The following is a 140,832-nucleotide window of genomic DNA, read 5'->3' on the forward strand; positions in this document are numbered from 1 at the left end:
CTAGTAAATATATTAAAAAGATAGTGAGGAACGTGCAGGGACTTGTACAAATGTGGGACAATCATCTGTGACATGGGCGGGAAAGGACAGTACAATCCACATCTGATTCCGGAGCCTCCCCATAGGGTCCTTCAGTTCAGTTTGAAGCACTCCAGGAAACTCACAACCGTAACTGTGCGGGGAGCGGGGACAGGGCCGCAGTGAGGAGGACGGCTTGGTGCAACACTAAGGAGAACCCTATCCTGAAGGAGCCGGGACTGACTGAGGAGTGAAGTGGAGCCTTGAATCCTTCACTCTCGGCACAGCCTCGCCCCAGTTACCTGAAAGCCCTACGTCAATGCCTGGGGGCCGGGCAGCAGGGACCTCCCACAGCGGGCGACCGTAGCTTCCTCCTCCTTCCAGAACTTCCGGCCGGAAGCAGTCCGTCCGCGTTAGCGGTCCCCTCTACATCTATTAGCAGTTCCTGTGGGCCCGCCCCTCAGCTGGGGCTGGACTGCTGCGCTTGCGCAAGGGGTGCACGCAAGCACTCCGGTGGCCGCTTCCGGTGCGCCGCGAGGGCCGCCGGGACGGGTCTCCCAGGCGATTCGAGGTTACTGTTGCTGCTACTGCTGCTGCTACTGCTACAGCTGCTGTCGCCCCCAGCGCCGACCGGGTGCCGCGGCGACGCCCGCGTTTCTGCTGTCTTCCTCGGGCTCCCCGGGGCCTGACCCCGGGGCCCTCTGCAGGCGTCGCTGAAGAGCCTGCGGAGTAACCTGTGCTCCCACACCTGCCCTCCAAGACCTCCTATCGCGACTCGGAGGCGGAGGAGCAGCGAAAGGGGCTGTCGCGACTCCGCGCCGTGTGTCGCCGGGCGGGGCCGCGGGGCCTGGGCTCCTCCAGCCCCCGGGATGCGCGCGCGAGCCCTCGCCTCCACTTCCTTGTTGCCACTGTCACGACTGGAGCCGCCTCTCGCCGACAGCGGGGAGCGCGAGGGCGCGGGCCAGCCCGCTCGTCGAGCCCCCGGGCCGGGTGCCTCCGGGAATGTGAGCCGCGCGGCGTCCACGCTCCTCGGGGTAAGTCCCGCCCTTGAGCGCCGCGCTGCACCGCGCGGCGACCGGCGAGGCGACCTCGAGCTGGGTGGGGTGGCTCCGGTGCCCCGTGCCTTCTGCAGAGCAGGAGCTGTGAGCCGTGGTCTCCTGCATTCGCATTCGGTACCTTTGGGGTATGTGGGACGCAGAGAGGGGAAGGAACTCATCCAGAGTCAAACCGTGCCCATGGCTGAGCCGTCAGCGCTGTCGCACGAGGTTGGGAGGAGGGTGTGATGGGGCAGTGGAAGTGTTTCGCAAATTTCAAGGACTGCCCGTAACTCTGCTTTGCAGGTGAGAAAACTGAGCCTTAGAGTAAGTAGATTGCCCAAGGTCATAGAGCCCTGCGGGCGCTGTTAAAATGTGTAACTGAAATTAGAGTCCTGTTTTTCTGCCCTTCCAAGCCCTTGGTTTTAACCTTTATATTGTCCTGCATTTTTTGGGGGGGTGGGGGTGGGTGGGGAGGCATTGCTGTACTGAGGCCTAGGATCTGGGTGCTACAACCCTATGTGATCTCTTGCAATTATTGCTTTTCTCTGCAAGACTCTGCAGGGCTGAGAAATCAGTTAAGGGCAAAAAAATACGGTACCCACATAGCCCTGATTTGAACTCTAGCTTCCCTTACCCATTGAAGGCACTGGCCTCTTACTTACCCAGCCAAATTGCGGGTTATGTTCTCTTTCACTATGACAGACAGTGTGTAGGTGTGTGTGTGTGTTTTATAATGAGGAGGGAAATAATTTAGAGATGACACAGAACTAGAAATAACTTTGGGAATAGAATAATGTGTTCTTATCCTAGAGGATATCTTTAAAATTATAGGAGAAATATTTTTTTGTCTGTATTTTCTACGAAAGAGGTTTTTAGCTTTCACAACATTCTCAAAGGGGTTCTTGCCTCCCGAAAAGTTAGGAGCCATTGATTCTTTATGTCTCACGTGAGGAACAAACTGAAATTTACGGTTTGTCAGAGATGACATAGTTAGAGCTCTGGACGTGGATCCAGGTCTCCTGACTCAACATGCTGTGCTGTCTTTCTCATTATACCCCAGATGGTGCTTATCATTTGCGTAGGGAGGGCTAAATGAGATGTGAGTGGGCTTGGTAATGCACAGATCAGCCCTGGGTTTACTAGCACAACTCCTTCTTCCCAGAATCCTAAATTCTCTGCAAAAATTGACAGATTTTTAGGAGCAAGAATGTTATTTCTTTCTCATAAAATGCACTTGGTTTTTGGGAACCTTTCTGCCTCCAAGGATTGAGTCTCGTGGGTGAAACTCCAACTTAGAATGTAGTAGCCACAGCTAACTCATTACGCTGTTGTATGTCTTTCTTTCACCAGGAAAAGCTGTTGGTAGATTTTCTGTTTCTTAGACCAGTGGCAGAAAGCTAATGTTGGTCTGTCAGATTACTCTTTACACCGGTGCTACCCAATGCCGTACCTACTATTTAAGTTAATTACAATTAAAACAAGATTAATTCCTTAATCATACCCACTATATTCCGGATGGTCATTAGCCATAAGTGGCTACCATATTGGAGAGCACAAATAATAGGACATTTCTGTCATCGCAGAAGGTCTGTTGAACTGTGCTGGTTTAGAGGGTTGCCAGTGGAGGTGGGGAGCAGTGTAGTATAATGAAAGAAGGCCTAGATAATTGGGTTTTTGAATTGAAAAAAAAAAAAATCTGTCATGCAAGTCCTATTTGCTAGGGTGGCCTTGGGCAGGTCGATACCACCTTGGCCAAAGATTATTCATCTTTCATAATGAACCCTTTCTTTTGTACAGCAGTCGACTATTCTCAGATAGGATTGTAGCTATGATGTCCTTGAGCCTTGCCAGTAAAAATCTGTAGTAAGGTGGGTGAGATATCTTTTTTTATCCATGAGAACTGAACCTGCAGCTAAAGGACTCGCCCGAAGTCACACAAGTTGGCAGAGTGGAAAGAAATCTCTCATATACAGTGGGGCCTTGACTTACGAGTTTAATTCGTTCCGAGACCAAGCTCGTTAAGGAGTTCCTTAACTCAAATTTCTCTATCAACTCAATGCAAAAAATCAGCCGGGAGATAGCTGGTATCTCAAAAAACTCGTTAGTCAGGACATTCGTAAGTCAAGGCCCCACTGTATAGGCACTTACTGCATGTTTGAATGACTGACTGAGTGAATTAAGCAGTTTGCTTAAGTTGATGAAGCATGAGGAAGGGAACTTCTGACTCCTGGCCACGTATTCTTTTTACCTGTTACTATATGGGATTCTTATAACGAGGCACTAAAATCTTTGAGCCGAAGCCTTACTGTGAGTATCCCATCAGTGAAAGGGCTAAGTTAGTGTTCCCACATTTGTCTGGTCAAAGGACTTATCTGGGGCGCTCGTTAAGCATGCAAATTTTCATACCCTCTAGAGATTCTGATTCAGCAGGCCAGGGGGAATCCTGAAATCTGTATCTAATAAGCACCCCCCAGGAATTTCTTAGACCTACTGAGTTTGGGAAATGACTCAGCCTTAAGGCCCTGGCAGAGCTAAGGAGTCATTTGCTGTTCCCTTTAAGGTGGATTCTTGAAACATATTTGTGTTTGACTGTCTCCTAGCCATGGATTCATCATATGATGGTACTGAGGTAACTGTTGTGATGGAGGAAATTGAGGAATCCTACTGTTACACCTCCCCTGGGCCACCCAAGAAGAAGAAAAAGTATAAAATACATGGAGAAAAAGCCAAGAAACCCAGGTTAGTCAACATGTTTTGGTAGCTGGCATTTATGAACAGTAGCTGCTTGGAGAGCTATGTTGAGGAAGACTTTAAAGCTGCCATATTAACTGAGAGTGCCATGTCAGTAGAAGTCTCTGGATGGGCATTGGGGTTGTGGGAAAGGGAGATGGGGAGTGGGGAGTGGGAGACTGATGCCAGCAGTTGCCATTCCTGGCTAGATTTTGGTCACGTTGCCAGGCTGTCAGAAGAAATTGTACCATACCAATGGTGGAAGCTATGTACAGCAGGTCCTTGAATAACATCAGTTTCTTCAATGTCGTTTCATTATACCACTGATGGGATGCTATAGGGCAGCGATTCTCAGTCTGTGGGTTGTGACCCCTTTGGTGGTCGAACGACCCTTTCACAGGGGTCGCCTAAGACCATCCTGCATATCAGATATTTACATTACGATACATAACAGTAGCAACATTACAGTGAAGAAGTAGCAACGAAAATAATTTTATGGTTGGGTCACAACATGAGGAACTGTATTTAAAGGGCCAGAAGGTTGAGAACCACTGCTATAGGGACTTAACTCTTGTTTATATCAATTAGCCTATGATAAATTTGGTTTCATTATACATTGTTTTGCCACAATTCCAAGAACCTGTCAGTGTTCTTGGGAAGATTTACTGTACAAAATAACCATGTTATTTATTATTACCATTGTTAGTATTTAAATATTTAAAATAAAGCATGAATAAAAACATGGCATTATAAATAGTACCAAGATACCTATAAAGACTATTCAAATTATAACTCTGTTCTCCCTCTTAATTGTGAATACTTCTAACTTCGTGCTGCATTGGGTCACTGTGATAATTCTACTTGCTCCCCTCTCTCAGCCTGAGATGACCAAAGTCTGTAAAGGCAGTGAGTGGTGGTCCGACTATGTAATCAGCCCCCTAACTAACCTTCCTGAGGGTGGAATGACAGGGCAGCTGTGTCTGTCTTTGCTCATATTGGGTTTTAACGCCAGTCATCCTGCAGAAAAAAGTCCATGGAAGTAAACCAGACAAGCCGTTGCTTCCTGGTTTCTACAGAGATAAACCTCTGATGCACCATCTAGGGGTCTTATTTAAATGTTTCTTTGCTCCAGTTCTTATTTAGTTAAATGCTTTGAAATGAAATACTGAGTTTTGTGTCTACCTCTTCACTGTTCAAAACTAGTTAAATGAGGGAAAACCTTAAGAAGTCATTACTTCCTCAGGTCGGCTTACCTTCTGTACTATTATGACATCTACCTGAAAGTTCAGCAGGAGCTCCCCCACCTCCCACAGTCTGAGATCAATAAGAAGATTAGCGAGAGTTGGAGGCTTCTCAGCGTGGCTGAAAGGAGTTACTACTTGGAGAAAGCCAAACTAGAGAAAGAAGGTTTGGATCCTGTAAGTAATTTTCCCCCCAACTTATTTCTCCTTTGGTTCAATGATAAAGGCCTAAGGGAGATCAACCCCTGTTCTCCTGTTTCCTTTTCTTGGGAAAACTTTGAATTGAATTGAGTCATTTTTCTTTTGTCTGATATTGCCTGCTTTAATTTTGATGATACTATGTACTCTTTTGTCCTCTGGTTGCAGCAGTACATGGAGATGGCATTTTCTGAGTTATCTGCAGCGAGCCTTAGATTCCTTTTCTGAATTTTAGCATATCTTGGAGCCTTTTTATTCTTATGGGTAATAAATATTTTCCTTTATACAGGGCAAAGGTAGGTTTACAATTGGTATGGAAAAATATAATACCAGAATAAACTCTGTTTCATGTACTTACAACTGTAAATCTACTTTTGCCCACCCCCTATTGGCATTTCTCCTACATCAAGAATGGTCATGTTATAAGTTGAACATAATATAATTAATTTGTGTTCTAATGATTACTGTCAGGTATAATGATCAGCGTTTGGGCTCTGTGTTTAGAGATAGGTATAGTAGCTTTGTATAATATCACCACTGATGGCTGTGAACTTTGCTAGAAGCAGAAATGCAAGGTTAAAGCAGAAGATGATGAAGGAGAATGAAGGTTTGAGTGCATAGATTAAAGAATGAGCAGGGAAGCGTTTGGGTTTGTGTCCCTCAGCCATTTTGTTATTCTAGTTCACAATAACAAAATTCACTGACAACTGTCAACACCGCTATGTTTTTTAAAACTAAAATTCCTTTAGGAAAATAACCTTGTTATTGCTTGCTGAGACCTTTTAACTTTAACTCCATTTTTTTAATTGAAACAATTGTCTCTAACTTCTTTTTTATAATGTAAAGCAGAGGTTCCCCAGGAATGCAACTGTTTGGCAGAACAGGCTGTATTTTTCCTTAGTGGAGCTCATTCCACTGCCAATTAGATATTTTGTCCTTATTGGCTTGGCATTCCTCTTCCATGAACAGCGTTGTGTTACCTATAGTGTTGGAGATGTCACTGTGTACTTCCTCCTCCAGATAATTTGTTTATGAACTGTGGATCTGGGAAACAATCACTGCGGGGGAGTGGGGTTGGGGGAGAGGAAGCCGAGGCTAGAAGAAGTACACATACTCCCTTTGGTTTACCCATTATAAAGTCAACAATCTTTTTGCCCATGATACCAAAAAATTTTCACCTAGTCTGTAGTGATTTTTTTTTTTGGTTAATTCTCACCTGAGGATATTTTTTCTATTGCTTTTCAGAGAGAGTGGAAGTGAGGGAGGGAGGGAAAGAGGGAGGAAGGAAGAGAGAGAGACATCAATGTGAGAGAGACACATCAGCTGGCTGCCTCCTGTATGTATCCTCACAGGAGGCGGAGAACGAACCTGCAACCCAGGTACGTGCCCTTGACCAGGAACTGAAGCTGAGACCTTTCGGTGCTCAGGCCGGTGCTCTGTTTACAGAACCACACCAGCCAGGGATAGAGTAGAGATATAGTTCTTAAAAAGACATTACTGTAGGTCTTATTAAGACGTTAAAAACATAAATAAATCCTCTGCAGTGATTCTTTGTTACCATTTTTAATTTATATCTACTATTATTTTACCTCTGCCACCAAAACATGAATAGATTAGCTCTGATACTAACTAGCTGTGACCTGGAAAGAACCACTTAACCTTTTGAGTTTTGGTTTTCTCATTTGTAAAATGGAGATAATTGTATCTACTCACAGGGTTTTAAATAGATAATGTAAAGCACCTTGCTGAGTTCTTGGCACATGCTGACTCAGTCAATAAATATCACTCTTTAGTAGATTAAATGTCCAGTGACCATATAATAAGAAAAGGTGGCATTTAATGAGCATCTGGACCAGTGCTTCTCAACCTGTGGGTCGCGACCCCTTTGGCAGTCGGACGACCCTTTCACAGGGGTCGCCTAAGACCATCCTGCATATCAGATATTTACATTACGATTCATACCAGTAGCAATATTACAGTTATGAAGTAGCAACGAAAATAATTTTATGGTTGGGTCACAACATGAGGAACTGTATTTAAAGGGCCAGAAGGTTGAGAACCATTGATCTGGACTATGCCAAGACTGGTGAGGCTTTATGTCAAGGTTGGGGAACCTTTTTTCTGCGAAGAGCCATTTGGATATTTATGACATTATTCATGGGCCATACAAAAGTATCGCCTTAAAAATTAGCCTGCTGTATTTGGTCAAACATTTAATTAGCTCACCCCTAATGCCTTGGCAGGGCCAAACCAAATGATTTCAAGAGCTTTATAAGGCCCACGGGCTGGATGTTCCCCACCCCTGCTTTATGTGCTGTGTTTGACCTCACCCACATTGCCTGGTGTGAAGGTGAGACCCTCTGCCTGCATACTTTGAAAGCGTATCAGCGTACTTGTGGCATGCTGTCTCCTCAGCAGCCCCTCAGGTCTCCTACCAAGAGGTAGAGGCCATAGTTCCAGTGTTATTCCTTCCAGTCTGTAAGATGAGTGTCTTTTAGGCCAGTGATCACCAGCTGGTGGTCCGCGAGGTCCAAAAGGTTGGTGAGCGCTGATTTAGGCCATCCTGATTTCTCTATCCTTGAATCTGTTGATTAAGTCCAGACCATCCTGAGCATTTGCCATTAGTTAGTTTTGTCCTCCTGACCTGTCTGTTTCAAAGGATGACTTGAGAATATCATTTCTCCATTATCTCTTCAGTAAAGGTTCCATAAAGGATTCGGTCTGTCTGCTTTGCTGTTTCATCTGAGTGCTTCCTTTGTACCTTAAGTGGACTCATTGACTATTGCTTTTGATTTAAGATCCTTTTGTAATGGACTTAGTGTTTCTTTTAAAGTTGCTTCTGAAATATTTTTTGTTCCATTTCAGTTCTCACTTAACTGTTCACTTTGAGCTTTTCTATTTTTCTTATTGGGTAACTTTCAGTTTAAATTGAAAAAGAGGAAAAAACCACAAAAAGGAAAAAACGCACAAAAGCACCCTTTTCTTGGTGCCAATTAGTCATTCAGGGTTGTGCTTCTAGTAGTACCTGGTTTCCCTTAGTGGAGCCTGTCTGCCACTGCCATTTAGATATTTTGTCCTTATTGGCTTGGTATTCTTCTTCCAGGAACAGCTTTGTGTTACCTACAATATTGGAGATGCCACTGTGAGTCTGGGAAACAGTCCTTGTGGGGGGGAGAGGAGGCAGAACATTTTAGTAGACCTGGCCTGGAGTTCCAGCTTTTTACTTACTAGTTTTGTGTTTTGGGAAAGGTTACCTCCTTGAGCTTCAATTCCTTCATTGCCATGTGGGAATAATAGTATCTAACTTAATAGTGTTGTTTTTAAGGTTAGGAAATTATTTTCTGAATTTGAAGATCCTAGGTCAGTGTTAATATTGTATTCTTTCCCCCACCCCCAATATATTTAGGCCCTTGTCAGATAACCCCTTCCAAAAGCACGTTCTCTCATGAGGCCTTGTTAGCTCCATGGTCTCTTCATCCTCTTCTTTGTAATTTGGGAGAAACCAACAATGTTTGGACTCTTGCTGCCGTGAGTTCCAACTAGGCCTTGACTTGTAATTTAAGCTTTTTGCTTTTTTTATTGCACATTATAAATTCTGTTGTTTAAATTTTCTGTTACTGTGGAATCCTAAAGTATCGAGATGAAAAGGAACTCATAATTAGCCAGATTCAGATCCCTCATTTTACAGTTTGGGGAGCTAGTCCAAAAAAGGGGAACGGATTTGCTTGAGACTGTGCCAAACATGGGGTTCCCATTCATAGTTTTGGATGCCAAGATCAGTGCCCTTTTAATCCATGTTCTCAGTCTCCTGTGTGAATGAGCAAGGAAACTATATTGGTTAAAGTGAGATTCAAATGAAGATGGCATTGCTGTTATAGAGGCTGAACCTATCTAAATCTTAAGTCAAGAGAGTAGAGTCTTTCTGGTCCCTTTTGCAGGGAGAAGAAAAAGCTGAGATACGTATATCCATGTTACCTTACTCCATTTATCTTTGCTTGTCTCCTTTTTCCTGACTTCCTCATCTTCAGAACTCTAAGCTCTCTACACTGACCGCTGTGGTTCCGGACATCCCAGGTTTCCGCAAGATCCTACCCCGCTCGGATTACATCATCATCCCCAAGAGCAGCCTGCAGGAGGACCGGAGCTGCCCTCAGCTGGAACTGTGTGTGGCCCAGAACCAGGTCTCCTCCAAGGGACCATCTCTTGTGTCCAACACAGCCCTGGAGACAGTGCCCAGCCATGCAGGCATGGCAGAGCAGTGCATGGCTGTGGAGGCCCTCGCTGAGGAGGCGGGAGCCCTTGCCCAGCCGGGTGCTGTACAGGAGATCACCACCTCAGAGATCCTCAGCCAGGATGTGCTCCTGGAGGAGGCTTCCCTGGAGGTAGGGGAGAGCCACCAGCCTTACCAGACAAGCCTGGTGATTGAAGAGACCTTAGTGAATGGCTCACCAGACCTCCCCACTGGAAGCCTGGCTGTGCCTCAGCCCCAGGTGGGGGAGAGCATGTCAGTGGTAACAGTCATGAGGGTAAGTGGCTTTGGTACTGATGTCTTTTACTTCCTCGAGAATTACTAAAAATTCACAGCCAGCACCATGCCGTGTGACTCTGGAGATGTGGACTGGAGAGAGCTGCTGACGGGGCATTTCTAGTGGGACTGGAGTCCTCCTGAACCTTCTTGCCCCTGGGCTTGATCCAAGTTGTTTCCTGTTTCTCAGGCAAGTTGCTAGCTCCTCTTGCCCAGCATAGGTGGAACTTTCCCCATATGAGGTAGTACATAATACTTTAGCAGGAAGGAGGAAATGGTATGTGGGCTACCCATGAGATAAAGCCAGGGTCTGTCAGGTTTAGTATCAGTCAGAATTTTATGTTTCCTGAAGATTGTTTCAACAAACAAAGTGGCACCTTGAACTGTGTAGGAGATTTCCACATAGTCTTCATGGGTGCGGGGTAGGTAGGAAGAAGGGGGAGTTCTCTTCAGGTTGATGGGACTAATCATTGAGGAAGAAGAGGCAAGTCTCTCTCCAGAACCTACATGTTACGCCCAAGTGAGGGGAAAGAGCAGTATCAGTGATCCCACAGCCTGGACCCCTGAAGTAGGAAGATGCCATCATGCCCTTTATTGCACTTGGTAGGATGGTATCCTCAGAGGCAGGACCAGCATGCTGCGGCCCCTGTGGCCTGTAAAGGTGAGAGCAGGTACTGCTGCAGAAGAATCCATGCCAGGCCTGAATCCATTTTATTGTTTGTTGCCTCAGTGCTGCTTGTGATAACGAAGCATGCACTGGCCAGTAAGGACATTGGATAGGGTCAGAGGGTTGGGTTCTTTCACTAACTGCTTATGTGATCTTAGGAGATCTAAGTCTCTGAGAACCGTTTGTTTTTTATCTGTAAAATGAGGATAGTACGTTCCCTGTGGTAATGTTTCTTTCCTACTTTTATTTGCTCTTAAGTAAACTTCTTATTTTGAGACAATTGTAGATTCTTTATTCTTTTAAATAAGCACATTGTGGTTGTTGGACTCGATCTGGCCTTGTGTTGGGGGAGGTCCTCGGTGCTCTTCACTCTCGCTCTCCCTGTGCCCACAGGATTCCAGTGAGAGTAGCTCCTCTGCGCCAGCCACACAGTTCATCATGCTGCCTCTTCCTGCCTACTCGGTTGTGGAAAACCCCACCTCCATCAAACTGGTCAGTGTGTGGGGATTGATGGAGGCCAGGCCTCCAGAACAGTTCTCTCCCAGGTAGTTTCCTAGAAGTCTTAGACCTTCGGACGCTGGGACGGGCGAAGTTCTCAGAGATTATCTGGTCATTCAGGGTGTTGGTGGCCAAGCTGCAATCCGAAGCTTGGTCTTTTTTCCTGGTGCCACCCCACTTCACACTCATTCTTGCCCTGTCGTTACCATTATCATAATCACCTTTTCCTGGATGTCCTGAAAGAGGTAGCCAGGTGGCAGCTAGGTGTTTTCTCAAGGGAGGTTTTCGGGTTTTTTGGGCCAGGCTAGGGAAGCTGGGATTGATAGCTGAATACACACTCATAAGTGACAGAACAAATCTGACAGGGAATGTTTTCTTTCCAGCATTAATTTAGAAATGGTTCATAGCTAATTTCTACTTATAACTGCCATGTAACAGCCCATTGTAATACAGTCTGTAGAAAGGGAAATCAGTAGGGATGGTGAGAGCCAGTGGCCAAGTATATCCATATGCAAATAAAATTGGCCCTTGGACAGCAAAGTTGACCACCTGTACAACTTTGAAAATCGAGGTATAACTCAAGCAAGTCTGCCCTCTGCATACTTGGATGGCCAACCAGGTATCAAAAATAGTACTTAAATTCTGGGTTCTACCGGAGATCCCTCATTTTTTAGTGACCATGGTCTACTTTTTTTTTTTTTTTTTTTTTTATCTCTGAACCCTAGGTTCCCTGATTTTTAACTAATAAGAATGAAGATAAAGCACATTCTTTGAAGTATTCAGAGCCATAGGGTGCAGCTGGGTGCGTGGAAATCGTGGACCAAGAATTAGAGAGATGTGGTTTCTAGGTTTACCTCTGCCCTTGAGTTACTACTATTTGAGGCAAAGCATTTAACTACTCTGAACCTCAGTAGGAATGAACTTGAGAGCATTGTTAAGAGCATTATATGAGATACTATGTAAAGTGTTCAGCACTGTGTGATTCCCTGCTCAATTAATAGCAACCACTCTTATCACAAGAAAAAAATTATAATTATGTGTACTCATGGGTATTAACTAGATTTATTGTGGTAATTGTTTTTGCAACATATACAAATATTGATCATTATGTTAGACATCTGAAACTAATATGTCAGTTATATATCAATTTTAAAAATAGCAGCTATTACGATCTTTATTTTTCTGGTGCCTAACTATAACCTTGGACAGCTCTCTTTTCTCATTTGAACTCATTTGCTCCATTTCTAAAAAGTACACTAGTTGTAGCTAGTCAGACCTTTCCAACTTCAACCGTTTATACCATGAACTAGAGGCCCGGTGCACGAAATTCATGCAAGAGTAGGCCTTCTTCCCCACCTCCCTCCTCCCCCCGGCTGCCAGCACCGGCTTCCTTCGGAGCCCCAGCTTCATCTGGACGGTCGTCCAGAAGGAAGTCCGGTCTAATTAAGCATATTACACATTTATTATTATAGATTGCCTATCCTTCTACAAGCTGCTATCCTGCTGCATTGTTGTGGTGATAATGGTGATCAGGATCTGAGAGAGGTTAGACTGTGGTGTTGATTCTGAACCCCCCCCCCTTTTTTTTTTACAGACCACTACATACACCCGCCGAGGCCATGGGACATGCACCAGCCCAGGTTGCTCCTTTACATATGTCACAAGGCACAAACCACCTAAGTGCCCTACCTGTGGTAACTTCCTAGGAGGGAAGTGGATCCCAAAGGTAAAATCTATTGGCCATTGCTGATTTGGAAGTCCACAAAGTAGATTTTCCTTCAGAACAGATAACTTTAAAAATTAATGTTTATTTTCATTTTCTGACCATACAAGTAAGTCAATTTCATTGTAGACTGTTTTAAAAAGAAAGAATAAAAATGTTACCCATAAGCTTATGCCATCCAAAGAAAAGCTATTATTAGTTAATATTTTGGTCTTTTTGTGTGTGAATATATAAGTTCTGTATCTTGCCTTTTTTCATATAATATATTATGCCTTTAAATATTCTTCAAAAACGTTTTCTGTAATGGTTTTATAATTTCCCATGGATGACTATCCCATGTTAATTTATTCATTTTCTATTAGGGTTAAATTTTTAACAGCCCATCCTTTACACTGACTGTTCTTGCTATTTAGATGTGTAGCTCACATTTTCTCACTCCTTAGCTCAAAGTCCTTTCAATCTATGCTCCTATTAAAAGTGGAGGTACTTAACTAATACTCAAGATCTTTCATAGTCTAACTTTCCAAACATATACCATTTCTCTAGATAATTGATGCTTTGTAAATACATGAACATCAAAGCTATGCCCTGTGAAGTTCAGTTCAGCACATGTTGTATGCTTGGCACTTAACTATATAAATCATACATGCTTGTCACATTTTTATATTAGACTGTAAATTATTCAGGGCCCAAAAGACTAAAATAGTCAGGGATGGTTTTATAGAGGGGATGGTCTAGATCAGTAGAATTTGGGTAGATAGAAAAGGAAAAAGGGCATTGTCTTTGTGAAAATAGCTTAGGCTAGGATTGTGTTTGTAATGTGTTTAACTCAGCATTGTCCAGGTTTATTTGTGTAGATAAAACTTATATTGCAGTATACTTATTAAGTTTATCTGGGGCAATTTCCACATAACATCTCCTTGAAAAATACTGGGATGATGATTTTTGCCCTCTGGCTCCGTGTTGAAGCTCAGGATAATACCAATTCCAGGAAACAGGCCAGGATAATAGGTACGAAAACAGTCCTGGAGTTAGCTTCCTCAGTTCAAACCTCTGCTTCCCAAGTTTTTAGCTATGCAACCTTGGGCAAGTCATTTTATGTTTCTACTCTTGATTTAGGTTTCCTTTCATTTGTAACTATAAGTAAACAACATTACCTAACTCATTAGGGTTGTTGCAGGAGTCCAGTGAGATGATGCATGGAAAATGGATGACACATTCGTGGCATTATTAAATCCTCAGTGAGGCTTCATTCCTGTCGTCGTCGTTGGCAGCAATATAATTATTGTCTCTATTATTGTTAGTAATTCGATCTTTCAAGGGGCAGGAAGGATCTAGTGCTAGTGTGTCTCAGGAGGTTTTGTCCAGTGCCTTGTGCGTACTTCTGGTGTGCCTCTGTGAAGCCATCCCATTTATTCCCACCCCAGTTAGTCTTCCCAAAACGTACTTCCCCAGTGGTAGTAGGGAGATTGAATTGGATAGTAGTCGAACCTTCCTTGGCCTTTCTTCACTCATGCACAGACGGTCTGTCTGTTGACCTTATTTCCTATGCTTTTGCATGGAACAATCTTAATGACCCTGTGCCCTTCACTTCAGATTATGTTTTTACTTGGCTTTCTTTTCTTTTTCATTTTATGTCTTTTTTCCCACCTTTGATTAAAATAACTTTTAGCCTTGGTTCTCTTTCTGAGATGAAACTCATGACATGAAGACAATTGGTTTTTTTATCTACTTGTCCTCATATTGACTTGCTAAGTCAGAAGTTTTCCCCAAAGGTTTTTCCGAGTTACTGTGTAAAGAGTAGATTCTATGATTTCTAAACCTCATAGGAATGAATAAGTGAGTACAAGAAGAAAAAGAGTAACATTTTAGCATTAATGTACTTTGAATTTTAGAGTTAAAAGTGACTGGTTATCAGCTAGTTCAACTCCAAGTTTCCAGCTGAGGGGAAATAGATTCAAGGGAAGTGACTTGTTAAGTTCACTAATTATGCCAGCGCCTTTTCTTCCACTAAAACACACTTTTTAAGCATTGCTAACATTTTTTAGTTCTGATTTTTTGAAGCAAGTATAAATAGTTTCTAAAAGCTCCAAATGTGTCCACACCAGTCAGGAAATGACTCAACCTTTTCTTGTATTGTTCTGGAGCTCATACTGGCTAAAATTAGCCCCAAAAAATGTGTGGCATGGTTCCCAGTGAGTTGGATGGAACAGAGGATGGTATAAAAGGCTCTGTAGCTCAGCGCCTCACTCCTTTGTTCTCTGATGGTGCTAACTGAGGCCTCTGAGTGGGCAACTGGTAGTATTTGCCTTTCATCTTGAAAGAAAGGTGACGTCTAAAAAGGGGAGGCTGAGTAAGGAAATCTGAGATCACCAACTAGAATTTTAGCTTATTGCTTAAGTTATCCAGTTTTCCTGCCAAGGATCTTTGTCTAAAATAGTCTACTTAAGTGGGCAGTATTTTGCTCAAAGATCTCATCTTAGAAGCTTAGTTTAACTTGTCTCCTATTTTTCTGCAGACTTTTCCCTCTTTAGCAGTCAGTAAGCCCTGTATCCTTTACTCATCCTTATGCGCCAGTGGGTGTTAGAATCTGAGAATGCTTTATGGAGATTTCTTAAAGTTCTTAGCTAGAGGTGACATGCTGCCTGAGGGGCTTTGGAAGGGTGAGTGGTTTTTGCAAATCAGTCACTGGAAGGTAGTGATAAAATTTAATGACAGCACAGATGCTGGTGGAGTGGGGTCACCTGAAAGGCTATCTTGCTGCTGTTGACAAACACTGAGAACCCAACTCTCTTATTTTATAACTAGAGGCCTGGTGCATGACAATCGTGCACTGGGGCATGGGGGCCGTGGGGGGGGGGGTGTCCCTCAGCCCAGCCTGCGCCCTCTCACAGTCTGGGACCCCTCCCTCCTTACTGCTTGCCTGCTCGCTCGCTGCTCCTTACTGCTCGGCTCACTGCTCCTTAGTGCTGCCACAGAGGCAGGAGAGGCTGCCCACCACAGTCACTGCGCTCACTAGCCATGAGCCCAGCTTCTAGCTGAGTGGTGCTCCGCCTGTGGGAGTGCACTGACCACCAGGGGACAGCTCCTGCATTGAACGTCTGCCCCCTGGTGGTCATTGCGCATCATAGTGACCAGTCCTTCCTCCATTTGGTCGATTTGCATAATAGCCTTTTATAGGATGAGGAAATGAGGCTTCAGATAGAGCTTGCCTTGGGCCACTTGAGTAATTAGGAGTGAAGCTGAGCTTAGATGGAACCCAGCTTTTATGTTCATGTCTCCTAGTTCACAGTGCCTTTCACTACACACATAAAAGAAAGAAACCTTTCTGAGACCTTTCCTGGAGACAAGTACTATTTAAAAATTTTTTTTAGAGTATGTATGTATATAATTATAGGGTGGAGCAAAGTAGGTTCCCAATTGTGAGTATGTGAATCACAGAGTTTATTCTTGTATTATTTATTCATTATTATATTACTTTCCATATGAACAACTGTAAACCTACTTTTGCTCCACCCTGTGTATACATGTATGTATATATGCTGATTGCATAAAAGCTAAAGCACCAAGGAATTTTTAAAAGTAGTTCTGAGATAGAAGCTGGTATTTTTAGTGATTTTGAATATTTTCTAGCCCATAAATAATAAGTATATGAGTTATATTGACCCAGGGAGGAGTTTGTAGCATATGTGTAAGTCAGGCTTAATATTCACCTGGAAGAATTTGGGACAAAAGATAGACTTTTCCCCAACAAAGTTAGAGGCCTCCAGTCTGTCTCTGTAGATTGTGAGCACATTGGGATTAACTGAATCTCATGAAGGGACCACCAAAATAAACAAATTAGGACTTCCGGGCCCAATATGATAGTGTGCCAGCCTCTTCCTACATGTAGAGGAAAGTAGGCTTTGAACAGTCAAAGGTCAAGGTAAAAAATGTGAGTGTTTGTTTGCTGAAACCTAAAGAGGCATGCCAGTAAGAAGTTTGTGAGGAGAAGAGCTTTATCCTAACTCAGGCATTAAATACTGTAGTGAAAGGGACCTGGAATCATAAGACTTAGATTCAGGCCAGTTTCGTACTTGGGACCTTACATTAGCTTCCACCTCTCTCTGGCCTCTGCTTCCTTATCTGTTGCCAATACATTATTGTTATGAGGATCAAATGAGAGAATATTTGTGAATGTGTTGTCAATTGTCAAGTGGCATATGCATACAAGGTATTTTTATTTTTTCTAGGAAAAGCCAGCCAAAGTCAAAGTGGAATTGGCTTCTGGCATCTCCTCCAAAGGCTCTGTGGTTAAAAGAAATCAGCAGCCTGTCCTCACTGAGCAAAATGCCTCTAAGGAAACCACCTCCCAACTGACTCTGGAGAACTCGGAAGCTGTAAGCCAGCTCTTAAGTGTAGCTCCTCCAAGAGAAGTGGGTGAGGAGAATGAGTGGGAAGAAGTGATCATCTCAGATGCCCATGTTTTGGTCAAGGAATCTCCTGGGAATCGTGGTACAGCAGTCACTAAGACGCCAGTGGTCAAGAGTGGTGTGCAGCCTGAGGTCTCTCTGAGAGCAGCCGAGAATGACAGTCCTAGCCCAGACATGCCACCACCAGCCGAGGGGACCAGCACTTCCAGTCCACTTCCTGCTTCTAAAAAACTTACAGGGTAAACCACTGTGTTTATACATTATGGGATTGCCTTTAGAGTAACTCATGTTTGTTTTGTTCCATGCCCTTACAGCATTCCTGAGAGGCCACAGAGCCCTTAATGGCTCCTGTTTTGGAGGTACAAAAACCAAGGCCTAGAAACATGGAATGATATACCTTTCCTCTTATACTCTGCTGTCAGGTTCCTTATACATCTCTTCCTGTCAGTTTCCCTAAAGCCATTATCAGGGTCTTGTTGGTACAGGCTATGAGCAATATTATAAGCTATTCAGTCCTGATACTGGATTGGAAAGAGAAGCTCTGTTAAGGCTACCTTACAGAAAGATTCCTGTCATGGTGGTCAGAGAATTCAGTTGTTTGTGACTGTCCCTGGCTTCCATTTGACCTGGGCATAGTCACTTCATGCCTCTTTGTTCAGTTCTCTCCTCTGAAAAATCTTGAATTGAGTATTGAAAAAAATCTTATCCTCAGTGGCTGACCATATAGACGGAAAAAGATTGTAGGCCTTGCAGATTGGAGGAAGTCCATAAGTGTCAGCTTATCCCCCCAACCCCCCTTTACCTCTTTTTTTTAAAAAATCTTTATTGTTCAGATTATTACATTTGTTCCTCTTTTTTCCCCCCTCATAACTCCCCTCCATCCAGTTCCCACCCCACCCTCCCTCACTCCCCATCCACTGTCCTCATCCATAGGTGCACGATTTTTGTCCAGTCTCTTCCTGCATCCCCCTCACCCCTTTTCCCCCCAAGAATAGCCAGTCCATTCCCTTTCTATGCCCCTGATTCTATTATAATCACCAGTTCATTCTGTTCATCAGATTATTCACTTGATTTTCAGATTCACTTGTTGATAGATGTGTATTTGTTGTTCATAATTTGTATCTTTACCTTTTTCTTCTTCCTCTTCTTAAAGGATACCTTTCAGCATTTCATATAATACTGGTTTGGTGGTGATGAACTCCTTTAGCTTTTTCTTATCTGTGAAGCTCTTTATCTGACCTTCAATTCTGAATGATAGCTTTGCTGGGTAAAGTAATCTTGGTTGTAGGTTCTTGGCATTCATCACTTTGAATATTTCTTGCCACTCCCTTCTGGCCTGCAAAGTTTCTGTTGAGAAATCAGCTGACAGTCGTATGGGTACTCCCTTGTAGGTAACTGACTTTCTTTCTCTTGCTGCTTCTAAGATTCTCTCTTTGTCTTTTGCTCTTGGCATTTTAATTATTATGTGTCTTGGTGTGGTCCTCTTTGGATTCCTTTTGGTTGGGGTTCTCTGCGCTTCCTGGACCTGTAAGTCTATTTCTTTCACCAGGTAGGGGAAGTTTTCTGTCATTATTTCTTCAAATAGGTTTCCAATATCTTGCTCTCTCTCTCTTCTTCTGGCACCCCTATAATTCGGATGTTGGTACGCTTGAAGCTGTCCCAGAGGCTCCTTACACTATCTTCGTATTTTTGGATTCTTTTTTCATTTTGCTTTTCTGGTTGGGTGTTTTTTGCTTCTTCGTATTTCAAATCGTTGACTTGATTCTTGCAATCCTCTAGTCTGCTGTTGGGAGTCTGTATAATATTCTTTATTTCAGTCAGTGTATGCTTAATTTCTAGTTGGTCCTTTATCACAACCTCGAGGGTCTCATTAGATTTCTTGTAGATCTCATTTAGTTTATCGGCAGTTTATAGAAAATTCTTGAAAAACCTTAAAAGTGTGGTTTTGAACTCTATATCAGGTAGTTTGCTTTCCTCCATTTCTGTCATTTGTGTCCTTTTTCTTTGTCTCCGCATTTTTTATGCTTCCCTGTGTTGACAGTGGTTTTCTGTGCTGAGTGTTCTGTAGGGCCCAGTGGTTCAGCCTCCCCAATTACCTGAGGAGGACACTCTTGGTGCACCCCCTTGTGGTCTTTGTGCACAGTCTTGTTATAGTTAAGCCTTGATTGTTGTAGTTATCACTGAGAGGACTTTACCTCCAGGCCAATTGGCTGTGAGAATCAGCTGTGTCTGCAGTGGGAGAACTTCTATGCTGGAGACACCCCTCTGGGACAAGACTTGCTTCAGTGGGGCTTTGGTGCTCACTGAGTCTGCCCCCTGAGTGTGTCCTTTATGGTTCCACGGAACTGCAAACTGGATGGTCCCACTCTGACCTCTGGGTTTCCTGGCTCCTGGATCTCTAGGGAGGTGTTAATCTAGCCTTTGCCTGAGGCTATCCAGCAAAAGCCTCCCTGCAGGACTTAGGCGGGGCGGGTCCCACGGGATCAACAGGGCGGGGCTAGCAATTATGGCTGCTCTCAGTCCTGCTCTCAGAGGCTCTGCTTCTCAGTGTCCCGGTAATCGCTGCAAGCCCCTCGGAGAGAAAGCTGCCCTCGAGTTCCGACCACTGCCAGATAGTCCCGCTTCTCCCGTATGAGTCTGGGTCCCTAGAGACTCACCCGGAACTGGAACTCAGAGCTTGAGACTCCCTCCCGATTGAAAACGACAACCGCGCCCTCAGCCGCCAGCCCGCTCCGCACGCACCTCTGCACCTTGGTATTTTACTTCCGCACTGCGCCTCCTCTGAGTCTTGGTATGCTTTTCTCTTTCCTTCTAGTTGTAGAATTTCCACTCAGCCAGCCTTCCTGTGGTTCTGGATGATGTCCGATCCGTCTTTTAGTTGTATTTTGAAGTGGTTGTTCGAGGCAGCAAACTCCGGTGTTTACCTATGCCGCCATCTTGGTTTCTTCCTCCCTTTACCTCTTTTAAGGCTTGACTGGATTCTCCATGTAGCCCCTTCCAAGAGGGAGTTGTGGTCTTGTAACTAGAAGTCCTTACTTATTCATACAGTGGTTCACAATGGGGAACATTTTGCCTCCAGGGGACATTGTGGCAATGTTTAGAGACATTTTTGGTTGTTACAACTGGGTCTTAGGGTAGGGATTACTACCAGCATCTAGCGGGTAGAGGCCAGGAATGCTGCTACATATCTTACAATACATAGAATAACCCCCACAACAAACAGTTTTCTGGCCCATAATATTAAAACTGCCCATGTTTAGAAATTCCGATTTATGTTATAATTTAAAAAAAATCTTATTGTTGAGTAGGAAATATACTTACATGGTTAAACTCAAAAGGTATAAGGAATATATACTGGAAAAAATCACTCTTCTGTCCCATCCTCAGTCATTCATTTCCATTTCTCGGAGACAGTCAGTATTCTCAACATCCTGAACGATATATTTTGAGATGGTTCTGTATCCTTAGAGGATGAAGCTCTGCACTTCAGACCTTTTGTTTGGGCAAGTGAGTCACTTTAGCACACATGGATTGAGGCCTTCTATGGTACAAGCTCTGTGCTCAATATGTGAGCTACAAAGATGAAAAGAACAAAAACGAACAGACTGTTCTCCTGGGTCTCTAAGTGCTCTCATATGGAAGATTGATACACTCTAATTACAGGCAGATGAGATGTTACATTATTTAGGCACTGTTTTTGCACCTTTTTATCTTCATAATAAACCCATGAAGTATATGTAATTACTGTCCCATTTTACATATTAGGAACTTGAGGTTAACGGAAGAGTGAAATTACTTGCCCAAGGCCACAAACTACTTCAAGGTTTTATTTGAAGCCTTCTGTCTAAAGTTTGACAGTTTAACCATGAAATTATCCCTCCAATAAAGTGCTATTTAGAGACTGCACTTTTCTTTTTCTTTCTCTTGGTTCTGAATTTCTAGATTTTCCTTCTTGTTTTCTTCAGAGTTGACCTGATCACCCCTGGTCCCAGAGCTTCAGAGCTTAAAGGCAGAGCACGTGGCAAGCCTTCATTACTGGCTGCAGCAAGACCCATGAGAGCAATTCTCCCGGCTCCAGCTAATGTGGGCCGAGGCAGCAGCATGGGACTGCCCAGGGCCCGGCAGGCCTTTTCCCTGAGCGGTAAGGAGTGGGACAGACCTGGGAGGAGGGGCTGTCTAGTGGGAAGGGGACAGGAGTGGGGGGTTGAGAATAGAGATGAGAGACTTAGGGAGACAGAATGCACTTAAGTTACCCGTTTGGCTCCTGGTTGTCCCAGATAAGACTCCCTCTGTGAGGACTTGTGGCCTGAAGCCAAGCACGCTGAAGCAGCTGGGCCAGCCCATCCAGCAGCCATCTAACACTGGTGAGGTGAAGGTAAGACGCATTCCCTTCCCTGAAGGAGCTGTTGCTCCGAGAACAGGGGTTCCATTTAGTGTCCTAAAGACATGCAAAAAGCAGGCCCTTATTCTTACACTGTGGACCTCTGGGAGGAGATTAGCATAAATGAGTTACTGCTTTTTAGTTCATTTCTTTCCTTGTTTTAAAATAAATGTATGTTTTAAAACTATCTAGAAATAATTGAAAACTTAGAAAAACACTTGCATGAGTAAAAATTAGCAAAAACACAGAGCACCCATGTACTTGTTACCCAGTCACCTATTGATAACGTATTAGTCCATTTTGCTTTATAATATTACTCGTGTGTCCTCCCATATATGTGTGTGTATAAAATATACATAAGTTATGGCCTTTTACTTCGTAATGCTCCAGTATGTGTTTCCTAAGAATAGGGATATTCTGTTACTGAAACACTGTTACAGTGTTCCAATCCTGTTAGTTTTACTCAATTATGTCCTTTGTAGCATTTTTCTACTGGAGTACAGGGTCTGGACTAAGATTAGATACAGTGTTTAGTTGTCATGTCTCCTTAGCCTCCTTTAAAAAATGAATGCATGGTTCTAGAAAATATAGAAAATTCAGGTAAGGCAGAAAGAAAATAAGTCCCTTGAGATTCTGCCACCCGGAACTAACTCCTATTAACAGTCCAGTGTGTGCTCCTTTAGCCTTCAAGTCATTTCGGCACTTGTGTGTGTGTACTTCTTTAATACAATTTTTTAAACTAAAAAAATATAGCTCTTACTCTGTGTACTGGTTTGTAGCTAGTTCAGTCCAATTTAACAATATATAGTTACTTAAGATTTCTGAGGTTCAAAATTCCATGTATTCAAGCACATTTATTCTTAGATTTATTTTTTAGTTCTTTTGCCATATGTGGCTAGAATAGTTATAATCAAAATTCCCTTAATCAGCATTGTTCACCAGACTGCTTTTTGACCAAGATCCTCAATAGGAAACACATTTTTACATCACAGCCCACTAAACATACATACAGCCACACATTAAAAGTTTAATGAAGCAATGCCCTTAATTGTTCCCAGTCACTGAGGTGTTTTCCACTTCTTTTTTCAAAGTGCTAGTTTTAGCTCATTAAATTTCACAACCCCTCAGTGGATTATGGCTTATAGCTTGAAAACCCTGTCATGGACCAAACTGAAGCAGGAAAATTGGTCTACCATCTCCCTTGCCATGTGCACTGTTGGGTAACTTCCTTTATCTGATAGTTCTAAATTTGCCACAACAAATATATCAGCTGGCTTTTACTTTGAAGGCTAACCTGCTTGTCATCCAGGTGTTGTCAGCAGTGAGTGCACCACTTTGTAGATTTCCAGCCCTTAGATCAGTCCCTTTATTTTGTAAACTTCTCGTCTTCTCTGTAAATAGCTTTCTTTGGTTTAAAAAATTGTTATTTGTTAAAAATAAGCCCTTTTTTCTAGTCTTAAACTTTAAATACATGAAGTTTTATGTTCTGTAAATCAACTTAAATTCAATATTACAAAATACTTTTAATTTAGAATGCTTTCTTCATCTTTTCTTTTTTTAAGTACATAAGTAGCGTCTACATTGAATATAGAACATTTGACATTTTATAGATAGTGATAAAGGGGAAACAATCATGATATCCTCTCACCTTGGAGTACTTTAGTGAATAATCCTTCAGACTTCTTTCTATGCCAACATTATTCAACCACACTGCTATTAGATGCTTTTCTCCCTTGATAGTATTTGTAGATCTGATTCATAGTGTTTCTAATGTGCAGTGTTAGAAGCTGCACAGAAGAGTGTGGCGGTCTGTGAACCTGCTCCTTTGGAGCATGGCTCTGCAAATTTCCTTGGAAATTGTTCCCTCAAGCTATTTCTGAACACAGGGTCTCAGGAGTTTGAGGTTCAGACACACTAAATAATTTGTTCTGATCCACAGCTACCAAATGGCTCAGCCAACAGGACGTCTCAGTTCAAAGTTGTAGAAGTCAAGCCTGATATGTTTCCTCCATATAAGTACAGCTGCACTGTCACGCTGGTAAGTGCAGCCTGGAGACGGGCCCAGAGGTGGATTGATTTTGTGGTTCAGGGTGAGTAGAGGTCTGGTGGGTGGGGAGTAGTGGCAGTCAGGAGTGAAAGGAGGGTCAGGGGTAGATCACTGATTCTGAACGCCCTGTCACTAATACCAGTGAGAGCTCCTGGGCAAAGTAGCTAGATTTGTTTTTCCCAGGAGAGATCAGTAAAGCTGAGATCAGGGTATTTCATTGAAAGTAGTTGGAGATGAGAATCTAGTCCAGTTTAGCGTTCAGCAATCTTTGGACCTTTTAGCCTCAAAAGTGTGTTCCATATACAAGTTTGGGAAATGTATTCTTCCTCCCCAAAATAGAATCGCATTCCATCCTAGTATCTTACAGGGTTTGAAAAGTACTTTTAGTAAAGCAAGTTATTTTGTTTAGCCTGGCATTTTCCACCAAGGTTTTCCCTTTCCCTCTTTTTTATTTTTAACATAACACAGATGTGTGACTCTGGGGTCATTCTGGAGGTAAGCATTGTGGACAGTGGCATAAACACTTGATGTCTAAAAATCCTAGTCCAGAAGTGGACCTGGCTCTGCTGCTAGCATGCCCTCTGACCTTGGGCAAGGCTCTTTCCTTCTCTGGCCCTCAGTTTTTATTGTCTCTAACATGCTGCGTTGGTTTCTCTTGTTCTTAACATTCTCCGATTTTGTTGATCCTTACGATGTCAACCAGCCAAATACCTTTGACAGATTCTCTGGCTAAGTTGAGTAAGATACATAGCTTTTGATAGAGCAGCTACATTTTTATAAGTTCTTACTGGATAAAGAGTCCTTCACTCAAAAAAAGATGTATTGAGCACCTGCTGTGTGCCAGGCTTTGTACTGGGGATTCAGTAGTGAACGAGACAGCACAGGATGGTAGTTTAGTACGTAGTCTGGCCTGATCTTTAAGGAGCATGTGTCTCTTATCCCGAGATCTCAGGTTTCTTTTTCCAAAGGCTTAATTACTGCCTTCTGCATGCCGTGCATATTCTCGTCATGCCCTCCCTTTGGCTACAGTTGGCACTCTGGTTACCATCTGGTGAAAAGCTGCCCAGGACCAACCCTCTCTTTGACTGATTAGATAGCATCTCATCATAGGAGACTAAATGCCAGAGCTTTTAGCTTCAGTATTTTAGACGTTACAATTTCTATGTAGACAGGGCTGGAAGTCTTTAGTACACCACAATCTCTTGCACTCTTCGTTAGAACAGGCCTGCTTCATTCTGCCAGCTGCCTGAGCCTTGGAGGCATTCGAATCTCTGACCTTGGACAGCCAACTCACTTGTTTGACACCGGGAGAAGGACTTGACAAAATGATACAGGCTGTATTAGAGTAAAGGGGAAACTGCAGAAAAGGATCTTGCTTCAAGGCTCTTTGGAAATTAGTCTAAATCTGGTTTTGCATTTGCCACTTTCTTCTCTGATTTATTGATAGCTGGTCATCCTGGTTCTTGGCTCTGTCCAGGTTTAACTCAATTTTTAAAGAATTGAACATTGGTCTTACTTTTTTAGGATTTGGGCCTGGCTACATCAAGAGGCCGGGGAAAGTGCAAGAATCCCTCTTGTAGTTATGTCTACACCAACCGGCATAAACCACGGATTTGCCCCAGTTGTGGTTTTAACCTTGCCAAAGACCGGACTGAGAAAACCACCAAGGCTCTCGTGAGTTCCTTCCCTAAACACATCCCTTGGCCTTGGGTTGGGCTCTGTTAACAAACCTATTTTAGTAGAAATAAAAGGATGCCTTAGTACATGATAGTACCTAGAGCACCAGAACTGGAAACAGATTATAGGTTCTGAACCTGGGCGAGTGCCTCCTTATCATTGCCAGGGTGAGGGAATTGATCAGATACCTTGATCTCTGAGACCCTTCTGGCTCCATGAACCAAAGAGAATGGTAACACAGGCCTTAAATAGGATTCAGAAGAAGAGGTGGAAAGATTGCATTCTTTTAGCTCTGAGGTCTGATAGAGGGCCTGTTAATAGTATTTTAGTAATTAGAGAATGCCAACCCTAAGACTAGATTAAATCGCTGCCTCTCACATTCCTTGCAGAGCTTTTGGCTAATCACAGAGCTGTACTCCTAGCAGCCTTGTTAGCAAGCCTACTTTCTGAAGTTGAATCAAACTATTTGAGTGATAAAACACTTGGTATCCTTAGGGCTTGCTTTTTATTATTAGAACCAGGAAAAATGGGCTTTTTCAGAGGTTTTGTGAATTTCCATATGTGAGTTTTCTTAAGTGAACAGAAAGTGACAACATCTTTGGCAGCAAATAGAATGACTAGGATGAGAGTAATTAGAGGAATGTCAACTGATCTGCCTTGCAGGGGAAGGATGGCACATGGTCAAGGTCCAAGTTGGAGCCTGGCCACTCCACATCTAAGCTGGGTCTTGCAAAATGGTCAGGATTTGAATGGAAGGGGAAGGCATGCTGTACTCACGAACAAGCGTGAGCAAAAGTGAAGAGCCAGAGAGTTGGTGGGTGTTCACATGGCCAGAAGAGAGGGTGTATGGGGAGAAGTATGGAAAATAGCCTTGAAAGGCACGTCAGGGCCCTGTCATGGAAGATCTTCAATGCTGGACTGGGCAGTGTGTCTTTTAGTCCTGGGGTCCCACTGAATGTCCTTGAGCCAGAGAGAGGCCCAGAAGAAGTTTAGGTGAGGAGGGATACCTGTATGGCTAGAACTGAGAAGCGGAAAGGATTGCTTCAGGCTTCAAGGTTTCTTTGCATATGGGGAGAGGCCTTTCTAGCAGGCGAGTCTCATCCCCTTGCCTCTAGGTCTGTTTCTGTGCTTGGGGTGGTATTCTGAGGTTACTGTCTTTATGAGAAAGGGAAGTGGACCTAAAGTCTGTGGACATTCATGGTTAGTGGAAAAAAACACTGGGAGTAGGAACCGAGAGACCCTGAGCTGGAAGCTTTTGTTTTCCCCATCAGGTGTATTAGATTTGGGCATTTTATTCTCAGGGCCGTGAGCCCTAGAGAAGACTCAGAATTGAGCATCAAGCAATGTATAACCCCCTGAAATAGCATGTAAATGGCTCCACAGTTTCCATCACATTCTGCTGTTCCACTGGTGCCCTCTGCTGGCAGTGAGCTTTCTTCCTGAATTCTCCATGTGTTTATTCATTCCTCTTCATTAGCGTTTAATTCCTTGTGAGATTAGAATCTCCTTTAGGCCAAGTATATCTGTTTCCCCTGTACCTTCTAACCCTGGAGCTTGCATACACAATACAATAATGTATTGATCAGTAACTATGGGATGGAATTGCATTCTGGGTAGGTAGACACTCTGAACATTCCTTTCTCCTATAGGTGTTGGTTTGCAGCATGGAAGTGGGTGTTGGTCTCTAGGTCTTGGATGATGAGGTCACTTAACTTTCCAGGTCAGGCAGGAATTGTCTAGGGACCTCTTGCCAATTTATTTCAAATTCCACTCTCATTTATGTTCTTCTGTCTTTGACTAGCTAACTATACCAAGAACCCTCATCTTCAGCCATTCCCTTACCCTCCAATATCCTTAATTTTAGGAGAAATAAATGTCATTATGGTTTTCTATAACATAAAACATAGGTCAGAAACTTAGGGACTTTGTGTGTATTGCTCTTTGGAGCCTCCTGGCAGCCATACATTTCCTATGCAATTTTTCTTGGGCTGTAATTAAGATTGCACCATCTTTGGCTGGAACAGTCCTCATTCCTTTCCACCTTCCAACTGTGGTTCAGAGCCAAAGGATAGTATTCCTGCCAACTTATATCCCAGCCTATGGTTCAACATAGTGATGACGGGGAACACACACCTCCCAGGGCAATGCATTTCTAGTGTTACTCAGCTCTTCATTCATCCTTTCAGGCATTTCATATACTGAATACCTACCATGGGTCAGGTTTTTGAAGATACAAAGCTGAGTAGGACATAGTCCCTTTGCATAAGGAGCTAATGGTCTAGTGCAGGCAAAAGATAAGTAACCAAACTATTCTAGACAGTGTAGAGGATGTAGAGTTAATAGAAAGCTTCTTTTATGAAGCACATAACTTCTACAAAGCAATGTATACTATGTCCAGCAACTATGAATTAGTATCTTTTGTGTACTCTGACCTCATGCAGGTATTGGGACTTAGTAATTAAGCAGGGACCCTATACTCACTGAAGAGGGGAAACAGTGGTTTACCAACTGTGAGACAACGCATTCTGCAATAAAGGAATGGACTCTGGGAGCATGGAGAAGGGAATATTCAGGCTGCATTTGCACAAGGAACCTAATGAGCATTTCAGAACCTTGTTCCTGGAAGCCTCTGATTAGTATATAAAGTCTTCTTATACCTAGAAGCCACAAAGCATTAAAGATAAACTAGAGGCCAAGTGCACGGATTCGTGCACTGGTGGGGTCCCTCAGCCTGGCCTGCGCCCTCTCGCAATCCGGGACCCCTTTGGAGATGTCGGAGGCTGGGGCACGGATTCCGCCTGATCCCCACAGGCCAGGCTGAGGGATCCCATGCACCGGGCCTCTAGTATGCATATAAGATCTTTGGTTAATCTCTTCCTGGCCTCCCCTACCCCCTTCCTCTGAGATTCATCAGTCTGTTTGGTGTTTCCATGTCTGTGCATTGAGTATCTGCCCCCTGCTGGTCAGTGCACATCATAGCTACCCGTTGAATGGTTGCTTAGGCCAGTGATGGCGAACCTATGACACGCGTGTCAGAGGTGACATGTGAACTCATTTTTTCGGTTGATTTTTCTTTGTTAAATGGCTTTAAATATATAAAATAAATATCAAAAATATAAATCTTTTTTATACTATGGTTGCAAATATCAAAAAATTTCTATATGTGACATGGCACCAGAGTTAAGATAGGGTTTTTCAAAATGCTGACACGCCAAGCTCAAAAGGTTCACCATCACTGGCTTAGGCTTTCATATATATAGGTTCTTTAATATGAATATTTGTTTATATATGAAAACTACCATTCATAGAGTTTTTATTGCAACCCAGGCACTGTACTAAGTGCTTTACTTACAATATCTTCTTTACTCTGTACAACTACTATAGGAGATTACTAGTATTTTGATCCTCCATTTCACAGGCAAGGAAATTAAAGCTCAGAAAGATTAAGTAAATTGCTTTGGGTCACACATGTACAGTTGTTAAATGGCATAAACAGAACTGAAGACCAGGTCTGTTACCCTCCAAATCCCCTACCTGGTGAATGTGAGCTGACACTTGAAACCTTTACTAAGAGATGTGTTGTGTATAGTCTTCTCATTTTATTGACAGAGGAACTGAGTGCCAGAGGGAGAAAGCACCTGCCATAAGTCACAAGTGAGTTATTAGCTGAGCTGGTTCGGAACCTAGTTTCCCACCTCTCTGTCATCGCCCATCCCTCTGTCACTCACAGCCTCTCCTGATGTAGCCCACTCTGGCTCTTCTTGCCCTGGGTTCTTGGTGATCAGTCCACTCTCTTCCCAGGAGGCAAGCTCAGCACTCCCAGATGGGCTGAGTGTCACAGAGCCCCTGAGTGCGGCCCAGAGGGAGATCCAACGCCAGTCCACGTTGCAGCTGCTGCGCAAAGTCCTGCAGATTCCTGAGAATGAGTCCGAGCTGGCCGAGGTCTTTGCCTTGATTCACGAGCTCAACAGTTCTCGACTCATTCTGTCCAGCGTCAGTGAGGAGACAGTCACCATCGAGCAAACCTCTTGGTCAAATTATTATGAGTCTCCATCCACGCAGTGCCTTCTCTGTAGCAGCCCATTATTCAAAGGGGGACAAAAGTAAGCAGCCCTTTCACATTTCCTGCCCCTAATTGCCCCGTCTCACTTGGCCTGTACAAACAACTTTCTTTCTTCAAACAACGTTCAGGCTGTAACCTTTGAATATGTTATTCTCTGTGTTTCTTAGGTTTCCCTTACTTTTCTGATTGTTAATTAATAATAATAATTAGTAATCATCTATTTCCATTGAAAAATGCCTGAAAGTTATTGTCACCAATTTAAGATTTAGTTTACATCTGGACTGCCCAGCATAATGCTTGGATTTGGGAGTTCAGTGGGATTGGTTAAATTGGTAACAAATTGAGAATTATATTAAATTTGAGGGTGATTCCCCAGACCAGGTTCCAACAAAGTGGAACACTTACCTAGAAAAACTTGAGGCACAAGCTCTAGCACCTTCCTTTTCCTGCTGTAGTAAAGTCTTAAGAATTTTGCTATTCATCACTGAATCTTGGAGACTAATTATTAAGAGGTTGATATTCCTTCTGTTTTTGTTGGTGATGTTTTGGGTACTAGCTCCCTGGCTGGGCCTCAAGAGTGCTGGCTGATGACAGCCAACCGACTGCAGGTGGTGACTGCCCAGGTGAAGATGTGTCTGAATCCCCATTGTCTGGCCCTGCATAGCTTCATGGATATCTATACAGGTGGGTGCCAGCCTTTCTTCCCTCAGTAGGCCCCCAAAGCAGGTTTGAGAACAGCCCCTGGGGTCAGACTGTGGTCCTGTTGAGTCCTAGACCTTCTCTCAGATGGGGATTTTTCCTCTTGGATGTCTCAGCCCCAGTATACATGTACCTCTCAAGTGTTAGGATTATCCAGGATCTTTTTTTTTATTATTATTAATATATTTTTATTGATTTCAGAGAGGATTGGAGAGGGAGAGAGAGAGATAAAAACATCAGTGATGAGAGAGAATCATTGATTGGCTTCCTCCTGTACAGCCCCTACTGGGATCAAGCCCATAACCCAGGCATGTGCCCTGACTGGGAATTGAACCGTGACTTCCCAGTTCATAGGTCAGCGCTCAACGACTGAGCTATGCTGGCCGAGCTCAGGATCTTTAAGCAAAGTTACTTTTTAAATAATAGATCATGACTGTAGAAAAACTGGAAAATGCTGACAAGTACAAAGAGGAAACTGAAAATCAGTATTAATACTACCATGAGATAAAGACTTAACATTATGCCCTCTAACCCCAGGTATATTATTCATCACTGCAGAATATAAGAAAGTGTGGAAAGATTTATAGGTTTATAGCTTTTCTTCCAACAAAAATGTGGTTGTGCTGGATTTGCTTTGGAATGTGCTTTTTAAAATTTAGCAGTACATCATTGGCATCTTCTTGTGCCAGGAAGTGGAGAAATACATGGCCATTTTAAAGAAGTGGCACTCCAACTTCGAGTCCTCTTTATAATTAAATCTTTGTGTACAGCCTCACTTATTTCCCTAGGGCAAATACTCAAAAGTGAAATTGCTGCGTATTCACCCGTTTCCCCTCTGTTCATCAACATCAAACATTTATTGAATATTCATTATGTCCCAGTCATTGTGAGAATTTGAATCTTGAGTTTTTTATGTATAATTGGGTGCTGAAGATTAAAAAGTGTTTGTTATTTTGTCTTCAGAACCTTTTGGTGCCTGATTTTGAATTCATGCTTTCAGTGTCTTGCATTGCCAGATTGAGTTTGTACTATTTTATGCTCTTGCCCACAGTTAATGGAATGCCATTTCCCTGCATTCTGTCTAGGCCAATAGTACCTTAGGAATATATATAACAGTTTCATCATCCCAAAATACTGTCTTCTACTTACTTTTTGTGATCAAGCCCATCCTCTACCCCTAACATCTAGCAACCATCTGATATGCTCTTCATCTTTTCAGAATGTCATAAATCCAATAATAGAATGTAGAATTTCTAGTCTGGTTTCTAAGCATAAGGCCTTTTAGTCACTCATGTTTTTTAATGTGTCAATAGTTTGTTCCTTTTTATTGTTGAGTAGTTTTGAATTGTAAGCAGCACCACAATTTGTTTATCTGTTCACTCATTGCAGTTGAAGGACATTTGGATTGTTACCAGGTTTTGGGAGTTATGAATAGAGCTGCAATAAACATTCATGGGCAGGCTTTTGTGTGAACATAAATTTTCATTTCTTTTTGGTAAATACCTAGGAGTCAGATTATTGCTGGGCTATATGGTAAATGTATGTTTAATTTTATAAGAACTTTCCAAACCATTTACCTGATTATATGTATGTACCATTTTGCATTCTCTCCAACTATGGCTGAGAGTTCTGGTTTGCTCCACTTGCCAGCACTTGGTATTGTCTATTGTTTGTTTTTTAACCATTCTAATAGGTATGTGAGTGGTTTTTCATTGTGGTTTTAATTTGAATTGACTTGATGACTAATGTTGATCATATTTTCATGGGTTTTATTTGCCATTTGTATTTGTTCTTTGGTGAAGTATCTGTTTGATCTTTAACTCATTGAATTGGGTTGTTCATTTTCTTACTGTTTAGTTTTGAGAGTTCTTTGTATATTCTGGATACAAGTCCTTGCCAGATAAGTGATTTGCAGGTATTTTCTTAGAATCTTTAACTTGTCTTTTCATTCTCTTAACAGAATCTTTCACAGAGCAAACATTTTTAGTTATGATAAAGACCGTCCTTAAAATTTTTGTTGTTGTTTTATCAATTTTTTCTTTTAGGGATTTGAGAAAGGAAGGGAGAGAGAGAAACATTGATCAGTTGCCTCCTGTATACATCCTGACTGGAGATGGAACCCATGTCATAAGTATGTGCCCTGACTGTGAATTGAACCTGCAGTCTTTTGGTGCACCGGACGATGCTCCAACCAATTGAGCCACCTGGCCAGGGATAGAAATATGTTTTTTGTTTGTTTGTTTGTTTTGTTTGTTTGTTTGTTTGTTTTTAAATATATATTTTATTGCTTTTCCACAGAGAGGAAGGGAGAGGGACAGAGAGCTAGAAACATTGTTGAGAGAGAAACACCGATCAGCTGCCTCCTGTACACCCCCCACTGGGGATGTGCCCGCAACCAAGGTACATGCCCCTGACCGGGATTGAACCCAGGACCCTTCAGTCCACAGGCCGACTCTCTATCCACTGAGCCAAACCGGCCAGGGCTAGAAATATGTTTTTGATGTTCTATCTAAGATTTCTTTACCTGGGTGAGAGTCATAAATATTTTCCTCTAATAGTTTTATAATTTTTGTGGTTTATATTTAGGTCTGTGAATTAATTTTTGTAAAAAGTGTGAGGCTCAGATTGAGTTCATTTTTTTGTTTTGGCCTGTGGACCTCCAATACCACCATTTGTTGAAAAGTAGTCCTTTCTTCAATGAATTACCTTCATTTCTTTGTTGAAATCAATTCATCATACACATATGGGTTTATTTATGCATTCTATTCTGTTCCTTTTCTTTATGTTGTTTACTAGAGGCCCAGTGCATGAAATTCGTGCACAGGGGGTGGGGGGTGGGGGGTTGTCCCTCAACCTGGCCTGCACCCACTCCAATCTGGGACCCGCAGGGATCGGGCCTAAACCGGCAGTCAGTCATCTCTCTGGCAATCTAGGACCACTGGCTCCTAACCACTCACCTGCCTGCCTAATGCCCCCAACTGCCCTCCCCTGCCAGCCTGGTCGCCCCCAACTGCTCTCCCCTGCCAGCCTGATCTCACCCCCAACTGCCCACTCCTGCCAGCTTGGTTGCCTCCATTGGCCCTCCCCTGCCGGCCTGGTTGCCCCCAATGGCCCTCCCCTGCTAGCCTGGTTGCCCCCAATGGCCCTCTCCTGCCAGCCTGGTTGCCCCTAACATCCCTCCCCTGCCGGCCTGGTCTCCCCCAACAGCCCTCCCCTGCAAACCTGGTCTCCCCCAACAGCCCTCTCCTGCAGGCCTGATCTCGCCCCCAACTGTCCTCCCCTACAGGCCTGATCTCGCCCCCAACTGCCCTCCCCCACTGGCCTGGTTGCCCCCAACTGCCCTCCCCTGCCGGCCTGATCACCCCTAACCCGCTGCCAGCCTGATCTTGCACCTAACCCCCTGCCAGCCTGATCTCACCCTTAACTATTCTCCCCTGCCAGCCTGATCTCTCCCCTAACTGCCTCTGCCCCGGCCCCCACCACCATGGCTTTTCCCAGAAGGAAGTCGGACATCTGGAAGATGGCCAGTTGACCTGGTCTAATTAGCATATTACCCTTTTATTAGTATAGACTAGAGGCCCATTGCATGAAGAGATTCGTGCAGTAGGCCTTCCCTTCCCCTGGCTGTCAGCACCAGTTTTCCTCTGGCACCTAGGACCCAGGCCTTCGCTCCAGCCGGAGCCTTCAGTCTTCACTCCTCCACCTCGCCCCTGAGTATGCAAATTAACCGCCATCTTTGTTGGGTTAATTTGCATGCTCTCCTGATTGGCGGGTGAGTGTAACGGAGGGATGGTCAGTTTACATGTTTGTCTATTATTAGGTGAGATTCTTTTGTCCCTATCACACTCTCTTGATTACTATCACTTTATAGCAAGTCTCATAATTAGGTAGTGTGAGTCTTTCAACCTTGCCCTTACCTGAATTGTTTCCTGAATTGTTTGGGCTAGATTGGTTCCTTAGCATTTCAATATAAAGTTAAGAATCAGCTTGTTAGTGTCTACAGAATCTTGCTGGAATTTTAATTGGGATTGTATGGACTCTATATATCAATTTGGGGAAGTTTGACATTCTTAAAAAATATTAAATTGTCCCATTCATGAACATGGTCTGTCTCTCTGTTTTATTGGGCTTTCTTTTACTTATTTTATCAGTGTTTTATACTTTTTAGCATATAGGTCCACACATGTTTTGTTAGATTTATTTTTTTAATATATTTTTATTGATTTCATAGAGGAAGGGAGAGGGACAGAGAGAGAGAGAAACATCAATGATGAGAATCACTGATCAGCTGCCTCCTGCACATCCCCCACTGGGGACCGAGCCCGCAACCAGGCATGTGCCCTCAACCAGACTTAAACCTGGGACTCTTCAGTCTGCAGGCCGATGCTCTATCCACTGAACCAAACCAGCCAGGGCTAGATTTAAACCTAAGTATTTTTTGTAGTAACTTTTTATAGATTATTATAGTTTTTAAAGTTTATCAATTTAATAGGTAAAAGCTGGTATATAATTTCTTAATTTCTTGTATTTCTTTGATTACTAAGAAGATTGTCTATCTTGTGTGTGTGTGTGTGTGTGTGTGTGTGTGTGTGTGTTTTCTATTTTCTCCTCCGTGAATTTCTCTTGTGAATATTTTCATTCTGTTTTGGGTTATTTTGTTGACAGAATTCTTCCTCAGTTTATCAGTTATCCTTTTTTTATTTTAATTGGTTCAAGTATAACTTTATTTTTTTTAATCTTTATTGTTGAAAGTATTACACATGTCCCCTTTTTCCCCCATTGACACCCTCCAGCCCAGCCCCCAGGCCCCCCCCCCCCCCAGGCCTTCAGCACCCTATTGTTTGTGTCCATGGATTATGCATATATGCATACAAGGTCTTTGGTTGATTACCTCCCACTCACCCTCGCTTTCCCTCTGAGATTCCTCATTATCTGTTGTCTTTAAAATTGTGATTTTTTATTTTTTGCTGTTTGTTTTTTGTTTTAATTTTTATGTAATTATTGTTTTGATCTTCTCCTTTATGGCTTCAAAATTTATCATGCTTAGAAAGGGGGGAAATGGGGGCATGTGTAATACTTTCCCTATTCCTTATACAAGCATATAATTCATAGTATGCTTTTGTGTAAATTTGTACATTATGTATTGTGCAAATGTAAAATCACTCTTTTATTTGTCTTAAACTGTATTTAAATTTCTCTGAGTCTTTTATCTCAAAATTTGGGTGGTTTTATAGCCTGTTTCACATTCTCCACACGCCCCTGAGCTAAAAGATACTCCTGGTCTTTACCCTCGGTGCAGCTGTGAGAGGTCATGAGGACTGAACTGGGTGGTAGGAAGATGTTTCTTTTTTTTCTTGTATGTATTTTATTATTTGCTTTTTTCATTTAATAATGTATTATGGACAACTTCATGTCATAGTATTTAGGTCTACCTTATTCTTTGTAATGATGCAGAGTTTGCTATTTTATGAATGCACCATAGTTTATTTAACTGTTCCCCTATTGGGCATGTAGTTCCCAATTTTTTGCCATTGTGGATGATGTTATAGTGAATTTCCCTGTTGCCTTTTCTTAACCTTCAGGTCTCTTTAATGTGGGGAACAAGGTGCTAGTGAGCCTGGACTTGCTTTTTGCAATCCGAAACCAGATTAAGCTGGGAGAGGATCCCAGAGTGTCTATCAGCGCTGTTCTGAAGTCGGTGCAGGAGCAGGCAGGTAAAGGTTGGCTCCCTCCCTACCCCAAGGTTAGGTCTAAGCTCCCTGGGAATTTTCAGTGATGGGCTGTAGTTGAAAGAGTCCTCTTGGGGGCAAGGCTGATATTTTGAAAAGGAGACATTTTTAGCCTCCTAACACTTCTCTTGAATTTCACAAATGCCAAACTAAGTTTAGAAAGCGTGAGTCCGTGCATCCAGGGACCCTCAGCATGAGGCTAAACTGACTTTTAGAAGTTCATCCTTTGGTCATAGGTAGACTTGACCTAACTGCACGTTAATCAGACTCATTTTGAATACACAGTTTCTGGAGGTCCCAGGGCTCATGCTGAGGGATCACCCTCCTTACTATTAGAAATTATTTCTGTTTGTGCTTTTCCCATCCCATCCCATCCCGTTCTTACAGACTCCAGTCCTGCACTTTTCCTGCTCTGAGGTCAGATGTATTAGAGCAAAGGTGCTAGAGCCAGACAGGCAGGCTGGTGCTTGAGTCTCGGCTCTGCCACTTAGTGTCACTGTGATTTTAACCAAGTTATCTTCTCTGTGCCTCACTTTCTCCAATTATAAAATGAGGAAAATAATAGCTCCTCATTCAGAAAGATATGAGTTAAATGAGAAAATTTGAAGCTCTGCACATTATCTAGTGCCTAGTAGGTGCTTAGTACAGGCAGACATAACTGATTGGAATTGCCCTCCAGGTTGCCACCTGAGCACTTGAAGGCCAGGGTGCTTGACCCTTGGAGTGGTTAGTACTCTTGGGTGTTCTGCAAGAGAAGCCACCGCAGAGTTACTATTCTTGCTGGCCATTAGCTCATCCCCAGTGGCTTTGGGGTCTTTTTCTGTGACCTACTCAGAGCTCTTGCTTTTCTTCCAGAGAAGACGCTGGCCTCCGAGGAGGTAAGCCAGCTACAAGAGCTGCTGTGCAATGGCTATTGGGCTTTTGAGTGCCTCACTGTCCGAGACTACAATGACATGATCTGTGGCATCTGTGGTGTGGCCCCCAAAGTGGAAATGGCCCAGAGGAGTGAAGAAAACGTGCTGGCACTGAAGAGTGTGGAGGTAAGTGCCTCTCAGTCACTGTGGGTAACATTTAGAACTGTCCTCACACTTGGCTGCCACCTCCTGCATGATGTATGTCCCCAGGGACAGACGCCTCCAGTCCTGTCCTGTGTGAGAAGAGAGGTTTTTTCCTGCCACCACCCAGGTTTTCATCTAAGGAAGATCAGGTGGAAATAGAGGCATTTGTTATTCAACAAACTTATCAAAACATGAACTAGGTACACTTTTTAGACACTTGGGAAATGGCAGTTAAGAAAAACCCCACAAAGTTTCCTGGTTTGAGTAACCAGGAAACAAACATTAACAATTTATTATAATAATAAAATATATGCCTATATTATAAAGAATACATTAAGAAACGTGGTAACAATGAAGCCAGGGTGTGGTGGGAACGGGAATTCCTCTTTTATACAGGGTCGTCAGGGACAGCCTCTCTGATAGGAGGGTGTTTGAACAGAGATTGGAGCCCATGTTCTCCTCTGGGGGAGGAACATTCCAGGCAGAGGGAGCAGGAAGGATCTCAGGTGGGTTTGCGGGCATGGCTGAGGAACAGCAAGGAGGCCAGGGTGTGGCTGGCATGTGTGGGCAATGGAGAGAGTGGTAAGATAGTGAGGTTCAGGAGGCCAGACTCTGGGGTCGTGTGGGCCATTTTAAGGATATGCTGTGGAGGAAATGAGAGTCTCTTAAGGGTTTTGAGGATCTGATCTGATCTGTTGTCTTTGTGTGAACATTTTTTAGTTAAGAACGTAACACCAAACTCAGGTTTGCATATTAACTCTAACAAATATCCAAGAAACCTGTGATTCCAATCATAGAAGAACAGCAAATATACAACTCATTGTATAAGGCCATATAACCTTAAAGCAAAACCAGATGTTTACTATAATAGAAAAAAAATGGGACTGATTATACTCATGAAGATAGATGTTGAAGTCTTGAATAAGATAATAGCAAATCACCTTTAACAACAAATAAAGTAATCCATTGTGACTAAGTTTATTATAGGAAAGCAAGATTGCTTCAATATTAGAAAATACACTAATGTAATTCACTACTTAACAGATAGGAGAAAAGCCATATGGTTATTTCATTAGATGTAAAAGAGGCTTTCAATGTTGTTCAACACCTGTTTATGATAAATCTCTTTAGCAAACTGGAAATAATCCTTTTCCTTAACCTAGTACAGGGGTTAAAAAAATCCCATAGTTTGATTAACTCTTCCCCACAATCATGTGCCGTTAGTCTGAGTCTGCACATAGTCGCTCTGGGGTTCATAGATGTTCTGAGTTTCCATCTCTGAACTCTGACCCGAGGGCTGGAACAGGAAGTGACTCTTAAGGCACCAGGCCTGTAGCTCCTCCTGTTCACCACCAGGGGAGGTGTGGGCTCTTCCGAGAAAAGCTTTAGCCTGGCCAACTGAGCATATTTGAGATTTAGTTCATATTCTCCTTTTCTTCCCAGTTAAAAAAAAATTCATATGTTGATCAAGTATTTATACTTGAAGAATGGTAGTATATAATAAGACATAGGAAAACAACATATGAAGACATACTGCATGCTGGAGTTTTCTAAGTGTTTCTTGTAGATAAAATGAAAGGAAAAAAATTTTGCTCTGTGTGTGATCTCACTGAGAGGCTATTCTACATTCATTCACATCTGCTTGCCTAATGGTAATATTAACAGTAATGCAGCTATGATTTATTGAGCATTTTATTACATATGCCAAGTTCTTATTCTGTGCTCAGTGCTTTAATATATACTGACTTCTCACCCAATTCTGTGAGATTTGTGTAGATGAAGGGACTGAAGCCCAGAGGGTCTTGCCCACGCTCATTCAGCCAGGAAGGGTTGGAGCTGGGACTTGGCCTCGTTCTGGTTGTCTGACTCCGGAGTCTGAGCTCGTAAGGACTGCCATGCTCACCTGTACCTCCTGGGTCTCTGAGCTCTGATTTTTCTAAACACATCGGCCTGCAGAGACTTTGGTTTCCAGAATAGACAGAAGCCCTCTTCCCCACAAGGCTCACGGCTCTTAGTCCTCCCAGGGCTCTTGCTTCATGGAGTAGCGTTCCCTTCATTCTCAGAGTGCATGAGTCTTCTCTTCCATGGCATTGTTATTTCTTTCTAGAGACCAGGGCTTACTTTATTTTCTCCCTTTTGTGCATGAACAGTGGTGTGCATGTGGGGAGAAGGGGGTAGGGGTATCCTGAAGTTACTGACAAAGCTTAAATATGCAGTTGTCTATGAGGAGACCGCTGGTTTGGCCCCTTCCCTCAGGGACTGTATAGAGGAGGACCTTCCGGACTAATGACAGCAGCCATGTCAGTTGCTCACACAGCATACTTAGTTGGCATTTCTTGGCCCCTGTTCTTTGTGATGAGTGCGGGTTCAGTTCCTTATGAAATTATGGTGGGAGACTTTGTCATGTACTCACAGCATGTGCTCGTGCCCTGTGAGGTAGGGAAGGAAGGGGGAGTGAGATGGCGAGATAGATGTCTTGTGTAGAGCAGTGGCCCTCAGATTAGTGGACATAGGAATTACACTGGACAGTGGCTCTCAGTCTTATTAGTGTGGAGGGCTTGCTCGACCCTACTCACAAGGGTTCTGATTTAGTAGGTTTGCAGTGGGCCTGAGAATTTGCCTTTCTAACCAGTTCCCAGGTGATTGATGCTCATGCTGCTGGTCCAGGGGCCACACTTTGAGAACTGCGCACCTGGGGAATCTGTTTAAAGTTCACACTTACAAATATAGTTCATACAGATTGACATGTGCCCTGGTATAAGCATTGATAAGTAACATAAATGACTGCTCCAGGTAATAGGATCTGGGTCACACTTTGAGGACCATGTAAGGGGGATACCAGGAGTAAAACTGAATAACACAACTACTAGGTGCGTACAATAGATAAGTAAGTGCTGCATGAGGGAGAGGAGATAGCTGTGTTCTGGCAAGGCCTGGAGGCCTTTCTGCAGGAGGTCAGGGATCAACAGGGCCTTGGAAGTGGGTAGAATATCACATTTTATTCCGGTGATTCCTGCCAGCCAGTATAGGCATTAAGGGCATGGGCTTTGGAACTAGACCTTTGTTCGCATTCTGTTCTACCTTTCGCCAGCAGTCTCACTCAGACACCCCAGGCTCGTATGTGGCAAAAGACAGTTAGGCACTGAGATGTCAGGTTTGGGGGCATCCCAGCAGTGCATGGCTGTCGTAAACCCCCTCCCCAGCCTTAGTTGCCCTGAGCGTATCAAGAGGGTAGGCTTTTGTGTTGCTAATATTCTGTGGCTCCTACAGTTTGACCTTTTTTATCCTGACCTTTTAGTTCACCTGGCCTGAGTTCTTGGGCTCTAGTGAGGTAAACGTGGAGGACTTTTGGGCCACGATGGAGACAGAGGTGATTGAGCAGGTGGCCTTCCCTGCCAGCATCCCTATCACCAAGTTTGATGCCTCTGTTATTGCCCCCTTCTTCCCACCACTCATGAGAGGAGCTGTGGTCGTCAACACTGAGAAAGACAAAAACCTGGATGTACAGCCAGTACCTGGTAAGGCCACCTGGTGGCTGACTGGGGTCAGGGAAGGGCCCAGTCAAGAGTCTAGAACATTGTCCATGGCAAGATGCACAAAATGGCAGAGCGGGAGCCAGGCCCACCCTGGGCTCCTTCTGATAAGAGATAACCTGTGACAGATCCCCTAGAGATGAAAGTCATGGTGTGGAGGTTTGAAGTGCTGCCAGCCATATTGTACAGGACTGACTCACATAGCCCGTTGTCAGCCTTCGGGGACGCACTGTGCTGAATAGTGGAAGTCCTCCGAGAAATGCTGATAAGGCTCCAAACCCAAAGGTTCTCACTGAGAAGTGTAGCGGGGGAGGCCAGAGAGTCTGCTTTTAAACAGTCTTTTAGACAGTTTTACAGACTAGCTGTTGAGAGCATAGGTTTCTGACACCCAGAGTTTGAGTCCCAGCTATGCCACTTAGCATTAGTAGCCATGTGACCTCCATCAAATCCTTCATTGCCCTGAGCCTCTGTTGCTTCATTCACAAATGGGGCATGATATGGTTACCCATTTCCTGGGCTGTTGTGAAGATAAAGTGATCTAATTAGAGGATAGCCTTCTACTTTTTTAAAAAAACTGCAATTCACAATAAGAAATAGGTTCTGCATTACGACCCAGCATGATACTCATAAGTAGTGTGTGTGTATCTGTAACGAAAGCAAAACTTTCATAAAACAGTATTTTTCCTTACCAAGTGCATTATACTTTGTTTTCTATTTTATTTCATTTTTAAAATTCTGGATATGACCCACTGAAGTGATTTTTCTCAGTGTTTAATATGTTGTGATCCACTGGTTCTCAAACAGTGCTTCCTAACATTAGGTCTGAGACCCACCTCCCATTTGCTGCTTCAAGGCCCAGGAAGTGTTTTTTAAGGCGCCCCCATATTTCTGTTGATGAGGCAGGATCAGGAACAGTGTATAGAGAGCATTTTAAAATGGGAGTTGCTGCTTCTTGTTGCTGTAGCTGTGGTAAGCATCTGAGATCTTGATGCTGAAAAACCTTAACAGGTTAAAGCTGGCCCATTTGGGAGTTCTTTGCAAGGGCGCTCTGCCAGATATATCTCCCAGATGTTCATGGGCACAAAGCAGTCTGAGAAAGTTCGGATCTCTGCAGAAGTCATAGACCTGCCTTGAATCCACCTCTCCCAGCACCCAAGGCAGTGCTCAGGGCAGAGCCTGCTTCCACTCCTTGCTGTACTGTAGGCCTTGCCCCCTTGTTCTCATCCTCATGCATCAGCTACTGCCCATGACCCCTATGGCTGAGGCAGTGCCCTCCCCTCAGCACTGTTGTCTCTTGCAGGCAATGGCAGTGCCTTGGTGAGGCTGCTCCAGGAGGGCACCTGCAAGCTGGAGGAGATGGGCTCCTACAGCGAGGAAGAGCTGCAGCAGCTGCTTAGGCAATGTGGCGTCCCCTTTGAGGCAGAAGACTCTAAGGTGAGTGTTGGGTAGCAGTAGACAGGGATGTTGGGAGCAGGCTGGTGGTCCATTCTTCTGAGCAGGAATATGAACACCTGTGACTGGGCACCTGTGTTGGACAGAGGATGCTGGCAGTCAAGAGAGGCCTGGGAGATAGTTAGCAGTCAGATTGTAACATGCATGTGAGGCCTTTCCCTCCTGTCAGTTCATCTATTGATGGTAGTGGGTTCAGAATCTGGGGTTGGGAATCCTGGTCTCCTGCCTACTGTGTGTGACTTGGGTAAGCACCTTATATTTCATATATATATTTCTGAGAGGAAGGGAGAGGGAGAGAGATGGAAACATCAGCGATGAGAGAGAATCATTGATTGGCTGCCTCCTGAATGCCCCACACTGGGGATTGAGCCTGCAACCCAGGCATGTGCCCTGACCGGGAATCGTATCATGGTCTCCTGGTTCATAGGTCAATGCTCAACCACTGAGCCATGCCAGCTGGGCAGCACCTTATATTCCTGAGCCTTGGTTTTCTCATTTTGCAAAGTAACTAAAATACCGACCTCGAGAGATTGTTGTCAGGAAGGAAGGCGCTTTGCACAGTGTCTGGGTGTCACCAATCCAGGTCCTAAAAAGTGAGTGCTATGACAGTTCATAGAGTGTGTGTGTAGGAGGGCTTTATTTATGCATTATTTACTTCCCTTCATACTGATAAAGCTGTTGAGCATGTTATGTTTCCTTCAAGTTCATACTCCAGTATTAGCTTCTCTTTGAAGCTTTCCCTGTAAAAAGCTGGAACGCAAGCCTCAGAGTGGCAGCTCGGTCAGTCAGGCTGGCTCTGTCTGTGACCCTTCCTCGGGGCCCTCCTCTCTACCTAGAGGACGTTGGGATTCTCTCGCGTTGGGTATTGAAGGGAGCATGTGGTGCTCTGCGCAGGCCTGGTCCTTTAGCATTTACTGCTGTTTTTAAACTTGACTTCTGCTCCAGGACCAGCTCTGCTTCTCCTTGTTGGCCCTCTATGAATCTGTACAGAATGGAGCCAGAACCAGACAGCCCCCACCTCATCTCACCGGGGGGAAAATCTACAAGGTGTGCCCTCATCAGGTAAGAGGATAACGAGGAGGAGCCTGGGGTGAACTTGCTCATGACACATTGCCCGCAGCCTGAGCCAGCTCGTCCTGGGGGAGCTGGCACTTAGCTCACGGGCAGCCTGTGGAATAGTCCACAGGTGTCAGGTGCCACACTCAGGCCAGGCGGGGAGCCTGGGTTGTCATCAGTGAGTGTTTATTAAGCCCCCTACCATGTGCTGGCCCCGCCTTAGCTGTTGAGGGTACAAAGGTGAGCAACGATGTCTTTCCTTCCTAGTTGACCTCATTTTAATGAGGAAACAAAGTCACCACAGCTTGTGGTACAAGGGAAGTGACAGTGAGGGACCTCCTGTCCATGCAACAGCCAGAGAAGGCTGAGAGCCCAGTGATGAGTGAAGGAAGGAGTGTTCCAGCAGAGGGAAGAGCAGCCACTCCACCCTCAGTGAGGAAGCCTAGTGAGCCAAGAGAAGGGCGGCTGGAGGGGCACCAGAGACCAGATCATGTAAGGCTTTGTAGGCCAGAGTAACAGTTTGGATTTTTTCTGAGACCAATGACGGACCCATTGAAGGTTTTGAAGAGGAAGGGAGAGGGAGATGGGATGGACATGGCCTGATTTTGGTTTTAGGGAGGTCACTGTCTGTAGAGGGTGTGGAAAGGGCAGGCACCAGGGTCACTCTGGAAAGGTCGGGCTGTTTGACAGAGTAGGCACAGGAACACACTAGGGCTGTGGTCGGCAAACTACAGCTCGCAAGCCACATGCGGCTCTTTGGCCCCTTGAGTGTGGCTCTTCCACAAAATACCACGCGCGGGCGCACGTACAGTGCGATTGAAACTTCATGGCCCATGAGCAGAAGTCGGTTTTCAGCCTAGGCGAGTCTATTCTGAAGAAATACTGTTGATATTTGGCCCTGTTGACTAATGAGTTTGCCGACCACTGCACTAGGGTATAACACCCCGTGCACAAGCACTACATAGTGGGGTGTGGGGCCGGGGGGCACTGGCAGAGCTTCAGTTCACTGGGATGTGTGAGTGGGCAGGGCGACCTGCAGGTCGTCAACTCCTTCAACAAAGCTGTGTCTGAGGGAGACGCTGGATGCCTCCACCCTGGCAGAGCAGAGCCTGCTCCCAGGAGTGTGTTCATGTGACTGGGGCCATCTCATGACAACACAGGGACAGATGTGAGAGCTAGAGGTCTCAGGGTTCTGATGGAAGAGCCATATCACTTGGAGGTGGCAGCCAGGTCTGGTGGATATGAAGGTGAAGGTGGAAGCAGAGGCAGAATTCTCCCGTGTACACAGAGCTGCCTGGCTGGGGGGCGGGGAGGAGGGGGTGTGGGAAGGCGGGGGGCGTGCTTGGGGGCCCAGTCAGTGGAGGTGTTAGCCTGCATCAGGGTCTGGTGGGGAGCTGCTTCGAATATAGATGCCTTGGGTTTGGGGTGTAGGGCCCAGGAACCTGAATTTTTAACCAGCTTCTAGCTGCCGGTGCTACGCAGCCGGGTTAGGGAGGCACTGGGCTAGGTGGTGGTACTGGGTAGGGTGATGTATGGCAGGGTGGAAAGGGAGGGTGGAGCAGATGACCTGGGAGTTTTTAAGCCTCAGCTGAGGACCTGACATTCCCAACTCTCCTCTCAGGAGGTCAGGGATGAGCTGGCGACTTCATTTAGGGACAGAGGGAAGACAGAAGCAGAATGTTATGGGCTCTGGCAGGATGGCTGAGGCTTCAGTCACAAAACCTGATTGTTCATCTTCCTGGGAAGAAGCCATTGAGGACTCCACTCATGCTGTGCCCTCCATCTACCCTAGGTGATCTGTGGCTCCAAGTACCTTGTGCGGGGCGAGAGTGCCCGGGACCATGTGGATCTGCTGGCCTCTTCCCGCCACTGGCCACCTGTCTATGTGGTGGACATGGCCACACAAGTGGCCCTTTGTGCTGACCTCTGCTACCCAGAGCTGACCAATCAGATGTGGGGGAGGAACCAGGGCTGTTTCTCTAGCCCCACGGAGCCGCCTGTGGTGAGTTTTCTTCTGAGGACCCGGAATAAATTCTGCAGGTCATGTCTCCCCTCCTGGTTCTTCGGGAAGACCTTATCTCCAGCATCCTTTCTCCATTAGTATTTGCCTTGATGATCTGGAACCCTTTACTCCATAAATTTTACTGACCAGCCTCTGTGTATGTGTGGCCACAGCATGTCACTTAGGGTGCCACCGTTACCTTAGGAGTCAAGGTTGCCTTCCTGATAAGCCTAGGAAATTGCCTTTTTTGATAGTCATCATGGACACTGATATACTAGGCCCCAATCAGCCCCGTCTTGGATTTAGCCATGAATATACTGCATGGCATGTCTGTTATGATCTGGAGGCACAGTGGCTTAGAAGACACCTTATCCCCTTATCCAACCCTCTCCTTTTATTAAAGGGAGGAAGTAAGGCCCAGAGTGGGAAATAGACTTGTCCAATGTCACACAGCATGTTCGTGGCAGAGCCCTTTCTCTGTGTCTTGGTACATTGTACCAAGCAATGGCTCTTAACAGAGGCATGTGCCCTCCAAGGCCAGCTGAACCCTGCACAGATAATAGGAGAACGGCATCATTGCCACACTCACCTTTTCCTTATTCCCTGGGGCTCAGTGGCTCTGGGGGCTTGTGCTGAGCACTGCAGGAGACGTCTGAGCCTCAGTGGGAGCCACTCCCTCCCCACTGCCTTGCAGCCCTGCCTCAGCTGACCAGGCACGGCAATAAACAGCAGCAGCTCAGTTAATCCAACATCTGCTCTGGTCACTGTCCCCGTTCTCACATGAGGAAACCGAGGCACAGAGATAGAGGAGAGGGGACTTGCCCCAGGCCCGGTATGTGTTGACAGGAGGATTTAAGCAGGGCTGATGACCCCACAGCCTTCACTCTCACCCACTACACAGGTCCCACCTGTCGTTCCCTCATGTCAGAGTGGCTTCTCTCTCTTCTAGAGTGTGTCCTGCCCAGAACTCTTGGATCAGCATTATCCTGTGGACATGACGGAGGCCGAGCACTCTGTCCAGCACCCGGTCACCAAGACTGCCACACGGCGCATCGTCCATGCAGGCACGCAGCTCAGTCCTGGTGACTCCAGTGCTGGGCACCGCTCTTTGGCCCTGTGTCCTGAGTTGGCACCCTACACAACTATCCTGGCCTCTATCACAGACAGCAAACCGAACAGTGTCCGCCAGCGGCCCATTGCCTTTGACAATGCCACCCACTATTACCTCTACAACCGCCTTATGGACTTCCTCACCAGCCGCGAGATTGTCAACCGGCAGATCCACGACATTGTGCAGAGCTGCCAGCCTGGCGAGGTGGTCATCCGCGACATCCTTTACCGCCTTGGGGTTGCTCAGATCAAGACGGAGACAGAGGAGGAGGGTGAGGAAGAGGAGGTGGCCGCAGTGACAGAATAAGCCAGGCTTTTGTACAGGGCCCGCACCATCTCTCTCAAGCCATAGTGATGCCCTTTCCCAAGGCAGATCCATTCAGGGGACCGGCAGGAGCATTCACCTGTGGGGAGGGCCTCTGATGCTGGCACTGACCAAAGAGCTCCCATTTTCTGAGCACAGTGGGGCCTGGGATTCTTGGTTCTCACCTTCTGGGGGGTCGAGAGAGGTACCAGTACACTCCAGCCCCGAGAAAGCACTTGGAGGACATAGTATATTCAACAGAGGGGAAGGGAGCCTGAGGGAAGGCTGCCTGGGCCTGCTGCGGATCAGGGCCAAGGTCGCCGGATGGGCTAAGGCAGAGTTCGGCATTAGGTGGGCAGGCTGCTAAGGTGGCCCTTCCCGCCCCTGGGAATGCTGTTTTCTGCTCCACAGCCACATGAGCTCCTCAGCCTGTTGCCTTTGACTCAGGGCCTTGGGGGCCTCCTTAGCTCTAGGGACCCCTTTGGGCTCCCCCAGAGGAAGGACGCACGCACTTCCTTCCTGCTTTTCCTGCACCCAAGTCCGGGGGACAGAGGAGGGAGAAACAGCCACAGCTCTCTTCCAGGACTGTCCTCTGCACGAGCTTTGAGGAAGAGGGTCCTCTTCCTCCTTTCCCTGGCCACTGGACCCTCGCCGCAGAGGGGATGTGGCCATGGCATGACATAACCTGGCGCAGTAGGAAAAACTCCCTTCTGTGAAGGGGAAGCAGATGGGCTGTAAGGAAATAGTGGGACTGGCTCAAGTGCCCAGCGTTTGCTTAGGGCACAGGAATGGGCCATGTGTTATTTAATTTATTGAGAGGAGTGGAACAGGTGGCTTTTCCCCTCCCTCTTCCCCCAGCAAGGATAAAGTTTATTAAATTATCTGGTTTTGGTGAAGCAAGAGTCAGTTTCATGCTCATTTTTGTGGGGCACAGTGGTTCAGCTTCAGGTGCTGAGCTGGTCACTTGACGTGGAGGGATGGTAGGAGGGCCCAGGGCGTCCACAGTCCCCCACGAGGCGCAAAGAACCAGAGGCCAGCTGTGTTAATTCTGTTAGTTTAATGCTGACGGCGGCACCCCGCAGCGTGACTGTTAGTTATGATGAGTCAACTTGGGGAAGCGCGTGCTGCTTGCATGGTGTGGCCAGCCACACGGGTCGCCTGTCTTCCAGCTCAGGAGGACGGGGGACTGGGCAGAACACCCCAAACTTTAGCTGCCATCTGGCTCATTATAGCAGTACCAGGTCCAGGGTGGGATGGGGCTGTGGGAAGAAGACCAGAGGGCAGAGACTGGCATGTAAGTTAAATTCTTACAGAGGAGCCACCCTGCTCCGAGGAGTCTGCGCCTAGCAGCCTCTGAGTGGCTGGCTGCTCTTGCTGCTCCACTCGGTTAGAGAGGGGGTCCCTCCACTCTAAGGCCCAGGAGCCTTGTTTTCTCAGTATTGGGACAGTTCCTGGGATGTCCTAGGTGTGAAATCAGTCCGTTTCCATCAGGAGAGGGTAGGGAAGGAGTTCCTGGAAGTGGGAATAAGGTTAAGAGGGTGAGCTGGGGGTTCTCCCAGTTGGCATAGCGAACATGCAGCCACAGTGTTAAGAACAGAGGGAGGGGAGGGGCTCAGCCCCAGCCCCTGACTGGCAGTGATGACCCAGGTCCTGAAAGCGGGTCCTCTCTGATACCTCAGGGGTCCCACATTCCTGAGTTTCAGGGCTGGGCTGTTGAAATGATCGGAGGGACAGAGTCTGTGTTCTTTGTGGCGTCCCATCCACAGGAGTTGAAGCTCGGAGGAGGGGACAGGCAGTTCCCCCAGGTGTCACCTCAACAAAACTGGTAGTTGTTAGGCTGCAGCAGGGGCTGGGCAATGTCCCCCTGCTCACAGCAGGCCAGCTGCTCGCTAGAGCTCTCCTCCTGCTCGCTGCTGCTGCTGGGCAGGTTGGCATAGCCCTGAGGGAAGGAGAGGCGGGGATGGTCAGTTCTAACTGGACAGCCCCACCTGGCCTGCTACAGCCAGCCCCACCCTGAGCCTGGCTGCACTCACCTGCTCTCTGCTGTCCTCTTGGGCCTGCTCCTGAAGGAGGAAGCAGATCTGCTGGAAGGTGGGTCTGTGGGTGGGCTCCAGAGACCAGCAGGCCTGCATGATGCTGTATCTGAGACAGGACAGAGGCCGCCTGTGAGTCTTGGGATCGTTGCACATGCACGTCCACTACATACTCTGTAGGGGACGTGCATGTGCAACAATCCCCAGTCAGCTGTAGGGGACGTGCATGTGCAATGATCCCCAGTCAGCTGTTGGGGACGTGCATGTGGATCCCCAGTCAGCTGTAGGGGACGTGCATGTGCAATGATCCCCAGTCAGCTGTAGGGGACGTGCATGTGCAATGATCCCCAGTCAGCTGTTGGGGACGTGCATGTGCAATGATCCCCAGTCAGCTGTAGGGGACGTGCATGTGCAATGATCCCCAGTCAGTGTTGGGGACGTGCATGTGGATCCCCAGTCAGCTGTAGGGGACGTGCATGTGGATCCCCAGTCAGCTGTAGGGGACATGCATGTGCAATGATCCCCAGTCAGCTGTAGGGGACGTGCATGTGCAATGATCCCCAGTCAGCTGTTGGGGACGTGCATGTGCAATGATCCCCAGTCAGCTGTAGGGGACGTGCATGTGCAATGATCCCCAGTCAGCTGTAGGGGACGTGCATGTGCAATGATCCCCAGTCCCAGCAGTGGTCTCAAAACCTAGTCAAATGAGCTTAGCACCAGACCGGTGCTAAGCCCTTGGAGAAAGGGATCTTCATCATGCCCATTGTGACAGTTGGGAAGAAGCTCAGAGATGCTTTGTTGCTCAAGCTCCTAAAACAAGAGGGGCTACTGTTATGACCAGCAGGTAGGTGTGAAAGGTGGTCTGAAAGAATGAGCAATTGTTGGGCTGTAACGAGACTGAAGTGGAGAGAGGGCTGCCAGCGGCATGAATCCACCCTGGCAGGGAGACAGGAGGCTGCGTTGAGAGGGGCTGGAGAAAGGGAGCAGGTGACTTCATGGCCAGCTGGCCTGTGGTGAATGCAGGGAGCCAGTGAGCAGCTTCCCCATGGTGGGCCGGCGGTGGTGAGTTATCAGGCTACCCCACAGATCACCAGGACGGAAAAAATGAGGGAGTGTTCCTTGAGGTCATAACAACAGTCTGAATTCAAAAACTATCTGCGTTAGGACCGGCCCGTGCTGCCTGGGAAACCAGAGGTAACCCTGAACTCTAACAGGGGCTTGTGATGTAGTCCGCTGTGGGGAAACGAAGCTGACCCTGGAACACTGGGCTGGGAAAGCTGGGTCACATGCCTTTCCATGCCCTTCAACCAAAGTTGGGTGTCCTCCTTCCCTGGGGCCCTTCCCTTACATGTTCTTGGGTGCGAACGCAGGCTGGGCCATTTGGTATCCATCCTTCACCAGCTTATAGAACTTGCTGTTCACCAGGATGCCAGGGTAGGGGTTCAGCCCTGCAAAGGCCAAGATCACACCGTGCTCAGTACTCCCCCATCCCTATCCCAATCCCACACACGTCTTGATGAGGTTGGGGTTCCACGATAAGACAACAGCTCCTCTTAGTGCTATGTGCTAGGCATCGCAAAGGGCTGAGGTTCTAGGAAGCCGAGAGCCATCACCCAGCCTCATCACACCTCACAATTCTAGCACAGCCCTTGGAGTAAGAGGCTCTTAGAGGAGTGCATTGAGGGGCTTAGCCCAAGGCCCTGTGCCTAGCACTCCAGAGCACTGGGGCGCTGTCTTCAAGGTAATATATATTGTGGGCGAGGGGAAACAGCACTCTAGGAAGCAGAATGGCACAAGCAGGCAGATGAGGGAATGCCTGCCGGGATGGAGGGCCTGCCCTGGGCCCCAAGCATCCTTGACTAACAGCCTCTTGGAGGCAGAAGACACTGCAGGGAACCAAACACAAGCCCCTGGCTGAGCCTGCACCAGGCCGGTGCTCACCGAGCGAGAAGATCTCCCAGAGGAGGATGCCGTAGGACCAGACGTCACTCTGAACCGTGTAGACGCAGTCGAAGATGCTCTCTGGAGCCATCCACTTCACGGGCAGGCGGGCCTGGCACAACAGACCCCAGTCACCTTGGGTCCTGGCTCACCCTCTCCCCCGCTGGGTCCGTCCCTCCCAGCACTCACGTTGCCCTTGACGATGTAATTGGAGTCATTCATGATGTCTCTAGCCAGCCCGAAGTCCCCAATCTTGGCCACACGCCCACAGGTCAGCAGCACATTTCGGGCGGCCACATCCCGGTGGATGCACTGGGGAAGTGAGACAGGTTAGTCTGGGCTCCCTCTCTGAGCCCAAAGTGCAGGAGGAGCAGCCAGGCCTTAGAAGGCCTCAGAATCCTCTGAGGGAGTGGGCATCAGTCCTACTCCTGACCCTGACCGTGATTCCTGTCCCTACCTTTTACATGGTCAGACAGTGCAGTGTTTAGAAACCACCATTACTCGGGGCCTTTTGCCCTGACCCAACAGCTGACTAGAGCTGTGTGTGCATCTACATGGGCCCGGAAGCAGTGAGCCCTGGCACTAAACCTTCGCTGGCCCACGTCAGCTCCTAACAGCTGCTGCCATTTTCAAGGTCCTACCCTGCCAGGCCCTTCCCTAAGCATCTGCACACATTGTACCGTTTTGACCTCAACCCTGTGATGGTGCCCATTTTAGTTGATGTAGAGGCGGAGGCTCAGAATTTCAACATTGCTCCAAGTCACACAGCAAGTAACAGGGCCAGCATTCAACGACGCCCAAGTCATGCTCTTAATCGAGGAGGACGGTCACCGCTCCCACTCCCAGGCACTGCTTCCCAGCCGGGGTGTATTGTGCACATCATCTCAGCCTGCATCTATGCAGGGAGGTTCTGTTATCCGAGACCGTGTGCTTCACGCCATTGACAATGGTTGTCACATCCCCACTGTTGACTAAAACTAAAGCCTGTTGTTGAGAATGGGTGTGCCTCAGCCTCCTGCACACACACAGGCTTCCTGCAGGGCTCTGACACAGCCTCCCACCCCCATCACCCAAAGCCCCGAGGCTGCAGCCCAGATGTTGTGGCCACTGCCCATTTGCTTCTGGCACTCTGGCTCCTAACCTGCTCCTTCGTGCTCACTTTCCTCCCACACCCTCCAGACTCATGGAGGTTCAATGGCCCCCCACCCCCTGGGAGACCATATGGGGGACCTGATTCCCAACTCACATTCTTGGAAGCGAGGAAGGCCATGCCCTGGGCCACTTGGCACGAGAAGTGGAGCAGGTCCCGCAGTTCCAGTGGCCACTCATCCTTGCCCAGGTCTAGTGTAGGGAGAGGCATCAGGGCAGCCCGCCACACCCCTGCCCAGCCCCCAGCAGCCCCTCTCCCTCTTCCTCCTCACCTTGCTCAGAGAAGGAATCATTTGAAGAAGAAGTAGAAACGGGCCTCATCTCCACATAGGTGTCCACACCCTGGCTGGAGAAGCCACTGTCCCTACATAGAGAGGGCCCAGGGCAGTCAGTTCCCATTACGCACTGCCTAGCTCGGGCCTTGGCCTCCAGCCACTCAGCAGGGAAGAGACCTGCCACATTCTGATCACTGGTCCCTGCTCGGCCATCATGTGGGAGCGAACAGCCTGTTCTCTCTGGGCAGCTCTGCCCGTTAGAAATTTCCTCATCTAATGCCAGTCGGCTCCTATTTTTCTCCTGATCCTTGCTCTGCCCTAAGGGACACAGAGAATGGGCTCCCTCTTCCTCACCACAGTCCTGCAGGGATCTGAGCGTATTCTAGAGCTCCTGTGAGCTCTCTGTCCAGACAGCAGCTCTTACCCCTGGCCTCACATTAAAACCATCTGCGGAGCTTCAAACACTCCTATGCCCAGGGGCAAAGCTCAGTCCCTCCAGGCAATTCGTGCTTCTTGAACTAACTCATGTGCATAGACTCACCTGGGGAGTCTTATTTAAATGCAGATTGTGATTCAGCCGGTCTGGTGGCCTGAGAGGCTGCATTTCTAAGAGCTCTCTGGTGATGCCTATGAATGAGCCCATGCTTTGGGGGCAGGCAAGTTTGAGAGTCTGTTGCTCTAGAATGAATAGTCACTACTGCTTCTAACATAGCAGCCAACCGAGTTCTGGGCCTCTCACCCTCCTGTCCCCTGGGCAGTAGACAATGTCCATGCTCTAGTGTTCCCCAAAGGAGAACCTGATGTTTCATTTATGGGCTGACCTGGGAAAAGCATCCCCTCCCTTGGTCTAGAAACTATACTTCTATTACTGTAGCCTGGGATCCCATTGGCAAGATTGGTTCACATGCCATTTGCCCTTTAATCACCCCACTCTGTGGATCCTTTTCCCACCTGCAGATTTGAGGATGGAAGATAATACTTTACTTTGGTTCTCATTTTGATTTGATCTGGCTTGAGGTTCCAGCCTGCAGAGGCCCAGTGTCAGAGGGGTGTCCGAGAATCAGAAGAGGAAGTAGATGCGGCCAGCCCCCATATTCAAGGGCACTGGATGGGGTGCAATACCCTCCTTCCCCTTTTGCCTCCCCAGGCTAAGCAGCTGACAGTGGCTAGGCTAGGGGCCCAGTGTACACCCTTCTTACTTTGATCCTGCCCCAGCCCTCCACAGCCTGGTCCTGAGACTCCACAAGCCCCCAAACAGACTTCCAGGAGAGGAGGGTGGCTCAGGTAGCATGGACCAGGAGTCAAAAGAGCAGCATGGAGTCCAGGCTCCACCTCTGCCTCTGACTCATGTGTGACAAACTGACCGCTTCCTCTCTCTGGTTCCCCATGTGGCTCTGTCCATCTGCCTCTGCGTGGTTTCCAGGAATATCAGCATTACAGAACAACAAGGCTGGAAAGACCCAGGGAGGTTCATCCTCCTGATGACTCGCCTGGGGAAACTGAGGCCCAAGTGCTCCCCGTCACCCAACAACCCACAGACTCTGTCCCCACTTGGTGGTGATGTGGGGACCTGACACTGACTACTCCTTAGGACAGTGGGTTCTCTGCAGCCCCCAGCAGCACATGCTATGGGGGAAACAGGGCGATTACCCTGTCCCGTCTCTGGCTAGGGCTCCGAACAGTCTTGGTTGATCTTTTACATACATTAACACGTTAAGCGCCCTGTCAGTCACCGGTGACTGACACTATACTTTCCGACTGGAAGACATAACAGGCTGGGCGCTTAACGTGTTAAAGTGAGGATTTCATTAACATCCGTCTCCACCAGACTATGAGCTGCCTATCTTTGCCTCGATGTTTCTAGAACACAGTAGGCGATCAAATATTGGAGATAATTAGTAGGAAAACACTTGCCCATCTAACGTGGTGTGACGACTCCCCATGGCGCAGATGGGAATGTGAGGGCCATTCGCCGCCCGACCCTGAGCTGGTGTTGGGGACAGACCTGAGTCAGGCCCCACCCCCAGTCGTAGCCTCCTCCTGTCCTTAGCCAGGGCCCTACCTGCGGACGGATTTCTTTTCCAGGTGGATGTTCTTGTAGCCGGGATCCTGGCCTGGACTCAGGCTGGGCCCCAGCATGGCCTCAGCCTTCCTTCGCAGAAAGTTGAGCAGGTCTCCATAGCAACAGTACTCAGTGATGACCAGGACAGGGCCTAGAGAGCCAGAGAGTGGGTGAGTGCACCCCTTCGCACAGTCCCCACGGGGCGGGGGCAACGAGGCACCCTGGACTGGGACTTAGGAGCCTCATCTGGACAACGCAGAGGAATCTCAACAACCAAACAAACGAACAAAAAACGCTGTAAGCCAAAGGATTCTTCCCTCAAAGCAATCTGCGGCAGCTCCGTAAGGGCCAGCGCTCCTATAGAAGAGGATGGGGTGGACATGGGGTCCTGACAGGCCCTGGGGCTTCACTCCGGACCCGCAGGGCCCAGGCATCTGCACTGTTGGCTCCCTCTCCACGTGACTGACGCCCACTGGGTCTGAGAGCTCAGAGCTCCCGGAGCCGTCTGCCAGCACAAGCAGCTTGACCAGCTCAGGTGTCTGGAATTTACGGGACACTGAGGCAGGGGCCCTACCTTCACTACGAGGAGGTGGGAAGTGGAAGATGGACTGAGGTGCCCTGGGGCCCTCAGACACCTGAGAGGCCTGAGAGGCCCCAAGCCCATGGGCCCCATGCCCCCTAGGACTCCTCACCTCCGTGGGTACAGGCTCCCAGAAGGTTGACTATGTTCTCGTGCTGGCCAAGGTGACTCATGATCTTCAGTTCTGACATGAGGGCCTCCTTCTCGTCAGCGTGAGCCGTGGCTGCAAGGAGGGACCACAGGTCCCACAGATGGGGAGAGAGCAGGACATGGAGGGCCACATAGACGGGACAGCAGGGGAGCCGGCGGGGGTACCCAGAGTGCCGAAGCAATCAGGAGCCAAAAGGGGGAGGAGAAATGCAGACACACAGGTGGGTGTTAGGAAGAGAGAGAGGAGAGATGACCAGTCACTGAGTTGGTCTCAGGTAGCAGGAAGTCAAGCTGTGGCCAGGCCATGGGCCAGGCTGGCTTCTGTGTACCCCAGCCTCTATTTACCCCAGCTTAGAAGCCCCGCACACCCAGGAGTTAGAGGGAGCCTGGGACTCACCAAGGAACCGAGGAGTGCTCCCTGCAAACCCCAGGTTCTGTCCCCCAGGCTCTGACAGGCAAAAATGTGCGTGATCCCTCTTGTGACAACAGGGCACGCAGCCCTTCCCCTAGCCTGCAGCACCTCCCACCGGCTCCCTACATTCCCAGGCCCCTTCCCCTCACTCACATTTCAGCATCTTCACAGCCACCTTCAGGACAGCATCTTCCTTGCCCAGTCCAAAGGCTGTGGCCTCTACTACCTTCCCAAAGGCGCCGGCTCCAAGGGTCTTACCTGCCGAACATACAGGCTCCTTGGGTCCCTGGGCGCCTAAGCCCTTTCTCTGAGGACCACGGGCTCCCTGCAGCCCATGCTGCCCTCCGACGGGAGGGCCTGCTGGGCCGAGACCCCATCTCACCGAACTGCAGGTTGTTTCGGGGGAACTCCCACTTCTCATTGTAGGGCAGCTGGGTGGGGTCGATGAACGTGTAATTGTTGCCCTCGAAGCTCTCGATGATCTTCCAGCGCACCTGGTACTTGGGCTTCTGCAGAGGGAGAGGGAGGAGGCATGTGGCAGCCAGGCATGGCAGGATCTTGGATCTCATTCCGACCCCCGAGGGCAGGGGGAGTGGGCAGTCCCGTGGCCTTCGGCCTGAGATATCTGGTGAGAGTGGCCGAGCCTTCTCATGCCCATGGCACTAGAGTCCAGTCCCTTCCTGGCTTGGCCTCACCGTGGGACTGTCCCTTCCCTGAACCTCAGTTCCCCTACCTGTGTATTCACAGACTTGGAGGGGATCGCCTCTGAGGGCCTCGATGGACCTGATGATTTAGGTAATTCCTGAGCTGGGAGGGAGGTTGGAACTCGAGATCCACCCATCCATCCTCTCATCCAAATATGGTTTGTTTTTATTTTTTAATCGCAGTAATATACACATAACATGAAATGTATCGCCTCGATCACTTTTGAGTGTGCAGTTCAGTGGAGTTAAGTACATTCACATTCATACCGACGTCCAGAACTCTTCATCTCGCAAACTGAAACTCCACACTCTAAACAACTCGGCCCCAGCCCCAGCCCCCGGCCCCCGGCCCCCACCACTCCTTCCACTCAGCTCAGCACTCTGACTATTCCAGGACCTCTTGTAAGCGGAACCAAGCAGGATTTGTGCTTGTGTGACACTTAGCACATCTCCAAGGTTCACCCATGAACCTTGGGACTAAATGTCCTTCCTTTTCAAATCTGAAAAACATTTCCTGGCGAGGCCTTCACTGAGCACCCGCTGTGCCCGGCACTGGGACTCAGAGTGGAGCAAAACAAGTCCTTGCCCCCACGGAGTCTGCACGCTGGTGGCTCAGACAGACATTCACCTCCAATAAACAACTAGACAAGCAGGAAGTTTTCAGAGCGCTGTGAGGAGAATAAAGCAGGGAAGGGGGGTAGGTCAGGGTAGAGCAGGAGCAGCAGAGAGGGAGCCAGCCCAGCCCGTGACCACGGGAGGGAGCTCAGGGAGCAGATGCGGAGGCCTGGGTGGGAAGGGTCCGGGCGAGTCTGAGTGACTGCCAGGTGCCCACCCCGTGGCTGGAGGGGAGCAGGGGAAGGTTCCAGAGTCAGGAAGGCCTTGAGGTCTGTGGGGAGAGGCTCTGCCCACAGGCAGTGTCTGGAGGACCTGGCCCTTTCTCTGGCTTTTCATGCTGTGCCGACCACCGGCTGGCACAGGGCTGTTTCTGGGGAGGAGGAGTGGCCTCTCTCTTTCCTGCCCAGAGTGGCAGCTGCTGGGGGCATCATGCCAGGGGCTGCCCATGAGAAGTGCTGATGGGAGACGGCATGGAGGGGGAAAGTGGAAGCCAGGCTGGGGCAGTGGAGGACACGGAGGCCTCGGGTCAGCAGTCCAGCTCTTTCCTGTCAGTCCCCTGGGCCCGGGGACCAGCTGTGCTGTGCTTTGCAGCTGGACTCCTTCCTGGGCACCCAGCTCGGGAGCTACAGGGTGAATGTGTGGGTGTTGGGAGGAGGGGCCTGTGGCTGTGTGTCTTGCTGGGTTAGAAACAAGACTCCAGGTGCCATGGGGAAGAGCTTCCCGGGGTAGTTTGGAAGAAATGCACATTTAGACACAAGGAAGAGCTTCCGGGATCTGCTGGGGTGGGGGTGGGGGGTAGGGGGGAGTCCACAGATGAACTTAGACCCTCCCATGCTGGGGCTCAGGAGGAAAGTCTGAAATGGGACAGAGGAGGGACTTTTAGAGAGAGAAACATCGAATTGTTTAGCTACTTATTTAGGCATTCATTGGTTGGTTCTTGTATGTGTCCTGACCAGGGATCGAACCCACAACCTTGGCCATACTGGGTCGACCCTCTAACCAACCAAGCTGCTCGGCATGGCAAGGAGGGACTTTTGAATCCCAGAGGACTCAAACCTTGCACATGGTGGCTTTCCAGCCCAAAGACAGCGAGGGAGCCAGGAGTGGGGTCTTTGACCCACCCCCACCCCCACCTCAGGCCACTTCCATCTCCAGGAGCCTCTGTGGCCAAGGCCTGTTTATCTCCTCACCACTTCCCCTTCCTCTGTCCCCCGCAGCTGGGCCTGAGTCAGCCCCCTCCCCACCGCTGCCCAGCCAGGCGGTCATCCTGGGGGAGGAGGGGGTGGAAGGAAGAAGAGGTCTGGCTGGAATCTCAGGCCTCTGGATGCCAGGCTCTACACCTGGAGGAGGAGGCCCTCCAACCTGCCTCACGCACCTCCTCGCCTCTTCCTGGCGGGCGGCCCCAGCTCTGCCCTACACCACGCAGGCTGTCCCTGGAAAGGGCTCAGACTCCTCCCAGCGCTTCCACCGGAGGGGCCTCTCCGCCGAAGGAGAACCCTTACGGAGGCCAGATTCCCACCAGCAGTGGTGGTCACTGTAGCCACAGCAGTGCCCACGGCCTCCCCACTAGGCCTGCTGGTTCTGGGCGGGTGGATGTTCTCGGTCTCAGGAAGGTAGCGACTCGTAACTCCCACAGATACCTAGAGGACCCTCTTCCACCCCGATCTGTCCCTGGTCCCCATAGCTCAGTTCTGACCCCCAGAATCCCGGCCTCTCCCGCAGCCTCCCCATCCCCTTCTCTCCTCCCTGCCTCCTCCTCTCCTCCTGTGCCCCGCCTCCCTGTCTGCTGACTCCTGCCTTTCTCTTCCTCCTTAGCCCTCCTACCCTGTGGTCTCTCTGGGGGCCAGAAAGGCGATGACTCAGCCTGAGGCAGAAACAGCCCTTCCTCCAGACAGGGCCACCCCACCACCCCCAGCCTAGGCAGTGAGGACTGACCAGGCTGAGGCCCCAGTGAAGGGGCAAGTCTCAGATCCCCACGGGGCAAAACAGGAGAACTGGGCTGCAGGCCCTGAGACGGGCGATGGGCCATCTTGACCCCTCAAGGTCTTGTCCCATGGGATGCCCTCCTTGGCCGTGCGTGGGCTCAGGGGGCAGTTTCATTTCCTGGGTGGGAAATGAGGTGACTGGGAGTACATCTTCCAAAAATGGTCCCACAGAGAGAGGATAATGTGTCCCGAAGCCACGGCTAGCCAAGGGGACAGGCAGCCCGAGGCAGAAGGGCTGGAGGGGGAACTGGACACCTCTCTGGAATCTCTGCCGCTGGCCTGGGCCGAGGACGATGCTCTGTGGGGCACTGGGAGGCAGTTTCAGTTCCATATAAGGAAGAACTTTGAAGTCAGAGCTGCTCAGACAGGGAACGGGTGGCCTCAGGGAACGGGTGAGTGAGGTCCTGCCCCTGGAGGTGGGCGAGCAGGCCCAGCACCACTTCGGGTGTGTAGTCAAGGAGATGCCCAACCTCAGACGCCCCTCCCATCCCAAGAGCCATGAGCTCACTTGGGTCCCCGGGCAACTTCCTCCTGGGACGAGGGTGCGTAGCTCCCATTTGAGCACTGTCTGTGCCCAGCGCCCTGTGGAGTCCCCGTGGAGACAGCTGGGGGGGGGGGGGGTGGCTGCCATTACGGACTCCATTTCACAGATGGAGACAACAGAGGCTTAGAGACAACACTTCTTCCTAGTCCCGCAGCCAGAGACGCAGGCAGAAGAAGGATTCAGACCCAGATCCGTCCAATTCACAGCCCCTGGCTCTTAGACCATCAGTAGGCTCGTGGAATGTCAGAGGAAGAGGGCTGTTAAAGGCCCCCAGTTCCAAGGTACAGGTGGGGAAACGGAGGCCCGAGAGAGCAGTGAGTCAGCCGAGGTCATGTGACAAAACGGTGTCAGAGATGGACCCAGATCCCCAAAGTCTTGACCTGGGGCCCTGGTTTCTTGGGGGCTCTGCTCTGAGCTGGTGCTGGCATGACAGAGAGAGCCAAACCCATATCCCACCCAGCCTATCTTCTTCAAGTCCTCTTCTCACAAGGTAGGTGCAGGGGAATGTTCACCCCTAAGTCATGTCACTACCCTGTTCAACCCCCTGACGGCCCCGAGCCTACAGGATGAGGTCCAACCCCTCAGACCCCCAACCTGTTCCCCGCGGCCTCCTCTTCCGGTGCCAATGTCTCCAGAACTCACCTCGGGCTTCCCCACCCTTTACACACATTGCCCTCGTCCCCAGAGACACCCCTTTCCCGAGTCTGCCTCTCCCGCTGCTCAGCCTTCCCGAGCCCCGGTTTCCTTGTTGTGAAGTGCCGACTGCGATAGTCCCTGCCTCGGGCTGTTGTGAGGATAAAATAAGGTGATTCAGTGTTTCACAGAACGGTTACAAACTGGCTTTTTACAGACCAGCCTCTGCCACTGACCAGCAGTAGACCAGGGCAGCTGTCTCCACCTTTCGGACTCTCAGCTCCGACTGTAAGTGGGGTTAGTGATACTACCTGCATGCCGTGGCCGCTGCGGGCATTGAGTGAGAGGGTGTGGGTAACACACTACAAAAAATGCCCCCGAACGCACATTCCTGATTGTGCACTCAAGGTGACAGGCACTGCACTAAACGTCAACGTGTGATAAATAGCAGCTTTGAATAACAACATGAAATAACGAAGAGGCTGCTGATGGTCAGGCCTTCCTCCTCCACTATCCTTCACTGCCTGAGGGTGAGACACAGGCTCGCCCGTGTTGTCCCCTCTGTGCCTGAGAGCCCCTGGCTGGGACAGGATCCTGTGCTTACTCTCCCGCCGCACCCGTCCCTTTCCTCAGAGCATCTTTCATCCTCCCGTCCTGGTGAATTGATTATCGACCGCATCCTGCACTAGACAGTGAACCCCAAGAGGGCAGAGGATCCCAGCACCCAGCCCACATTGGTACAGAGTAGGCGCCCACTAAAGAGCTGCTGGCTAAATGACTGGAGGGCAAAATGAGTGGGTGCTCGGGGGCTGAAGGGGCGCAGGCGGCCTGCAGGAGGCCTGGCGGTGCTGCCTCAGGTCCACGTACTCGGGGCCTGGCTGCCCGCCCTGCACAGACTCACCTGCTTGTACTTGTACAGAAGCAGCAAGAGCAGCAGCAGCAGCAAGGCCATGGTGGACATGCAGGCGACCAGCACAGGCGTGAAGAGGGGCTCACCCAGGAGCTGCATGCTGGCTCCTGCAGGGGGCAGTGGAGGGCGGGGGGCAGAGGAGTGAGTGGGCCTCTGTGACCCCCTGACTCCACTGAGAACAGGTCGGTGCCTGGCCTGGAACACAGTTGGTTCTCAGTAAATGCTTTGAACAAAGTGTCTTCTCCCCTGGAAGCCCGCCGAGCTTCAGGGAGCCTCTCGCAGACCATCCCCAGCCAGGGGCAGGGAGGATGGGCCCCAAGCTCTGCTCATGCCCAGAGTCACAGCCGTTCGTGTCTGGGGGAGCCCCTTATCACACAGTGCCCCCCTGCCAGGGCAAGGATCCCCTCTGCAGTAGCCTGGCCTAGTGCCTAGCCTTGGCTTGTGCACGCGCATACACACACACACACACACACACACACATGCACACGCGCACACACCACCCCTCCTGACAGGGTTCACCACTTACACCTCTGGGCAGCTCGAACAGAAAGACCTAGACTTTAGACTGAAATCCGCCTTCCTGGCTGTCCCCTGCTGCTTCCCTGAGTGCCCTTTGGAACCACGCAGCCCTTCTTAGGGTCTGAAAGCCAGGTTCCTGGCCCCTGGGCCTCCTCTTCTCAGGTCAGTAACCCCATCACCTTGCCTAGATCAACAGCATGGGTCTGAAGCCAAATCTCACCTCCGCTATGTAGCGGTGTGCGACATTGAACTTGTGACTTCTCCCTAAGCCTCAAGTTCATCATCTCCAAAGTCAAAGGAAATTAGTGCCGACCTCCTAGGGGCGAGCCGTTTCACTGAGACAATGCCTACAGAGCTTAGCACAATGCCTGGCCCAGGGAGACTAAGGCGGCCGCAGCGGCTGCGTGTGGAGTCGGCCCTGCTCAGGGGCCAGCTCTGGGCCAGACAGAGGTTCCTGCTCTGTCCTTTCTGGGCCCAGAGAGCTTGCTAGGCCTGGCACACGGGTGCTAAGACCTGCTTGGCAGAAGTCCGAGGGTGCTGTGGGCCTCTGCGCAGATCGGAGAGCTACCCACATGGAGCCTTTGAGCAACCCAGAGAAAGGCATCCCTTCCTCTCTACAGGGGCAGCCTGCGTCAGCCGGGGCTGGACAGCGGACAGCCCACACTCAGACAGGGGCCCCAAAGGACGGGACAGTGTCTGGCAGGAAGGGGCTCAGGGAGGGATGGAGAAGGCTGCCAAGGCTGGCCTGGGGTGGGCTTGCCGTTGCCTGGCTCCCTCGCCAGGCTCTAAGCTGCATGGAGGCATGCTCCCTGCACGTCCTGAGTGCCTGGGATGCAGCAGATGCCAAATACACACCCGCCAAGTAATGCATGAGTTCAAGTGCAGGGCATGAGCAGAGGGGCCGGTTAGGGTGTGCTGGCTTCAGGCTGCTGTCTCTCTGGACATCTCTCGGCTTCCCCTCCCCTCTCCCCCTACCTCCAGTCCTGGGGGTTCTGGACTCCCCATCTGGCCCTTTCAGGAGGGGCCTGGAGTGGGACCCACAGAGGTAGGACTCGGTTCGGTTGGGACGAGCTCCATGTTAGAACTCTGGCTCCCTGAGCCGGGCAGTTTCCTGGGCCCCACTCCTGTCCCCCCTGGAGGGGCGGACGAAGGCTCACCTACAGAGATGGGCTGGAAGGCGTGGGAGCTGTTCCCCACACGGTTGTGGGCCCGGCACTCGTACGTCCTGTTGTGTTCCAGGGTCCCCACGGGCAGCTGGCTCTGGACAGTCACCTTGTGGAAGGGCTCCTGGCTCAGGACCTTGGTGTGTGGGTTCTCGAAGACCTGCAGCACCTGGGCCTCATCGCATCTGGGAAGAGCAGAGTGTGGTTCAGGGTTTCAGGGTGCCCACCCCTCATTCCAGGTGAGAAGGCAAGAGGAGTCCACTTACCTATCAGTATGGCCCCTGCACAGCAGCCACGTCACGTTGGGCTGGGGGTACCCAGAGGCATCACAGATTATGGCACCAGAGCCATTGACAGGGCTCCACGTGACCCTCACCTCAGGGGGGTCTGAGGAGGAAAGGAGGTGTGAAAGAGGGAGGGGTCAGCCCAGTAGCCCCAAGTCCCGTTGCCTGACCCCTGGCTCTGAGCTTCCTCTCCCAGCTGGTTTCTTCAGGACCTCATGTCCCAGCCCCCACTCCATCACTCACAGAGAAGGGTGAGCTCGAAGGTCAGGGCATCCTCGCCTCCGGCGTTCCTGGCCAGGAAGGAGTAGCGGCCGGCCTCAGAGGGCTTCAGGCGAGGCAGGGAGAGGGTGGAGGTGTACCTGCAGGAGAGGGGCAGACGTCTGGGTGAGCCCAGTGTGGTCCCCACAGGACAGCGGGCTCAGACAACCACCCTAACAGGCGTTGTTCTATTTTTGGTAAAGTGTCCAGGCCACAGAAGCCTCGGCTGAGCCAGGAACCCAGGCCGGGTGCCAGGAGACATGGGAAAACCATCAACCCGATTTTCTTCATCGGCTCTCTTATGTGTAAAGCAGTTTTTTCTGAGGTTTAGTAGAGGAGAGGTCTGTGAAGTGCCGACACTGGGAGGCACATGACAGGCCCCACTGAGTGCACCTGCTTCCGCCACCACCACTGGGCTAAGCCATCCCTACTGAGAACGCTAGCACCAGGCCAGCTGCCATTCCTGAGGCTCCAGTCCTGCCCAGAGGAACTGGGAGAGGAATGAGAAGCAGGATGTAGTTATGGGGCTATAGAGACCAGGGGCCAAATCCTGGTGTTGCCACTTCTCAGCTGTGTGACCTTAGGTAAGTACTTAACCTCTCTGATCCTTCTCTTCCTTTTCTGTGAGGCAACACTGATGGAAATTAATTCACAGACTCGGCCTGAGGATTAAAGGGCTATGTATTCAGAGTGCTTGACACACTCACTGTATGCACTAAATTTAAACAGCTGATTGCAGGTAAATCTTTTTTCTTACTCTCTACTTTAAAATTTATCCACAATGGGCATGTATTGTTTAGGCCATGAAAAAGTTTTAAAAAATAAATTATAGCAAATTACCAGCTCTTCTTTACAAAATGTTTGTAATCACGAACCAAGACTATAATACACTAGAGGCCCAGTGCACCAATTCATGCATGGGTAGGGTCCCTTGGCCTGGCTGGCAATTGGGGCCCATTGGGGCCATCTCACCCAGTCCTGATCGGGGATGATGGGGGCCGGCCTGCAGGGGAGGGACCGTGGGAAGACTCCAGGGCGTGTCTAGACCTCTTGCCCAGTCCTGATTGGCCGGATCCCAGTAGCAACCTAATCTACTGGTCAGAGTGTCTGCCCCCTGATGGTCAGTGTGTGTCATAGCGACTGGTTGAGGGGTCAACAAAATGGTTGACCGATTGGTCGTACACTTAGAATATTACGCTTTTAGTATTATTATATAGGATGGTATTCAAAGGACAATCTCGCCCAGACCTTTGGCTGAACCTCTCTGCATGGGTCATTTTTTGTGATAACTAACATTTACCTCTTAAACTGAAAGAATTAAACTTCTATGGATGACTCAAAGTCACCATTAGGAACACACCCATCACATGAGCCTAGTGCCGTGGCTGTTTGGTGCGCAGGCTTGACTGCCTTGCGATGCACGGCCCCAGACTACTGTTTGAGGGCTCCCCCTGGTTCCTTTCTGCAATGTTCCTGTTGCATATGGATCCCTGAAATCTGTCCATAAACCCCCTTCTCAGGGGTCTTTAGAATCCAGATTCAGAACTTCTGCTTTAGGTGAGAGGAAGCTAGGAATTCTGGCCATAAAGCATAAAGGAATTGAGAGGAAGAAGATGAGGACAAGGGAACATCCTTGTAGATTCTAATGACTGACAAGCAAGAGTCCAGGAGCCAATGAGGTCTGGGTTTAGGAGCTAGAAAGAACCCCAGAGAGTTTGGGATTAGAAAGGTGTCTGAGGGATTCTCTAGCCCAGGGATAGCAAACAGGTCTGCTCTCATGAGCCAAATGTGATGGAAATACTGCCTGGAAACTGTTGAGAAGGACTCTGAGGTTACATCTAGACTCTGTAGGCAGCAGCTTAGGGACATCTGTCATGAGTATGGAAGGGGATGTTATCACACACACACTATATACTTGCTGTCCTTGATCGAACTGTATGCTCTCATTCAAATAGATCTGGGTGAAGAAATATTGATGTAACCTTTTTTAAAAATCATTAAAGAGTATTAGTGTTCCCCTTATGGAGGAAACACTTGTTTAGAAAGCTACCTGGTTAGACCACTTTGGGTGGGAAAATAAGACCCGAGGACACAGTCCACAAAGAGACAGGACAAATAGATTCCTAGAATGTTGTGCATGTGGGAAGAGCAGGATTCTTGGAGAAGAGAAGATGTCAAATAGCACTTTATGAGAAGAGTTTGAGCTTGCTGTGGAGTGGCCTGTGAGAAATGATCAGGGCTGGGTAGTCACAGGCCTTTAAAGAACTTTAGATGTATCTGTGATTGGGTGGTGTGAATTCCCTCTGCCCCACCCCGAAACCTGTGCATCTGGCAGATACCCTGTGCAGTCATTATTAGGAATATGTCGAGGAGTGGAAATCATGGGCATTGTCTTCCAATTTGGATCAGCCACGAAGGAGGAGGATGAAAGAGACCGAGTCCTTACATAACCATGAGAATGCACATCCCCAAGAAATGGTAGAATTCTTGAGGGCATTTCCCGAGGATGTGGTGTTTCCATGTTGGAGGAAGACTTAAACAGAGGGGTATGCAAATTTGATCTAAATCTCAAACATAGATGACTGACATTTAGTTTCTACACAGTCAGGGAAAGTGAGAGACAGAAAGGGGAAGGGACTCACTCCAGGTCACACAGCAAGGTTGAGACATGACCCAAATGTCCTGACTCCTGGCTGAAGTATTCCCCATCCAGCTGTGGGGCTATGCAGATGGGAGCTGTAGTTGGTACCTGTATGTCTCCTTGTGGGTGTTAAAATTGAGCTTGGGCTGATGGTCAGAGAAGGGTCCCCCGTAGGTCCAGTTAAAGCCTTGTAGGTCCGGGTAGGCCTCCACTGTGACTTGGAGATTGAGCTTCTCACCCAAGGCCACCTCCTGGAGGAGGTTCTGCTTAGAGGTCAAGTTCAAGTAGGCACTCTCTGGAAAGCAGAACACATAGAGATCTGGCATTAGTGGGATGATGTTCTGGTTTGCTTGTTCATTTTGTCATCTACCCATTGATCCAATCATTCAGCTGGACCCTCCTGTGTGCCTACAACCTATCAGGCCCACAGTCCCCAACCCGTTAACCAGTGCTTGCCCTCTGACATCTCTCTTTCCACCACCCACCACAGAAGCCCAGGGCTCCAAACTCTTCTCCTCACTGAGTCCCTGGGAAAACTCCTATCCTCTCTCCTTATTTTCATAATTAAGAGGTTGAATATATCTGTGGCTATCACTTTTTGAAAAAAATTGTAGCAAGTAATGCCCAACTGATGTGGCTCATTGGTTGAACCAGGAGGTCATGGTTCGATTTCTGGTCAGGGCACATGACTGAGTTATGGGCTTCATCCCCTGTGTGGGGCATGCAGGAGGCAGCCAATCAATGATTCTCTTTCATCATTGATGTTTCTATCTCTCCCTCTCCCTTCCTCTCTGAAATCAATAATATATATATACATATATATGTGTGTGTGTATATATATATATATATATATATATATATATATATATATTTTAAATTATAGCAGTAAAAAAAGTCTGTTTTTTTTTTTTTTTCCCCACATGCCCCCATCCATTTCCCCTTCTTCTGGTAATAATTAAGTCAATGTGGCTTCCATATCCAGCTCTAAAGTGAGCATGTGACTCAGGCCAGCCAATCAGAGTAATGTGTCACCTTTGGACCATTGATTGATTTGGGGTAGGCATGTGAGTCCATGGATTCAGGACACTCATTTTCATGATGTTTGTTGGGACTCTGGGAAAAGAGAAGACCTCATTCTACTGGGGTTATCATCCCTGGTGCTTTTGGAATTCCAAAAAAAAAAAAAATTAACAGCTGAGTGTTGAGAAGGAACAGAATCTTGTCTGCATCATTTGAACACCTAGATCCAACTGTACCTGAAGCTCATATCAATGGGCTTTTTAGCTATAAGGCCTATAAAACACTCTTTTGATTAGGCCAGTTTGAGTTGGTTTCTGCTCCCTGTACCTAAAAGAGTCATAACTAGTTTGTTCTAATTAAATCTTGCATAAATTAAAGTCAAGCTACTCTGGGAGTCTGAGGAGGAAAGGAGATGTAGAAGAGAGAGGGAGCTCCAGAGGCCTTTAGTCCCCTCGGTATTGTAGGACACCCTGCACTTCCCCCATGATCACATTGGGTGAGCATTGTCTGTTCACGTGTTTATGTTTCATGAGTGTCCCAGGCCTAAGGTAAGGGGATTCTAGCAGAGATATTCTGAACAGTGCCTTCTTCTCTGCCATCAGCTCCCTCCCCAATCCCTAATGTGCCTCCCTCACCCCAGAATCCCTGCTAACCCTCCCCCACCTTCCTGATGCTCACCTACCACCCGGAAGACCATGGAAGTGGAGCGGACGCCCTGGGCATTGGTGGCCACACAGGTATAGTTGCCAGCATCTTCGAAGTCTACTTGATGGAGGTTGAGGGTCAGGACTTTTTGGTAACGGTCATCATGAAAGTCATTGTGTTCAAAAATATTGAGCTGCAGCCAGAAGAAATGGAAATGGTATATACCAAGGTTGTTTAGGGGTTAGGAAGATTTGGGTTCAAATCCTCATCCTTTAAGTGTTATTATCTTCCTTTCCTTGGGCAAGGGACTGAACTCTGAGCCTCAGTTTCTTCATGTGTAAAGTGGGACTAATATTAGCCCCGTGCTTCCAGGGCTGCAGTGAAGAGGGAATGAGATGTTATATGCAAATGTCCCCGCCGGCACATGGTAGGCACAGTGGGATGGGAGGGAGTTCTCAGAAGCAGCCCAATGCCATTTCCCACTGGGAACACTCCCTCTCCTCCCTCTCTCCCGAAGAAAGTCTTTCTGAAGTAGCCCTTACATCCCTGGGCTTCACAGGTGGCCCAGGAACCTCTTACTAAGTCAGAAGTGAACCAACATCTGGCTCTTGTCTACAGGCTGGGGTAGAGGTCATGGGTCAAGGGAGTAGAGTATCACCTCCCCTGCCACCCCACAATCTTCAGCAGCATGAGCCGGAGTCCTGGTTTTGGGTGATCGCTAGTGACATCCTGGGTGAGTCCACTCCCCTCTCTGGACCGGGGCCACCTGCTCAGCCCAGAGGGCCAGCTAGTGGCGGGGCTGGGCTACCTCCTGCAGGGCCTGGTACTGGGAAGATGGGCAGGCTCCACCCTGCTGTCCCCCCGGGGGCTGACCTTGGTGTTTCCGCGTAGGAGGAAGACCTCAAACTTGATATCGACGTTACTGGCTGAGCACACGATCTGGGCAGCCTCTCCTCGAATCCGCACCAGCTCTGCAGGCTCCAGTGTCACAGTCGGGGGTCCTGGAACAACTGAGGCCGGGGAAGCGACCCATGAACACTCAGGCCAGAGCTCCCTGCCATGGGCCAGGCTACTGGCCAGGGCCCCCACCACGTTCCCATCCGAAATCCTGGGGGGCACCCTTGATGCTTCAATTTCCCCGCCACCAAGTCTTATCTCCTAAAGAGACTTTGAAAAGTCACTTCTCTCCATCACCCCCTCTCCCCAGCCTCACCGCCCTCTCTGCTCTGGACCCCTGCAGCCGCCACCCGGAAGGTCTCCCTCTTCCCCTCCGACCCTCACAGCAGCCACAGTGAGCACTGGAGAAGGGAAATTGGGTTGGGCCTTTCTCCGGTGCCAATATTCAGTGGCTTCCTGTCACTCTCAGAATAAGAGTCATCATCCTTCCCACATGCCCAGGGCCCCCAGGCCCTGCTCCTGACCACCCCCCACCCTGTGCTCACACTGCAGCCACAATGGCCTCCCCACTGCAGACCCTGGTGCCCGACCCTCCCTCCGGGAATGCTCTCTCCCCCACACTCCGAATGGGCACCTGTTCTCACCCTTCAGATCTTTAGCTCAAAAATTCCTCAGAAAGGACTTCGGTGACCAGTTAGCCTCACACCTCTCCCTACCACCCCCCCCGCCGCCGCCCACCCCCACCCCCTTGCCACACACACACAGCCAGCTTTCTCCAGCTGGGTTTCTTGTTCATCACAACTGGTACATTATTTACTTTCTCTCTGGTGGATATCCCCAGCCGCTAGCCCAGTGCCTGGCACAACGTAGGCACTGAATTAATATCTGTGGCTGTTGTTGAAAGGAGATCGAACCCAGTTTCCTAAGAAATACTAAAGGACGCATCCAAGGTCCCTGAAGGGGTCATGACAACCGGGGTCCAGGGCAGCCCGGGGCTCTGCAAGATGAAGTTGGGGGAAAGCATCCTCATGGCCTCTGCCTGCAGAGTGGGGTCCTTTGACTTCCTGGGCAGGTTCTGTGGCCTTGAGCCCAGGGCCTTGGGCCAGCCATGCTGCTCTGACCCTGAGCCTGGGCCTCCTTACTCACAGTCCTTCCAGAAACTAGAATCTCGTCCCCTAGTCCAGCAGGGGCGAGGGGGAACAGTGAGCCCGCACACCACTGCCCCCAGCACCCCTCCCCCCCAGTTCAAGCTGTCCTACCTGCCCACCACCACCTCCCGCTCATTACCCCTCCTTCATTGGCCCAGTGCCCAGCACCGGGCTGGCACTGAGTGGGAAATCCACGTCTGAGTGTGTGGGAGAGCTTCGGGCCCTCCTTCCGTTCCTGGAACGTTCGGAGCTTCTTCCCACCTCATGACTTTGTGCCTGCGGTTTCCTCTGCTGAGATACCCCTGTGAGGGCACCTCCTTCTCACCATTCACATTTCTGCTCCAATGAAATGTCACTCTCTCAACAGGGCTCCCCTCCCGTGTCCCCACACACCTGATTCCATCACCTCGTTAATGGCTTTCCCAGCATGTTCCCTGGACTGAGCCGGTTCTGCCCACTGAGTTATTTACTTGCGTGTGGTCTGTCTCCCGCCCAACACACCTTGCTTGTCTCGCCCCACTGGGTGGCCCCTAGGTGGCTGTGGTACAATTGGAAGGAAGAAGCGAAAGAAGGGGGGTACCCCGTAGGTCCCATCAGGCCCAGCCCAGCTACCACGAGCATGGTGGCCAGTCCTCTGTCCCTGGCTGCCAGGCCTGGCCTGCCCCTCCCGGCCCACGCACCTTTCTGTACTTTGAGACGGATGGCGAGCGTAGTCACCATCGTGCCGGCTACTCGAGCGCTGCATTGGTAATTCTGACTCTCAACGAACTTGGCCTTGTGGATCGTGAAGCCGTGGCGGGGTGAGAAGGAGTAGTTGGTTTGGCGCAAGACCTGCCGGTTACGGTCCCGCATCAGCGTGACACCGGCTTCCAGCGCCGGGTCGGTGAGCAGGCAGGGCAGCAGGGCGTCCTGGCCCTCGAACACCTTCACTTCCTGGGACAGCAAATTCCAGGGCCGAGCAGGGTCTGGGGTACAGCGGGATACAGGGTCACAGCTGCCCTCCCTCTACCAGGCCAAACAGTCTCTGGACCTTGGTGACAGGGAGGCTCAGAGACGCTGAGCATTAGCCCGAGGTCACCCAACACCAGGGAAGCTCCGCTGATGCTTCGGAGTGGGGGCTTTGGAGTCAAGTCCAGCCCTACTACCTGCTGCTGTGTGAGCTCGAGCACATGACTCAGCCCCTCTGAGCTCTGAAAAGTGGGCATCATATGGAACCTACCCCACAGGGTTATTGTAAAGACTACAGTAAGTTAGAAGCGCTGCCACAGGTCCTCGTTTGTGGCAGACACGTGATGAGGCGGAGCCGGTTTTTTATGACGGGTAGCATTAAGGCCCAGCCCTCCTGCCCATTCCTGCTGGGGCTGCTGGGCCAGGCCTCTCCTCACCTTTGACGTAGAGGTGAATGCTGGCGCTGCCCCCTAGGGAGTCTCCAGCCTCTGTGCAGCGATAGGTCCCCGTGTTTTGGAAAGTGGCATTGTTTGTGGTCAGGATGCTGCTGGGGGCATCTGGGTCCAGGGTCCAGTGGGGGTAGGAGATGGGGCCGACCCATTCCACGCTGCCGTTGCCCACACATCGCAGGGTCACGGTCGCGCCTGGCTCCACGACCAGCTCAGGGACACTGGGTTCTATCACCGGGACCCCTTGAGCTGGTGGAGGGAAGAGAACAGATAGAAGTGAGGCCTCAGGTGACAGCCCCTGGGCCGTTCCCTGCCTCTGAGATGGGTGGTGTCCTGGCAGGGGTGGTGCTGGGGCAGGGGATCAGCTGTGACTTGCAGGATCACCTTGAACAAGTCTCTACCCCTCTCTGGTCAAGTCTCTGACACCCAGCAGGCCCCTCCTCTGAGAAAGAAGGACTGGAAACTTTCTAGGCCTCCACCAGCCGCTGTCCCTCGGGGGCCCCTAGCCCCTGCCTCGCTCGGACTTTCCAGCTACGACTGCATCGTTCTTCTCCTGGGAGCAGAGTCCTCCCGGCTCCTGAGGGGGCTGCAAACTTAGTGCCACACGTAGGGCCTGGCTCAAAGCTGGGGCTCGAACAGGGAAAGGAGGCGACAGATGGATGGGAAGTTCACGGCCAAGTCCTCCGACTTAATTCACACGAGGAAGAAGAAGAGGTGTAGGATCTTGGCCCAGCAGAATGTAAAAGGTTTTAATTCTTCTGTGTGCCCGCTCCCACCACTGGACGCCTGGTCTGCGGCACAGTGGGATGGTTCAGAGGCTCCGTGCCTCAGTTTCCCCACCTCTAAAATGAGGACAATAATTGTACCCATGTTTTGGGGATGTCGGGAGGTTTAAGTGCACAGAAAGCCTTTAGAACAGTGGTTCTCAACCTGCTGGCCCTTTAAATACAGTTCCTCATGTTGTGACCCAACCATAAAATTATTTTCGTTGCTACTTCATAACTGTAATGTTGCTACTGTTATGAGTCGTAATGTAAATATCTGACATGCAGGATGGTCTTAGGCGACTCCTGTAAAAAGGTCATTCGACCGCGAAAGGGGTCGCGACCCACAGGTTGAGAACTGCTGCTTTAGAACAATGGTTCTCAACCTTGGCTGCACATTAGAATCACCTGGGAATCTTTTTAAAATCCTGATTTCTGGGCCTCATCCTCCGGAAATTCTGTTTCTTTGTTATGGGGTGGGGCCACAACATTAGTAACAAAGAAACAGAATTTCGGGAGGATGAGGCCCAGGTTGAGAACCACTGCTTTAGAACAGTGGTCGGCAAACTTCGGCTCTCGAGCCACATGCGGCTCTTTGGCCCCTTGAGTGTGGCTCTTCCTAAGCCTTAGGAGTACCCTAAGTTAATAACAATGTACCTACCTATATAGTTGAAGTTTAAAAAATGTGGCTCTCAAAAGGAATTTCAATCGTTGCACTGTTGATATTTGGCTCTGTGGACTAATGAGTGCCGACCGCTGCTTTAGAGGGTCACCAAATAAGTACCCAGTAAGAGCTAGCATTGCGCTTATGAGCCCGTCTACCCGGCCCCCAGCACTGCTGTGTTTACAGGAGAGCCAATCTCTTTTAAGGAAACTGTTTTTGAAGGAGAAAAGAGAACTTGAAACCCGTATCAGGCCCTCCGGGAAGAAGGCCCGTTGCCTCTGCAGGGTCAGCATTTCTCCAGGGCTGAAAATAGGGGCGGAGGAGGGAAGTGAGAGCTGATTTAAGGCCTCAGAGGGGCTGCCAGGCGCCCTGGCCTGCGCCGGCGGAAACACATTGCTGGCGCCCGGCCGGGCCCCCGGTTTCCGCTCCACCTGTGGCCCTTCTCCCTGGGATGCTCTCACTTCTGCTTCCTGACCCTCCTGGCCACTGTCCCCTCTCCGGGGCAGAGACTCCAGGAGAGGCAATGCCACCTGCTGGGGGGCAGAGCACCCTGGGCTTCGGGCCTGGCTCTGCCGCTGACCCACTGGTGCCCCTGGTGAGTGCAGCCCCTTGGCTCTGACGGTGGGAAGCTGGACACTTCAGTCCCGAGGGCATTCAGGGCATCTCCACTGTCCTTCCTGCAAGCATCTTAAATGGATCTATCCACCCGGCCCCTGCCATCAACCCCAGGGTCAGGAAGTTCTTCTCTGTCAAAGATTGCAGAAGGCCCTGGCCCTGGCCAGTGTTGCTCAGTGGGTTGGAACATTGCCCTGTGCACCAAAAGGTGATGGGTTTGATTCCCAGTCAGGGCACATACCAGGTTGGGGCACATGTGGGAGGCAACCAATTGATGTTTCTCTCTCTCAGTATCTCTCTCTCTCCCCCTTCCTCTCTCTAAAAACAATGAAAAACATATTCTCGGGTGAGGATTTTAAAAGATGGCTTCAGAAGGGTTTAATTTATATTTTGAGTTTGTACCCATCAGAGGTGGGCAGCCTCCCTGACTGAGCTTCTTTTTTTAAAATATATTTTTATTGATGTCAGAGAGGAAGGGAGAGGGAGAGAGAGACAGAAACATCAATGATGAGAGAGAATCATTGATCGGTTGCATGCTGCACACCCCCTACTGGGGATTGAGCCCACAACCCAGGCATGGGCCCCTGACTGGAATCGAACCCAGGACCCTTCAGTCTGTAGGCTGATGCTCTATCCACTGTGTCAAACCGGCTCGGGTCTGCCTGAGCTTCTGATCAACACAAGGGGTTGAGGAACTGGTGGATACTGCCAAGGCCAATATGGGGGCGGTGGGGACCAGCCCTCCTGTGCCGTGTGACCAGTGTGGGGAGGGCAGCAGTGTCACCCCTGGCAGGCTGTCCGCTATCCCCCAGAGCTGGCGCTGCCCTGGAGCAGCTCAGTGACGCAGGCCCCGTTGGGGGCTTCTTGCAGGGAAGAGCTCGGACTGTGGGTTCCATGTTGCATTGGAAACTTGGTCCTCCCTTACAGGCTGGGTATGTGCCATCCCCTGTCTGCCCCTCAGGCCACCCTTCTGTCCTCTGGGACAATTCAGTGAGCTACAGCTCCTGCCCCGGCGCTGCCTCGATTGCTGCATTTCTAACCTCCCTTCTGGTTTTGACACTCTGATGTCTCAAGTTTTTAACCTTTAAAGGTCAGAGTCAGACTGTAATCTGTGATCTCATCTGGTTCACAGGCGCCTCCCTCTCCCTCTCCCTCTCCCTGCCCCGTCCCGCTGGTCTAGCAGGTGCCTTGGTCTCCTGGAAATGCGGTCAAACAGAGGCACCTATCCTGTGTGGCCCTGCCCTGTTGTCCTGGGCATTCACGCAGGACAGGGATGCATCCTCCACTTGGCCCCCTCCCCAGTTCTCCTCCTGCTGGCTTAGCTGGGAAAGGAAGGCCTGCTCAGGCCCCGTCCTCCAGGGTGGAGGCTGGGCATGGTGAACACTGACCGAGGCCCCCTTCTACGCCTGTCCGGCTTCCCCCTCTCTCTCAGCTCCCCAGTGCTCCCCATGCCCCAAGTCCCTTCCTCCCACTTATTTGAAGGACCCTCCAAATCATCTGCTCCCAGGATGTCCCTCGACCTCACTCCTCTCCCTAACACACACACACACACACACACACACACACACACACACACACACACACCAAGGCCTGGAACAGTGTCCCTAGCCCAGGGTCATAGCAACCCTCTCCCCATCTATGGTGCTCTGACCCCGTCCCCTGACTCCCTTGCAGCAGCACCCACAGCCTTGCTCACTCGCCTCTTCTGTCTCCTTCTGACCCTTTACCCAAGTCTCTCAAGGAAGGGCCCCTGCCTATTTGGGCCTTTCCAACTCAGGTCCTGCCTACAGTCAGTGAGCCACAGGCCCGCAGGGCTGAGCCCTCAGGGCTCTGCAGGGCCTCCCACTCAGTGCAGTCCGGCCCAGCAGCTCTGGCGTCTCCTAGGAGCTCGGTAGCAATGCAGTCTCAGGCAGCACCGGAAACCTACTGAGTCAGATCTGCGTTGTAACAAGATTCCCGGGTAATTTGTACGCACAGTAAAGTTTGAAACGCTTTGCTTTAGTCTAGTCCGTCACCGCCCCCAACACCTGCCATCCAATAGGTGTGGACACTGAAGCCCTGACAGCAGCAGGGGCTTGCTGAGGGCACACAGAGTCAACATCTGAGGTGGGACTGACCCGCCGCCCTGGCCAGGCTGCTTCTGCCCCTTCAGCACCTTTCCAGAGCAGATAGCCCCAAACCTGCAGCCCAGGCGGGGGGATGGAAGCACTGAGTGGGCACACCCAGTGAGGGGCAGGGGGTGAGAGTCCTTCCGCAGGGAACCTCTCTGTCACAGCCCCCCACCCCCAGGGCCCTCAGTTCTGCTCTTACCATGCCAAGTTGTGGCCGCCAACAGGACCAGCAGAGGCCCTGGGCCCATGGCTTCTGCGGGGAGGCGGCAGGCTGACGCAGGGCTGGGGTGCGCAGGCCCTGGGCTCCGGGCTGCTAGCTCTGCAGGGACCAGGAACGCTGGCTGGACACGTTCCTCTCACGCACCAGCTATTTGTCTTGCTTCCCTCTTCTTCCTCCTCCTCCTCCTGGGCTCATCCTTTTCTTCCCCTTTTAGCTGGGCAAGGCAACCACAGAGTTTGGAAATCTTGGGTCTTTAGAAGAAAACAAAGCCATGACCCCCAGGGGGAGGGGTTGGAGTCTGGGGCAGGGCCAGCGGAGTGTGAGGGAGCTGGTGAAGATTGGTGCCCTCCGAAGCCACCTTCAAAGGGTCCTGGTGGAGGAGATACCCCCAAGGTCAGGCCGTCAGCCAGTCAGTAGCACAGAGAGGTGTTTCCAGGGTGACCAGGTGGCTCTGGCTAAAACATGAGGGAAGTTAGGTTGGTTTGGGGGAACCTGATAATAGCAGCAAGAAACTTCAACTTGTAAGACACTCGTCAGCCAAGCCCTTTACAGTCAAGACCTTTGGTCCCCACAAAAACTCTGTGTGGTGGGCACCGTTATCATTATCATCTCACAGACGGAAAAACAGGTTCAGAGAGACCAGACACCTGAAACTTGCTGTGTTTACACAGCTTCCCAATGGTGGAGGTGGGATTGGGATCCAGGCAGCCTGGCTTGTAGAACTGCCTTCTCATGGATGCATTAAGTTACTGCTATATTTCTTAAGAAAAAATAGTGCCCTAGCTGGCTTGGCTCATTGGATAGAGCGTTGGCCTGCGGAGTGAAGGGTCCCAGGTTCAATTCCGGTCAAGGGCACATGCCTGGGTTGCAGGCTCGATCCCCAGTGGGGGTGTGCAGGAGGCAGCCAATCAATGATTCTCTCTCATCATTGATGTTTCTATCTCTCTCTCTTTCCTTCTCCCTTCCTCTCTGAAATCAATAAAGAAACATATTTTTTTTAAAAAAAGAACAAATAGCATTCTTCTGCCCTTCCCTTTCCTGGAGGCAATTACTTTTATCCCTTTTAGTTGATTGCTTAGTATTTCCTTTCTTATTTCTAAATAACATGGCTGTAAAGTTACTTCCTAAAACTGAAAAAATTCCAATATAACATTAACTCAGGAAAATGATTATTCTTTCCATGTACTGAGATATATGTAATATATTTCATATATACATTTTTTTTTTCAAGAACATGTTTTGAACCTTTGGTAATCATGAATAGCAAGCAAAACGGACTGAAGAAGAAATAGAAAATTGGAATAGATCTAAAACTAGCAAAGAGATTAAATCAGTCATCAAAAACCTCCCAAGAAAGAGAAGCCCAGGACTAGATAGCTTCCTTGGTGAGTTCTACCAAACAATTAAAAAAGAATTAATCCCAATTATTTTCTAACTTCTTCAAAAAATAGAAGATGAGGGACTACTTTTCAATTCATTCTATGAGACCAGTATTACCATGACACTAAAGCCAGACAAAAATATCACAGGAAAGAAAACTAGACCTATATCTCTTCTAAATATAGATGCAACATACTTGAAAAAAAATATTAGCAAACCAAATCCAAAAACATATTTAAAAGATTATACATATAACCAAGTGCGGTTTATGCAAAGATAGCCCAACACATGAAAATCAATTTAATACACCAAATTAGTAGAATGAAAAAAATTCTGCATGAGCATCTCAATTGGTGCCGAAAAATCTTTGACAAACTCTAACATGCTTTCATGATAAAACAGCAAACAAACTAAGAAAAAAGAGCAATATTCTTAACATGATTAAGGGCGTATATAAAATATGCACAGCTAACTCAATGGTGAAAGATAGAAAGCTTCCCCTCCTTAGGTCAGAAACAAGACAAGGAAGACATTTTCACCACTTCTATTCAACATTGTGCTGGAAGTTCTAACCAGAGCAATCACAATGAAAAAGAAATAAAAGGCATCCAAATTAAAAAGGGAAATGTAAACTATCTCTATTTATAGATGACATGACTCTATATTCTAAAGAATCTATAATAATAAAAGTGTAATATGCTAATTAGATTGGACAGCCAAATGACCTTCTGGATGTCATTCTGGACATCCTTCCTGACAAAGCTGCTCCGGCTGAGGCAGAGGTGGTTAGGGGCGATCAGGCAGGCAGGCAAGTGGTTAGGGGTGATCAGGAAAGCAGGCAGAGTGGTTAGGGGCGATCAGGCAGGCAGGCAGAGGGGTTAGGGGTGATCAGGTAGGCAGGCAGAGGGATTGGGGCGATCAGGCAGGCAGGCAAGTAATTAGGGGCAATCAGGCAGGCAGGGAAAATGGTTAGGGGCAATCAGGCAGGCAGGCAGGCAGGCGAGCGGTTAGGAGCCAGCAGTCCCAGATTGCAAGAGGGATGTCCAACTGCCAGTTTAGGCCTGATCACACACACAGGGATCAGGCCTAAACTGACAGTTGGACATCCTCCGAGGGGTCTTGGATTATGAGAGGGTGCAGGCTGGGCTGAGGGACCTCCCCCATGCACGAATTTCATGCACTGGGCCTCTAGTCCTAGATAATAAAAGCCTAATATGCAAATCAACTGAACGGCAGAATGACTGGTCAGTGAGGGGTGAGGCCAGCAAGTGGGAGGCACCAGGCCAGCCAAGGCAGGTGCCAGTGGGCAGAGAGAGAGGACAGTGATTGGGGGCAGCAACCGGCAATGGCACGGCAATGGGGGGTGGGGCTGGCCACTCCCCAGCTGGCGCTGTCTCCCAATCGGCCCACTGGTCACCCCCTGCAGGTCACAGGGAGCGGTCCTAAGCTGTCAGTTGGACATCCCCTGAGGGATCCCAGACTGTGAGAGGGCCCAGGACAGGCTGAGTATCCCCCCTCCCAGTGCATGAATTTTTGTGCACCGGGCCTTTAGTCTATCAGAAAAACCCTACCTACTAGAGCTAATAAATGAATTCAGCAAAATTGCAGGATACAATATCAACACACAAAAAACCTCCACGTGGTATTTACACTAGCAATGAGCAATCAAAAAAATTTTTTTTTTTGGTTTGCCACAACATCTAAATGAATAAAATACTTGGGAATAAATTTAACCAAACAGATGTAAGACATATACACTGAACACCCCAAAACAATGCTGAGAGAAATTAAAAAGACCAAATAATGGAAAGACATTTTATATTCAATGGATTGGAAGATTTAATAGTATAAAGATGGCATATCCCCCAAAGTAATCTACAGAGCCAATGCAATCCCAATGGCCTTTTTAAAAAAATGAAAAATGGAAAAGCTGATTCTCACATACACATAAAATTTCAAGAGACCCCCAAATAAAGCAAATCAATCTTGAAAAAGAACAAAGTTGGAGTCACACTTTCCAATTTTGAAATTCACTACGAAACTACAGAAATCAAAAGAGTGTGGTATCAGCATAAGGATAGATATATAGATCATCAAAATAAAATTGAAAGTCCAGAAATAAACCTTTATGTCTATGGTTAATTGATTTTAACAAGGGTGCCAAGACCATTCAATGTAAAAAGAACCATCTTTTCAACAAATGGTGTTAAAAGGTTCTGGTCGAGATAGTGGAGTGATGGACACTGTACTCCCATGACCACACCAAAATTACAACTACATTATAGAACAATCACCTGAATAACCATCTGGAGAGAGCTGAATAGAAGTCCTGTAACTAAGGATATAAAGAAGCCAGGAGAGACTGGTAGGCGGGGCTGAGACGCAAAACAAGCTGGCCCTATACCCATGTGTGGCGGTTGAGAATCTGAAGGGGTATCTCAGCTGCAGTGGTCCCCCCTTAGAAGCAAGGGGACCAGCCCCAAGCCGGGCTTCCCAGCCTGGAACACCAGTCCCAGGAAGAGGAGCCCCCATAACAACTGGTTGTGAAAATCAGAGGTATTTCATCTGTCCTGGTAAGACGGAAGGCTGCTGGAAACTCAGGCATCTTCTTAAAAGGCCAGTGCACAAATTCTCGCTTGCAGGCACTCACCTTGGGCTCCAGCAGAAAAGCAGTGACTCCAGGGGCACCAGAGACTTGTAGGGGGAACCTGAGTTGTACGGCTTCAGAGTGAGGCCTGGGAGGATACCCACTGTTTTCCTGTGTTGAGCCCTCCCTCCGCATGACCACATCTGAAACCCGTCACTGCTCCTGCATGGCCCAAGGCTCTCCCAGCGACAGTCAGTCTGGGCCTGTGTTGCCATCATTCTTAAAGCTCTCAAGGAATTTCTGCAATCTTTCTTAAAAATCTCAAGGAATTTTGGTCAAGTTTGGAGGTTCCAGAAACATACAGGGAAAAACTGAGTTGTGTGACTTTAGGGCATGAGCAGGAGGGACAACTGCCATTGTCCCCGTGTGGAGCCCTCATCCCACACATTCAATCTGATTCTGCATTCGCCTGGTGAACTCCCCTAGCTCCACCCTCATGACTCCTTCAGACACTGACCCACTGCCAAGGTCTGCAGGCCCCACGCAGGTGGTGGCTGGGCTCAGTGTACTCTGAGATCTTTGCTGGGTGGCCTCTGGCTCAGGACTGGGGCCAAATTTAAGTCTGTATGAACCTTATAAATACCACTTACCCCACCCTGGCGACTCCCTGAGTGGTTGCCTCACTCAACTTGTGTAACACTTTATACCCTTAGGCAGCTGAGTTTTGCTGGCAGCTGGCCAGTCGTGGCGGTTCTCGGAGTGCCTTGGGCCTTTTGCTGACCTGCTGCAGGCCCAGTACTGGTGGCAGCCAGCCTTGGTTCACAACACGGCCTCTTCCATGTACGTCCAGGCCCAGCACAGGCAGCTACCAACCATGGATCGCTTTGTAGCTCCCAGCAGGTGGCCGCAAACTAGTCACAGGCAGTATATCACACTGAACTTCACCGGACCCCCCCAACAGTGCCCCCAAAACCAACACACCTGGTGGCCAGCTTCAGACCACCACAGAGCACCACCCGGTCAGCCCCACAAGCAGCACACCCAAAGGGTAGCCTCAGCAGGCACCAGACCCTGCTGTGACGAATCCCTCTCCATGGGGTCTGCGCCCCCACAGCAGACCGTACACTGTGGTGACGGCCAATCCTCAGAGCCAGTCAGCCTGAGAGTTAGTCCCACTCACTGATGTGACAACAGCAATCAAAGATCAACTACAACAGGAGGGCACATGCCACTCACACAAGAGACGTTGCTGGAGTGCACAGCTCAGGTAATCAATGTGACTGTGTCACTGGGGCCCACAGGATACCTACTATGTAAGGCCACCAAGCCAAGACTGGGAGACGTAGAGGTCTACCTAGTACATAGAAACAAATAGAGAGGGGCAGCCAACATGGGGAGAGAGAGAAACATATCCCAAACGAAACAACAGGAGAAATCTCTAGAAAAGAATACCCCATTTAACAACTGTAGAATACCCATTCTTATTAAGGACACATGGACATTCACCAAGATAGACCATGCCGGGGTCCAGCCCCAGCGGTCCAGGGGTTCCCAAAGGTGTGGACGGAGTCGGCGAAGAATGTTTTACATGGAGACAGTGTTCAGAACTCTCTAGCTCTCTTTAGTCTCCGTGGATCTTCCCGCCACAGAGAAAGATCCCCAGGCAGGCTGAGCCTTTATTTTATAGTCAGAGGTAAGCAAGGTAGTGGTTACCAAAGTTACACTGTTCTTGTGAGTTTTACTTGTTTACACTGTTCTTGTGAGTTTCACTTGTTTTTGTTCTTGTTGCACTTCCCTCAGCCCATTAGCTTCCCAAGTAAGATCTAGGGAACGTTATAAGGTCAAGCCTAATTATGCTAAGAGGACTGTGCCCTCTAAGCTGGGACTTGTTTGTGACTTTGCCAACATGTCAGTCCAAGGCTTAATCCTATATCGGCTCCCCACAAGACCATTTCTGGGCCATAAAAAACACACACAAAAAAAACCCCCAAAAAACATAAAAAGTTAAAATAACTAAATTATACAAAGTTTTTCTTGTACCATAATAGAAATTATTGGCAGAAAGATATCTGAGAAATCTCAAATATTTGGAAATTGAACAAACAATAAACTTATAAACCTTGAGTCAAAGAGGAAATCGCCGGGAAAATTAGAAAATATTTTAAATTGAATGAAAAAGTAATCATCTGAGTTTTACTTTAAGAAACTAGAAAAGTGAAGAACAAATTAAACCCAAAGCAACTATAAGGAAAGAAATGAAGATAAGAGAAGAAATCAATGAAATCCAGAACAAACAAAAAAAGAGAGAAATCAATAAAACTAAAACCTGTTTCATTAAAAAAAAATCAGAAAATATCTAAGAAAAAATTTAAAAGACACAAATTACAAATACCAAGAATGAAAGAATTGACATCACTACTGTTAGGTCTGATCAAATAACTGAATCCAAATAATTGAATCAATACCCCCTCCCCTGAGAACGGACCTTTAGAACACTTCACAACTGACATTCCCTTTCACTTAGTCCACATTCCACTTGCTAAGACCATTATCTTCCCCCCTGCAGACCCACCCAGAGAATTCTCTGCCCAGAAAAAGCCCGCCTAGAGTCCTTTAAAATCTCTGACTCCCTGTGCCTGGGTGCTGGTGCCAGTTTGGGGCTCAGTCATCTAATTTTTCAGATGACCTAACAAATTCATAATTCTTTACCCCTTTTGGCCTCGTGCATTCCTCCTTCTGCGACTCTAACAACTACCAAACCTACCGACACTAAAAGAATAATAAGGAAATACTATGAAGAACTCTAGCCCAATTAATTCAACAAGTTTGATAAAATGGAAAAATCCCTTGAAAGATACAAACTGCCAAAGCTCACTCAAGAAGAAATAGATAACATGAATAGTCCTATATTTATTAAAGTAATCAAATTTATAATAAAAAAGCTTCTAACAAAAATAGCCCTGCAAAATTCCAGGCCCAGTGATGTTGCTGGTGAATTTTACCAAACAGTTAAGAAATAGAGAATAGCAATTCTACACAAACTCTTTTAGGATGCAGCAGCAAACACCATTCTATAGTACTATTTGCTTTCACCTTCCCCCCTCTTTTTTTACACAAATGCTCACTGTAAGATACTCATCTATAAAGAGGATCTAGGCCCCCAAATGGAAGTCCCCCCAAATGCTTCTCCTTCCAACCAGAGCCCATTTCCCAGCAACAACCATTGCTAGAAGTTATGTATATAGCCTTCCCAAAGTTTGCACTGCATGTGCAGGCTCATCCATGCATCCATTCATGCATTCATCCATCCACCCACATATCCATACTTTATCATATGTTATTTATCGCATTGGAGCTTGGGTTTTATCACTTACCAACACATCTTAGAAATCTTTTCATGTCAGTACATAGAGATATATCTTGTTTTTTAAATTGCTGCGCTGTATTCATGGTATGAACATATCATAATTTATTTCACCATTCCTCTACTGAATGGATGCCTTTGTTATTTTAGATTTCCTCCCCTTGTAAACAATATTGCAGTGAACATCCTTACACATGAATCTGTGTACATGTGCCATCATTTGAGCAGGATCCAACCCTAGAAGGGGGGTTTTTGGGTCAAAGGGTCAGTACATTAAAATGTGGAACATGGTTAAATTGCCCTCCAAAAACGAGACTGTATGAATGTAGACAGTGTGTGGGAAACCTAGCTTCACTATATTCTTGCTGATATCAGATATTATTGACTTTTACAGTATTTCCTAAACTGATAGAAAAAATTTTATTTCATTGATATTTGAATATGCATTTCCCAGATTAGTAGTGAAATGAACTTTTTTTTTCCATGTATGTATTGGCTATTTGAATTTCTTCTACAGATATCCTTTGTCCATTTTTCTATTTGTTTCTTGCCTTTTATTGATTTGTTGGGATCTTTTCTATTCTGCATCATGTCTATTAACCCTATTATCATATGTGTTGGAAATATTTTCTATCAGTCTATGACCTCTCTTTTACCTTTCTTTTTTGGTGTCTTTATTTACACAGAGGATTTTACTTTGCATGTAGTCAAATCTGTTGTCTTTTCATTTCTGGCTTCTGAATTTCGTGACTGGCTTAGGAGGAGTGAGCCCTTTATTGTTTATCCAGCATTTTCATTTTCATTTTTTCATATAGGCCTGGGACTCAGTGAAGTACATATTGTCTCCACTGTAGAGATAAGAAAAGGGAAGGCCAGAGAGGGTGACATCTCGTGTCACACAGCTACTTCGGGGAAGACTCAGAGCTGAATTGGGAATCTTGGAGTCTCACACCCAAGTCACTACTTCCTGCTGCCTGGGTCATTGGGCAATACCATTCCTCACAGCCCCACAGCATTCCTGGCAGGTCACCTGCGTGCCTCCTGTCGTTGGAGAGCTGGGGCCCTTGCCTCCCTGCGGGGGACAGATCTGCTTCCCTGGGGTACCTGCCTGCTGCACATTGGACTCCCAGGCAACTCTGTTCCCTGTCCCTCCAAAGGCCTGTAGCAATGTGGGGCACCCTGCAGGGCACCACCTCTCCAGGTTGGGCACTCTGACCTCTTAGGTCCTCCTAGAACATGGTCTCCCAAACACATCTGGTCATCATCACTCTCATCAGATCTTCAGCAATGTGCAGGCTCATCAATGTGACATTCACTATTTCAAGTCCAACCCGTTTGGAGGGAGCTCCTTTGTGTGGTGACAGGGGCACATTTGGATGCCACAGGGGGACAGAGATGGACAGTCTGCCAGGGCTTCAGAGCAGCGGCTTTAGAGCTGGGCCTTGACTGAGACCTCTAGTCAAAAAGAAATCCAGCAGAGAGACTGGAGTGGGAGCAAGAGAAGGTGAAGAGTCAGGGCTCCCTGTGGCCAGCCAGAGGAATGGAACAGCGGTGGAGGTGAGAAGGGGGTGAGCTCCAAGGGCTTCCACCTGGCTGGGAGCTCAGGCTGCATCCTGTAGGCTGTGGTTCTTAATAGGAGCTTCTAGAGGGGGGACCTCCTAGTATAGTCCAGAGATTCCAGCCTCAGAATCACAGGGGAAACTGCTAAAATGCAGATTCCAGGCTGGCTGAATTAGGGCTGGAAGGTGGGAACCTGCACAGGTAGCAGGCTCTAGGGGACTCCGATGCTCATTTCTTGGCCGAGGCCACTGCCCTTAAAAGCTCACCAATGGCCCCAAGGAAGCCTGCTCATCTCTAACATGTAGATGAGGTTTGTGTCTGATCTCAGGACAGGATGCTTGGCTTTCATGGGATTCTCACAAAGTCCCTGACCCAGGCTGGCAGAGCTCCCTCTCAGGTGGAGGGTGCTGAGGTGAAGAAAGGATGTGGTTGGAAGGGGAGGGTGGGGCCACAGTGGCCCTGAGGGGTGGCCCAGGCCACCTCAGCAGAACCCACCTTTGTCCCCAAGATTAGAGGAAGCTGCTCGCCCTGTTATACCTGTCTACCCTAGAGCTCCTCAGACTCCCTACCTCCAGGAGGCCTCCCTGCCTCTGGCAGATGACAGGTGTCCTTCCTGTGCACCCCAGGCCTCCTAGCCTCACCCCTATTCCAGTACGTTTCTCACTCAGCAGGCCTCAAAGGTCTATCATAGCCTCACTGTGTGTCACGCAGTGTGCCAAACGCTCCTTGGAGATTTCTCATTGAATCCTCAACCCTGGAGGTACGTGTGGTTATTATTCCAAGGCTCAGAGACGTTAAGTCACTTCCCCGAGATCACATAGGTGGGGAGGGTGTTTCTGCCTCCTGAGAATGTGGTGTACCTGATTGTTCTGATCCACTGACGTTAGCTGTCTGAAGGATGAATGAGAGAATGAGTGAATGAATGAATGAACAAATGAATGCTGTGTTGCAAAGCTCTCTGAGCAGGAAGGTACTTGGTCCTCCTGGGCATATGGCATTTGGAGGCTCAACATTGCCTCAGTGTTGTTTCTGAGCCAGGCACCATGCCGGACGCTCTGCATATTTACCTCCTCTACTTCTGTCCACCATGAAGCTGGTTCTATTAATTATCCCATTTTGCAGGCGAGGAAACCAAGGCTCAGAGAGCTTAGGCCACTTGCCCCCAAATCCCAGAGCTGGCAGATGACAGAACTGGCCTGTGCTAACGACCACCATGCTGTCCAGGGTGACCTGGATCTTCCCCAGCAGCAAGCATGACGACGACCAGGCGACATGGGTGGACGTGCCCTGGGGCCAGTGACTCCTGCTGGAGGAAGCCACAGCGATGCCATCGGGATAGTGACGAGCAGGGACCCCAGATTGACATCACTCTTTCCTGTGGCAGAGGAACTCCGAAAGGGTTTGCATGTCAGCCCAAGGATTAGGAAATCCCGAGGCGACTGCGTGGGCCATGTCACGCTCCTGCACAGACTGAGGCCCGCCCTCACCTCCCTGCCTGGCTCCTGGTAACTCCAGACCCCATGGCAGGGCCAGCTTAGGCCCACCCTTCTGATCCTTCAATCTTAGCCCCCGCCCCTGCCCTGGGGACAGCCCATGCCTGGCAGATGGGAACTCGGTCAGTGCTGGACACCTGAATAAATGGGCAAACGGATGAACACATAGAAGGAATTCTTTGCTCTCAGAAAACATTGGGCAAATGCTCTGTGGGTTTGGCCCTGTTTGGGGCCCAGGAAGGAGAAGGCTCAGGGCTCTTTCCTGCTGGCAGGGCCCTCCCTGTCCTGCTGGGAGGTAAGACAGGCACCGCAGTGGTGGGGCTAGATTGCAGGTGATAACCCTGACGTGGATTGATATTGACATAATTTATCATCAAAATGGGGACCTTTGAGGCCAAAAGGGATGCTATTAATAATTGCACTAACTCCGGGGCCTAAAGAGGGACCATTCTCAGCCACCCTGTCCAGTGGGCACTCTCTGTGCACCAGTCTCTGGACTAAGCTCTTTGCACAGATCCTCTCGCTTGATTCTCACCTTAGGGGACACTATAATTATCCCCTGCTCCAGGTGATGAAAGACAGGCTCAGAGCCACAGAACTGATAAGTGACAGAGCTGGACTTGAATCCAGGATCCCAGTCCCAGAGCCCATGTGTTTAACCACTTGCCTTTGGCAATGGCCAGGGCTCTCCAAGGTCAAGGTAGAGAGGGATGGCCTAGGCTTTGGAGCCAGACAGACCAGGAATTGCATTCCCCACTACCTGTGTGACCCCAGCCAGGTCCCTGGCCTCTCTGTTTCTTCATCTGTTATTGACTCAGTTCCAGTGAGACCATAATGCAGGTGACGTGCAGCCAACAAACATTGATTGAGCATTTACTTTGTGCTTGGCCCTAGAAACACAGTGGTGAACGTGGCAGGCATGGCCCTCCCCTTTGGAGCTCACAGCCTGATACCAGAGCCAGGAGAGGAACCAGGACAGGGGGAGATGCAGGATATCCTGGGAGCACGGAAGAGGGGAGACGAGGAAGAGCCTGCCTAAGCTGAGACTGGAGAATGAGGAGCTGAGGGGAGGTACAGGGAGGAGTGGGGGATATTCCAGGAAGGAGAGACGCATGGTGAAGCCTGGAGGCAAGAGAGTGCATAGGACATCTAGGGACTCGGGGTGTCAAACAAACAAAAGGGCCCATCAAAGGCACAAATACTGGATTGGGCAAAGAAATCAGTTCCAGCTGAGAGATCAGGAAGGCTTCTTAGCGGAGGTGGCTTTGTGCTGGCCTGGAAGTTAGAGCAAGAGTTTGCCCTTTAGCCATAGGGAGCTGGGCATTCTAAGTAATAAGGACAGCACCAACAGAAGTGCAGAGGTAGGGCTTCTGCGCAGCCAAAGAAATGATCAACAAAATGAAAAGGCAACCTACAGAATGGGAGAAAATATAGGCAAATCATATATCTGACAAGGGGTTAATATCCAAAATATAGAAGGAACTTATACAATTTGATAGCAAAAACGTATCAGATTAAACATGGACAGAGGAACTGAATAGACATTTTTCCAAAGAAGATATGCAAATGGTCAACAGGTACATGAAGAGATGCACAGCATCAGGGAGTTGCAAATCCAAACCCGCAATGAGACAGCGCCTCACACCTGTCAGGGCGGCTGCATCAGCCAGACAGGATTGGCGAGATGTGGAGAGAAGCGGACCCTTGTACTCCGTTGGAGGGTTGGCAAGCTTGCGGCCCACACAGGGGTAGGCAGGCCTTGGCCGGCAATGGGAGGTGAGGTGTGAGTCAGGTTAGGGAAGCTTTGAAGCCCACACGAGGGAGTCTGGACTTTGTTGGGCCATGGCGAGCCACTGAAAGTGTTTGAGCGGAAGAGGGCCAAGATCATCGATTGCTCCAGGAAGGTCAGCAACGAAGAAGAGAAATGCTAATGTGTGGGAGCTTCCATCTTGTCCCCGCAGAAAGGGAACAAGCCCTCTGAGAACTCTGTGATTTTACAGAAGCTGTTACTTCCCTACGTTTGTATCTTTTTAGTTCCTTGCCGTGATTACCCTGAAACCCCAAACCAGAGACTATGGGACTACCTCCAAGCCGCTAGGAGGAAAGGATCCCAAAGGGAACCATTTGGCAGGGCAGGCGAAGGGGGCCCAGAGAGCAGGGCAGGGGCCGAGCCGGCGGGAGGGGTCACAGGGAGACGCCTGGCATCTGTGATATCCCTGAGTCTCTGCTGGATCCTGAGAAGAGACAGTCCCTGGCCTAGGCGGGGCCCCTCATCAGGTCCCTGAGCTGCAGTGGCAGATCGGTTCTAAGCTGTGGGAATGTGTCACAGCTCAGAGAACCCCAGAGCCCTACTTCCAGGAGGAACCCCCCCCACACACACACAGGAATTCAGGAGTCGCAACCTGAGCAGGCAGCCGACACCCTGACCCCAGGGCCCCTCCTGCTCTCCGCCGAGACTCCCTAAGGGAGGCAGTTGCCAGGACACCAGACTGTGTGTGACCGAGGGCCAGCACTCCATGGCTCTGAGCCACAGCCTCCTCACCTCAGAGGGGAACTGATCTCCCCTTGGCTGGTCTCGTAGGTTGATTGTGTCACCTGGGGCCACCCATGGAAACGCACTCTCTAAAGTTTGAAACAGTGAGGGTCCAGGGTAGAGAGGGGACTTTGGGGTTCCCAGTGGGTGCGATGCCCTCTCTGGGCGTGGGGCTGGGAGCCCACCTTCCAGAGTTGACTCTCGGGAAAGCCCCTGCCTCTGAAGCCTGGGAAGCCCTCTGATTCCGCCAGGCGCCCTTCCGTCTTCTCTACCACTTGTTTGCGGGGTTTTTTGTTTTTTGGGGTGTTTTTTTTTTAGCAGGCAGAAGAGGCTCCAGACTTCCAGAAGGCCACAGAACCTCTCTAGAATTCAATAATGCCATTTTCAGCATTTTTGTGTTTGATTTTCTTAGCCTCCCAGAAACTCTTATGAATTTGTGTGTGTTTTTTTAAAAAGGGAACTTTTAGGCTCCAGTACCATTTTCAATGTCTATTCTCTCTACTCAGCAACTCTGTGTCCGGGTATTTGTCCCACGGAAAAAAATGTGCAATTATAAATATACTTCATAAACAGTGGCCATTCCAGCATAAGCTATAACTTTGGAACACTAAACATGCATCAGTGGGGGTTGGTGAAATATTTTATGGCACAGGCATGTTTTTAAATTACATGCAGCTTTCAGAATGAATGAATGAATGAATGACTATCTGTATGTACCACTGACCTGGGAGTGTGTTCCTGATGTATTAAGTGAAAATCGAAAAGCAGCAAAAAGGTAGTGCTGATTGTGTTTTAAATTGTAATTATGTCTCTGTATACCTAACTACAAAATGCAAATATTAGTATGGGTATAAGGGATGGGGGGACTGGGAGAATTTCACTAAATGATTAACAGTGAGTCTCCATAGATAAAGTCCTACACACAGAGTTGCAGAATAAGGAAGGCAAGCGCTAGAAATGTTACTGGAGCCTAAAATAGAACATACAGACTTTCTCTTCTCTAGTATGTATTCGGTAGTGGATATTTTAAGTGCAGGCAGATGTTGCACGTTTCATAAAGACAATTTTTAATTATTTTGATGCTGAATAAGAAACTAAAATAAAAGAGGACGTTTAGAGACAGTGCCCTAATTCAAAGGAGGGACATGAATGGGAGGTTGTCAGGCACCTTATCCACGGAGGTCAGGGCCCGGGAGCAGCAGTTTCTTTCCCTCATTTTCCAGGAACAAGGGCCCTGGCTGTGAATAGGGCGGCGGAAGAACAGTGTAGTTCAGGTGGCTCATCTGTCTGGGAGGAAAATGCCAGCTCACCCGTTCCCTTGGGCCTGCCTGAGTGGCGAGGTGGGGAGGCAGGAGCCAGCCGGGGCTGACCTATGGTTACCCTTACACTTTCCCGCACCCCAGCTCCCATCCCCGCTGCACAGGGGGCTGTGAGGTCCAAGGCCACCAGTGAACACTTTTTTATTTTTTCATCTAACCCTCAGATTCACTTAGCTTCTTCCTCTTGTCAGCAGGTTCCTACCTCTCTCTTGGGGACACAACACCAGGAAGGCCTGGAGTCAGGAGACGGCTTGGGACCCAGGCTTCCCCACTCCCCGGCCCTCTAACCTTGGCTGGGTGCTTTCCCTCCCTGAGCAATGACGTGGGACTTGGCCAGGACCAGGCCCCTATCCCATCCCTGTCATATTGACCAGATGACCTTGGAAAGACACTTCACAACCTCCCTCAACTGGTTTCTCCTTTGTAACCTATAATAAAAGCATAACATGCAAATCAACCAAATGTCCAAACAGCGGAACCACTGTCTGGACTATCTTCCAGAGGAAGCCGGGGCTGCGAGGGCCGAGGCAGCTGTCGCAGCTGTGAGGGCCTACTCTTGCATTAATTTCATGCATCAGGCCTCTAGTCTATTTATATAAAAGACTAATATGCTAAGTGTCCCCCTGACCATCCACTGACCACCAGGGGGCAGATGCTTAATGCAGGAGCTGCCGTGATGTGCACTGGCCATTTACAAAGAAACGGCACCGTGGACCTGGTGCCCACAAAGCAACACTCAGCTTCCCCCAAGTGGGACATAGGCCCTGCCACCACCCTGGAGCGGCACCCCACCAAATCGCAGCCAACGCTGCTGAGACCCCATGGCGCAAAATTCGGCCCACGGCTCAGCCTAACCCAGAAGTGGTGGCTGTGGGCACTGGGTAATGACGTCACATAGCAATGCCGGGCTTCCTCTCCCTAGGGACTAGCCTCCTTGCAGTTTCTTCAGCCCAGGAACACGACTTACTTTATAGCCAGGTGCAAACATTTTACACTTTAAATGTAAAATTTTCCCATGCCTCATCTCATTTGATCCTCACAGAATTCCTGGAGCAGGTAGATAGGAGACTCAGTAGAATCCTATTTTCTTTTCATTAGCCAGAAAACGGAGATTTAGAAAGTTTAGAAACTTGACCCGACTGAAAAGAAGTAAGAAATAGTAGATCTTGAAAATGACTTCAGGTTTTCTCACTGCACAGAATATAGTCAAACACTGCTGCAGTTAAATATTTTACCCTTTGTTCTCCCTGTGTGACCTACAATAATAATGTGCTTTGTGTTGATATTTACTGCTGTGTTGCTAACAGTGACCTGAAAGAGAATTAATTTCCAGCTCCACTGGGCTGGAAAAAGTTTAGCTAAGTCAGAAAGCAGGTCTAATTAAGCAAGTTTATTCTATATCTATAAAAGGCCAAGTTGACTCACACACGCGCGATACATATAAAGTTCTCGCTGGCACCAATCGCACACGTGTGTTTCCATCTGTCATGGTCAATCGTGAATTTGGTTGACGCTTCTATTATAGAGAAAGGGCGAATAGCGATATTAAAATATTTCTTCTAATTAATTTCCTTTCAGTGTGCACGGATCCATGCACTGGGTCACTAGTATGAGAATAATAGTGGTACCTGGCTCATAAGGTTCTTGTTTGGGTCAAATGAGAAAACGTGTGTGAAGCTGGACAGCCCTGGCACCTAGTAACGGCTCAGCAGTGCTCAGCTGCGTTTTATCATCCCTGATCTCTGCACGGCCGCATTAGCCCCACTTACTGCTGGGGCAACGGATGCCTGCGTGGTGACCCACCAGGTCCAGTATGGAGCGGCCTGAGGCGGCAGGAGCAAGCCTCCTGCCCTCCAGACGGAGGCTTTTTCCGTGAGGGAGGAGAAACCCCGTCTGGAATGTGCTTGTTTATTCTCTTCACAGGGTCACAGGGTGGATACGGGACTGGCTTATTCATCGGCTACCACAGCCAGCAGAGAAGGGTCACGGGCTCTGTTGTTTTCTGAAGTCAGGACCCGGGAGGGTGGGCTTGGCCTGGCTGGGCCCTGCCTCTGGCGGGGTTTCCCCTGGCCTGGCTCAGCTGCTCCTGAGTTGGCGGCTGGGCTGGGACGTGAGTCAGAGCTGCCCCGTCTCCCTTCCTCTCCCCAGAGCAGCCACAGCCCCAGACTCCTGGAGGCAGTCGAGGGAAAGGCTCCAAAACAAGGTGCCCTCCCCCAGCAAGATGCCCCTCCCCAGCTCAGAGAGAGCAAGGGATGGCCAAGGTCACACCGTGAGCTGTGACAAACCTGATTCCACCTCAGATGACCTCTCCCAAAGGGCCCAGGTGGGAGGCCCAGGAAGGTCCAACCTGGGCCCAGGACCCCTGCAGTTGGCCCCCTGCCCCTGGTAGCTCTATGGCCTCTGGCCCCTGCTCCTGCCAGGGTCTCCCAGCTGGGTCGGGCAGTGGAGCCAATGGGAGGAACCGAGCTGACCAACAGGTACCAGGATGCCTGGCTCACGGCAGCCCCACACCCCTGAACTCCTGCAGTCGTGAGGGGCGGGGGGCCTACCAGGTGTGCACCCCTCTGCCCAGCCTGGCGAGCCTGCCCTCAGAGCCACAGCCAGCCCCTCTCCCTCCCTGGCCTTGCCCTGGCTGCACGCCCCAACAACCTTCTTCATTCCTCTTCCTTTCCCCTTCACCCTGTCTCCTCACTTCTTCCTGCTCTGTCCCCTTGGGTGCTCTGTCTGCCCTCCTCCTACCTGGGACCCCATTGCTCATGGGGCCTGGATCCTGGGCTGTAGTGGACGCCGCGCCTCTCAGGAGTCACTGCGGACGCAACCTGGCCCCAGGCAGAGTGGATGGGAGGGCGGGGCGGGGGGAAGCTTAATAGCCAAAGCCAAAGCACATGGTGGCGTGGGGTGGGTGGGGTGGGACGGCAGGAGGGCCTCAGGCTTCTGAGCCTGTGAACAGTCCTGCCCACCCTGCGCCAGGCACCTGCAGAGCCAGGGGAGCCCTCCCATTTCCCATCTTGGAAAACCAAAGCCCAGTGTCCAGGTCACCCAGCTACTAGCAAGGGGTGGGGTCGGGTGGGGTGGGGTGGGGTGTGAAAATGCCCATCTTCCATAGAACCAGACTCAGTGCTGAAGGGACCTGGGTGGGGTCCCTGTGGCTGGGGTGAGGCCTGTTGGCCCCATTCCACTCCTGCCACCAACCAGACACAGGTTCCCAAAGCCGCCAGAGATCACCAAGTCTGTGAGAAGCACCAGTTTAATATTAAAATCTTTCCCTTACAAAAAAGTACACGGATAGGAAATTTTGCTGGCATATAAAATAGCACTTCTGTGGTATAAATGTGAGTTAATGTGAGTCCTAAAAATACTTGTAAACCTAGGTGATTACATCTTTGGTACCGTAGTGAGGGCCCAGTCCCTCTCCTCAGGGGCCCGGGGCAGGGAGGTGCCAACAGCATAGGGGGTGGTGCCACCCCCTTCACCCCCTGCCGTCTTGGCCACAGCCCTCACTCCTTGAGCACTTCAATGCCCACTGGGCTGGGTGGCTGGCAGAGACAGTGCGGTGAGTGGGCCTGGGCAGTGACAAGCCAGACCTCAGGGATGGGGCAGCTGGCAGGTGAGAAGGCAACCCTCAGAGTACCCGCCTCTTGTACCCCTTTCCCAGGTTCCCTTCCAAGCCTTCTTGTCGTTTCCAGAGCCCCTGGGGGCCCTAACTGTGCATTGTCTTCAGCACAGACCTGGACAGCAGGTGCTGGAGTGGGAGGCACACCGGGCGCTCTGATTGGCCCTGTCCGCCTCCATGGCCCCGGGCAGCTCCAGAGGTCATTGTGGGTGCTGAAAGGGCTCCCGTGGTCTTCCCGTGTCCCTGCTGTCCCTCGAGTCCAGGCCTGGGCAGCTGGCCTTTTGGGACTTGCTGGGGCCTGGGGAAGGGGCACGTTGCTGAATGCCTGGAGTGTGTATGTGGACTGGAATCTCAGATCCCAGCTGACCCCCAGGATGGAGGTTTGGGGTGTTCGGCTCTGCTTTATCCGGGCAAGTGTGCACCCTAGGAATATTTCAGAATGTTCGTGCTGGCAGGCACCAGAAGTCAATGAGTCCAACCTGCTCATTTCAACAGGGAAAGCGGGCCCAGAGAGGGCCAGGGATTCCTGCACAGCCTCTCGGCGGGTCCAGTGTGCATACGGTCCACAAACTGGTCCTCACGTGTGGATACGTCGCACAGGCACATCACACACTCATCACAGATGTGGGTCCGGCCGGCCCTGGAGACTGGTGATGGAATAAGACTGGCAGTGATGAGGACGCAGGAGCCATGGGGAGGTGGCTCCATGTGCCTGGGGCAGGGGCTACAGGCCCGAATGTCCTGGCTTTGGCTCAGCCCCTAGCTCTCATTAAGCATGGATGGCCCCAGACCAGCTCGGGCCTGGGAGAGTGAAGACTGGCGTTGAGGGAGGAGGCAACACTGTCCAAGGCCAGGTCCCAGCTAAGCCAGGAGCCAGGGACACCAGGCCCCCTCCCCAGCTTTGGGGCAGATAAAGTACAAGGAGAGAGCTGAGCTCCTTGTGGGGTGGCTGGCAGAACAGAAAACAGTTCCTCTACCACCTCATGAACCTTGAGAATCTCCCAGAATTCCAGCTTTCCCCCCATCAGCCAGGGGGAGAACCCCAGATTGTGGGTCACCAAGTCCGACTTCCCCATCTTACAGATGGGCCAACTGAGTCCTTTGGGAGAACTCTGGCTCAGAGTCACATGGCCTCCCCAGAACAGAGGGCTGGTCATGGCCGCTGCAGGGCTCCTGCCTCCTAAGCCAGCCCCAGGGGTTGGGGTGCAGCATGTCAGGAGCAAAAGCTGATGGGACAGGGATGGGAGGCCCGGCAGGCCAGGCCAGCAGGTGCAGGGTGCTGGGAGGTAGAGGGGGAGCTTCGGGCAGGGCAGGGTGGGGGCCAGCCCCCTACAGGAAGCTGTCCTCTGCCTCAGCCTGGTGCCCGGGGCAGCTTGAATCCGGCAGCCACTCCGGCTCTGCTTCTGGCTGCGCCTGGGACTCAGGCTGGGGCTCTGGTTCTGGTTCCTCTTGGGGCTCCAGGGGGCTGTCACAGGAGATGGTCGAGGAGGTGTTGACTTCATTCAGGGTGGAGCTAGAGGGAGAAGGCCAGTGAGCGAGAGGCTGAAGGAAACCACAGTAAAACAACAATGGCGTTCAAGAGCTTTCTGTGTCCGGCCTGGCACTGTGCCCGTTATGCCCTTTGGCTCATTAATCCTTGTAAGGACTATGCAGGGCAGGCACCGTGAGGAAAGTGCCGCTCAGAGAGGTTCGGTCATTGTCCGGCACCACACAGCGCTTCATAGCCGATCTGGCTCCTCCAAAGCCTACTCCTCACTCATCAGTGTTGCCATCTCCTGCACCCCTGAAGGTGTATACTGCCTCATTTAACCCTCACAGCAACCTCCAAACTGAGGGGCTTATGGTTTTCATTTTACGGATGAGGAAAATGAAGTTCAGAGACGGCAAGCAACTTGCCCGAGGGCACACATGGCGGGGGGGCGGGGGGGGGTGGCATTCACACCCCAAGCTGCCCTGAGCTTAAGTCCTCTGCACACTGTCTACCGGAGCCTTGGACTGTTAGCTGCTTCCACAGGCCGGGGGCCTTCTAAGTCCTGTGTGCTCCTCGTGCTCAGAGAGAGCAGGCGCCTGCAGGTCTCCAAGCAGAGCTGGGACCCAGGTGGGGCTCCTGCTACTTCACTGTGGGCTGGGTCTGGCCTCATGGGGAACCCTTCTCTCCAGCCAAGGGGAACACTGTCTGAACAGCAAGTCCAGGCAATAGCTGGGACTTCCTCCAAAGCCCTCCCCATTCTCTAACTTCACCACATCCCAAGGCAAGGAAAGCACGAACCTGCTTCCCAGTCTGAATTCTGGCCTGAACTGTAGGCACCTCTGCCTCCTACAACCACGCCAGCTCCCCAGAGCCCCCAAGGCGTGGTTCTAAGGACAGACCTCAGGCCTGGGGCTGGCAATGCCCCATGGGAACACATGGGAGCTGGGGTGCTAATTAGGTTTCTTCCTCTCCTCCTTATGGCTAGGACAGGGCCTAGAGGGGAGAGAGCAGATGGCCTCTTTGTTGTTTAAATATATAGAGAGAGCCTGACTGGTGTGGCTTCGTGGCTGAGCATTGACCTATGAACCAGGAGGTCAAGTCGGATTCCTGGTCAGGGCACGTGCTCAGGTTGCAAGTTCTCTCTCTCTCTCTCTCTCTCTCTCTCTCTCTCTCTCTCTCTCTCCCTTCCTCTCTGAAATCAATCAGTCAACTTAAAATAGACTTTTATTGATTTCAGAGAGGAAGGGCGCGAGAGAGAAGCATCAATAATGAGAGAATCACTGGTTGGCTGCCTCCCGCATGCCCTCCCTCGGGATTGAGCCTGCAACCCGGGCATGTGCCCTGACCAGGATCACAGTGTGACCTCCTGGTTCAAAGGTTGACACTCAACCACTGAGCCACGCTGGCTGGGCCTATGAGGGCTCCTTTAAAGGAAACAACTGCTTTGCAGATAAATCCCAGCCCATTCTTTCTCTCACCAACCTGCCCTTTCCACTTGAGGGCATCAGAGGTCAAATGAGTTCAATTCACTGGCAGGAATAAGTGCTCACTCTAGTAACTTACTTCTAAGGCAAGCCTGATGCCATAGACACACACACACACACACACACACACACACACACACACACACTGCACAGTATTGCACACCCTGGGCCACAGTGATTACCTGGCAAGGCTGGGGGAGCCCTCCAATGGGCCCTCATCAGCAACCTCGGGTTTGGGGTCGGGCAGGGGGATGATATAGTCATTGTCCCCCTCGTTGGGCTGCACAGCCGTATAGAGGACTGAGCTGGTGTCCAGCGGCGATCGGAGGCCATGGAAGCCGGGGAAGCGGGCTTGGGACCGAAGGACAGCCGGGTGGTCGCTCCTCAGAAACTCCTCGTCCACCTGCTGGTACTTCTGCTCCGAGGGGCAGGGGGCACCCAAGAGACAGGGAAGGCTGGGTCAGGAAAGCCTTTAGGGGTCATCCAACAGTTAGATTCTGACCCAGCCACTCGCGTCTTGTGGAAATTCGGCAACTGGTGCTCAGAGAGGAAGCACAATTGTCCAAAGTCTCACAAGACAAGGTGAGCTTAGGGCCACCCAGGGAGGGGGCTGCCAGGGGACCAGCACCCGAGATGCTAACTCGTCGCCCACTTCAGACCAGACAGGTGCTGTCTCATCCTGCCTCAACCTCCTGGGTCTCATTTCCCAAACTTCCGAATGGGGACCACCCGACTCCAGCTCACGGGTCCCTGAGTGTAACCAGACCCGGGGCGGGAGCGGGGTTAGGAATGGGCCTAGGGAAGGGGCTGTGTCTGGGCCAAAGGAGATGGGCATCTCCCTGCTCTAGTTCCTGCTGTGGGCAGGGAGGTGTGGACCAGCTGGCTCCATCTGCCGTGTCTGAGCCTAGATGGGGCCCAAGTGGCCAGGCCCTCAGCAGTCATCTAGCCTCAGGAAGTGCAGGCCTCTGATGGACATGCAAGATTTGGCCCAGGTGAGACGGCGTGAGGCAGGATGCAGGATGACGGGCGCGCTGGGCTCCCTTCTCTACTTTAAACCCATCAGCTTCCACGTGGGTTTCATTTCAGAACTCTCTGTGCTGCTAAAATAAACTCCTGTCTCCAGCCCATCCCTTATTGGTTCCAGCAGGGAAACTGAGGTCAGGTGAGGGTACAGGGTGGCCCTCCCAAATACCGGCATGTTACAGCAGCCTTGTGCCGGTGTCTGACTTCTGGACCAGAACTCTCCGTCCCTCCCCCACGCTGCCTCGACATACCTTTTTGTAACCCTCGCCCAGCAGCCTCTCCAGAAGCAGCACCAGCTGGGAGAAGGGGGGGCGGATCTCAAACTTCTCTTCCCAGCACTTCTGCATGATCTCGTAGCTGGGGAGAGGCGCAAGGGGTCAGGGTCTCTGACACAGGGCACGGGGGGGGGGGGGGGAGGGGGGGAGGCGGGGGGGGGGGTTGGTGAGGCGACTACCACCCTGGAAAGGTGAGCCATGAAGGATTGGGGAAGGGGGGTGGATAGGTGTTGTTTTCCCGTAGTCGCGCCTGGATATCCCCTTGGGAAGCCCTCCCTCCAGCCCCGGCTCAGTGGCTCAGTGGGGTTGGCCATGCCTGGGTGAGCATGTGACCCAGGCCTGACCAGTAGGAGTTTGCATCCCCGCAGCTCAGTGGCTGGTTCTGGATGGGCACGTGACCCCAGCTGAGCCACAACAATCAGCTCTGGTCTTTTGCTGGAACTGAGGTGAAAGCAGCCAGGATGCAGCCACTGGGCAGTGCCAGCCTGAATAGGAAGCCGGGCAGAGAGAGCGGCGCCCGGGGTAGAAGGAGAGATCGCCGACGACCTCAGCTGCACACCTGGGTCCAGCCAGACCTCGGTTTTTCTAGATCTCGGCACCAATCAAGCTGCTGTTGGCTTAAGCTGGGGAAGTGGGGTATCTATGGTTTGCGCCCAAAACGTCCTCCCAAATGCGCCACTCACATCTCGTCGGAGGCGTGGGCAGGCTGGGCCATGCGGTAGCCCCGCTTGATGGCATTGTAAAACTGCTCATTCATGGGCAGCTCTGGGTAAGGGGTGCCACCTGCCAGGGAGCAAAGACAAGAGAGGAGATACACGGGCTCAGGCGTGTTGAAAAGTGGTGAGAAACCTTCGTGCCAGGGCTGGGTGGTGGGGAAGGTGACCTTGGGATTGAGAACTGTGGCTCCTTCATGGCTCTGGACAGGCTGCGACCCTCCCAGAGCCAGGCAGGCTTTCGGATGTCACTGTCCAAACCCCTGGACGCTCAGCTGGGGAGGTAAAGAGGCCCAGAGCGGGCAAGAGCCTTGCCAAGGACACACAGCAGTAAGAAAGCAGCAGAGCTGGGCCCTGAGCCTGAGCCTGAGCCCTGATCGCTGTCCCAGAGTCTGATCACAGCCCTGCCAGGCTGGAGGTGTGAGTGGTCAGGGAGGGTGCCCTGCCAGGCCGCTGAGGACCGTGGGGAGAAGGAGGCATACCCAGGGTGAAGATCTCCCAGAGAAGGATCCCAAAGGACCACACGTCGCTCAGGGTGGTGTAGAGGCTGTTGAAGATGCTCTCGGGGGCCATCCACTTCAGTGGCAGGAAGGTCTGCGGGAGGGCGGGTCTGTCTGAGGGCGAGGAGGGGCTGAGCCCCACCCTGCACCTGGACAGGAGGCGGCAGGGGTGGGGTGGGGGGTGGGGGGATGGGGCCGGGGGGGGGGGAGGGGGGAGACCTGGCAGTTCCCACCCAGCTCCTCTCCCTCCCTGGTCCCTGAGGGCCTATCTGCTGGCACACGGTTCCCATGTCCATCCCAGTGCTGGCCAGAGGGTCAGGCGGCTGAGTTCCTTTCCCGCAGCTGCAATCATGGTCACCCCAGGGTCTGAGGCTCCTCACGGAGCAGGCTTCCTCCCTGACCTGGAGAGCCCCTGACTGAGCTAGCAGGGCAGCGTGGGAGCCAGGGACATGCCAAGGTCACCCGGCTCTGATCCTGGCTGCCTCCGATCTTTGCGGCCTAGCGTCCCTCCAGCTCTGGGGTTCACTGTCCCAGTGTAGAAAGTGGGGATATGAATGGGAGGCAGGTGGTCATATTTTAACCAAATCCTGCCTGCCACCTATCCACCTGTCTCAGCTGACACCTCGGCTTCCTCCTCTGCCTCCAGTCACCGTTGGGACAACACATTTGGCCTGCTCCCCCTCCAAACTCCCCGGGACCCATTACAGCTGGTCCCTTGCCCCCTGTCATGACCAGCAAATCTGAGCCAGAGCTCACCCTGCAAGCCTCAGCATCTCTGCCCACTCCCACCCCATGCCTAGCTCGTGGCTCCCTTCCTGTCCCTGCACACATGGCTGGGCAGGCAGAGCCATCACTGCTGGGCAGGTCAGACCATGAGGAGCCCTGACCTGATCCCCTCTGAGCTGCAGCCAGGCTGACCGGGAGGGGCAGAGATGCAGGGGGTGGGGAAGGTACTCACGCTGCCTTTGGAGATGTAGTTAGAGTCCCGCATGATGTCACGAGCAAGGCCGAAGTCACAGATTTTGACCAGCTTGCCCTCACAGATGAGCACATTCCTGGCTGCCAGGTCTCGGTGGACACACTGGGGGAGGGGAGGATGGGAGCTAGGCCTTGGGCAATTGTGGGGAAAGACCCTCTGTGTCAAGTGCTTTGGGAAAAATGCATCATGTCCAGATGAGAGGTGCCACGTGGTGTGAGGAACCACACAGGGGGGAGGGGCCACATGGTGTGAGGGACCACACAGGTGAGAGGGGCCACATGGTGTGGGGGACCACACAGGTGAGAGGGGCCACGTGGGGTGGAGACCACACAGGGGAGAGGGGCCACGTAGGGTGGGGGGGCTACACAGGGGAGAGGGGCCACGTGGGGTGGGGGACCACACAGGGGAGAGGGGCCACGTGGTGTGGGGGACCACACAGGGGAGAGGGGCCACGTGGAGTAGGGACCACACAGGGGAGAGGGGCCACGTGGGGTAGGGACCACACAGGGGAGAGGGGCCACGTGCGGTAGGGACCACACAGGGGAGAGGGGCCACGTGGGGTAGGGACCACACAGGGGAGAGGGGCCACGTGGGGTAGGGACCACACAGGGGAGAGGGGCCACGTGGGGTAGGGACCACACAGGGGAGAGCGGCCACGTGGGGTAGGGACCACACAGGGGAGAGGGGCCATGTGGGGTAGGGACCACATAGGGGAGAGGGGCCACATGGGGTGGGGGACCACACAGGGGAGAGGGGCCACGTGGGGTAGGGACCACACAGGAGAGAGGGGCCACGTGGGGTAGGGACCACACAGGGGAGAGGGGCCACGTGGGGTAGGGACCACACAGGGGAGAGGGGCCACGTGCGGTAGGGACCACACAGGGGAGAGGGGCCACGTGGGGTAGGGACCACACAGGGGAGAGGGGCCACGTGGGGTAGGGACCACACAGGGGAGAGGGGCCACGTGGGGTGGGGACCACACAGGGGAGAGGGGCCACGTGGGGTAGGGGCCACACAGGGGGGAGGGGCCACATGGTGTGAGGGACCACACAGGTGAGAGGGGCCACGTGGGGTGGGGACCACACAGGGGAGAGGGGCCACGTGGTGAGGGCATTCACTGTCCTCATCCACCCGACGGGGCAAAGCTATTGTGTAGAGCAGTGTACCTGGAGGACCTGGGTGGCTGGGTGACCCACCTCCCCAGGACCTCCATCTGCCCACTGGGACCACACGTACATTCTTGGAGGCCAGGAACTCCATGCCATTGGCCACCTGGTAGCTGAAGCCCACAAGATCCGTGTAGCTAAGCACCGGGGACTCGTTGATCAGGGTCGCTCGACAGGTCCTCTCGGGAGCTAGAGGAGAGCAGAAAGTCAGTACGTCTTGTTCCCATGGCCCACAGGCCTCTGCTCTTTGGCTCCTGGAGGCTAACTGTCCGAGACAGGGGCTACTGATCCTCTACATCTCCCCCAAAGGAAAGCAGTTTCCAAATATCTAACCTCTCCTACTTTACCAGAGCCTTTCTTGTCCAGAAAAACTGTCAGCAAATTTTCCCCGGACCACTCGGCCTGGCCTGGCCTTTACAGGGGCGCCAGCTCAGCCTGGGGCCTACTCTGAGCTGATCCCTCTTCCCCAAGGCCCAGGAGGCCAGGTACCCCCCGACCGTAGCTTCCCCTCCATGTAGGCTGCATGTATAAGTCTGGACACAGAAACGGGAGTTCATATTGGGGCTCCACCACAGCAGCTTTGGGCAGGTGGCTGCCCTCAGTTTCTGCATCTATGAAATGGGCACGAGGCCAGCTCCCTCCCAGGGCTGTTCTCCAGCAGGACATGTGAAAGGCTTTGAAAAGAATGCGTCATTGTGCAGGTGCGAGGGCCATACAGGTGAGAGGACCCCGCGCACCCACCAGAGGGGACGTAGTTATCGTAAGGAGCCATGTAATTGGAGGACTCGATGTCTGCATATTTGATGTCTCCTTTCATGTCCAGCATGGGCACGTAGTCCACCGATTCGTCCTTGCTCATGTCCATGTAGCCACCGTCACTCTCCCCGGGAGACATGTGGCTGAGGGCGAGAGGAGTGTCACAGAAGGAGAGGTCACAGGCTTTCCCTTCTTGTCCCCCTCCTGCCCCTCTGCTCACCACTGGGGCCTCAAGGCCCCATCACTCAGGTGTTTCTTCTCAACCTCACTCAGTCCTCCGCCTCCAGTCTGTCACGGTCATGTGAGTGAGCTCGAGAGCCCTTTTAACCAACCTGTGGGGCCCTGAGTTGGGCCCTGGGCCTGCCAAGATGACATAAGACCCAGTGTGTGTCCTCAGAGAGCTCAGGCCCAGCTATGATCTGAATGAAGCCGCTGCCTGCAGCATCAGCTCCCTGAAGGGCTGGGGAACTACAGACACGGGTCTCTATAGGTGGAAAAAAGACTGGAAGAAAATGGGTCAAAATGTTGGGGAGGACAGGGAAGAGTTTTACTGTCTTTTAATGCTTTTCTAAAGTTACTCTTGTCTCTGCAATAACTATATATTGCTTTTGTAACCAGCAAGAGAACGAAGGTGTTATTTTTGGAAAAGAAGAAGGAAGGGGCTAGGTTGACCTCAGGGCACAGAGAGGCTGGTGTGCAGAGGGTGTGGGAGCTACAGCGAGGAGTAGGGCGTGGAGTCAGGCCTGGGGACCATGGGAGGGACCAAGGGGTCACATCTGCAGTGCTTAGCACAGGGCCTAGCACCCTGCAGACAGCCAGTAGGTGGCAGCAGTTCCCACCATTATCATCAGTGTTATTGTCATGCCTTCTGGGGTGGCCAAGCCCCGGGCCCACTCTACCCTCCCCAGCCTCAGCTTCCTGTACTGGACAAGGAGGGAGCAAGCAGGTGCTCCTCGGGCCTCCCCACCTTCCCCCAGGTACCTGGGCAGCGGGAGCCCGGCCGGCAGAGCGTTGCTGTAGAGCTCGGTGCCAGGCTGGTGGTGCTTGTCGGAGCAGTGCTGCAGGAAGGTGTGCTTGTTGCGGTGCAGGTAGTCCACCAGGTCCCCGTAGCGGCAGTACTCGGTGATGATGTAGATGGGCCCTGCGAAGGGACAGGCTCAGGGACAGTCCCCAGGGAGGCCTCGGCTTCCGTTAAGGGCCATGAGAGTAATGACAGGCTGCCCGTGGGAGAGGCGGCTTGGTAAAAAGGCAAGAGGCTTTGGCTCCAGGCAAACCTGGGTTCTTTTCCTGCCTCTGTAACCATGAGCAAGGTACATAGTTTCCCTGAGCCTTACCTTCCCCATCTGTTAAATGGGGCCAGCTGTTGTTGATAGGTTTTCAAACTGAAGCTTATTTTGGACCCTAGTTTATAAAGCAAATTAGTGGCAATTATTTACTATCAGGTTACTGCTCAAATTTAAATACAGTGCATTTACTTAAAGTCAATCTGTGGGAACTTGAAGATATTAATGGGAACAAAAGTTGTGAAATGGGATGGTCACTGCAGACATAAACTGGCCTGCGTGTGCAATGTACTTCTGTATTTTTTTGGTTGTGTAATATTGAGGAAAATCCCAAACCTCACAATAAGCAACTGTAAATGGCAATAACATTATTTTTGCAGCCTAACAGCCTAACTTGTAATCACAGTTTCAAATAAACATGCTTAGCCAGAAAGGCTTGATTCTATGACCTGAATGAAGGCAGCTCCCAATTAGCAGGCTGGTGGTCTCCAGTAGTGGGGACACAACTCATCTCAGTGTCGCATGAGCTATCCTTTATTACAGTTGTTAAAATGTATCAAGAAAAAAATAAAACAAAAATACAGACACAGACAACAGTATGGTGATTGCCAGAGGGAAAAGGGGGGAAGGGAGAGGTGGATGAGGAAAAAGGGGGGATGAACGGTGGTGGAAAGAGATTTGACTTTGGTGGTGAGCATATAATGCAGTGTGTAGGTGGTGTTTTGTTGAGTTGCACACTTGAAACCTGTATGGTTTTATTAACCAACTAGAGGCCCGGTGCATGAAATTCGTGCACGGGTAAGGTTCCTAGGCCTGGCTGGCGATCAGGGCCAATCTGTGGGGTGACAAGCGGAGTGATCGGGGCCCCTGCTCACAACTGCCTTGGCTGGCCTGGCGCCACCCACTTGCTGGTCCCACCCCCCACCACCGCTAGTCAGGACCTGCAGGCTGGGGGCAGATCCTGCATTGAGCGTCTTCCCCCTGGTGGTCAGTGCATGTCATAGTGACTGGTCATTCCACCATTTGGTTGATTTGCAAATTAGGGTTTTATATAGATAGATGTCACCCCAATAAATTCAATTATAAAATATATTGAAAAAATTTAAAAATATCAGAGGATCCCCTAATTTGGGAACCATGGACTGATGGCCTGAACAGTCCTCTGGCCTTGTCAGTGCTGTGACGCTGTGCGTTCCTAAATCCCATATCCATCTGGCTCTGTAAAGTGAGGGGGTTGGACGCTCCAACTCGAGTAAAGTGAGGGGGTTGGACGCTCCAACTCGAGTGTCCTGATGTCCCTGGACTGAGGAGCGGTGGAGCGAGCCAGGCGTTGGCCACTGGCATTTCCCAGAATCCTCTGGGCAATTGGGTCTGTACCTCCTTTGGTGCAGGCTCCCAGCAGATTGACCACGTTCAGGTGGGGCCCGAGGTGACTCATGATCTTCAGCTCTGACATGAGGGCTTGCTTCTCACTGCTGCGGGCTGTGGCTGAGGGAGAGAGGGGGCCTCAGGCCTGGCCCCATCACGGGGGCCCCACGGAGGCCCCACTGGGGCCTATTCTGGCCCAAGTCTGTTGCTGTAAGACACAGGTGGCCAAGGGTGGCAAGGACCCACATGCGAGGAGAGGGGAAGAGGTGGGGGGAGGGAGCAGGGGAGGGAAGAGGCTGCCAGAGGTGGGAGCGGGGTTTGGAAGCCTCTTTCCTCAGAGTGGGGCTGGCCGCATGCAGAGTGACGGTACTCCTCGTGCCCAGCGAATCCGATTCCGAATCTGAATCAGGCCTGGCCTGCTCTGGGAGTGCCTGGTGTGCGGGGACGGGCAGGAGAGAAGTGGGGGATGCTCCCAGGACTCACATTTCAGCATCTTGACGGCCACTTTCATAGTGGCCTGAGAATGGCTCAGGCCGTGAGCCGTGGCCTCCACCACCTGCCCAAAGGCCCCAGAGCCGAGGGTACGTCCTGGAAAAAGATGATCCCTCAGCTCCTGACCCACCAGGAAGCTGCATCCCCGCCCTCAACCACCCTGGACTTAAGGTGTTCCCCCCAATGAGGCTCCTAAAACCACAGCGCTTCACGGTCCTTCCTGGTGTCTCATCGAAGTCCTGTCTGCTTTCTGGCCCATCTTAGTCCCTGGAAGCCTTCCTCCCGCCCCAGAGGGGAGCACAGCTCCTCTGCACCCCTCAGCCTCCCAGCTAGACTAAGCACAGGCCTGTCCTCAATTAATACTTCCTTTCTCGTCACAAAGGGTCCCATCTCACAGTCATAGGATCATAGGATCTCCATGCTGGATGGTCCCTGGGGGATTGTCTTGTCCCCATTGTACAAACAAGGGGCTGAGGGCTGAGAGGGCAAGACATCCATCGGCCCTAAGTCTCAAAGCTAGTCACGGCAAAGCTGGGACCAGACCTCAGGTCATCTTCCCACCCGCCCCATGTCCACACAGTGCCTGTGAGGTCTCCTCGAACTGACCAAGCACAAGCTGGTCCCGGGGCAGCTCCCAGGTGGAGTCGTAGGGCAGCTGCATAGGGTCCACGTAGATGTACTCATGGCCATCGGAGCTCACAGATTCAATCACCTTCCATCGGATCTCATAGCGGGGCTTCTGCAGGACCAAGACCGGGGATGGGTCATGAGAGGGAGTCTTGAGGCCCCCTAGGTCCAGCCCCTTATGGAACGGATGGGGCAGGAGACCCAGAGGCCCAGAGAGGGGCAGGGGCATAGCTGAAGTCACACAGCAAGTTATGGATAGAGCCAAGGCCTTCATGGGTTCAGTGGGAACTGATGCCAAGGGGCTGAGAAGTGGCTGAGGAGTAGCTGACAGCCAAGGGCCCAGCTCATCAGAACCTCTTCCCCAGCTTCTCTCAGGGCCTCAGCTGCTCCTCAGATGGGAATAAAGGAGCACACGGCCCCAGAACGTGACACCAGGCAGGGGTACTCTGCTGGATGTGGACAGCCCTCTCCACACTGGGTCAGTCACAGCAGGAATCTCAGAAAGATGTAACGGTGGGATCTTGAAACCATGAAGTGTTGAAATCACTGGACTGGAATCTTAGAAAGATAGACTGTGTGGCACTGTAATCCTAACTCAGGAATCTTAAAATGTCTGAAGCATGGAATGATGAAATCTCAGAACAGAACATGGAAATTGCAGAGTAACAGGATTAGAATGCAGTTCAGCAGGATCCTGGAGTCTCTGTGGGTAAGAGTTGGAAGGATCCTGGGACCCATGCAGTCTACCCAGCAGGTCCCATACCCTGTGTCTGGGAGGGGCAGGAGTGATGTCCGAGCAGGACCCGGACAGGGGAGCAATAGAGACAGGGAACCCTGATGGCCTAAGACCGGGCTGCTGGGGATAGAGGTAGCTCAGACTTCCAGCATCACTCTATGTCATTTTACACCTGAACTCCGTGCTGGGCCCCAGACGTGGCCAGATCCTGTGGGATGCAAGGACGGCGGGGGAGGGGGGGGGAGGGGGTGGTGTCCATACAATATAATTGTGTGCCAATCAATCTGTATCCCTTAGGCAAGGGCGGGGCTTACCTTCTGCCAGAGCATGATGAGGATGATGAGGGAGATGATCGTGAGGACCACCAAAGCCAGGATGGCTGAGATCACCACCACTTTGAAGGGCAGGGCTGGAGGTAGAGACAAGAGCTGGCCATAAGCCAACAGGGCACTTGGCAGCTGCCTTTCTCACCCCACCTCCAGTACCACAAATCCCTCTCTGCCCACCCTGCCCAGAACAGAAGCCCCCTCTCATTCCCTCCCACAGGCGATAATGTCAGACCCTCAGCCTCTCCCTCTGGGCCACACCTTCAGCTTCTCCCATAAATACCCATGCCCTTCAGTAACTACCCACTGTTCAGATCGCTACGGCCTCCCTATCCCTTCAGCCCTTGCAGGGGTCAGTGTGGCCTGTCTGCCATGGCTCCAGATCAGATGCAAGCTCCTGGCGGCCAGGCTGTGGCTCACCTTTCCTCTCCATGCTCACAGACATGCACCATGCCAGTTGCCCACATGCACAGGAATTGTACATGCATGCTTACACACTTGTATGGGATTGTGCATCCACAAGGACATGCATAGACAAACACTCGTGGGCTTACACATGGATCTGGGTGCATTCTTCATTACATGTTTACAAACCTACATTTGGAGGGTTTGTGCCCATGTCTAAGGGTCAGGCATGCTCATGTACATGGCTTACGACACACATAGTGTACACACACTGGGCATAAGGAGACAGGGTTATTCGTAGCCATGGTTTTCAGACATATGCTTGTGGATGTACGCGTGTGGCGATACTGTGCTGTTGTGTAAACGTAGGAACATACTCCGGTGAGCGGAGTGCCCATGGACATGCTGACTCGGGCACACGGGCACAGTCACAAGTGTGGCAGGCTCGAGGTGGGGGTGAAGGGTCATTGGGGGGCCACTAAGGCTGGGTGACTCACACTGGGGCACCAGGGTGACCTCCTGCACATCATCGCCCAGCAGGTTTCGCAGCGTGCAGCGCACAGATAGCGGCTGATCCACGCGGCGCAGGCGCAGCGTGCTCACCACCTCGAACTGCTGCTCCTCCGCCCAGTACGTCACGTTAGTCTCCAGCTGGCTCGCCTCCTCCGAACTGTTCCCCAGCGGCGTGGGTGGCAGCTCGCGCGGACACCTGCCCAGGGAGCCAGCCAGGTCCGCTTGCAGGCCCTGCCCTCCGCAGGAGCCTCTCGGCTACTTCCCGCTTCCGGACCCTGAGCTGGCTCTTCTGCGGTCCCTCGCCTGACTGACCAGCAGGGGGCGCGCCTACCCCAGGACTGAGAAGCCCGATTCACAAATTCCATTCCCTTCGTTTGACCCTCAGAATAAAGTTAAGGAAAAGGGGGCAGTTTAGGTCATGCAGGGCATCTCCACGAAGCCACATCTTCTAGGATGTGACTCTAGCCTGGAACAATGTGCCCGGAGGAAGGGGCTGGACTAGATGACCTTCAGTGGGTCCTTCCAGCCAGCTGTGGGTTCCCTGGGAGACTGAGGCAGGTGTTCTGCTCACCTTTTGAGGTCACTGCAGATAGACCAGGTGAGGTGCGGCTGAGGCATGCCCCGGCCACGACAGCGGACTGTCTGCTCCCCGTCGGCAGGATGGCTCTCACTCAGCTCCAGCACATGGACAGGCACTGCATGGAGAAGGCATGGGGCCAGGCGGAGGGAAGGTCAGAGCAGGCAGGTAGTGAGCAAGATCCTCTGGGAGGCAGGACATGGTCCAGAGTCTCCCTGGGGGAGGGGAGCTGCAGACTGCAGGTGAACGTTAAATACTAGGAATCCCCGTGTGAAAACTGGCGGATTCCCCTTCGGGGTACTTCAAAGGGGAAGCCCCGGCGGGGTGCTAGTCTGTCTTTAACACCTCTCAGAGACTTGCTAATCTCCCCTTTTAACAAAGAGAGAGCAGGCCTCAGGGCCCTGGGAAGGCAAGAGCAAGGAGCTCGAGTTTAATAGCTTAATAGCATCGCTTTGTTGTCTTGGAGTCGATTTAGTGGTGCTTTATATTTATGATGCTTAACAGTGTTTCCCATCCACAATTGAGAGGTTAAATTCTCTTTCAAAACACGTTTTTAGAAAGTCAATGGGCAAAACAGTAAGTCACTATCGTGTCATTCCTCTGCTCAAAACCCTGCAGTGACTCTTCATTTTAGTCACAGAAAAAGCCCAAGTCTGCCCAAGAGCCCATGAGGACCTGCACAATCTGTCCCGTCCACCCCACCACTGCCCCGTCCCAGCTCTGACCTTGTCTCCCACCACGCTCCCCACCACGCTGTTCCGGCCGCTCAGGCCTTTCTGCCGTGACTCCTGTCTACACTGCCTGGTATGCCCTTTCCTCAAATAGCCACTCCGCTAATGCCCTCACCTTCTTCAAGTCTTCACGCAACTGTCACCTCCGTGAGGCCAGCCCCATCACTGCTATTTAAAAGGGCAACCCTGCCCCCCAGAACTCTCAATCCTCCCACACACCCCACCCGGCAGCGTTTGCTTTTCCTTTCACAGCACTTGTTACCTTCTAACCTTCCACATAATTTGCTGGGGATTTTAGCTCTACTGTTGAATGTTTGTCTTCCCCCACCAGCCACACAAAGGCAGGGCCTCAAGAACCTTGAAGAGACGGGCATACTGGAGTTGTTCAATAAATACCTATTTCATGAGTAGTGTAGTTGAAGGGGCATGTGAGAAGGGAAAATCGTGGCATTGGCACATGGATGCCTGAGGTTTTGAAACACCAGTCTAGCCCAATGGCCAACTTGTACAGCTGGGGAAACTGAGCCCCAGAGAGGGGGTGTGCACAGAGCAGCGGGTCAGCCTTGGCGCTAACACTGGAATGGAACCCTGTCTCCTGAGGCCCCGGGCTCCCCTCCTGCTCCTCCTAGGGGTGGGTGACAGTGTAGGGAGGGAGAGGAGATGGGGGTGGGAGGGGAGGGGAGGGGGGTGCAGGGCTCCTCACCATTGATTTGCAGCTGGAAGGAGACCTGGGCCTCGGCGTCCTCATGGGAGGCCCGCATGGTGTAGCGACCAGCCTCAGCCACCTTCACCCGCACCAGTGTTAGTTCGGACACATACCTGGGGGCAGGCCAGGCCAGGAGACCCAGCTGTCAGCGCTGCAATAATGCATACAGCCCTCCCCACCCTCCTTGTACAGACATGGCGGGGGGGGGGGGGGCAGTTCCACTGAGCCAAGAGGGAGGCTAGGAGGGTTGGGGATGAAGGGCTAGCACCATTGCCCGCCTCTGCATCTCTTGTCTTACAGAAGGGTCTGACACTGCTTTATCCCAACATTGGTAGCTCAGACCAGCCTGCTGATCTCCAGCCTCAGGGCTCCCACCATGCATAGGTGGCAGGGGCCTGCCTGGCACCCTCTTCCTCAGCCATCCTGCTTTTTTCTCCTCAGCTGCCCCCTGATGGCTCCACCCATCACAAGGACAACTACACATCTGGGAGACCATCTGACCAGTGTCTGTTTCCCCACTAGACCGGAAACTCTAGGAGGCATGGAACTGTGTGTTCGGTTCTCCACGGCATCCCCAGGGCCTGGCACAGCACCTGGCGGGGTGCCTGACACACAGTGGGCTCTCCGGAAGGATGGGCCTAGGTGTGTGGAGTAGCTGAAGGCTGTGGGCTGTCTGGCAGCTGCAGACCCTAACTTCCAGAATGGAGCAGGCAGCCGGCTGCTCACCGAGTCTCGGACACATTGCGCGTGGACAGGGCGATCTCGCCGGCGCTGGAGTCGCCCAGGGTGTGGTTGTCCTTCAACCACGTGACAGTGGGCGGCGGGTAGGCCTCGAACACCACCTGCAGGGTCCGGCTCCGGTGCAATTCCGCGAACTGTACAGCGTCCAGCTCCCTCAGCAGGCGCACATAGCCACTCTCTGCAAGGGGCGGCTGTCAGGGCAGGCCTGTGCCCAGCCACCAATGGGACAGTGTCTCTGGGGGCAGGGCTGCTGGAGGCAGGGCCTCAGCTTTAGGAACTACCCGAGCTGGGATTGAAGTTGGGGCTGGGGCTGGAATGGAGCCAGATTTGGGGCTGACACTGGTTTGGAGACCAGGTTTCAAATGGAGGCTGGCGTTGTCGTTCTCACCCGGGCTGGGGGCTGAGATGAGTTGCAGCCTGGTTGGATTTAGGGATGGGGCTGCCTGGGCCTGGGATGGAGTCTGGGATTAGACACTGGGGTGGGGCCAGGCTTCTGGCGAGGAGGAAAGTCTAGATGGGATTAGGGTTAGAGTTGGGGTTGGCACTGCGTCTTGATTTGGGTTTCTCCTGGAAATGGAGCTTTGGTTTGAAATGTGGCTAGAGCTGGGCTGAAGGTATCCCGGGGCTGTGACAGGGTGTGGATCCAGCTCAGAACGAGGGCCGGGGCTGAGCCCGAGGAACGCACCAACCACGGTGACATTGATGGCTTTTTCATCCTGATGGTCGTACACACTCTCAGATACATTGCAGATGTAGGTCCCCGAGTCGCCCAGCTCAGCACTGGGGATGTGCAGGGTGGAGCGGATGTGGGGAATGTCAAAGTCGGTCACTGGCTCCACTAGCCGCCCACTCTGTAGGGACAGGTAGGACAAGTCCCCCAAGTCAGGAAGCGTCCAAGAAGGCAGGCTGCCAGTCAAGGTAGCCATCCCTGCCTGGCCCTTCCTTCAACCCCTGGCCCAGCATTACCTCCTCGCGGGGGTACGTCCACTCGAAGTTGACTACCTCGTTCCCAGTCACAATGCACGTGATGGTGATGTTCTCGCCCTGGCGGACCACAGTCTGCGCTGCACTCATTGAGACGTTGATGGATGACGCTGGTGGAGAGAGATGGGCTTAGGTCTGAGGAAGTCACCCCCAGCCGGCTCCCGGCACTTCAGCTTGGGGATGGGGTCAGGGTCCAGAGAGGGAAGGGATGATTGATGTGGAAGATTCATTTATTCAACAAACATTATTAAATATCTGCTCTATGCCAAGTACTATTCCAGGCACTGGGGCTTTAGCAGTAAACACAACAGACAAAATTCCTGTCCTTGCAGAGCTGACATTCCAGAAGGGATAAGTCTGGAAATCAAAGTCTCCCCAGGCAATTTACTGCGTACCAGATCCCCTCCATTTTCTGTTTTATTCCATCTTTCCAATCATCCCATTTACAGCAGGAGAAGAGAAGCAGGCTCGGAGAGATGGTGTGCTCTGGGCACAGTCACTGAGGCAGGAAGTGGCAGAGCTGGGATTCAAACCCCACAGGCTCCTAAGCCTGTGCCTTTGCCCACAACTATATGCCACCCAGCTCTGCCACTAACACATCCCAGGGACCTTGGGCAAATTCCATCCTCTTTCTGAGCCTCCGTTTCCTCATCTGTAAAACGGAGAAACGTGACCTGCCTTCAAAGGCTGTAATGATAATCCAGTGGAAAACGGAGCCACACATGTTGGGAAGGGCTATCCCTCTGTGAACGGTCCTACTTGCCTCTGCTGAGCACCAGGCCAGAAAGGGGGCTCACCCTGGAGGCTGTAGACATAGTAGGGCTCAGAATCCACCTCCTTGTCCCCAATGGTGGTTTTGCAGACATAGGTCTTGTCCTCAAAGGTCCCAGAGAAGCCACGTTGGTGGTCGTAGGGGATGGGCAGTGGGTCATCCACCTTCTTCTCATGCAGTGTCACCACCAGCTGTGGGTCCGTCACTCGGCATGGGATGGTGGTCTCGGTTACTTCCGTGAGAAAGATGAAAAACTCCTCGGGGGAGATCGGGAGGAAGCCCATGGTGGGATCTGCCAGGGGTAGGGGTGGGGTTAAAAAGGAGGGTCAGGGGGAGCTGGGTTTCTGGCTAGCCCCAGAATTGCTGTGTGACCTTGAGCAGGCCTATTTCCCTTTCTGGCCGTCAGTTTTCCCATTACAGAATAAGGATGCTCTCGGAAGTCCCTTCGAGCTTTAACATTTGATGTGGACAGTACCAGGGTGGGGAAGCCCCCAGTTGAAGGGCAGCTGGTACCTGGCGCGTGGAGAATGGGGACGATGGGACGTAGAGGCCCAGAGGGAGTGTATTGGAACCAGCTGAGAATGCAGAGTCCTTGGGAGCCGGGGAATGGGGTGGGCTGCCAAGGAGCAGATGGATATTCAGACCAAGGGGTGGGAATGAACGTACTCCTGGGCTGAGCCAGGCTGGATTCCACGATTCGTCTGCATTTCTAAGCCGGCTGCATGTCCCCACGTCACTGAAGTACCCCCTGAGCTTCCCAGATGCCTGCAGTTGAGGAGTAAGGGCGGGAGCACAGGCCGGGGGCCTTACCTGGCACAAAGATGTAGAGCCGTTTTTGCTCACCAGCCTCCAGCTCATGGGAGCTATTATAGGCACAAAAGTATTCTCCCGTGTCTGTCCCAGTGACATTGGTCAGCGTCAGGATGCTGGAGAAATTGCCATCCTGGGTCCTGCCCATTTCTTGCGGAGGCTGCTTGGACATCCGTTTCCACACCACCGGGTCTGAGCCCGAGCAGGTCAGAACCAAGGTGCTGGAGACATTGAGGACAAGCTCTGGCCCCGGAGGGGTGATGACCAGACCTCGGGAAGCCTGCGGTCCCAGCAACAGCAGCAGGGGCAGCAGCAGTGCCCAGCCTTTGGGAGAGGAGGCGTCCGGTAAGATGTCAGAGGCCAGGAGCCTCCGCACCTCTCCCCAGAGCTGACACATATGCACAGCCCTTGAACACCACACCTCCCGAATCCAAACATAGCCGGGAACCCATGGGGCGGAGGCCTGCTCGCTCAGCGCCCGGGCCCAGGGCCTCCTGGCCTTCTGACCTCAGTGCCTGTCCACCCCCAGCCTCCGAGTCCCTCAGCAGGCAGCCTCAGGCTGCGGGCCCGTTCTCACAAAGGCGGCAGGAAATCCTTGGGAAGTCGTTCCCAGCCTCCAGTTCCTGCATTATTTCCCAGGTCACTTTCGGAGCCTCTTCCCTACAGCTGCCTCAGCTGCCCAGGTTCTGCCCAAAGCCCAGAGGTGGCCCTGCTTGGGGAGGGCGGGGCAAGGTAGCTCAGAGTGGGGCAGACTGAGGCAGGAGAGATGCTGAGACCCCTGGGAACTCAGGCGGATGGGAGTTGGGGGCTGCCAAGTGACTGGCTCTACTTCCCATGCTGACATCCCCTGGGGAAGGATTCTGTCAGCCACCCTACACCCCCCAGCCAGTCAACCATCCTCAGTAAGCTGTCACCTAGTCATCGATGGCCAATGCCCATTGATTGCTTGGTCAGCTGCCCAGCCCCTGGAGAGCCGAGGATATGTACTGGGCAGTGAGGGAAGGGTGTGCTGAGAGAAGCCCAGCCAGGACTTGGGAGTGCACAGCCAATGAGGGGTCCAGGCAGGGTGGGGAGTCCCAGACCGGAAGCAGGCCGGCCAGACCGATGCCAGACCAATACCAGCAAGTGCTGAGAAGAGATGGGAGGCTGGGTGACTCTTAGTGAGTTGGGTGGGAAAGCTGGTGAAGGGACATGGGGGTGGAAGGCCAAGCAAGGATTTGAGCCAAAGGCTCTGGGCAAGCAGGGCACCCACTGGGGTTAGTGAGCTGAGGGGTGGGCAGTGGAAAGGCAGGACGTTGAGGCTGAGAGCACAGCAGTGCCCCTGGGTTCCCAGGCTCTGATGCTCCACCCTGCCAGCTCCAGGGTCCTGCTTAGTGACTCCCCCTGGCCCCTCCCAGGCCCCCGTCTACCTACCTCTGAGGACAGGAGCTGGCATGGCACTCAGAAGCAGCATGGTGTCCTGCAGAGTTAAACAGGGACCAGTCAGAGCCCGGGGCGGGCAGGGGCATCTTCGCACCTGGGCCCTGCAGAGTGAGCCCCGCCTGGGCCACCGAGCCTTCATATCCACGGTGCCGAAATCAAAGGCTGCCCGTGCTCCATGGCGAGGGGTCTCCCCTGCCCATGGGTCCCCTCCCGCTGCACGAGGCACAGCCTCAAGGAGCCTGGACCCTTCTTTGGCTCTGTGGTGATCCTGGCTGAGCCCCCACCTCTCTTTGGGCCTTAGTGTCTCTGTATATACGGGGGGAGGGGGGGAGCGGGGAGGGCGCGGGGGGGGGGGGGGGAGCCCGGGGCAGGAGGGCTTGGACTGGATGGTGTCCAGGGGCCCACCAGCTCTAACAGCCTGTCCTCCTGGTGACAGTTCCAATACCAGGCTCTTATCTGCCAGCACAAATATTTGGGAAAGTGTGATGAAAGGCCTGGAGGAGAAGGAGGGGGTAAGCCAGAACCCAGAGAACTCCCACAGCCCCACAAGCACAACAGGAAGTGGAGGTGGCTGTGGGAAGGGAAGCGGGGGAGTCAGGGCTGTGGAATGCGGGGGGAGTACCCCCACACCTGGCCCCCTACCCTCGGTCCTGAGCTGCACAGGGAGGCCCAGGGGAGAGGGGCCGGGGGCTGGGACCCGGGGAGGCCCCACTGCACAGTAAGCCCTGGGAGGTCTGTGGAGACTGCTGAACCCACCCCACCCCTAGTGTCCAGATGGGGAAACTGAGGCTCTGAGAGAAAAAGAAGTTTGCCCGAGGTCACACAGCAGAGCTTGTCTGAGAGAGCGACAGAGAGACCTGGACTGACAGAGGCGGAGAGAGACGAAGACGCAGAGAGGCGGAGAGAGGGGAGACAGTGATGGGGACAGAAAGCGACAGCACCCAGGGCACTCCCTGAAAGACAGGCTGAATTGGGAGCGTCTTTGTTCTGTCTCTTCCTGTGGCCGCCGCATCCAAGGATCCCAAACCAGAGCCAGGCTTGCAAGGGGCCGCCTGCCGCATGGGCGGGAAGGAGCCCAGAAGCAGATGGGAGTCACAGCGAGAAGTGTGGGCAGTAGCCACGTGACGAGGCAACAAGGAGCCTCCCGGGGCTGTGGGTCTGCTGACTTCTCTGAGTGGCTGCCCAGCCCGGCCTGCCCCTCAGCCCACACCCAGGTCATCCCCGCTGCACCCCCACCCCCACCCTCACCCCTTCAGTTTCCAGTCCAAGGCTGGGGTCCGGGTCTGAGCCCCAGCAGGGCTACCTTCTGCACCATCACTCTCTCTGTGGCCTTCGTCTCCAGCTCCCAACATGAGGTGATGCTGAGTGTACCACTTACAAAGCTGGGGTTACTCAATGGTGGGGCAGAGGTAAGCATCCTGGCCTGTGGACACCCAGTCTCCCTCTGCCCAGCACCCTGATAAGCTCTGTGAGTGAATCTACTCATCTCCTCCTTCTCCTGATCCCTTCAGAGCAGCCTGCCTAAGGGTCTCCTCATTGCTCCCCTCTCCCAATTGTTCCAGGCTGAAAACCCAGCCCTTCTGATGCACCCCCTCCTTCCCCCATCCCTCCTGCCCCAGCCCCTCCAGCTGGATGCCAGGCCTCCTCCAACGGGAGGGAGCAGCGCCATGGTGGAGCCAGCAGCCCCCACAGAGGCCCATCTGCCCCTCGGTGGGTGCCCCTCTGACTCCCCCCTTCCTGCCAGAGATCTCAGCCAAAGAAAATCATTAGCAGCCGAGGCTGGGGGAGGGGGTCAGTTCAGCCTCCCTGCCCTCCCCTCTCAGCCTCCTTGGCTGGCAGCACTGTTTATTATTCTAAAGGAGGAATTTGGTCGGCTGGCCTGGAGATGGGAGGTCACTGCAATTGGGGCTGGCCTGGCTCTGGAAGCCTGGGTTGTGTGGGCTGGGCCCCCTGGGCCAGCAGCCCCTGACCCTGGCTCCTCTCCTGCTGGGCCTGGGCTGGGGGCGGCTTAGAGTTTCTGAGACTCAGCTGGGAGGGGTCTTCTTGAACCAGCAGCAGAGGTTCAAAGATGGACAGAATCATGGCCCGGTCACACAGCAAAAAGGCAGAAGAATTGGACGCTGGGGAGAGGATAGATAGGCTGGTCAGAGGAGCTTGGGAAAGTGGAGACACCTTAGAGAGAGTGTGGATTCCTGGGGATCTGGGACTGGCTTCTCTCTTCATGAAATGGGCATTTGGCTCTAGTCACAGGGACCTCAGACCCCCCTGAGACGGAGCAAATCTCTAGCTCGCTCTGCGACTCTGTTTCTCCATCCATACAAGGAGCCAGCAGCCCTCACAAAGGCCCATCTCCAAGAGCCATCCTGCCCTAAAGCTGCCAGGAGGAGGCTCATGTCACTGTAATTCCCGCAGCTAGGTGGTTTGGGGGCTGAGGAGAAGGAGGGGCTGCATTTCTGAGGCTGGAGTCATGTGAGAATTCGTAACCATCTCTTCAAGGACTGCTTTCCCCAACCACTCAGTCACAAGCTTGCTGTGTGAGGTTTGACAAGTTGTTTCCCTCTCTGGGCTTGATTTTTTCAGATAAACTGGTGACATGGAAATCCAGGAGGCGGCAGGGGAAGGGTGGGATGGACCACAGGCCACAGGCCTGGGACGGACCAGAGTGTGGCCTGAGGCACATGGACATGACCTCCTGGGCCATCTCAGATGAGCCCCTGACACCCCTAGCTGTCCACCCAACGCCTTTTGGACCTCGTCGGGCTTCCCAGAGGCTGCCATGGGTCCAGCTACCCAGAGAGAGCCAGAGAGCTGATTTGAGGGAGAGAGGGGCTTGCCTGCAACAATTCCCTTCTTCAGGGGGAGAGATACCTGGGACAAGGTGGGAGTCCCAGTCAGGGAACAGACATCCCCCCTACTTGCCGAACTCTCATGCCCAGGGAGGCCCCTGAAACAGAGAGAGGGAGCCCCCTTTGCCCATGAGAAGAATGCCGTGTGCCAGGGAGCCCTCATGATTTCTTTTATTTTAGCCAGGTTGGGGGTCAGAGGTCCAAGGATGGAGTAAGTAACTGCCCAGCTCCTCACAGTGAATCAGAGGGACCCCCTGGGGGAGCAAAGTGAGGACCCCAAGTCCAGGGGAGCAAGCAAGCTTGGGGAGCCTTTCTCAGAGCCCTAGCCTTCTTTCCTTCCTGCACACATGAGTCTCCACTCCTTTCCCACCGCCTTAATCTAAATAAATCCAGTCCATCTTGGCCACATCCGCCGACAGCAGCTTCTCTCCCTCGGGGTCCTGAGGCTCCCACGACACAGGCAGGGCGGGGGCGGGGGGGGGGAAGGGGAAGGGGGGCCTGCACGGCTGCCAGTGGCAGAGGCCTGCGCACCGCGCGCACGTGCGCACACAGCACAGACTCCTGCCTACGCACTCGTTCACACACCCCTCAGAAACACAGCCGTGCACAGCGGGCCATGTGTGTGCCCGCCCTCATGCAGACCCTCAACATGTGCACGCAACGTCCACACAAAACACGCATGCATACAGCTCCCACTGTGCCCAGCACATGCACACATAGCAGACTACTGCCTGTGTGCTCTCCTAGTGCAACGTGTGTGGCACATCAATCAAATATGTACAAACAACCTGTGCACATACAACATGCACACAGGACATGTGCACACGGGACCCTGAACTCCTCTGAACACACATCCACATGTGTGCAGACAGGCCACAAAGCCAGGGTGTTGTGAATGTGCTGCACCCAACATGCGTTAGACTCACTTGCTCCTCGGCCGACTCCATGAGCTAATTACAGTGATCATTCCAGTTTTAGATGGGAAACTGAGGCAGAGAGCACTTAAGGAACTTGCCTAGGAACAGAGAGCAGAGACTGAGCCAGGGTGAGAACTCTACCAGCATTTCTCTATTGACTTAGTTTGAGCCGGCGGGGGACGGGCGGGGGGGGGGGGGCAACGGATAGAAACAAATGGGTTTGAGGTTCATCTAGCTGAGAACAGCAGGACCTGCTGATTAGATGTTGGGGGGCTGGAGGGAGAGGTGTCATAAAGGAGCCCCACCCCTGCTGCTGGCTTGGTGGGTGCATGCTGGGCAATGCTAAGATGAGAATGAAGCGGAGGAGCAGGATGAAGAGCTGCCAGTGAGCTGGTTAAAGTTACGGAGGGGCTGTGGCCACCTGAGGGGACAGAAGGCACTCACTCCAGCAGCAGGGAACAGGCTGGGCAGAAATAGCTTTGAGATGGGGGTGGGGGGAGCCCTGCCTTGAGGAGGAAGGGGGTGCCAGGGATGCTCTGAATAAATAAGATGCCAGAGGGAGGAGGAGGCCTGGCATGGGGTCGTGGGGTTAGTCTTGGAATGTCAGAGCTCCACGCCCGCGGGGATCGTCTGCCGATCCAGCCCCCTTCCTCAGCCCCATTGTACAGATGGGGAAACTGAGCCTGAGAGCAGGACAGCAGCAGGTCCCAGTGTTCTGACTGGGCTCAGGTGGCCGGTGGGGAGCCGAAGCTCACCTGACTGGGTAGCCCTTGCCTCCAGCCCTGCCTCAGATGTGAGTCTGGTGGCTCAAGGCCCCAGGGCTCAGATGACAGCGGCTGCCCCTTCCTTCCACACAGGATCCCCCCCTGCTCTGCTATGCACAGACCTTTATATCAAAGTCACGTTTCTTGCACCATCCCAGCCAGGCGGGGATTGGAGACGTGTCAGAGGAGTGGCTTGTGAAGATGCTGGCAGAAACGGGACGGACTCGGCCTCCTGACCAGCAGGCTAGTCCTCTCTCCTCCACGCCAGGGGCACTTCACAGCCTCTGGGACAAACTTCAGGGGACAGATCCCTGGCTGGGAGTAAGGGGACGTGGGTTCTAGTCTCTGCTCTGTCACCCACCAGTAGTGTGGACCTGCCCCTCTCTGGGCCTCAGTTTCCCCATCTGTACATGGGGTGGGCAGGGCTGTCCTGGGAGCACTTCTCAGGACCCTGCTCTAGAAGGCAGCTGTGCTGAGTTGGAATGCTGGGTGGGGGTGGGGTGGGGTGCTGAGGAGGGGCCCTAGCCAGGATGTCATGACTCAGCTCCGAGAAGGCAGCCAGCTCCAGGCCTGGGAGTGTGTGGGGGCAAGAGGCATCTGGAGCCAGAGATGGAGCCCTCCGCCAGCAGTTGGGAGAGTGCGGGAGTGACGGCGGCACAGGCTGGACACGGCAGCGTGCGGCCCATGTGGCTTTACCCGGAGTGGGCTGAGATGTAGGTGTGAGCCTGCAGCATGGGAGCCAGGCAGGAGAGCAGGGTCGGTGACAGGTGGGAGGTAGAAACCTGGGAAGGGGCTGAGGCTGTGGGGCTCCCGCCTGCCCCCCTCAATCCTATGCCCCACTTCTATCTGTAGGGAAGGCTCAGCATTCAACCCTTACACATGAATCTCCCCGCAGGCCCCAGGATCACACTGAGGCCAGAGAGGGAAAGCAGCGTGGCCCAGTCACAGTGATGCAGCTCGGCCACCCAGGCCTGACCTGCCCGCTGCGGCAGGGCCAGAGGCCCTTCACGTTGCCAGGTACCTGCCAGGTCCCCCAAACAAAGTAGCAGAAATCGGTAAGTTGGAGCCTGGCACGGACTCTAGCTGTCCTGGAAGTCCAAGTGGGTATAAGGACGGTGCCAGTTTCGTGGACCATCATTCTGACCCCCTACCCCTACCCGTTCCAGCATAAGCGCGGTGGCCGGTGGCCTCTGGCTGCCCCACTGCACCCCTCTCCTCACCTCCAGCTCGTCCCCTCCCACCTCTTCTCACCTCTCAGCCTTCCTGAAACACCCTCTGGCCATGCCCTTCCCTGGCCCTCCTCTGGCGCTCCATCACCCCCAGGTGCAGTTGGCTCCCTTACTCGCAGTTTTGCTTTCCGCGGCTTGTTACCCACAGTCTGAAAATATTCAATGAAAAATTCCAGAAATAAGCAATTCCCAAGTTTTAAATCGCACACCGTTCTGAGTAACACGATGAAATCCTGCACCTCCCCCCTCCATCCCACTCAGGACGTGAATCATCGCTTTGTCCAGCGCATCCACACTGGACGTGCCCCCTGCCCACTAGTCACTGAGGAGCTGCCTCCGTTATCCTCAGATCAGTTATCAGAGAGAGACCACAGTCACATAGCTTGCATTACAGTGTATTATTACAGTTGTTCTACTTTACTGTTAGTTATTGTTGTTACTCTCTCACTGTGCCTAATCGATAAATTACCTCTTCATAGGTACACATGTACAGGGGGAAACATAGCATAGAGAGGGATCGGTACTATCCGGGGTCTCAGGCATCCACTTGAGGGCTTGGACTGCATCCTCCGTGGGTAAGGGGGACCACTGTTAGAGGCCGGCTGCTTAGCCCAGCCTTTAGGAACCTTCACGCCCTGGCCCTGCAGACAGCTCATCATGACTGAGGGAGGGAGGTTGCTGCCCTCCCAGCTCCCCAGGGCCCATGTGAGGCCCCCACACTCGTCACTCACTCCGTGCTCCTCTCCCCGGGAGGCCTCCCCAGGGAGACAATGGAAAAAAATGACCTATTTTCTGGAAGTTCAGAATAAAATGAAACATCTGTCTGGATCGGAGCCAGGCTGATAAAGAACAGACTGATCCCCCCAGCCTGAGCCCCCTCCTCCTGCTGCACACCCCCTCAACTGCTAGAGTGTGAGCGCTGGGGGTAGGGGAGCTGTGCGGGCCCCCGCTACTTGGAACAGTTCGTGGGAAAGCACTCAGTGTGTGCCTCACGGTCGCTGGTGACCTAGAGGAGGGGGCCTGGGTTCCCACACAGGCTGGGAACCAGCCCGAGAAGGAGGTCCGTGAGGAAGAGAGGCCAGCTGCACGCCCCTGTCCACCTGCTGCAGAGCAAGCACTTCCTGCCTCCTCAGGCGCCTCGCTGGCCTCCCTGCTCGTCCCCGCGGCCACCCTCCAGGCCAAATGGCCTGGCTCTGCCCAGGCCCAGTGGATCCCTGGATCAGAGTCCTCTGGATCCCCTCTAGGCCCCCAACAGGTCCTTCAAAAAAGAATAAGGACTTAAAGGCCTTGACAATAACCACAAGAATAATAATAGCTACCGCTGACTTAGTTCATCTCACCCATCCCTGGGCTGGGCCCTTTATGGGAATGATCGCAGAGCAATCCATGAGGTCAGTGTTGCCTCTCCATTTTACAGATGAGGAAAGTGAGACACACAGAGGTTAAATCATTTGCCCAAGGTTGCGGAGCTGGCCAGTGATGAAGCCAGTGCTCGATCCTGAGCAGACTGACCTCAGAGCACACAGGTGCAACGCCCAGGGGACAGCCTCTCTAATGCAGGAGGCAAAGATGACCAGCACACAGTCCCAGCTCAATACACGAGTCAGCAGCCCTGTCCTTTGACCCTGTTTTCAGCTGAGTGAGGCTCTCCTTTCATCTGAGTGAGGCTCTCCTTTCATCTGAGTGAGGCCCTCCTTTCAGCTGAGTGAGGCTAATGCTGGCAGGCAGGGGGGGAGACAGCCATGCCATCTTTCATAGAGCCCCACAGCCTTAGAACTGGGAGGGCCATAAGTACTCCCCATTCACATCTCCCCCACCCTCTCTGCAAACAAAGAGGTTGTCCATCTCACACTTGCACATCTCCCCGTGACAGGAATCTCACCACCTCACCTGAGGCCCATTCCATTCTTGGCCAGCTCAGGGTCCTCAGATGCTAGGCTATTCAGAAATGGTCATTACATTGAGCGCAATTTATCTCTTTGTATCTTCTACTCACGGGTCCTGCTTCTGTCCATCAACCACCCCACCAACCCAGGACATCTTTCTTCTCATTCATTGTCCTGATGCCCCACAATCTGAAAACAAACCGATGCCCCTACTAATTTGGGACAGAGCACTCTGCTAAATGAGATGGCCCAGCGGTTCTCTTTTATCTTCACAACAACTCTGTGAGGTGGGTACAATCATTGTTCCCATTCCACAGAGAAGGAAACAGACTCTCAGAAAGGTTTGGTAACTTGCCCAAGGTCACACAGCCAATAAGCAATGGAGCTGGGATGCAAACTCAGGCCTGTCTGACTCCAAGCCTGTATGCTTAAATGCCATGCTAGCCTGCATGTCTCCCACCCAGAAGCAGGTCTGTGTCCCGAGAAACATTCCCAGGTGGGTTCACCCTCAACCAGGCTCTCAGGGATGGAAGGACCCTGAGTTCGGAGCCCTGTCCCTCCCCTCACTGCAGTGCAGAGCGACAAGGGGCCTGCTCCAGCTCACCTGGGAATGTGAAAGTCAAGCTGGGGATAGAGCTCAGAACCTTTCTGCAACTTCACCGCAGAGCCTGAGGGTCAGCCCACGGGTGCAGGAGAGGAGTCCTCCCTGAGGACAGCTTGGGGCACAGGGGCAGTGCCGGTGGGGCCCTGGCCTGCCTTGAGGCCTGTTCCAAGGGCCTCTGAGCTGGAGCACCCAGTAGTCAGGCAGGGTGTGTGGCCAGCTCTGCCATAGGCCCTCTGTGCTAGGGTCCAGGCCTGCCCCTGCTGGGCCCCAGCACTCCTTACCACTGTTCACAGGGGGCCTGGGCCTCTCTCTGTAGCTCCAGAGTTCCAGGCCTCTGCCATCCCTCGGTTGCCCTGCCTCACACCCCACCCCCAGAGCCTCATCTCCGGCGGTGCCATGGCAACAGAGAGCGCCAGGCCCTGGCAGCCAAAGGAGCCCCTGAGAGGGGTCCCAGGCTGAGGCTGGGGAGGAGGTGGGGGTGCAGCAGGCACAGACAAGCAAACCTTCTGTTCCCCGGGCTGCTGCCAGCCCCGGATCAGCCCTGGGCAGGGGTGGGGGCCACAAATAGAATGGGTTCTCAGAGCCAAGTGGGCAGGGGCAGGCAGGCCTCAGGCCATTGGGACTGACCCACCAGCACGCGGCCTTCCCCCACCAGCCCGGAGCCCGCAAACGGTCCCGGGTAGCTAGCTATTAATTGGTGCCAATTATAGAGCATTGAGATTCCCCTCAGAGCCCTCCTGGGCAGCAGAGCCGGAGGGGAGAAAGCTCCCATGTTTCACTTCCTTCTCGTCGTCTCGGCGGCATCTGTTCCTGCCCCCGGCTCTTCAGTCATTCACCCCAGTTCTCCCATTCACTCGTCCTCAGCCTCTCTGATCTGAAAGTGGGAGCTGGTGGAGGCCTCGAATGAGTTAATACAAGAAAAATGCTTAGAGCAGGGCCTGGCGTACAGCCCTCTGCAGTCAGTGGTCACGATATTATTATTCTTTATCCACTCAGGGGAGAGGCACTCACTCACTCACTCACTCACTTGGCACCGAGTGCACGGCCGAGACCCTGCTGGTTAGGCTTGTCAGCAAAGGGATACATGTGATAAATGAGTCGCAGGAAACCCCTCCCAGAAGGGCTCCTCAGGAAGGGGCGCTGCTGTTGTTATGGGTGTTGTCAGCAGGCGCGGCCGGGTGGGGGCAGGGTAGTCCTCCTAGGTATTCAGGGGCTTAGAGGCCCGGCCAGGACCAGAACCCACGTCGAACGACCTTCCAACCCACTGTCTGTCAGCAAGCTCTTTCCTATACCTTTGTCTTAGTCCCTTCATTTGATTTCCCACAAATGAGGAAACCTACCTCACAATTTGTTGGGATGTCTCCAAGTTCCTAAGAAGGGATTAGGGTGACAGTAGGTACTCAGTCGATGCTTACACAGCATGAAAGGTCAAATGGTTAGGCAGGGTCAGCTCTTCTGGTTCTCATGCCTGGGGCCGCAGCTGCCCTGATCAGTCAGAACTCACCAGGCTGGGGAACTGGGGTGGGCAGGCAAGGGTGACCTTCCTCCTCCAGGGAGGTGATGGGACAGGCTGGTGAGGGGGCAGAACAGACACATGGAACCCTGATGCCAGCATGCTGTGCCTGATGCCACCCAGGACACTGAAGTGCATGGGACCCCAGCCCGGTCAGGGCAGCAGCCCCAGCTTGAAGCCACTTAACCCAGGACCAAGTGCCAGTCCTGCTGCCTCACAACTGTGTGACCACCGACTTTAACTTCCCTGAGTTCCAATTTCCCGGAAAATGGCAGAAGAGATTCCCTTCCCGTTGCTGTGAGAGCTAAAGACGGTGATGAAATGCTCCTGACACAGAACGGGTGCTCGGTAGATGGTAACTAGCATGATTACAATGACTGCAATGGAGAAGGGGGTGGCCTTCAGGTTTAGGTTTTTGGGGGGATGATGCCAGGGAAGGGCATTCCACAGGGGTGAGGGAAGTGGGCGATCTCAAGGCATCTGGGAGAAATGGCAGAAAGGTATCTGTTAGGCTAGAAACTGGAGCTTCTCCATGAAGAGGTAGGTGACAGGCAGGGAAGAGGACAGAGGTCACTTTGGGAAAGATTTGGGGTGCCAAGCCAGGATTTGAGCTTTGCCTGAACGTACAAGGAAGCCAATTTTCAGGACATTGATAGTGAAGGTGGGGGCTAGCTGCTGGCTGGGCAGCCATAACGGTGCAACTCCAAGTACTATGGGGGAGGGGGGGGGGCTCCCTTAGGAGAGAGGCAGGCACAGGTTGGCATTTTGTGAGAGGGCATGGATAGAATAGGGACAGGAGGCAGTGAGACCAAGTGTGGGGATGAAGCCACCTCAGACCCAGCCTGAACTCCCTGGCAGGGCCAGCTATGTAATCTGTGGGGGCCAAGAGCAAAACAAAAATGCAGGGCCCCTTGTTAAGACAGGATGAAGGATTTCACGTGCAGGACCCTCCTACGCATGGAGGCCTCTGTGACTGCGCTGGTGGGTTGCTCGTGAAGTCACCCCTGCTCCCTGGACTACAGGGAAGGCCGTCTGTCCATCAGGCCTTCCATCCACCCACCAGTCTGCTTATCCCTCTCCGTGCCTGCCAGGGGCTCTCAGGGGCCAAGGGAAGAGCTGGATGGAACCTCTAGGGTCACCTTGCTGCTCCCTGGCCCTCCCCCCATTTTACATAAAAGGAAATTATGGCCAGAATGGAGAAGCCACGTAACCAAAGGCTGTGTGGCTCAAAAACTACCTAGGGGGATTCCCACCACTTGTCAGGAGGGCCTTGCTCCTCTTCAACCCAAGCTCTGCCTGTGGCCGTGGCCGGGGAGAGCTGCAGCCTGAGCATTCTCGGTGGCAGAGCAAAGGCCATGCCTGCAGCCTGGGCCCTAGGCTCAGTGCTATGCTGCAATCCTATAACCTGAGGCGCATCCCCCCTCTCTGGGCTTCAGTTTCCCACCCATACAATAAGGAAGTTGAACAGTGGCCACAAACATCCTTTTCATCTCTGACCTTCAGGAACTGTCTGACCCCCTGGCCCTGCTGCCCTCACCTCCCAAGGGACAGCCCTTCCCATCAGAGGGCGGAGAAGCTGGTGCCTCCAGATGAAAGGTACCTGAGACATCAAATAGCGCTGATCTGAAGTGAGGCGAAGAGAAGGTATCAATGCAGCTCAAGCAATACACTTTGATTGCTTAGACTGGGGGCGGGGTGCCCAGAAAGCATCTGGGAAGCGGGGATGGAGCCTGAGACCTGGGCCTGAGGGTTCAGGAAGCCCTTTGCCTGAGACTTCTCCTGCCCTCAGCTCCCAAGACGTGAGGTGGACCTGACGTCTTAGGAGGGACTTGAGGTGGACTTCTACACTGGAATCAACAAGTGTGTGAGTTCTGCCATCCTCACACCAGAGGTGCGTCTCAGCACCTCGCCTTTGGACCCCACCGGGTGTCCATCTACCATTGGCCAAAGCCTTACTTCCGCTTGAAATCAGAGCATATGAGGTCACAGCACCACACACACACCCTAACAGGCGCACCTCCGACCCTCCCTCCTCAGTATCCTGGGAAAATGGGCACGCGGGCTCTGCTCCCTGGGAAACTGAGTGCATTAACAGGCTGCTCTTAACTGTCCGAAAGTTCTCCTAGTTATTGCAGGTAACAGTTTTCCATTAGTGGTCATCGATCCCGACCACTTTCTGTAACATGGAGAAAAAGGGGAAGAAAAAACGCTTCCACCGTGAAGTTAAATATGCATGATCCCTGAGTACACAACAGGGCCGGTGCGGCTGCCAACCTGGGCTGCACTGGCCCGGAATCCTGGAATTGTTTTAGGGCTGGAAGGAGCTTAGAGATCGTCTAGGTCAACTTCCTTATTTTACTATTGGGAAAACGAAGGCCCCGAGAGGGACTGACTCCCCCACCGGCATCCGAGGTGAGTTTCAGGGTCTGGTGACCACCCCCACGGCTGAGGCACATTCTGAGTTTATGCTGGATCTGTAGCGGGGACCCAAGCCCCACCCAGCCTCTCCTCAGGGCGCTGAAGTGAGAAACACCCAGGTGCAAGTCCCAGCTCCACAACTTCCTTGCTGTGGGATTTGGGGCAACTGACTTAACCTCTCTGGGCATGTCCTCATCTGTAACCCAGAGAATGTTTAGATCTACTCCTGGAGGTTGATGTAATGATTAAATTAGTTCAGCAAATATTTAAGCACTTACTGAATGCTGGCCAGTTCTGAGAGCTGAGAAAGACGGCAGTGACCTTCGAGGGAATGGATGTAAAACATGATGGAAGTGCTCAGAAAGGGCTCGTCCGTTCTATCCTCCTGTACACACTGCTTTCCAGCCAAGGAGCCTCTGGGGAGGCTCATGGGGTGTGTGTGGGGGTGGAGGATGGCAGAAAGCAGTGGAGGAAGGTCTCCTCCATTCCCAGGTCCACTGACTGCAGGGTCTGAACCATGTGCAAAAAATGGGGGGTAGGCAGGGGGTGTATTTCAGGGATGTCTGGGGACCCTCTCATTCCTTCCTCTCTCTTTACCAGACTCAGTTGCCTGTCCTGAGCAAAACACCCAGAGTCCCTTCCCTCAGCCGAGAGGCAGCTGGTCTCAGACAGACTGTGCCTGGAAGATGGCATGAGCCTTTAGAATGCCACTGGTGGCCAGGTCCCTCCCAGGGGCATAGCCCTTTGCAGATTGCAGAAGAAATTCATAGCCAAGTTGTTCTGTGCAGGAGGCAGGAGAGCGTGGCCCTTGCCCAGACAATGACATTGGGTCCAGCCCATGAAGTGCAGGGACTGTGCTGACAGTCTTACCTACACTGTTAGCTCATGGAGCTCACACACTGCCTTGCTGCTCACAGAGCTGGGGACCAATGCCAGAGAGGCAGAGCACTGGCCCAGGGTCACACAGTCAGCCAGAAGCCGAATGGGGGATGATGCATGGTCAGCGGATGCCCAAACCTGGCACTGTTTACCGACGGTGCCCACTGCCTTCCAGGTACAGATGCAGCCCAGAAAGAAGACACAGGCCTGAGGTTGGCCGCACAATGGATCTGAGTTGAGCCAGGGCAAGCGCCAGGTCTCCTGACTCTGAATCCATGGTGCTTCCCGCTGCCCCACATCTGTGGGCAATTACAAGTCTCAGCTCTTCTTCCCACAGAGGAGGGAGGGCTGCCTGAGCACTGCTGAAGGGAGGGTGTTGACCAGATGGCCCTCATTCAGGACCAAGCCAGGGCCAGGTGGGTCTGGGAGCAGGTCAGGCCCGATGCAGAACTTTCTGCTGCTGTTGGCGCTGGAGCCAGGAGAGGCTCTGTGGGAAGAGGGCGACGCTCCCCTCTGACCAGGGTAGCGAGGGGGTTAAGTCTTTGGATTCAGACAGACCGTGGTCTCAATACCAACTCTAATGTGTGACCCTGGGCAAGTCACTCAGCTTCTCTCAGCCTTGGCTCCCTTGTTGGCAAAGCAGGGGGAACAATACTGATCCAAAGGCCTGCTCTGTGCCTGGATGGGGTTGGCACTTAATGACAGTGACCGACATGGTCCTCCTGTCCCCGAGTGCTGTGGAGGCCAGGATGGCTATATGACTTCAGACGATGTCGCTAGAGGCCTCTGTGCGCTGTGGGATCACAGATGCGGGCAGGGACACCCCTCCTGGTTTGACATAGACAAACGCAGTCTGGGGGAACTGCACGGTGTTCTGGAAGGCTACCTGAGGGAGGGCAGGAGGCCTGGGGTTCCGGTCTCACACTTGAGAACAGAGGCTCCTCAGCCAGTCCCTCCTCCCTTTCACCAGGACATTTTCTTAGCCCCGTTGCTGATAGGAGGACACGAGGGACAGAACACAAGATGGGGAAGCCCAGGGCCTGAAGGATCTCTGATATGCAAACAGAACACAAAGGGGAAGACAGGGCCAAGCAACAAGTCACCAGTGAGGAGGGCATGGCGAGCACTTGGAAGACTGGAAGAACCTGGGAAGGCTGCCTGGAGGAGGCGGAGTGGGAAGGCTCCTTGAAGGGAAAGTGCAGGACGTGTCCACAGGCAAGATTGTGCCAGTTCCTTGGGGGGGGAATCCTGGGGTCTGACTGGAAGGAACGGGAACACGAGGACAAAGTTTGCAGTGACAGCGCAGGGAGCTTACTACATGCCAGCTCTCTGCCACTTACTGGCTGTGTGGTAGTCGTGTTGCTGCTGTGAGCCTCAGTTTCCCCGCACGTAAGGCGGGAGCTGCTGGTTAGCATTGCACGAGATCACACTTATAGAGCACTCCACATAGTCCTGGCCTGCAGTGACTGTCCATCAGGGGCACCACCGTTAGGAGGCTGGGCTTTCCACAGGCCCTTTCTACACGAAGATGCACAGCGGAATTGTGATCCAATTTTTGTTTTAGGATAGAGTAGAGAAGCAGTGGAAGGAGGCAGCTGGCCCGGAGGCCTGAGCAGCTGCCTGGGACCAGGGGGAAGGGCCCAGCAGCCGATCCCCCTTCTTCACAGAGGGGCCCCCAGATCTGAGGGCCCGGTCCCTGACCCCCAGCCCCAGCTGCGTGAACATGGCCTGCCAAGCCCCAGCCCCCTCGCCTTCGAACTTTCCCAGCCACTGGGGGTTTGGAAGGACATCTTAGGAATCTGGAAAATTTGCAAATCCACTTAAATCCCCAGAGTTTGCCTGGCGCCCTACTGGCCTAAAGCCAGACAGATTCTTAGGGACAAGGCTTGGGCCAAGGGACACGGCTATGGCTTTGAGGTCCCCTGTCCCCTTCTAGGTCCCCTTTCCGTGTGCCCTGCTTGCCAATTTCCTTCTCACTCCCCTCCCGGCAGCCTCCACCTCCAACAGGCGCTGCTGTGCTTTGGAGACCCCCACTCAGCATGGCACCGAGAAACTTCTGGGGTTTATTTGATGAGGTCAGGGGGCAGCAGGATTGAGGAGGCCTGGGCCACTCTCCCGCAGAAGCACCTAAGCAGGAGAGAGGAGAAAGCTGGTTCCTCCATCCCTGATGTTGCCCACAGCCTCCAGTCTCCTCCCATCTGGTTTTGTTAAAAATATTTTCCATTTTTGACCTACTTGAGAAGGCACAGGCTGGGGTAGGGGGACAGGACAAGGAGTTGGGGTTCCCCCCTGTATGAGCACTTACCTTGCTGTTGATGCCTTCTGGTGTGGGCAAGGTCCAGGCGCTGGGCTGTCACCCCTTCCAGGAAGTCCTCCTCACTGCCCTCTCCTGTTATCAGAAAGTCTTTGCTGGCCAGAAGCAGGGAAGCCGCTGGGTAGGAGGGCAGAAAGGACTGTTGTGGGCTCTGGGAGCCTCTGGAGAGGGGAGAGAGTGGGGGGCTGCGGGGTGAGGAGTGGCCTCACGCCCAAAGCATCCTTTGGGAGGAGCAGGGTAGCCAGGAGGGGCCGCCCTGGGTCTGGCTGTCTGTGTCGCTCCACACAGGCTGCTGCCCCGGGGGGGTGCTGGTCAGAAAAGGCCCAGCTCTCTCCTTGTCCTCCTCCTCTCCCAGTCCAAGCTCCTCACTGAGCGATCCTGGGTCCCAGACGGGGGCAGGCGGGGACTGCGGGCGGGCGGCTGGCAGCCCCCAGAGCTCACACCATTGTGGGCTTCCCTGCCCTCCCCACTTAGGGGGAAAGGCTGCAGGGCGGCCTCTGATTGGCCCAGCTGGAGAAGAGGGGGGCGGGTGGAGCTGGGAGGGTGGACGCCTCGTGTGTCTGTTTTCAATTTTAGTTTTTTTTCCTCCTCTCTTTCTTTCCCCCCAAGTTTCTTGTTTTTCTTCCTCTTTTCCCTCTGCTTTCTCCCTCCCGCCGCCTGCTCTCTCAGGATGTGAGGGGATGTTTAGAAATTCCACAGCCCACGCCAGCCGCTGAGTCACTTTTATTAAAGAGTGCCCCAGCCCCACTAGCCTAATGCCTGTCTCGGGTGGCAGCCTCCCCTTGCCAGAGCACCTGGGGGCGGGTCCTTTCTCTGTGCCTCAGTTTCCCCACCTATAAAGAGAGCTCTGATCACTTATACAGTTGATTCACTCAACATCCATTCACTGAACCAGTATGTTGAACACCTACTATGTGCCAGACACCGTGCTGAGTGCTGGGAATGCAGTAGCCAGTAGGATACAGTCCTTGACCCTAGGGCCGCCCAGGCTGCTGGGAGAGAGACAACGTACAGGCAGGGACTCCAAGGGAGGGCAGGGGGCTGAGAGGGGCATCTACCTGAGGTTGGAGGAAATCAGAGCGGGCTTCTGAGAAGGGGTGACTTGAAAAAGATGAAAAGATCTTCCAAGATTATCAATCACTTCTCAAAAGAAGAAAGCAAGGCCCAGGGGTGAACTGGTGAAGAAAGGGAGAAATACTTGTCTAAGGTCACCAGCATACTTCAGATTTCAAGACGTAGTTCTTTCTATTATGTCAAAGCTCCTGGCGTTCCAGGGAAGGATTCTTTCCCCGTTTGGTAGACGAGGAAGCTGAAGCCCAGAGGAGAGAAATGAGCTTCCCAAGCTCACACCGCAATGGCAGAACTGGAGCAAAATCAGGTCCCGTGAGGGGCACGCTGGAACAGACACAGTGACCTGACCCCGCGGAAGACCCACACTGCAGTGTAGACCAGCTCTCCTGCCCTGCCTTCTTTCTAGGTTATCCCTTCCTCTGTCTCTCATTCAGTCACTCAACAGGTATGTTGAGTACCTGTTATATTCCATTTCCATCCTCCTGCCTTCCCCTCCCCCCCACCAGGGTCTCCTCCAGGATCACTGCTGGGGGTCCTCGTCCCCTCACTTCTCCCAGCCTCACCTCCTCAGATAAGATGACTCTAGTCACAAATGCCTGGCCCTTAGAAGCCAAAGGGCATCATTTAATTTTTAAAAAAATATTTTTATTGATTTCAGAGAGAAAGGGAGAGGGCGAGAGAGATAAAAGCATCAATGATGAGAGAGAATCATTGATCGGCTGCTTCCTGCACACCTCACACTGGGGATCAAACTCGCAACCCAGGCATACGGCCTGACTGGGAATTGAACTGTGACCTCCTGGTCCATAGGTTGACGCTCAACCACTGAGCCATGCCGGCCAGCCGGGCACCATTTTACAAGGGCTTAGAGCAGTGATGGCGAACCTTTTGAGCTTGGCGTGTCAGCATTTTGAAAAACCCTAACTTAGCTCTGGTGCCGTGTCACATATAGAAATTTTTTGATATTTGCAACCAGAGTAAAACAAAGATTTATATTTTGATATTTATTTTCTATATTTAAATGCCATTTAACAAAGAAAAATCAACCAAAAAAAATGAGTTCGCGTGTCAGAGGTTCGCCATCACTGGCTTAGAGAGTTGATCTGAATCACCCCCTACCCCACTACTATACGCAAGGACACTGAGTCCGGAGAGGGGAAGGAAGTGTCCCCGGTCACACTAGACAGAGCCTGTTCCTCTGCCTACCCTCGTCCCATCCTGGGACTCACTCAAGCCCTGCTCACGGGGCAGGGGGTTGCTTGAGCTGGGATTTTGTGCCAACTACAGGACAGCGGAAGGGATAACCTAGAAAGAAGGCAGGACAGTCATTGCTTGGTCTTGTCCCAGTGGGGGTTGCCCAGCAGAGCATCAGGGCTGGGCCACACAGGGAGAGGGGTCTCAGACTGACCCCAGGCTGCAGGGTGGGGGCCAAGACAGCCTCCAAGAGAGGGGGCCTGGCCCAGCTTTGTGGCCTCGGGGTCATAGGGGAATACAGGGCACTTTAAAGACCATAGGGTCAGCCCGCACAGGGATTTCTTGTGCCCAAAACTCCATCAGTCTTTACAACGCCCCCTGCTGGCATTTGCCTTGGTCATTCACCTCTGAAGTCTTGGTCCATCTGCTGGGACAGCTTAGCTCAGGGGCAGTAGGAGGTGTTTCAATCCCTAGTCCCCCCAAACTAGTCTGGGAGTCAGGAGACCTAGCCGAGGACTTGTCTTGTGGCCTGTACCTTGTCCTCCCTGAGCCTCAGTTTCCCCAACTGTACAGGGCACTCACTGCGCTGGTAGGCCCCTGGGATGCTCTGTCTGCAACTTCCTTGGAGTTGGACTCTGGCTAAAGAGAGGAGGCTTGTGGGCCCCAGGGCAAGGGGACAGCTGGGGACCAGAGATGCAGCAGAGAGGGGAGGGGGTGGCTGGTGGTGCCTCCCCTGGGAAGCTGGCGGCCGCCAGTTTCCGGCCAGCCCAGCCGCCCGGCTGGCCCATCTGGAATCACTTAGCCCCTATTACCATTAACCCTTGGCAGGCATCAGGGCGGTTACACCTCCTCTCAGCTGAGATGGGGTTGGGGGGTGCAGAGTCACACAGAACACCATAGGACGCTCTCTGAGGGCTGGACAGTGGAGGCAGAAGGGTCATGACTGACAGGGCAGGTTCAGAAACTAGAGATTGAGCTGGGTTCAAATCCCAGCTTCTGCAGCGCCAAGCTGCATGGTCTCAGGCAAGTCATTTAGATTCCTGAGCCTTAGTTTGCTCCTCCGGAAAGTGAAGCAGCGGCAACGCATTTAAAGGGCTTAATACAGTGTCTGGAAGTGTTACGATTGAAATAGTGGGATTCCCTCACTCTGGCTGCAGCCCTTCACTGTGTGCTCTGGGCTGAGCTCGCCTTCACTGGGCCTCTGCTTCCACTGTGCACTCTGAAGGGTGGGCAGTGGGCAGTGCCCATGGGCCATACAACACCGACATTCTGGGGTGGTCAGCATGGCCCCAGCCCCACTGTGAACAGGAGGCGCCATTAGTAGTATCCCATCTGCCCAGATGCTGGGAGCCCTGTCTTGGGGGAAGCTGGGCTGACAGTGGGTGAGCATAGCATGTGGGGAACACTGCCCCAGGCAGTGGGATGTGGAGCAGAGGGAGAGAGGAGCTCTGAGCTTTGGGGTTCAGTACTTCCCCTCCCCACTGCACGGTGGCACGCTCAAGGGGAGCTCTGATGTGGGCGGTTCCAGCCCAGCTCTGCCTTTTCCTAGCCGTGGGAGCCTGGACAAATGACCTGATCTGAGCTGTCTCAGCCTCAGTGTTTTCAGCTGTAAAATGGGGACACAAGTGCCTACTTCAGAGTTGTTGAGAGGCCTAAATAACTGATGCACAGCAAGCACTTTATGCAAGGGACAGAGAAAAGCAAGAAAAATCCACACAAGGTGACGGATTCTTGGGTAGCTACTGTCATGGAAGTCCCCCGGAAGCTGGGGCAACCCCTTGTTTTACAGCCGGGACGACTGAGGCCCAATGACTCAGTGACTGTGCCACCAGGACTGGAAATGAGTGTTTTGTCTGTACTCTCAGGCCCGTGCTCTTCCCTGGAGGAGGGAACCAGGCTGAACTGACCCCCACCTCAATCTCCCCCCCCCACCCTGTGAGAGCCGGAAGCCACAGTTCCCCGTGGGGCGGGCTTTGGAGGGGGGGGCGGACAAGGGGTCCGGAAAGGGCGCCTGAGTGGGAGAATTCTCAGGAGGTTGCTCAGCACTCATTCAGGCAGGGCCAGCGGCCACCACATCTGTCTCTCCCACGCTCCCAGCACTGAGCCCCCCACCCCCCACCCCAGGCTCCTCCTGGGCCGAGGAAGCAGCGCACATGTCCCAGGCCTCAGCACAGTCATCCTGGATGGATATCAGGGCCCCAAGAGTCCTAAGAGTGAGTCCATTGTACAGGCATGGGAACTGGGGCCCAGTGCACAGAGGGGACTTGGATGAGGTCAGCAGAGAGAGAAAGGGCCTGGAATGCCGGACACCTGACCTCTAGCTCAGTGTGCTCCCCACTGCACACCCTGAGCAGGAAGATCCTTATCCCTGCAGCTGGGGAGCCAGGTGCGGCATGCAGGGGGAACTGCCCCTTTCCCTCCTGGACACGAAGCATGGTGGCTGTCTAGTTGAGCACAGGGACCAGTGGGGACTTCAGGCCACATGCCTGCCCTAGACACCTAGGACTGCTCCTGTTGGGCCAGACTGTAGCCACCAAGGCCTGACGGTCCCAGAATAGAAGAGCTTCAAGACCCTGCCACCAAGCTAGCGTGGCTCAGTGGTTGAGTGTCGACTTATGAACCAGGAGGTCATGGTTTGATTCCCAGTCAGGGGACCTGTCCAGGTTACAGGCTCAATCCCCAGTGGGAGGCATCCACGAGGCAGCCGATCAATAATTCTCTCTCATCATTGATATTTCTCTTTCTCCCTTCCTCTCTGAAATCAATAAAAACATACTTAATAATAATAAAAAAAGACCCTGCCTACCTCAGCCTCTCCAGCTAGCCTCAGCCCCAGTGCCCCAGGGAACAAGGGTGTGTCCTGTGTGCCCTACGCAGGTGTGTCAAGGTCATCAGAACAGCAGGATCCTCAGAGGCCACAAAGCTCCCCCCACCAGACACACTGGGTCCCAGAGAGGGCCAGAACCTGCTCCAATGGCACACAGCAAGTCTAGAATGGGGCCTCTGGCTCTGACTCCAAGGCCATCCTATTCTCTCACCATGGGCTGGCTGCTTGCCCCCAACCATCCGAGAGGCTGCAGGAAAGCACCTGACAGGGAGTTGGGACCTCTGGGCCCCAGCCCATGCTGCCCACTGACTCACCTTGGAACCTTCCTTTCCTCCCCTGACTTCTCTAACTCCTCGAACAGAGGGTCAGACACAGTGCTCCTTCGGATAAGGACATTCTGTCCCCTCTGCTCCCTAAGTGGCAGTGTTCTGGGGGGCTGCCTCCGTCCTCCGGGGCACTGTTCCCCCACGGGGAGCGGAAGGAGAATCAGCAAGGCTGGGACCATGACGGAGACCAAGCAGCCAGTGAGCCCTCCAGTAGTACCTGGCGGTGACAGCAGATGGCGCCCCAGCCTCTGGAGGGGCAGGAAGAGAAAAGGAAGGTACTTCCAGGGGAAGGGAGGGGCTGCAAAGACACCTGACAGAAGCCTCGCATCTGCCCCTGAAGGTGAACAAGGTGGGAATTACCACCCCTGCTTGCACCTCAGGCACAGCTGAGAGCGGGAGATTTCCTTGCCCAAGGTCAGGGAATGAGGTGGAGGCATGGCTGGGACTAGCCCGCAGTCCAGGTGGGCCTAATGCTGGCCTGGTGCTGACCAGCTACTCTTCAGTAAACCACTTCCAACAGGAAGCTGAGCCCAGAACCTTTTCTCTCCCAGGGCCATAAACCTGATTTAAAAACCCAGTTATCACCAAGATCTTTATGAGGCCATCCTCTCTGCACCCCACCCAGGAGGCCCCGGTGGGGTGTGTGGGAGCAGCCCGGAGGGAGGACTTCCAGAGGGAAGAGGGGCCCACCCGGGGAGCCAGCGGGAAGGAGAGGTCCGATAAACAGCCGCTCCCAGAGATAAGGGGCTGTCAGAGAGGAAGAGGCTGCGCCAGCGAGACGTGGTGGGCGGAGGGGGGTGGTGCTTCCCCACCCACACGTGGTCACAGTGCCATCGCTGGACCACCCTCTGAACCACCCAGTGCCTAGTGGTCACCTGGGAGCACCGAGGCCCTGGGAGGTAAGGGCAAGTCAGAGGGGAGGACCTGCGATTTCAGCCACTCAGCCTGGGACTTTCAAACAAGGTCTCAGTGTCCTTGGGAAGAAGCTGGGGGTGTCACATCAGGGCTGGCACGGGTCTCTGATGGGGGGTGATCCACCCAGAGGTGGTCATAAGGGATTCCTGAGGGTCTTTTGCACGATGAAGCCAGAGAAAGAAGAAGCAGCTATTTGTTTAAGCAAAACCCTGGGATGGGGGTGGGGGTGCTCACTATCCTCCCAGGTTGGCCCAGCTGGAGAGCAAAGAACTTCCACGCAGGCAGGCCCTGCCTTGCTGGGCGGCCTCAGGCAGGTGACTTCACTTCTCTGAGCTGCAGGTGCTTCATCTGCAAAATAGAGGTAACAATCCAACTCTACCTCATGGAGGATGAACTGAGATAATACAGGTCCCCACCCCCATCGGAAAGTAGAACATTCCTATGAAACATTTCTTAAGCAGAAGTAGCTTAAAGCAGAGAAGCAATTACTTAGGACGCATCTTACTAACGGATGCACAAAATAGATTGGGATGAAGCACAGGTACTTAAGACACAGAGCAAAGCTGCGATGGCTTGATGCTGAGATGCTGAGCGTAGCTCCTGGGAAAGGAGCTTGGTGAGGCCACCCTCCCTGCTCAGGGTACACACTGCCCCTCTAAGGGCTCATGGCAAAACAAATGCTGAAAGCTACTGGATTCTTTGCCTTTTTCATAAAAGCGAAAATCCTCTATCTGTCCCTTAGCAAAACCAGGTACTAATGTAGGTCTTTCCTAAAAGCAAAGTGGTATAAAGTGAACTTTCAAAAGTGGGGAGACCTGTGCATGCAAACTACTTGGCATGGTGCCTGGCACTTACTGATGCTCAATAAATAGTCCTTCTGTTGTTACTATTACCCAGCACAGGCAAAGGGTCCACCTCTGCCATCTCAGAGATGCCGTGGAGGGGCACTGTGCTGGGGGTCAGAATACCTGGGTCTGTTTCCAGTACAGCACTGACCTGCTGTGGGGACATAGGAAAACCCACCTTCGTGTAAGCTTCTGGGCCTTCATGTTGCTGTCAAGTGAGCGGGTTGGCTCTCTGAGGGTCTTCCATGGTCAGGATGCTCTGGATCCAGGCCGCCCCTGCTCTGCCACCCTAGGTGGATTGGAGGATCCGCAGGGCTGGGCTGAGGACCCCTCAGGTAATCTGGGCATTGAGAACGGCCAGTGAGGTCAGGAAACCCAGCTTCTGTATGCAGCCCTGCACCTGTGTGACCTTGGCCAGGTACCTGGACCTCTCTGTGCTTCCTTTCATCACCCAGCAAATGGAACGAATTTGCTCCATCCTTCCCTACACCCAGGGCTCAGGAAAGAGCAGCCTGGGGAGCAGGGGGTGGGGAGGCTCACCCTAGAGGTGTGTGGAGAATAGGAGGGAAGTCCAGCCTTCACTCTGAGAGAGGACAGCACTGAGGGGACCACGGAGCACCTGGGGTGGCTCCCCTAGACCTCAGGCTCCCTGACTCTGCACTCTCCCTGATCAGGGAACTAGACCCTGCTTTGCTGAGAAGTCCCCCATTTCTCAGCCACTTCCCAAGTCCTGGACACCATCTTCCTCACTCCCGAGTCCTGCCCAGTGTCCATGCTGCTCTCTGCCCTCTCAGCCCTCCTCTGGCTCATTCTCCACACACCAGCCACAGCCATGGTCCCACTCTCACCCTTGATAACATCCTTCATCATGCCTGGTCTGCTGGGCCTTGCTCCACCCCTCTCCAGACTCATCTCCTGCCCCCCATCTCCTGCCCCCAACACTAACACCAAACTGGTGTTTCAGTTCCAGGGACTAGGTGTCCCCTTGGGCCTCAACACTGTCCTTCTGCTCACAATGTCTTTCCCTACTCCCAGGGCCTTGACTCACATGTCACTTTCTCTTGAAAGACTGTCCTGTCTCCTCCAATTGGGCCAAAACTGTGGATTCCTGGCCCTCACCAAGATGTAATTTTACCTTTATTTGTGATTATTTGATTCATCTCTGCATCTCCCCTTCCCATTCTGTAAGCACCCTGAGGCAGGGCCTCATCCTGTACCTAACAGAGTCAGCACAAAGGGGGAGTGTTAATACATAATTGTCAAATGAATGAACACAAATGAATACCTTTTCCCAACCTTTAAGCCTTCCATTTAGATCTGATTTAGCATATTCTTGGAGTCAGAGGGCACTAACCTTCCCACCCCACCTCCCACCCCCAGGATAGGCATCTTTTCTGCAGCATCCCTGACCAGGGACTTCCAGCAGTCACTTACATACGTCCTGTGATGGTGAGCTCACTCTCTTTTTCATGACAACCCATTTCCTGATGGATGGCCCTTTAGAGAGCACTTTATCATGGGTGGGTTGAAATCTATGTCTGTGCCTGCAGCTTTCCCTTTCTTTCTTTCTTTCTTTCTTTCTTTCTTCCTTTCTTTCTTTCTTTCTTTCCTTCTTTCTTAGGTCCCAGTTCTGCCCTGTCCCATTCCCCACACTCAGACCTTCAAGTCCCACTCCAGGTTTTCTCTTCCTCCAGCCGCAGCAGTCCCAGTTACCTCAGATCAGAGAGGAGAGCCCAGTCCTCCTTTCTCTGTACCTTTCCAGTTTCTCACTGACCCTGTGAAAGATTTCACATGACTTCTGAGTAAAATGTTACCAACACATCCAAATCCTGACGCGGGAAGGGGGCCTTCCCTGCTGAGGCAGCCATGTCTGCATCCATGTCAGCCACAACGCAGGCAGTCTCTGCTCCCCTCTCCAAGAGCAACCTTCATCTTAGCACATAAACTTGGGCACAGCCTCTTTCCTTTCTAGACCTCAGCGTTTCCACCTGTACAATGGAAAGAGTTCCTCTGAGCAGGAAGGGGAGCCCTGGGCCTGCTGTCCCTGCTCTGTGTCCATCAGAGCCCCAGAAGAACAAGATCCTGACTGGGGCCAGCTTCATGGGTGGGTCACCTGTGCAGTCATACAGGGCCCCGTGTTAGGAAGGGCCCTGTGCTTGGGTGAACTCTCTGCTTTTGCCATCTTGAAATTCTTAATACTTTTCTTTCTTTGTTTTAAATAATACTTTTTTTCTTTATTGATTAAGGTATTACATATGTGTCCTTATCCCCCCATTGCCTCCCCCTGACTCATGCCCTCACCGCCCTGGTGTCTGTGTCCATTGGTTAGGCTTATATGCCTGCATACAAGTCCTTTGGTTGATCTCTCCCCCTTAATAATTTTTGAATGAGGGATCTCACATTGTCACTTTTCACTGGGCCCCGTCAATGGTGTCCTGATCCTGACACGTCTGTCTAGCCCTGGGGTATGCCGACCTGCCCCAGGCCCATGTGGTGACTCAGGGGAGAGACAGACTGCATAGATAAGACTCTGTCTCATTCTGTCTACTTCTGGGGGCCACATGTCCCTGCACATTTGGGGGCCCCAAGAAATGTCAGAGGTCAAACCCCATAGGGAGCTTCTCAGCAGCTCCTTGGCTCTGACCCTCCTTCTGCAGCCTTTCCGACCCAAAGCCCTGCCCTTCAGGAGTTCTTCCTCGGATCCCTCAGCCTTGTTCCCCACTCCCAGCTCACTCATGGTCCCTCAACCGCCCACCCGCCCCTCCACTTGGGTTGCGGTGAAATGCTCACCAGTCTGGGAGTGGTGGGTGCTAGATAATACTCAGGAGTTTGTGTTAATTTTATTAGATGTGACAATGGCAAATTATGTAAGAAAATGCCCATGTGTTGCAGGCTGAATTATGTGGGGGTAAAATGACAGGATGTTTAAAATATGTTTTGAAATACGTTAGCAAAAAAAAAAAAAAAAAAAAAAAAAAAAAAAAAAAAAAAAAAAGAAGGAGAGGAGATGAAAGGAATCTTGATAATGGCTGGAGCTGGGTGACGGGTATCTAGCGGTTCACTATACCATTCTACATTCGCGTAACCTCTCATTAAAACAAAGGGGGCAGGGGATCGCCAAGAGAACTGTGAGAAGTTCCTTAGGACGTCCCTCCCGAAGATGCCCCTACCCCACCTCTTGAAAGAACTTGTGTATGTGCATATGTGCATTTTCCCGGCAAAAACATCCACAGCTTTCATCGGAGACTCAGAAGGGTCGTGACCCCTGCCCCCCAAAGACGAAGAATTCCACTACCTTCCAGACAGGAGCCCCGTTTGAAGTCAGGTTGCGCCCTCCCCTCGGGCTGGTCACTGCGGAGTGCGCCGCAGGCCTGGTGGCTGTGTGCCCCGGGCCTGGAGTCCCCGTGCAGCCCCGGAGCCCGGTCCTCCTCGGGGAGATGGAGGTGCCAGGCCAGCCGCTGGGCCGCCGGCCTCTCCGGAGGCTCCTCCGCTTCGCGCGCCTCGACGCGGGCCCGGGAGGCGCCTCCGCGTCCCCACCTCTCCAGGCCCCGGCCCGTCCGCCTCCCGCTTGGGGTGGCAATTTGTCTCCTTTTGAACCCCCCGCCCCCGACGGGTTTCCCCCTTTGATTCGCGGCCCTGAGGCTCCCCCCGCTTTGAAATGCAAACCCGCCCCAGCTGGGGCCGCGGGCCCGGGGCTATAAAAGGCTGGGTGGGGCGCCGGCCGCGGGCGGCGAGTTCAGGTGAGCTGTGCTCGCCGGGGCGGCCCGCAGCCGCGGCTCCCGGGCCCAGCATGCGCGGGGGTCCCTGCGGCCACCATGTACGTGGGCTATGTGCTGGACAAGGACTCGCCCGTGTACCCCGGCCCCGCCAGGCCCCCGAGCCTCGGCCTGGGCCCGCAAGCCTACGGGCCCCCACCCCCGGGGCCCCCGCAGTACCCCGACTTCACCGGCTACTCGCATGTGGAACCGGCCCCCGCGCCTCCTGCGGCCTGGAGCGCGCCCTTTTCGGTGCCCAAGGACGACTGGGCCGCCGCCTATGGCCCGGGCCCCGCGGCCCCGGCTGCCAGCCCGGTCCCGCTGGCTTTCGGGCCCCCTCCGGACTTTAGCGCGGTGCCCGCGCCCCCTGGGCCTGGCCCGGGCCTCCTGGCGCAGCCTCTTGGCGGCCCGGGCGCACCGTCCTCGCCCGGAGCGCAAAGGCGGACTCCCTACGAGTGGATGCGGCGCAGCGTGGCGGCCGGAGGCAGCGGTGGCAGCGGTAAGGACCCCTCCCTGGCCGTGCGCCTCCAACGAACGGCTCTGCTGGGCACCGGCAGGTGCTAGGGCGAGGCCCGGCTGCCCCCTGTCTGACCCCCTGTCTGCCCCCAGCTGACCTCTGCTCTGGCCCTGCTGGGGTCCCTGGAGTGCAGCCTCCGACCACTCTGGCCCTGGAGACTGCTCTCTCAGCTTCCCTTCCCAATCCCAGCCTGCGGAAGCACAGCCTGTCTGTCTAGATAGGGAAACCGAACCCTGAGAAGCAGAGATGCGTGCAGTGTGGGTACTGGCAAGGCTGGAACTAGAACGCTGCCCAGACTTTTATCCCAGGGCGCTTTTAGCCACACCGGTTTCTTCTACTCCCATCCCAACCCCAAGCAGAGGCTGCACACCCACCCCAGAAGGGAAGGTGCCCTGCTGGTAAGGATGCGGCCAGGCACTTCCCTTTCCCCGTCTCAATCCCCCAGACAGTGAAGAGATGGGTGGGTCATGTCATCTGGACTGAAAAAGAGTCTCTTTGGTTAGATTGGCGCTTGGGGGGCTCCCTACCTTCCCATCCAGGGTCCTTCCTGAACTCTTGACCCTGGGGGAGGGGAAAGCAGGAGCAGTTGGGAAGGTGGCTGCTGTTTGGCTCCTGAGCCTGTGAACCTCCTGCCCCCAGGCAGGCCTCTCTGATCCACCCTCTTCAAAGGCAGGGGAGGAGGCAGGACAAAGGCCCAGCTTTAATGAGGGGCGGCCTGACCTCCTTTATAGGCCCCCCCTTTGTCATGTAACAGGCTGCGCCTTGGCTCGGTAGTGACTCCTGTTGGCCGGAAAGTGAACACGA

At 51.8% G+C, this 140,832-nt stretch overlaps 4 protein-coding genes across 4 annotated transcripts in view; 2 read left to right on the forward strand and 2 right to left on the reverse strand.

Moving 5' to 3' along the window:
- The first annotated feature begins 533 nt into the window (after positions 1–533).
- HMGXB3 (HMG-box containing 3) lies at positions 534–47,058 on the forward strand. The gene is made up of 20 exons (XM_081091040.1): positions 534–1,052; positions 3,656–3,794; positions 5,029–5,203; positions 9,253–9,750; positions 10,810–10,908; positions 12,509–12,640; positions 16,870–17,288; positions 21,015–21,190; positions 21,327–21,424; positions 23,370–23,468; positions 25,002–25,151; positions 28,956–29,257; positions 29,774–29,901; positions 35,499–35,630; positions 36,501–36,685; positions 40,002–40,221; positions 41,537–41,670; positions 42,634–42,750; positions 44,537–44,746; positions 45,696–47,058. Exons 2-20 carry the CDS (start codon positions 3,658–3,660, stop codon positions 46,161–46,163), a joined length of 3,879 nt encoding a protein of 1,292 aa, XP_080947166.1. The 5' UTR covers positions 534–1,052; positions 3,656–3,657; the 3' UTR covers positions 46,164–47,058.
- A 140-nt stretch (positions 47,059–47,198) lies between these two features.
- On the reverse strand, positions 47,199–74,684 carry CSF1R (colony stimulating factor 1 receptor). The gene is made up of 21 exons (XM_081091039.1): positions 74,479–74,684; positions 70,114–70,374; positions 69,409–69,693; positions 67,557–67,693; positions 66,717–66,876; positions 65,127–65,313; positions 62,363–62,478; positions 62,102–62,222; positions 61,830–62,020; positions 60,145–60,260; positions 55,145–55,271; positions 54,916–55,020; positions 54,313–54,423; positions 53,621–53,771; positions 51,556–51,647; positions 51,381–51,475; positions 50,324–50,446; positions 50,135–50,246; positions 49,542–49,641; positions 48,194–48,302; positions 47,199–48,099 (listed from the first exon to the last, which is right to left on the reverse strand). The coding sequence occupies exons 1-21, from the start codon at positions 74,525–74,527 to the stop codon at positions 47,974–47,976; spliced, it is 2,874 nt and encodes a 957-aa protein (XP_080947165.1). The 5' UTR covers positions 74,528–74,684; the 3' UTR covers positions 47,199–47,973.
- Positions 74,685–91,968: 17,284 nt separating this feature from the next.
- PDGFRB (platelet derived growth factor receptor beta) lies at positions 91,969–112,104 on the reverse strand. Its single transcript, XM_081093282.1, has 21 exons — positions 111,787–112,104; positions 111,002–111,268; positions 110,187–110,314; positions 109,906–110,071; positions 109,206–109,398; positions 108,477–108,592; positions 107,037–107,160; positions 106,450–106,661; positions 105,536–105,630; positions 104,465–104,597; positions 103,850–103,954; positions 103,376–103,486; positions 101,697–101,856; positions 100,701–100,858; positions 100,030–100,148; positions 98,773–98,895; positions 97,797–97,908; positions 97,285–97,384; positions 96,578–96,683; positions 95,486–95,718; positions 91,969–93,861 (listed from the first exon to the last, which is right to left on the reverse strand). Exons 1-21 carry the CDS (start codon positions 111,956–111,958, stop codon positions 93,678–93,680), a joined length of 3,117 nt encoding a protein of 1,038 aa, XP_080949408.1. The 5' UTR covers positions 111,959–112,104; the 3' UTR covers positions 91,969–93,677.
- A 27,467-nt stretch (positions 112,105–139,571) lies between these two features.
- The window catches only part of CDX1 (caudal type homeobox 1), a gene marked incomplete at both ends in the record, with an annotated part of 15,031 nt that continues 13,770 nt past the window's right edge, over positions 139,572–140,832 (forward strand). The window contains one exon of the mRNA XM_081090708.1: positions 139,572–140,010. Coding sequence (XP_080946834.1) covers positions 139,572–140,010 — 439 coding nt within the window. The remainder of the gene's footprint in view (positions 140,011–140,832) is intronic.

The sequence above is a fragment of the Myotis nattereri genome, assembly GCF_964212035.1.
Source record: "Myotis nattereri genome assembly, chromosome: 5".
In the NCBI taxonomy this organism is placed as follows: Eukaryota; Metazoa; Chordata; class Mammalia; order Chiroptera; family Vespertilionidae; genus Myotis; species Myotis nattereri.

Excerpts from the sequence above, each read along its gene's own strand:
- HMGXB3 (XM_081091040.1), top strand. The coding sequence starts at position 3,658 with ATGGATTCATCATATGATGGTACTGAGGTAACTGTTGTGATGGAGGAA. Across the intron at positions 36,686-40,001 it reads TGGCACTGAAGAGTGTGGAG|TTCACCTGGCCTGAGTTCTT; the intron begins GTAAGTGCCTCT and ends CTGACCTTTTAG. Across the intron at positions 40,222-41,536 it reads GGATGTACAGCCAGTACCTG|GCAATGGCAGTGCCTTGGTG; the intron begins GTAAGGCCACCT and ends TGTCTCTTGCAG.
- CSF1R (XM_081091039.1), bottom strand. The coding sequence starts at position 74,527 with ATGGGCCCAGGGCCTCTGCTGGTCCTGTTGGCGGCCACAACTTGGCAT. Across the intron at positions 62,479-65,126 it reads ACCCACAAGGAGACATACAG|GTACACCTCCACCCTCTCCC; the intron begins GTACCAACTACA and ends CCTCTCCTGCAG. Across the intron at positions 49,642-50,134 it reads CTGGGAGATCTTCTCGCTCG|GGCTGAACCCCTACCCTGGC; the intron begins GTGAGCACCGGC and ends TGGCCTTTGCAG.
- PDGFRB (XM_081093282.1), bottom strand. The coding sequence starts at position 111,958 with ATGTCCAAGCAGCCTCCGCAAGAAATGGGCAGGACCCAGGATGGCAAT. Across the intron at positions 100,149-100,700 it reads CGATAACTACGTCCCCTCTG|CTCCCGAGAGGACCTGTCGA; the intron begins GTGGGTGCGCGG and ends GCTCTCCTCTAG. Across the intron at positions 93,862-95,485 it reads GGCTCCCCCAGCCTTGCCAG|CTCCACCCTGAATGAAGTCA; the intron begins GTAATCACTGTG and ends TTCTCCCTCTAG.